This window comes from Callospermophilus lateralis, chromosome 8 (assembly GCF_048772815.1).
Source record: "Callospermophilus lateralis isolate mCalLat2 chromosome 8, mCalLat2.hap1, whole genome shotgun sequence".
Classification (NCBI taxonomy): domain Eukaryota; kingdom Metazoa; phylum Chordata; class Mammalia; order Rodentia; family Sciuridae; genus Callospermophilus; species Callospermophilus lateralis.
In genome coordinates this window covers 55,766,570-55,910,748 of record NC_135312.1, presented here as the reverse complement: position 1 = coordinate 55,910,748, position 144,179 = coordinate 55,766,570, and the positions used below count along the sequence as shown (strand labels likewise).

At 36.9% G+C, this 144,179-nt stretch overlaps 3 protein-coding genes across 4 annotated transcripts; 1 reads left to right on the top strand and 2 right to left on the bottom strand.

The window, feature by feature from the left end:
* Positions 1 to 23,962: 23,962 nt before the first annotated feature.
* Positions 23,963 to 65,401, top strand: Rassf6 (Ras association domain family member 6). Of its 2 annotated transcripts, XM_076864764.2 has the most exons (11): positions 23,963 to 24,262; positions 32,666 to 32,763; positions 47,722 to 47,800; positions 50,583 to 50,725; positions 56,091 to 56,188; positions 58,505 to 58,689; positions 60,634 to 60,735; positions 61,056 to 61,107; positions 61,946 to 62,064; positions 62,172 to 62,269; positions 62,370 to 65,401. In XM_076864764.2, the coding sequence occupies exons 2-11, from the start codon at positions 32,699 to 32,701 to the stop codon at positions 62,443 to 62,445; spliced, it is 1,017 nt and encodes a 338-aa protein (XP_076720879.2). In that variant the 5' UTR covers positions 23,963 to 24,262; positions 32,666 to 32,698; the 3' UTR covers positions 62,446 to 65,401. The 2 variants fall into 2 exon arrangements, with proteins under 2 accessions (XP_076720879.2, XP_076720881.2); XM_076864766.2 differs by lacking the exons at positions 23,963 to 24,262; positions 32,666 to 32,763 and adding an exon at positions 24,406 to 24,441.
* Positions 65,402 to 68,913: 3,512 nt separating this feature from the next.
* LOC143405677 (alpha-fetoprotein-like) lies at positions 68,914 to 109,789 on the bottom strand. The gene is made up of 14 exons (XM_076864037.2): positions 109,705 to 109,789; positions 108,263 to 108,314; positions 107,982 to 108,123; positions 106,092 to 106,303; positions 103,497 to 103,629; positions 100,459 to 100,556; positions 99,362 to 99,491; positions 94,131 to 94,345; positions 92,579 to 92,711; positions 90,411 to 90,508; positions 87,489 to 87,627; positions 85,696 to 85,922; positions 76,050 to 76,182; positions 68,914 to 68,958 (listed from the first exon to the last, which is right to left on the bottom strand). Exons 1-14 carry the CDS (start codon positions 109,787 to 109,789, stop codon positions 68,914 to 68,916), a joined length of 1,842 nt encoding a protein of 613 aa, XP_076720152.2.
* Positions 109,790 to 120,762: 10,973 nt separating this feature from the next.
* Positions 120,763 to 142,236, bottom strand: LOC143405676 (afamin-like). Its single transcript, XM_076864036.2, has 14 exons — positions 142,149 to 142,236; positions 140,063 to 140,111; positions 139,639 to 139,771; positions 138,723 to 138,934; positions 137,584 to 137,716; positions 136,899 to 136,996; positions 136,296 to 136,425; positions 130,325 to 130,539; positions 127,227 to 127,359; positions 124,857 to 124,954; positions 123,806 to 123,938; positions 122,750 to 122,970; positions 121,851 to 121,983; positions 120,763 to 120,783 (listed from the first exon to the last, which is right to left on the bottom strand). Exons 1-14 carry the CDS (start codon positions 142,234 to 142,236, stop codon positions 120,763 to 120,765), a joined length of 1,797 nt encoding a protein of 598 aa, XP_076720151.2.
* Between the last annotated feature and the right edge of the window lie 1,943 nt (positions 142,237 to 144,179).

The following is a 144,179-nucleotide window of genomic DNA, read 5'->3' as shown; positions in this document are numbered from 1 at the left end:
TAAATATGTAAATAGTCTTTAAAAAGAGAAAATTTGGCTGGTGCACACCTGTAATCCCAGCAGCTCAGGAGGCTGAGGCAGAAGGATTGTAAATTTAAAGCCCACCTCAGCAATTTATGTGAGGCCCTAAGTAACTCAGTGAGAAATTGTCAGGGACCAAGGCACACACCTGTAATCCCAGCAGATCAGGAGGCTGAGGCAGGAGGATGGCAAGTTCAAAGCCAGCAATTTAGCGAGGCACTTAGCAACTCAAGTGAGACCCTGTCTCTAAACAAAATATAAAAAAGGGCTGGGGATGTGGCACCCCTAGGTTCAATCGGAAGAAGAAGGAGAAGGAGAAGGAGAAGGAGGAGGAGGAGGAGGAGGAGGAGGAGGAGGAGGAGGAGGAGAAGGAGAAGGAGAAGGAGAAGAAGACAAGCACGTGTAGCATGTGGATAGCCAGACATGTTATAAAACAGTCCTGTCCCTCAGAAAGTGCATAAGTCTCCATCTTGCTTAAAGCGACTGCATAATCCATAATCCATAATCTAGCCTTTGCCCACCATGGACAAGTGAAATATCAAAACCAATCAAGAGGAGCTTATCAACTTCTCCTTACATGCCTTTAAAAGGAGGAGTACTGTAAGCCTTAAAGGTCACTCTTGCCCCTCTCAGTTCTGAATCTTTCTCTCACTTTCCTTTTTTTAATAAAATTCCTGCTCCCTTGCTTACCTCAGTGGCTTTTGCAATTTTCATTCTCCACTTCATGGAACACAAACCCTATCTCGACTCCTGCTGGTGGTAACATTACTGTCAAATTATTTATAGTAATGAAAATTTAATATCATTCTAATCAAACAATAGCAGAAACATTAAATAAATTTCCATCTATTTTTCCTAGGTTGTCTATCAAGTTATAATTCAAATGACCATTACTGGAGCTGCAGTGGCGTTGGAGTTGGTCCTGCTTTGAGTCAAAGGGCTCTTTACACCTTCACTTTTGTCGGTGAGTGGTTGTGGACAGGTCCTAGAAGGTCATGACCTTGGCTTAGGGGATTCGGCAATTCAGTCAGTAGTGAACTCTGCCATTCTGGAAGCTGAAGGCCATCTGCTGGCAGTACTGCAATGACTGGGGCAGTGCAGGAGAATCTGGGTGGCTCAGCTCCAGGCGTGGCAATCCACCCACAGCACTGCTGGGTCCACTGCATATACGTACAGGGAGTGGCTCTTCCAGGGTTCAAGAAGTCTGTCTTCCTGGGGGAAATTTAGGATCCTGAGAAAATTAAGTGGGAAGAAATATAGTCCCCACCATTGCAACTGGTCTTGGAATTGCAGTTGTCTCTCTCCTTCATTATCCATTGTAGGTTTCTCTTCTCTTCACCTGGCATTTCTGCTTCTCTTAGAGACTATGCTGATAGCATGAGCCAGAAACGGATCCTTGAAAAACTGAAAGCCCCGATCCACATGCCCTTCTCAATCCAGGATGAATGCACCTGTCTATTCATCCACAAAATTGGGCAAGAGAGTAGCAAGAGGCATTGAAGTAGATCATATGAGTTGGAATCCAACTTCAGGAGATGAGGAAAGTGACCCATGACCATGAGATCCACTGGTTGAATCAAAGACATAATCACCCAGAAATCATAGCCTGATAGAGCATCAGGCGGACCGGCTGAAGGTATAGGTGACACCTTACTACAAGAATAGAGAGTCATTGCCCAGGACACAAACACCTGTAGCACAGGCCTTAAGGTGACACAATGTCCTTAACTAGATGACTAAGTAAGTTCAATAGACCAGGAGTGAAAGCAGTTCCAATGACACAGTTAGAGAACCTGTGCTTTCCTGCCAGGCAACTTTGGATTCTTCGAGGTTAGATATTTGTTCCCTAACAAAAAGAATACTACCACCAGGGGCAAACCAGAAGACCCATCAACTTATAAAATGTAGCATCTGAGAGTACTTTAGCCTCTTTCTGACAGGGGCTCAGCAGGCCAGAATAGTTGTCAGCATGGTGGTGAGGAGACTCTGATCCTCAGGGGAAGGGAGGAGGAGGTAGGGCTATTGACAAACAATGGGGGTGACCGAAAGGAATATGGTGGCACTGCTATGTCAAAATCCTACATCTTCATAGGGTTTATCTCCTAACCTTTGATTTGTCTTACTGAGGCCTCCAAAATTCCTAGCCAGTTCTCACTCATCTGATTCAATTAGAGTGACGTCAGTAAGACAGTGGATCAGTGTGATCTGGGGGCTCGTCTACACAGTCCAGATCAGTACAAGCCATACTGCAACAGAAAGTGGGGCAGCCTTAGGGAAAATCTGCGAATTCATAGGTTGTCCAATCTATGTGAATGAGAATAAAAAAGAACACACTCATCCAACAATCAGTGGCTTCACACAATGTACATGAAGCCAGGCTCATCTGCGGTACCTGGCACAGTGACTGCAATGGGCTGGGAGAGGAGGAATTCCTTGGTTGAGTTTGTGGAGACAACTATCCATCAGTGTCACCTGCTTTCTTCAGGAGCCATGCTGTTAAACAAAATATGACAGGGTCTTGCACCTGTATGTTTTTTAGACTTTTAAAAGTGGAACTAATTTTTTCATCCCTCCTTCTAGGATTTTGTACTGGTTTTTATATATTGTTTCTGCCAAGGGTAGGTGGGCTGGAGGAAGAGTTTTAGAATTTTATTTTACCTTCCCCACCGGGATAACTTACTGTAGGTACCAATGACATTTGAGTCAGCTATCAAGTGTACATAACCCGATTATATATTTAGAGACTAAGGAATGACAGTTGAGTTGATTCATGGGCTCTTGTATTGACAATAGTTTCTGGTCTGAAACTGGGAAAAAAGTCAAAATTTGATTGATACAACTTAGCCTCCTTATTATCCAGCCTAGGTTTCTTCTGATGGCACAAGCCTAGTCTTGCTGGTGGCCCAGCTTTGCCCCAGAACATTTTATGTTCTATTAATCATCATCACAATTCCCTGTGGTCAGGATATTCAGCTGCTTCTCTGCTCATTAAATTAGTCACGTCCACTGATTCCAGATGGCTAAGTGAAGCCAGATGACCTCATGCATCAGCCCCACATAGCAGGCGAGAAACACCACCAATCTCATTTATGCTGATGACAGTCTCACCCCCACAATCCTGCTGGCCTTGGAATGCCTTCCTGAGAAACATAATCATCTAGTGTGGCGTTCAGTCTTACACTGTATCCACTCCAGCAAGCCACTCTCCTGGATGCTTTTTTAAAGATCGGTTTTGTTGGAATTTAATGTATAGTACAGTTTGGCAATTTGACCACTGTTTACAGTTGTATAACCGCTACAGATTCAGAACCTCTCATTCCCCTGTGTCCCTATCAGCCAATCCCCCAACCACTCCATCTCTGACAACCATTTTTCTGCTTTCTATTACTACAGTTTTACTTTCCTAGAATTTCTTATAGTTATACAATATATTGTCCTCTGTGTCAGGCTTCTTTCGCTCAATAGTAGTTTAGTTTGATTCATGCTGTCATGAGAATCAGAAGCCAACTTTCATATTGCTGAGAAGAGTTCCACTGCATGGATATGCCACAATTCATTTATTTATTCAGTACTTTTTGTACATTTAAACAGTTTCCATTTGAGGGATGTGAGCAAGGAAAACTTCTACGAGCATTTTCATCTAAGTGTTTGAGTAAATATGTTTTCATTTCTGTTTTTACAAGAAGAAAAGTCGGCAAAATGGAATCTGAAATCCTCATTGTTCAAAGCCACTTGGGCCCTTAAGACAGGGGTTCTACTGTTTCTGAGCCAAGAAGGCTACGGGTAGAAGGACCCGATGTGCTGGCCTGTTCAGGGTAGTCCCTCTTTATACCTTGTTCTGGCACAATTGTTGATAGCATCCCCCTTCACTCCCACAGGATCTCTCTTTGCATGATGAACCATGTTCTCCCTGGCTCTTGGTGTCTTTGCCAAGCCTGGATGCTCCCCTGCCTGCAACCTCTAGTGATCACACCTCCAGGGAGCTGCCACAGGATAAGGCACAGCTACTGCCAGGATCCACTGACACCTGTCCCCATTCACTCTCTGGGGCAGTGTCTTCTCTCTTCTCACATGTCCCCACAGCTCTGCTCTCTTTTCTCCCTAAGTCTTTTCAATCTCTTAGATTTTAAGAAAGCAAAAACCTGAATGAATACGCCATGAATACGCCTTCTAGTAACTTCTGGGTTCTACCTATCCCCAGACAAAAAGGCACAAGAACCAGAATTCTAAGAAGGAAAAAAATATATATACAAGTAAATATAAATAAGTATCTCAATAAAATATCCTTCCAGGTTTGTATCCTAGAGTCTATTGTTAATGACTGGCTCAGAATAGATCATCAACGAACCCTGCAAGAAGAGAGAAAAGAGGATGCCAGGAGGGCGCTCACATTAGGAAAGAGGAATAATGAATCATCTCATGAGTTCCACAGACAAAGCCACAATGAAACAGCTTTCTCCAAAATTGTATACTTCTTCCTCCCCACTTTTTCTGCTTAAAGTGTTCAAACCATGCCTGCCACCTACCTGCATTGTGACTTTTGGAACTTGTATTGAATGTTACTAATCCTGAGTATCCTAAATTGTGATAATTATACCTATATCTTTGATTGACTAGGATTAAATTAAAACAATGAAACTAAGTCTTTGATATAATGCCCAACACCGAGAAAGTGCTTATCATCCTCAGCAAGTGTGTGAAGGAGGAAAAAGGGGCCTATTATACAGAAAACAATGGCTTACTATGTGTACACATATGTTTGCTTATATGAAATTTGAGCTTGAAGCATAATCATGTTCCATAAATATGATTGAATGAATTATAATTACACATGTACATTTTTCCAAAGAAGGAATTTTAATCATTAGCATTCTCCTTGCTATCTCTGAACAGCATAAGAGCAGCTGCTCCCAACCACAGAGGGGAAATTATTTTATATTTGAGGGTATGGAGTTTTCTATTTATATTATAATCTATTGCATATTCTGGTTTTCTCTTTATTTTATTTCAATCTTTCAAATGGTTTCTAACACTTCAGTATTTGCCACCCCAGGCTCCTATCTGAGGCTGATAAAGTCAAGCTGACCACTATCTGTATTGGTTACAAATAAAAGAATATGGTGATGCTGGGTGTGGCGAGTGCCTGTAATCCCAGCGGCTCCGGAGGTTGAGGAAGGAGGATCCTGAGTTCAAAGCTAGTCTCAGCAAAAGCGAGAAGCTAAGCAACTCAGTGAGACCCTGTCTCTAAGTAAAATACTAAATAGGACTGGGGATGTGGCTCCATGGTCCAGTGCCCCGAGTTCAACTCTGATACCCGCCCCCCACCAATAAAAAGAAAAAGAAATATGGAGAAACAATATGGTAAAAACAATCAGTAGTATAGATAATACACTTAGTTGCTTTATCATTAGTACAATTGGAAGCAATTCTCTTAATCCAGGAGCTCAATTTATTAAGTGGCAGCCAGCTGGACCTCAGCTCCATTCCCTTCTAACAGGCTGTTGACAGTTCTCTTGGTAGGAGAGTGCAGCTGTCTGTAGCCATCAAAAAAGGATTTCAGTTTCTGCCAGTAGAGGGTGCTACAGTCCAACACTTGAGCTGATACTAACAAAAGAGGCAGTGAGATTGTAGCAATGCATTGCATCATTTTTTGCTGCATTGTATTGTGATGTATTAAACTGTGTTACATTAATTTGTGTCATTGATATGGATTAATGTGGTATTTAATTGGATTTTCTCAGAGAAAGTGCTTTTATTTACTATTATATTTTTAAATTAATGCCAATAATCATTTCCTTAATAGTGGCTAAAACTGAACCACAGCAAAGCCTAATTCACCTCAAGAATTCATCAGACTTATTTTCAGACAGAGCAAGTTTAGTTGAAAGAGCACAATGATTCGGTGTATCTTGCCTCTTCAAAGCCTAGAATATTGCTTGTACACAGTGTTCACTCAAGAACATATTTGAAAGAATTAGACATTATTCTATTTCATGTATACTATCATCTGAATGAATAAAGCAAATTACATAATCAAATATTTCTTCAAGTGGGTCCTCTGTTTGCCATAGTTAAATTATCTGTGTGTTTATTTAAAATGCTGTCTCTTAAAGTACCCTAGACCTAATAATCCAGGTCCCTAGTAAGGTAATGGTGGAGGCAATGGAGAATCTGCATTTTTAGTAAGTACCTGAATGTGTACATTCAGGTCACAGGACCACTGGCTTAACCCATTCTCCACCTCATTTCTTCATTTGAGGAATTACTGAATTAGCTCAATCAACTCTTTGGTACAGTGGCATCATCACCACTTATAGGGGATAGAAAATGTCTGTCCTCCTCATAGCAGAAGAAAAGCTCAGCTGGAATGAGTGAGACTCGTACTTTCTCACATTCATCACTGTCTAGAACTTTCATGCTCAGCCACCAGCAGCAGCCCTGGATGTAAAGGTTAGAGGACTGGGCACTGGGTCCAGCTGTGAGGCTGGAGGAGAGATTTTTACCGAGGTAGAAAAGACAGAAGCAGCAAACAGCACTCTGTACCCTATCTCAAAGTCTGGTCTTGGAATCAGCAGCATCAGCACCACCTGGGAACCTGTTAGAAATGCAAGTTTTCAGGTTTTAATGTGAATATACTTAATGAAAACCCTGTGCATGGGACCCAGTTTTCTGTTTTTAGCAAGTCCTTGGATGACACTGAATGAAGATGCTGGAGTTTGAGAACCAGTACCCTGTTCTGTGTGCAGCCCTCCAAGACCAGCTGAATCTCGAGAAATTGGCGTCCTGGTTCTTGATTTATGTAAGACTTGTGGGCTTCTGGATATTTAGTCACCATATAGTTAAGCTTCTTTCCTGAATTGACCAGGATCTTTAGCAAGAAGCTCTTCTTGAAAAGTCTCAGAAACTATTAACTGATAAAAATACATTAGTCACAAATGCTTATTTGCCTTGAAATACCACATTTCTTTGAAGCAAAAAAGATACTATTATCATTTTTGTTATAGCTTCCATGCAACTCAACAAGGTGGAAAGGATTCAGTTCTGTTAAGATTTGGAAAATATAGTCCTTTTAGAATTCTCTATCAGAACGTATTGTTTGTTAGGTTCAAAGTTACTCCCTAAATATGATACTATCCTAAAATGGTTCATATGCATGAATAGAAACCTTTAAGAAGGGCTTTACTGTATGTCTAGTAAACTACAAAATAAATCAATCATCAGCAAAAACACTTCCTTCTTTAACAAACATCCAATAACTTGAGAACAAATTAAAATAAAATTTATTATCATATCTTTCACCCAGTAGTATATTCCAAAACAAATATAATTGTGGCATTTATTCATTCAATCAATCCACAATTATTTGTGAGTGTTTACTGTACTCCAGACACAATGGTAACCACTAAGATTGCAGCAGTGAACAAGAAAAAAATCCCTGTGTTCGTGAAGTTTATATTCTATTGAAAGGAGCTAGACAATCTACAAATAGAAAAATTAAAGAGCTATGATTGCTATAGAGAAAATACATCAGGGAAACATTGTAGGCAGTGTGGGGCTGGGGCTACAACTTTAAGCAGCATGGTCAGGGAAAGTCTCTCTGAAGATGACAATTCAGCAGGAATTGGAGATAAACCATGTGTATGTCTCATCTGGAGGAAATGTGTGTAAGGCAGATGGAACAGCACTGTAAGCTCCCAAGGAAGGGCAAGAGGCCAATGTGGCTAGAACCAACTGAGCAATAGGGAAAGTTCTAGAAAACAGGCTCAGCTATTCAGTGAGGACCCAGTTAGAGCCTTGGCCATTGTCAGGACCTTGACTTCCACTGTGAGTGAAATGGGGAGCCATTTGAGCTTTTAAAAACAGTGTGACTGAAATGATGAAACTTTTATCTCAAAATGACTACTTTGGCTACAGTGCTGAGAATAGACTGTGGAAGTGGAACAGAATAGAAGGGGTAGACCCATTATTAAACTTTTCAAAATCCAAGGACAAGACAATATTGCCTCAACTAGAAGCCTTCATATATTAATTATAGAAAAATTCCCGGTCTGATAATGCCCACGTTCCTACCCTACCTGACTCTGGTCTTGATGCTTCTTGGTTTCTTCAAACTGCACTTTAGTATGCCTTGTGAATTTTTCTGGATAGCTGCGTGATGTACTGCCTAAACTGAGCTTCACTTAATAGGCCTTCAGCTATTCAGTGTGAAGTGTAGGGAGGGAAGAGTCTTCCCCAGGAAGGACTGAGGCCGCACACAGGAGCAAGACATGTGGGCCTTTGCAGTTTGACTGAGGAGAAGAGGATTCCTCTTCTCATGGATGTGTGTGACCCTTTAGCCCCTCCAGGGTTGACAGTTTGGGAGGCCTCAGGATAAAGCACCCCAGGTTCAGGCCTGGACATCAGTCACCCTCTCCCCAAAGAACCCAGCAGCAGTGGAAGTGGTGAATATGAGGGTTGGGGAAAATATAGAAGGACTGGGTTAAGATTCCTCTCAAAATCTAGAAGACCTACAAAGGGATTTTGCATGGGGGATGAGCTCTGTTCTTACATAGTTAGGAACAAATGCCAAGGAATTGTGGAGGTCACCATTAAACCCAGGTACAGCCACGTTTTACTCACGTGCAAGTGTCCGCACCTCCTTTTACAGTAGTCTCTGGGTTAAGACAAATGGTTAGACCTAATAAAGTTAAGAACATGGCAACTTTCAGAGGTGGTAAAAAGGCTGGGTTGAAGTTTTCAGTGTGAAAAGCCATGAATAGGTCTGAAGTAAGAACAGGTAGAAAGGAGAGATGTATATCCTGAAACTGCAGGTTCAACAGTGCAGATCACAGGTTCCAACAGCTTCAGGTTCTCCAAATTTATAAAAGAATGGCAAAGAACCAAGACCCTCACTGGGAGAGATCAACAGGAAGCAAGAACCTTTCTGGCTACAAGATGGCAATGGAAATGTGACCCTTACAGCTTCAGGTTCCAGAAACTTCTACCAGTAGGAACCTGCAATTCAAAAGCTGATAACTGCTAACATGGAATTTGGAGGAGAGGTGCTGATGTGTCAGTTAATTCCTTCTTGTTCACCCAAAGGCAGAATTACTCAGAAACCTGAAGCCTGGAAACAAATCTTGAGTACGTGCCTACCTCAGCCTTCTGTAATAAGTGGTCTCAGGACCTGAATCTGGACACACAAATCTAAACTTCCCAGCACAATGAATATACTTGTTTCCCAACTCCTATTCCTGCTATCTTCCTTCCCTTCTCCTCAGGCCTTAATTCTTCTATGGTGAATACTAGGGCCTTGGGGCTGCTGGTAAGGTGGTTGTGGATTGAGATTCATATATGAAATTAGACAGGAGAAGAGCTGCCCCCCGTGTAATCCTCCCCCATTCTTTCTCCCTCATGTGCTGTTATGAAACAACACTGGTCCTAGAAGGATGCTGTAAAAATTAAAACACTGTTCTTCCCTTTGCCCTTAATAAATATAGTATTTGGAAACTTATTAGATTCAAAGTCTTTTTAATTGCACGCCACATCCTGACATCAAGATCATAAATTCATTTCTATGTGTGCACATGGGTGTGCATGTGTATATGTTGGAAGGAAGGCAGGGCAAAATTGGCAACCACCCCAGGCATTATAATGGCAGCTAACACACATGCTAGCTTTATGATAGAGTCAAGGCTTCACAAACCATGTATACTAAGCTTAACCATTTAATCCTCATAATTAGATGAAGAGTGGATAATATTTTCATCATTATTCTTGTTTCCCAAATTGGAAAGCTAAGACACAAGTATATCAGGAGAGGATATGGGATTTTTATCAAGGTTGTGAGTACTACAATCCCTGGGCTGCAGGGTCCTGCTCCCTAGAGTCCTTTTAAAGGGCCCCAGACAGGTGAGACCACCTGATCCTGAAATTCAATTCTACTAATACTTTTAGAAAATAATTTTTTTTACAGAAGCTTCTTTGTTCAGAGTTTTGCTTGTAGGAACACGTTAGGAAGTTGGACCTTATGCCTGCAAGATAGAAAATGACAGACTAGGGGAATGGAATGTCACATTTCAAAACATCTGGGGAATATAAACTTAGAATATTGAGTTTCTTCAACTTCTTCCTTCCTTCTTTTCAACTACAACTTTTTTTTTTTTTAATGTCATGCTTCTACATAATCCAAGACCAAAAGAAAGCAATCCCTCCCTTGCCACTAAACCATAGATTTGCTTGGCACTGCAGGGACGAAGATCCATTTGTCTGCGGGTGGTCAGTCTTGAAGGGCCAATGCACTTAAAACACTGAAGAGAGGGTCAATCTGACATTATGAAGTTCCAGGAAGTATCTTTACATCTGCAGTAATTAAATAATGACAATTGGAGTCACCATTTAATGAGTAGTCACTATTGGTTGGACAGTGTCATGTGTTCTCACTGATCCATAAAATGACCCTGTGGAGTGTTATCCCCAATCCACACCCCAGGAAATAGAGGCGTCTGCATTCTCCCCCTGCTGCCTTCATTCTAGCTATACTTGCTTTATCCGAGTCTTTTCATTTTCTCTGGTCTTTCCTGCCACAGGTCTTTGTACATGCTGTTTTTTCTGACTATAATGCTCCCTGCATACACACACGCACTCCTAATTTACAGAACTGATGTAAATGTGTAATTATACATTCGCCAGTGTCATTTGAAAAGGATTATTGATTCCTCAGTTGATACTCTGAGGTCCATAGAGTATCTTGCTGACTATCATATTGTTAGAAATTAGTGCAATACCATAGACATGGCTTGGACTCAATAATACAGATTGTGTTAGTTAAGTTACCCAAACTGGCAAAACCGCAGTTCACACTCAGTTCAGTCTAGGCCCAAAGACTAATCTCTTAATATTGTGTCATGTTGCGTCCAACATACCCACATGAGTTTAGGAAAAGAAATCAATTTTAAATTAAAAACCTATAAAGCAATGCCAAGAAGATGGAGCCTGGCACTTGACAACCCCAACATGATTGCAAAGCACAGGGCTTGGGGTGAATGATATTGCAAGATCTTTGAACTTTTGAACTTGTGGAGATGTTCTGTCTCAGTCTCTGTCATAACTCTCTCTATCTAGAAATCTGTGGTGTTGGCTTCGCCCCATTCTTCCTATTCTCCCCTCACATACACATTTAATTTCAGTTGCCCTCAGTCCATCTTTATCAGTCCCACAGGTAGAGATAATAGAACTAGATCAGATTACAATGGTATGTAAGTCAGAATGAAAGAACAAAACTTCAAACCAACCTTTCTTCTAAAATAGTTTTCATCTTTCCACAGTCTACGTTTTTCTCCTTTAGCTCCATCCCTCAGTTACAACTTTTCCATTCAGTCCTGGAAGCACATATTTCTTGCTTTCAAGATCTTTATCCTCTGCTTCTCACACTTCAGTAAAGAGCAGTCACAGTGGCCATTCATTGTATACCTGTATATGCCAGGCATGTAGTGTGTGTGTGTTTCACTCACATCTCCTGTGTAATACTATCAAACTGTCATTTTACAGATGAGGAAACTAGGGCTTCAAACAGTTAAGTAACCAAGGTAGCAAATCCAGTAAGAGTAGGACCTGAATTTAAATCACATCACATCTCCTGTCTCTAGTGTTCTTTCTGCCACACTACAAACTAGCTAGAACATTTAGACTTAGCTTTTAAAAGTTCAAAATGAGTAATTTAAATGAGTAGGAAATTCAATTAAAAAGTAAGAAAACTAATTATATCTAATGGAAGGGACTATTGACTCATATGAATACAAGAAGGACTATGTCAAGCTACATACCTATTTCTTCATTGTTTCTCTCAATCAAACTTTCTCCCCTCTTTGTATTCCTCCTCCCACTTATTCCTGCATAAAGAAAGTTAATAGTATTTCACTAAATAATTACCTGGAAGTAATATAAGAAACTGATTTTATATTATCCCTTAAAAGAAAGGTTTTTTAAAAAACATTATTGAATGCCTACGTTGTGCCAAGTAATTTTCAAATGCTAACTCACAACAAAGCATAAATTATTATTTGCATTTTGAAGGTAATGATTATTCCCAATATTTTTCTTTTCTTTTTTTTTTTTTTTTTTTTGGTACCAGGAATTAAACACAGAGGTGCTTACCCACTGTACCACATTCCCAGCCCTCTTTATTTTTATTTTTTTATTTTGAGATAGGGTCTTGCTAAATTATTTAGGCCCTCACTAGTTTGCTGAGACTGCCTTTGAACTTGCAATCCTCCTGCCTCAGCCTCCCAAGTTGCTGATTACATGCATGAGTTACTCCCAATTCTTATCCTTTAAGTCCTACCCATCTCTTTGTTCCCAGCCAGCAAATTCTCAATTGTTTCAGTTTATAGACTTATACTCTTCAAAACTGTTGAGGAACCCAAATAATTTTTTGTTTTGTGTATTATATTTATCAATACTTACCATGTTAGAGATTAAAACTGAGAATAGTTTTTAATATTTACACTTTAGTTTTTTAAAATAAATTCATTGCATAACAATTTTATAACATTTTAAGAAAAAACTGTATTTTCATGACAGGTATTGAAAAGAGCCCTTTTTATAGTTTACAATCTCTTTAATATCTAGCATATCTAGTTTAATAAAAACCATCTGAATTTTTATGCATCTTTATTTAACCATGTGTAATATTGAAAAAAATTATCATATGCATAGATAGTTGAAAGAGGAATATTTTAATAACATTTTCTTTTTTACAAACTTTAGATAATTGTGGATATTCTTCTTTGATCTTATACCAAAACTCAATAAGTGGTAGTTTCTTAAAGCCTAGTTGCAATGCAGAATCTGAAAACAATATCAATGAACTCTTTACTTATCCAAGGATCCTCTTATGGAAATATAAAGAGAAGTCACGGATTGGAAAATTTGTAAATCATATTTGGTAAAAGGTTTATATCTAGGATCTATAGAGTTCTTAAATTTCAATAATATGAAAACAAACAGCACAATTTTTAAATTGTGTAAACTACTTCAATAGATACATCACAAAATAAGATATGTGATGTCAAAAAATTACATAAAACATACACAACATAATTAGTCATTAGAATAATGAAAATTAAAGCCAAAATGAGATACCACTACATACTAAATGGAATTAACAAAATTAAAAAGGCTACTCATACCAAAGTGTACAATAATTAGGATTCTCATATACTGCTGGACAAAGTCGCATTCTTGGTACAGTGAGCAGTGTGTCAATTTCATAATCATATACTGCTGGACAAATGGAGGAGGTCAGGATTACAAAAGGAAGTGAGAATACTTCTAGGAGTAATAGACATGTTCATTACCTTGATTGTGATATTGATTTCAGGATTGTGATATGTGTGGGTGTATATATACACACACACACACACACAAAAGCAAATTGTATGCTTTACATATGTGCAGTTTATTGTATGTAAACTAAACCTAATAAACTTAGTACAAAATAAAAAATCTAATTGTTCAAGGAGAAGATTAAATAAAAATACTCAGCATATTTCTCTTCCTAGTTCTTCATTCCATATTGACAAGCAATATAAGTTTATCCATACAATCTGGCTATGAAATTCTTTCCATTTTTACTATCAATGCCTGCAGCTAGACATAAGGGAGATTACAAGAGAATACATAGAAAAACGTTGAGGTGACAGAAATGATCTTTATCTTGATTACAGTGGTTATAGTGTATATATTCATCAAAAGTCAAAACTGCACACTTAAAATGAGTGCGTGTGTGTGTGTGTGTGTGTGTGTGTGAGAGAGAGAGAGAGAGAGAGAGAGAGAGAGAGAGCATCAACTCAATAAAGTCTATATAATATGTGGGAGCTGTTATTATTTCAATCTCTTACAATTAGGGCAAGAATGAAGGAATGAATACAGAACACCATATGCAGTCTGCATTAATGAGACTGTTGTTTGTTTAACATTCACATATCCATGACTTCCTAGGGAAAATTCTAACTTCATGTCTTTCTATCCAGAAGTCAGACCAAGTATTCCAGTTTTTTAATTGGAAATATACTCACTATAACAATTCATCCCTAAAGAAATGTTCAGGTTACTGCTTGACTTTCAATGTCATTCAACTGATGATATTCAGGTATATGTGCATTGACCTTAATTGCTTATAAGCCATTGGCATTGGAATTAAAAGTTTTATATAATATGGTATTATTATTATCTATTTGTTTAATTCTTTTCCCAAACTTTAAGAGATATCTTCTATGGTACTAAGGTGTATGTGTCTCTGTGTGTGCATGTGAGGGTATGTGTGTGTCGAAGGAGAAGGAATGGAGGAACAGAATCAAATACAAATCAAAATGGGCAAGAGCAAGATGGCTGACCAGAAGTCTCTTGTGTTTGTCCCTCTCACAAAGACAGCCAAAGAAACAAATCACAATCCTCACCACTGAAGTCTCCTGCTGTCCTCATAGGACCTAACCCCAGCAGAGGAAGCTGCCTGATATCCACACAGCTGTTCCCATACAGAAGGAGCCAAGGCTGTATCCCTACCCCCACAGCCCACTCTGCAATTGCACTGCACCATCCTGGAACCAGAACACTGCTAGAATGTGTCCTCTGGGGAGGAGTCACTATTGCACTCATCCATGCCTGAGGCTTTGCCCTACCTTGTGGCCTAACATTCATCCATAAGCCAAGCTGCTGCCACACTCTGTCCCTTCAGGCAAGCTTCTGTGCCCTACTCCTGTCAGTCACTGTGTACTGGCCTGCACCTTTGAACCTGAATCGGTGCTCTACCTCCCAGGACAATGGTCCCTTGACCACCCAAAGCTAACACTGGAGTTAAAACAGTGCCCTGCTGCATAGGTCATCAACACCTTGACTGAACCAATAGCCAAATTCCCAGGGCTGAGCCAATGTTGCACCCCTCACATCAAGGAAACAGCATTGGCTGAACTTGGACCCCCTGCCCTCTAGGCCAAACCACTGTAGCACCCAGCTTTCCTGGAATTGTACTAACCCTACCACCACCCCAAATCTGAATTGCTGAGGCACCCTGCCTCCTGGAGAGTGGAGACGCTATTGCATTGCTTATTTCCCTCCAGGGCTCAAATCACAGCTGTGTTCCAGCACTCTGAGATCCTTGCAATCACTGTACCTGAGCCTGAAAAACTAATGTGTCCTAGTGTCCCAGGGTCCAGAGTCACCACTACATCACTTCATCCCCTGAAAACTAAATTGCTATTGTGCCCCAGACACTATGGTTCTTGAATTGCAATCATGCCCTGCTCCCAGAGCCCAAAGGTCCACAGAACTCCTTCTTCCCCAGAGCTAGACCTGTGCCACACCATGCCTCCCAGGATCAGGCTCCTAACTACAACCCAGCCTCTTAGGCCCAAGTGGTCAGATGGAGTGTGCCTCAGAATTACAGACCCCAGCTTTGTGGACAATCTGCCCCTACCCATTCCTTGGAAAATAAGCATTCACCTTGAGTCCCAGCCATCATCATAGTTGCATGAGACCCTGAGCTCAGGACCCCAGCTCCATAGGCACTCTGAGCATTTGTGCACTGGACTCCAGCACCATTGTTGCTGCTCAGGAGCCAAGTCAGACCTGACACCAAGAAGGATCACCTCAACTAAGACTCCCCATTGTTGGGAAGATGCAAACAGGAAGACCCCACAAGCTCTTTCCATTGAAGGCTCTAATAGCAAATGTTGCTGCCACCACTGTCATAAACTCCTGGAGCCAGCTGACATTTATCACAGCTGAAGAAGCTATACAGAGGCCCCACCATAGCATTCACTTACAACCAGAGCCCTAAGATCTTACCCTCTGATATCCTGGGACTGATCTGTGGATGAAAGTCTCTCCCTGTGAAAGCCACTCTATAAACCTTGGAAGAAATTACTGTTTCCCAGATGTGCAAATGTCAACACAGAAACAAAAGAAATCTGAAAAAAAATTTTTTAAATGAAAACATGACATCACCAAACGAACACAGTAATTCTCAAGTAATAGTCAAGAAATGAATATTTATGAACAGCTTAAAAGAAACTCAAAAATAATGATCTTAAGGAAACCCTGACATACAAGAGATAGACAATTCAATAAAATCAAGAAAACAATTTATGATCCAAATAAGAAACTCAACAAAATACTGGATATAAAAAAAGAAATAGAAATATTGGAGCTGAGGAAATCAATGAGTGAAAGTTAAAAAGATATACACAATTGAGAGCTTCAATAACAGACTAGATCAAACAAAAGAAAGAATCTTTGGACTTGAAAACAGATCTTTATGAAATATTTCAGAAGTAAAAAAGAAAAAAAGACTAAAAAAGACTGGAAGAAAAGTTTATGGATTTCTTACTAAGATACATTAATATTAAAACACCAAAAAAACAAAGAGAAGTTTTAAAGAAGAAACCAAAAAGAAAGAAAGAAAATCATGTGAAAATGTGATGCTTTTTTCACTTGAGATAAGCATCAGTGGATTTTTCTGAAGAACCTTCCAGAACAGGAGAAAATGGGATGATGTATGTAAAGTGCTAAAAGGAAAAAATAAAGCAATAAACTAACAGCCAAGAATACTTTACTCGGCATAGCTGGTCTTCAGAAATAAAGAAGAAATAGTGTTTCTAAGACAAACGAAAGCTGAGAGGATTCATCACCACCAGATTTACCTGGCAAGAAATGCTTAGGGGAGCTCTTCAACTGGAAAACAAGAATGCTGATTGTAATCATAAAAAACATATGAAAGTACAAATCTCAAATGTAGAGAGGTAAAATGTCAAATTCAGAATACTCCATTACTATACTGGTGCTATATAAATCTCTCTTATTTTTATTTTGTATAAGCACATCTCAATTATACAGAATAATAGGTTTCACTGTGGCCTACTTGCACATAGAAAAAACACAATTTGATCAATTTTACTTCCCAATACTCCAATATCTTCCCCTTTTTCTTCTTCCCAGCCCCCTTCCTCTTCCTTCATGGACATGAAGTTCCTTTACTTCCTCTCTTGCCTCAATATGTGGAGGGAACATGCAATACTTTTCTGAGTTTAATTTATCTCATTCAAAATAATGGTCTCCTGTTCTATCCACTTTCCTGCAAATGATATGATTTAATTCTTCTTTATGGCTGAATAATACTTGATTGTGTGTACATATATAATAGGCATATGTGCCATATTTCCTAGATCCATTCATCTGTTGATGGGCATCTAGGCTGATACCATATCTTGGCAACTGTGACTATTGCTGCAATAGTCATGGGTATGCAGCTATCTCTTCTACATGTTGACTTCATTTTCTTAGGGTATATACCCAGGAGTAGAACTGCATCATATGGTAGTTGGTTTTGTTTGTTTGGGTACCAGGGATTAAACCCAGGGGCACTTAACCACTGAGCCACATGCCTAGCCCTTTGTATTTTTTTATTTTGAGACAGGGTCTTGATAAGTTGCTTAGGGCCTCACTAAGTTGCTGAGACTGAGTTTGAACCTATGATCCTCCTGCTTCACCTTCTGAAATTGCTGGGATTACAGGTGTGAGCCACCATATACCTGGCATGGACTCTTAATACCACACACACACACACACACACACACACACACACAAAGAAAAAAAACCCTCAAAATGCATAAAATTCCTAAGTGTAGGGCCTGACCATAAAACTCCTAGAAATCAACAGGCAAAGCTCCTTGACATTGGCCTTGGCAATGATATATATGATGTGTGTGCATATATATACATATATGCACACACACACACCAAGAGCCTATGCTACAAAAGCAAAAATAAACAAATGAAACTACATCAACCTTGAAAGCTTATGCCCAGCAAAGGAAACAATCAACAAAATTACAAAGCAATCTATGGACTGGACCTGATGGCTCACACCTCTAATTTCAGAGACTCAGGAGGCTGAGAAAAGAGGATCATAAGTTCAAGGCCAGCAATTTAGCAAGGCCCTAAGCAATTTAGTGAGACCAGAGATGTGGATCAGGTTAAGTGCCCCTGGGTTCAATCTCTGATACAAAAAAAAAAAAAAAAGAAGTAATATATAGACTGAGGAGAAGTATTATTTCTAAACCACATATCTGATAAGATGTTAATATCCAAAATTTATAAATAGCTATTACCTATTACAACTCAATAGTATAGAAACAAATAGATCAATTTAAAAATGGACAAAGAACATAAATAGACATTTCTTAAAAGATGACATAAACATGACCAAGAGGTATGTCAGAAAATGCTTAGCATCACTAATCATCAGGAAAATGTGAATTAAAATCATCATGAGGTATCATCTCACACCTGCTAGCATAGCTATTAACAAAAAGACAAGGGATAATAAATGTTGGCAAGAATAAAGCAAAGGAAGCACTCCGATGTTGTTGGTTAGACTGTAGATTGGTCACAGTAATTATGGAAGACATCACAGAGGTTCCTGAAGAAATTAAAAATAGTACTGCCATTATGACCTAGCAATCCTTCTTCTCAGTATAAAACTAAATGAGATGAAATCACTACCTTGTCAATATATCTATATTTCCATGTTAATTAAGGCATTATTCACAATATCCAAGATGTTGTAACATCTAAATGTCCATAGGATGAATGGATAAAGGAAATGACACAACAGAATATTATTCAGTCTTGAAAAAAATGGCACAAAATGGATGGACCTGGAGGACATTTTTATAAGTGAAATAAATCAGATACAGAAAGCAAAACCTTGTGTGATGTCACTCACATGTGGAATCAAAGAAAAAGCAACCAGGTGAGGTGGTGCATGCCTGTAATCCCAGCAGTTTGTGAGGCTGAGGCAGGAAGATTGCAGGCTTGAAGTCAGCCTTATCAACTTAGTGAGGCTCTAAGCAACCCAGTGAGATCCTGTCTAAATAAAATATAAAAGGGGGTGGGGATATGGCTTAGTGGTTAAGCTCCCTTGGGTTCAATCCTTGGTACCAAAAAAAAAAAAAAAAAAAGAAAAAAGAAAAAAGAAAGAAAAGAAAAAGGAAAATGCAAAGGAGACCAAAATGCAGAGAGAGAGGGGGGAAAAAACAGCATTTACTAAGAGGGAAAGAGATTAAGAGATGATGTAGGCTAAGCTACCCAGATACAGATAATGAACAAGACTCACTATCTAATGTACAATGTGAGGATGACAGTTAATAAGCTTATTTATTATATTTAGAGTTTTTGTTAAATAAGTTCTTTAGTGGCTCTTGCCACACACACAAAAAGTGACTGAGATGATGATATGTTCATTTACTTCACTATATGACCATTTTACTATCTATATGTATTCTATAATATCATGTTGTAAGAGTCAAATATACACAGTTTATTTTTAAAAATAAATCAATGATTCAATAGAAAATTAATAAAATGAAAATTGCTAAATGCTATATTTAGAAAAAGAGGAATCCCATTTTACTGGACTTCTTTACGTTTGTACACATGGTTAACTTTAAAAGGCAGTCACTTTGCCGGTGGGAGAAAGATTACTGCTCATCTCATCTATATGAAAATGATTCTCTATGGTTAAAAAGAGTACTTTTGGTTAAAAAGCAAACAAACAATTTCTCCTTCTATCTCTCCGAGCACAATTGGGCCCCATGCTTCTTGCTGTCACTGAATTTTGAATGTGTGCATGCTTTTAAATCTCTTCTCTTCTCTGATAGAGAAGACTGACGAGTTTGTCTTGTGAGCTCCTCGAGGGTTGAGATTTCATCTTGGTTTGTATACCATCTTTGCCTCTGCCTGGCACAGAATAATTTTTCAATGAATGACTAATCTGTACTTTTATCCCCTGATCATTACGTTATTGAGAACTAGCCTATGCTAAAAATAAGAAACTGTTTGTTACAAGAGAAATAAAAATGCTTTCAAAATGGGAGTTATTTTTTATCACTTCTCAATTAATACAATTATTTTTCCTTGTTCAAGCTATAAAAACAGATGTGTGGCATTTATCTTCATCAGACAAATAATGGCCTCACTTAGAAGCCACTGTTCAGTTCTATAATATAACTACAAAAGGATGAAGCTTTTAAGAAATCCATCAACTATCAAAAAGTTTTAAATAACCTGTACATAAATAATTGCATTGCATTAACGGAGTTGTGGGAAAATTTTTAAAGAAAATTTCTCCTTCTTTATTTTATCAACAAAGACATTTCTTTTAAAAAATCAAACTCTACATTTTTTTTTTTCATAGGAAAAACAAATGTTCCTTAATGGAAACAAGAAGTGATGTTTATTTTCCAAGTTCTGCAAAAATGCTGGGATTTTTTCCCCAAGAGAATTAATCTGTTGTAGTTGTTATAATTTACTAAAAAATTTTATGGCAAAAATTCCCAATTATAAAATATATTTACTTTAAGCTTTATATATTGGAAAAATAAAGCACTATGTTGTCTCGTGATAAAAAAAAAAAAAAAAGGGCTTCCTCATGTAGATAATTTCCAGTTAGGTTTTTATGGAAGTTTCCTCATTGTCCAGAGCAATTCTGCTTCCTTTTACACTTCTCTTGATATCTAGGCTTTTATTACAGACTCAGCTTTGAAATGAAATATAAGGTCACAAATTACACGGACACAAGTGCCTATTGCAATTTGACCATATGTTGCTAAAACAGGTAATTGCTCGTTTTCCATTTATTTCTTTCAAGATATAATTATCTACAAATATTTTTCAGGAGTGATTTAGTGGTTTGTGGAAATGACCCAACCTGATGATAACTCAAATCTCTTTCTTTTCTGATCCATTTGTATGTGTGGTATGGAGACATTAGATCCAAACATTTCTCTTACTTTCCAAGTAGTAATATATTGGTGTGAATGTATGTTTCTGTGAACATGAATATATGCGTATGTGAAAAACACACCAGATGTATCAGCTAGTTTGTACTGAATAACACCACCCCAAAACTTACTTAGTAGCATAAAATAACAACCACTAATGTGGTTCAAGTTTCTGTTGGGTTGGTGATATGAAATTAAGCTGAGCTGGGCAGTTTTTCTGCTGTTCTTAGCTGGATTCATTTATGAATCTTTAATCAGCTGTCAGTTAGCTTAAGGGCTCTACTTTTAGGCTATTAGTTGGAGTAATGGGGCACCTGGGTCAAGAGTCTTTATCATTCCATAGATTAGCCTAGGTTCATATGGTGTTTGGAAACTTTAAGAGCAACAAAAGAAAAAGTCCAATGCATAAATGGTTTTAAAGTCTTTGCTTTGTACTGGCCCATTGGACAAAGTGAGTCACAAGGGCACGCCTAGAATCAATGTAAGAAAGTCCTTCAAGGGAAACAGACATGAACAAATGAGAGTGGTAAATCCAACACTCATTTCAGTACCCTAAAAGAAGATTACAACCAAGAAAAATCTTTACTTTAGAAGCCTTTCTCTCCTGAACCTGAAGGTATCAGTTGCTAATATAGATTAGACAACTGACCTAGGAAAATCTGCCAGTGACAATGTTTTATAGCAAATCACTAAATGTAAGCATAAATACTATTAGTATTCTATAGTGAATAAATACTTGTGGTGACATAAGACAAGATTAATCCAGAACATTTTAGGGAAAAAATGATCAGATTAATCTGCCAGATGTTAAATTATAAAGCTGTTAATATGAAATTGATGACAATGTAGATATGTAGGTCAGTTGGATACAAGTACTAGAAACATGTTAAAAATATATGCCTTTATTATTTGATTGAAATGTCATTTTAAAATAAGGAAAAAGTATAATCTATATTTATTGACACAACACATATTTGTTAAGTCATCATTATTTATTTATGAGCCAGTGCAGTGTTCCCTGGGCCTCTGACAGGGGGCTAGAATAGTTCTAGACACTGGGATAAAGCAGTGAACCTAGAGGTCAAAGTCCTTAATCTCTTAGAACTCAGAGGATCACAAATTCAAAGCCAGCCTCAGCAAAAATGAGGTGCTAAGCAACTCAGTGAGACCCTGTTTCTAAATAAAAATACAAAAAAATAGGGCTGAGATGTGGCTCAGTGGTCGAGTGCCCCTGAGTTCAATCCCCAGTACCCCCTACTAACCCCCCCCCAAAAAAAAACCCAAAACCACAATTAAGACTAAGGTAAACAACATGGGAAATAAAGTCATAGCAAATACAAGGAAGAGTTGATATATCTAACATATAAACACATGTTATAAATCAATATGAAAAAGGTGAGCAAAGAATACAATAAATAAAAAAGCAAAAATGCAAGGTGTATCTAAATAAAGAGTTCAACCTTACAGCTAATCAATAAGTTACGTATTAAAATATAATACAGATTTTTAACCTTTCAAATCAGTAACTGTTTAAAAAAAGTATTACAATTCATGTTAGTTGCCTTAGGAGTATAAAATTGACAAGGTTTTTTGAGGAGAGAAAATTTTTTAAAATGTACATTCTCTTTCATCTGGCAAGTTTTAAAATACATGTAAAAGTCATGAAATCATGGTTGTATGTAGTTATATATAAACATTTGCTGGAATGTTGTTTAGCAGTACAACTTTTTCACAAAAAGGAACTGATGAAATAGTGGTATAAGCATATGGTGTAATACAGTGCAGCTAGTTAAAATCATATTGCAGGAAAAAAACTGACTTGACATATGGCAAATTTCTCAGAATATCTTTTATGAGATAAAAGTAGGTTATAAAACAATGAACTGAATGTAGCAGTATTTTGGTAAGTATCCACAGAGGAAATATGTCAAAATAAGGACATTCACCAAATTGCTTATATTACTTATATTTAAGAGGGAAACTGTAGGTGTTTTTTTTTTTTTTTTTACATTTCTGTTTTACAAATTTTCTACATTGCACGTGTGTCACTATATATTCTTCATATTCCAAAATTTTAAAAAATGGCCTATTTACTATAGCATTCAAAAACAAGACGAGTCACTGAGCCTCTAACTAAAGGAAAGCAGTTGGCAGACAATAATCAAAATAAAACCTTCAAAGATGCTTGTACATAAAAAGCAAAAAAACAACGTCCCAGTTGCTGAGAATAAACAAATGATCCCCTCTAAGTATAGACAATACTGACAGAGCATGCATTTGAACATGCATTCCGGAACCTGGGAGCTGTAAACACTGCAGGTCCTGTTAGTCATCATCCAAAGGTCAGTCTATACCACCAACCACACACCAGGGAACGTGGGGCCAATGTGACGATCAAACTAATACAAGTTATAGCTGGTCACACCTGTCCTTATGTAAGATTGCAAAAGCTTTCATGATGATCCAGTAAACCTATTTGCCCAAAGAATGATAAATCTCACAGTTCCTGGTCTTTGCACACCGCTGGCTAAACAGGTAACTATCCGACCCTTTGAACATATCCGCTTAGTTGTTATTATTTATCTCCTCAGTTGTACTTTATTAAAATCTTTTCAAACTTTGATGTCGTCCAGATTCTTTTGTGGCGATATTTAATATATGGATGAGTGCACAACATACCCAAGACCTACTAAATCAGAGACTCAGGGGTGGAAGACCTGCAGGTATGTGGGTTGGGAAAGCTGCAGAGGTGTGGCAAGCTGCTTGTGGGTGCAAAGGTGCTGGTTGAGAAACTGGGTGGCAAAAGACCAAGAGGAAAAAAGAAAAAAAAAAAAAAAAAAAGAATTTCAAATTCAAAGAGAAAAAATTAAAAGGAAAGATGTGAATAATGGTGTTCAGTCCTGGTCAGCGTCATTTCTCACAAGCCATTCAACTAGAGTCCAGCTGGACTATAGAATGGAGATTAAAATCCGTCCAGCTCCGCGGTTCAAGCGTCACCCAGAAGGTCAGCTCACTTAAGAAGTGTGTCAGGGAGCCAAGGAGTGTACCTATCAGCTGTTTCTAAGAAAGTAAACACTCCCAACATGCACCGAGGCGCTGGGAGTGGCTCAGGTTTCTCACACTTGCCTGCAGTGATAGAAAAGAGCAATAATTAATAGCTTCTCGTGGTTGCTAATTGCGTGGGGGCCACTGCAAGCGCGGAGCCCCGAGCCATGCTCAGGGAGCACGCGCGACGCCCACGCTGGTCTCAGACCTCCCCTGCAGGTGAGTGACTGGAGGAGCCCCAGGAAGACAGGCAGAGACAGGAGAGCACTGTCTCCCGCAGCCAGCCTCCGACCCAGTCCAGGAACAAACTCTCCCGTGCAAGTTCAGCCCAAGGACTGCGGTGAAAAGGCTCCTCCCGCTCACAGTGTGAACAACAGGTGAAAATGGGGGTCGGGCAAAGAACCCCTCTAGTCCACTTTCTGGGGTGAGGTTGAGGGCAAATTATTAGAAAGCGGAATCCCATTGGCAGCAAAGGTGAATGGGTGCATCGGAGCAGCCTGAACCCGGACATGACTTTTCCTTTTGATTTTTCTCAGAATACCCTTTCCTGACCAAGGTAAGCTTGTGGGAGGGTGGGGAAGTAGAGAGAGTGGGGAGAAGGGCTTGGAGAAAACCTTGCCATTTCCTCCTCCCTTCCTGGAGGGAGTAGTTCTATAAACCCTTTACCTGGAGCATACCCTTGCAAAGACACTAGGCTCCTGGAGGGCATCCCGCTTTCTCTGAGGACTTTAAGAACATGTGTTGAATCATAAGATTCAAAGGATCTTTTTAAATTGAGGATGCAGTTGAACTTTTGTTTCCACAAAGCAACAGAGAAATAACCCCCAAATAATTGAAAAGGATTTGGGATATAATTTAATACCTCACCAAACAATGAAAGAATGATTGTAATTAAATACAGGTCCATGAGTTAGGAATACAAATTCTGAAGTAGGTGCCCCTTACTAGTTTGCCCCTTTGCAAGTTACTTAAGCTGTCTAAGCCACCAAAATCTGTCCTTATAAAACAATCATAATAGGATCTTCCACATAGGGCTTTGGTGGGAATTAAACACTTAGCAGGTGTTCCAGAAATGGCACCTTCTAATAGAATTAAGAAATAAGGTGGTGGGGGGGTATTGGAAGTAAGAAGGATGGTAGAATGAATCAGACATTATTACCCTGTGTACATATATAAATATACAACTGGTAGGATTCTACATCATGCATAACCAGAAGAATATGAAATTATATTCTATTATATATGATGCATCAAAGTGCATTCTACTGTCATGTATAACTAATTAAAATGAATAAAAAATAAATTTAAAAAATAGCTCAGCCAAAAAGGCACATCAGGGAAGGTGAGCTGAGCTGAGCTGGCAGACCAGTCAGTGTGGTGACACTGGAACTGAACTGGTTTCCAGACAGTGGGTCCAAGACACTGAGCAGGTGGCAAATGGGCAAGTATCATCTCTGAGTAGAAATGAAATTACCAACTTTCTTGCCACTTTTCAAAAAAAATTAGACTATGTAGAGGCAAATTTAAGCTTACCTGCCACTCACTTTGATCTTAGAAAATTCATATTTATGTAAATCTATTATTTTAAAATAGAAAACAAGCTTTTATAGCGAATAGTTACTATCTCATGTTGTGAAGCCCATGGCATTTCAAGTTTCACAAGATAGTCTGTGTTTGAATAACATTGATCAAAATAGACAATATGGTTCAAGTCCTAATATTATAGCACAGATTGATTTTTTTTTGCATTGAAATGATATAGACTTTCATATGTTTAAACTTGAAATAAGGGTACTTGTGTTTTGTCAGTCCTTACCTCTTAAGCTTAAATTACACAGAAGTGGCTTTATTTGATGAAGTTTTAGTTAAAGGGAAATTTTGTGGATGATGTTGTTAGTTTTATTAGTATTTATAACTTTGAGGGGGACAAATTTAGTAGCTATGACTAGTAGTCTCCATTGATGTCATTTTATCTTTTTATTTTATTAACATAAAATATTTAAGTGGTTTGCAGTTGATCCTAACTTAGTACCATCATTGTTTAAATGGATTCTTTTTTTCAAATTGTAGAGTTGAGGTATTCCAATGTACTTATAATTAGGTATTGACTGAAGAATTCTAGGTAGAATTCTAAAGCCAAACCACATGAACTTTATTATGTTATTATCCTCCAGGCTTAACTAGTAGTTATTGCAGTTTATCTAAACACTTATAAAATAATCAAATCAGCGTAGAATGAATTAGAATACGAATATTTATTAAATACTTTTCAAAGAGAAAATATGCTTTTATGCTGAATTTATTGTTAAATTCCTTAAATTATTTGATTATAAATAATTATATATGTGTGTATATAGAAAGAGTTTTTCTACTGTTTCTAATGTATATAGCACTCTATGGTAAACCATTATTTATTTATTTATTTATTTTTGGTACTGAAGATTGAAGTCAGAGGCACATTAACACTGAGCTATATCTCCTGTCCTTTTTATTTATTTTTTTTTTTACACAGAGTCTCACTAAGTTGTTGAGAGTCTCACTAAGTTGCTCGCCTTGAACTTGCAATCCTTTGCTTCAGCCTCCTGAGTCTCTGGGATTCAGTGTGCACCACCACACCTGGCACTATTAAATATTTTGATCAATCCAAGAGAGAGGGAAAGAGCTCAACATAGTGTAACATACATGTAATGTCTTAAGGGCTAGGGTTGTAGCTCAGTGGTAAAGAGCTTGCCTAACATGTGTGAGACACTGGGTTCAATTCTCAGCACTACATTTAAATAAATAAATAAAATAAAGGTACAACAACCAACTAACTAACTATATATATAATAAAGGTCCATAAACAACCATATATATATATATATATATATATATATATATATATACACACACACACACACACACACACACACATACATATATATAACTATAATTTAAAATGTTATACCTTATGTACATTTTAATTTCTGAAATAAGAAGCATCCTATTCTTTTAATTGAAATAGAAACCTAATGCTAACAGTCCATTTACTTTGTACAGATTTGCTGATTACAATGTAAATAGGGAATTCAGGGTTGCTAGAGACACATGGACTTTCTGTAAGTTTGGATTTAAAAAAATTTTTTTTCAAATACAGGCAAATTGAAAACACAGCCTCTGAGAAAGAGCTTCTCAATATTCTCTTTGCTCTGAAGTTTAGAGTTAAAAAACTAACTATTCTGTTGCAAAAATTTATCTCAATATTTCAAAACTATCACTGATTGTGATCTCTTCACTTTCATAATACAGTCTTAAGTATCAAACCAACTGGTATCACTGCTTTCAGTCCCTGAACATGGAGCTGTCTCCTCTTTATGCAAGAGGATGTAATCTTAGTAGTTTAAATGGTTGTAGGAAAATTTCTGCATCATCACCCAGAGTCTAGTAAGTGGAGCTCAAAAAGCAAGAGTGCTGATTCTTTCATAGCCAATACTGAACAAGAAAAATGAATCAGGATCTTTGTGAAATCAACTTTTAAAATTTCTTCTTGAAAACTCAGATGAAGCAGAGGATCCTTGAGTTCCATCACAGCCACAATTTCAGAAGATACCCTTGGCAAGTGGAGTGGTGGCAAGTTCCTAAGTGGCTTCATGCTAGTTCACTTCATCCTCCACTCCTGCTTTCCTCACCTCCCTGAGGACACTGCGGGCAGAATAAAGTGCACTACATAACACCATGTAAATATGCAGTGGAATATTAGTGCTTTGACACTTCGAATGAGATTCCACTTGAACTGACAGCCGTGGCATGGTCACCTAGAAATCTGGTTGCTTGACCCATATACTGTTTAATCCTGTCTTCAATTTAAGAATTGAAATCAATTTTTATTTTTATCTCAAGTCAATTTCTAACTGCAAACAATATCACTTAATAAAGTGATAGTTTTTATATTTCTCCCCCCAACCTTTACCATCTCTGCAAATGAGGCACATTCTTCAGGGGGAAAATATGGAGCCAAATGTTTTCTAGAAACCATACTTCTTTGAACTCTTTTCCTTTCTTTTCAAACTGGATAATGGATGGAATTATAGGAAGCTGATAGCTTTGTCTCATTTCCCCTGAGTGATGTATCTGTGCATGGCTCTGTTCTTCCCTACTCCCAGGTTCCAGATCATAGCCTTAAGAAAACAGTTTTATTTTAGGGCTGAAAACATCCTTGTAACTTTCCATTGCCTCTTCAGGATGGAACATTTTTTTTAAACTCCATGTTTACAACCATTGATATAATCTTAACTCCTAATTAAAATATACACTTGCTATTGCAATGGGATACTTTTTGGTATTTTGTCTTTTTAGTTACTTTTATTGGGGGCATATATGTGATATAATATATGTTCCTTGTATAGAATTTGGAAAGTACATATGAATTCGAAATGAAAATAAACTTTCATATCTTTATAACTCTTAATATCATTGTTAATATTTAAATGTTTCCCTGAATATTGAATGTATTCAATACTGTATAAATGTTTTATATATATATCTGTGTATATTCACTCACTCTTGAAGAAACATGAATAATAATGATCCTTTCTTAAAGGATCTAGTCAACAAATTAAGTAAAATAATACATGGTTAGAGGAAGAAAGCAATAGCAATTAGAAAACTGCAGCTAGTTTGCTGTGGAAGTTCAAATGCAAGAGAAATTAGCAACTGTTTTGTTTTGGGGACTGGGGAGGTTGTTTTTGGTTTTCTTTTCACTTGGTTGGTTTGTTTTATTTTGTGATTCTTTGTAAAATCCTGACCACTATGACACTTCACATATTCAAGTGATCTGAGGAACAAGAGACTGTCGATACAGATACAGACACAGGCTTCACTTCCTGTGTCTGGTAGCAGGTACAGAGAAGGAACTCAAGAAATATTTGTTGAATATACAAACAAGCATATCAAATTTTCCACTTTTAAATAAGTAACCATTTAGTTAACCCATGGTTGGGCACAGGAAAGTATTTTAAGTGACTGGCCCATTTGTGTTCGCTGGGGCCTGAGCTTTCCTCCCCCATCCTCTGGCTGCATTCTGGTCACAAGAGAACTGAATCCAGGTAAGCCCACATCTAGGCAGGAGTGCAGAGCAGGGCAAGGTGAGCAGCAAATACTACATTTAAATTTTTTCTGTAGGTCTCAGCATTGCCCCTTGCTGAGGGCTGTCTGTTGTGGGCTTCTGTTTCTACAGATCCCATCTGCCTGCTCAGAACAATAGCACCTCCCTGGGCCTCTCCCATTCACGCTCAGCTTAGACCTGCCTGGTTCTTCCAGTGCTGTTTATTTCTCCAGGACTTAATTCCTGGCATGTCAAACTCCCTGTCTCTTGAGTCTATGTGGACAAAATGGAAAAGCAAATGAACAAACTTATTAATTAATAATCTTATTTTATATATAATCTAAGACAATAAATTCTGGCCCCAGGGCCTGATAGTAACTATATGATTCACCCTCCAAGCAAACCACATAGAAATTATTTTCCTCTTCAAGTCAAAGAACTGAACATCCAAAGACAGACTTCAAAACTTGTAGACCTCCAACTTTTCCTTTCTTCATAAGTCATTTTTGTCTTTGCTATTCATGACCTCTCTGTTATCTTTCTCTTAAGACTTTAAGAAAGCTAAATTAGACTCTAAGACTACTAAGTCTTCACAATTTGGATTTCATTAGGGACTCTACCAGGTTTCAATTTTTTGTGAATTTTCTGGAATGGGGAAATACAGAGGGAAAACTATTTGAATTCATAGATCTATGCTTCACTTTAGCAATTAATAATATCAATGATACTTTTACCAAATCACTTTCTTGCCTTTTAGGTATTTGAATTGTTTGAATATTTTAAGCCAATTTTTAAATCAGACATGATAAATATTATTTCCTATCCAATTGTCATATGCTATCTATGAAAAAAATTATGTTGTTTTCCTTTTCTATTAAATTCCATTTAACTGTCTTCCTTCCTAAGGTCAGAGAATAATGTAAAGACCTTTGAAATTTTTTTGTCAAGGCTTCTGTAATTTTTCTGAAGCTGACCATGATTTACTTTAGCATAGATCACAAGTCTGACAATATAATTACATAGCAACTGTTTGCTCTCTTTAATGATTCTTTGGTTTTTATGAATACAAGGAGAGGGAACTGATTGGGAAATTACTATAATGATTCTTTAGTCCATGGCTGCCAATCTTCACTTTGTGATAATAAGAAACTTCCATTGATGGTTCTTCAACTCAAAATATCCCCAGTGTTTGGTGAGAGCTTGCTCTCTGGTTCTGGAGTAGTTTCTTCTAACCATGTCCTCACATGGTGGAAGGGCAAGGCAGCTTCCCAAGTTCTCTTTTATAAAAAGGACACTAATCCTACTCATCATGGCTTGGTCCTCATGACCTAGTCACCTCCTAAATTTTCTACCTCTCAATGCTATTGTATGAGGGATAAGATCTCAACATATGACTTTTGGGAGACACAGACATTGAAACCATGACACAGAGCAGTCAGTTAGGAGGAGGCTGGTCCAGTAATCCAGGAGAAAGAGGATGGTGGCTTGGCTTAAAGCTTTTGAATTCAGGTTATATATTGAAAGTATAATTAATAGGACTTACATTTAGGTTAGATTCTTCTTATGGCAAAGGAAGGGGAAAAATATCAAGACTGAATCTTAGTTTTGGTACCCAATTGGGTAGATGAAAAGAATTGTGGAGGAGGGAATTCTGGAGTATGGGAGAAAGCTAGTGGTTCTGTTTCAGCCATGCTGCTCTTGAGATGCCCATTAGACATCTAAATAGAGATTAAGTGGAGGTAAGTGAGTCTGGAACTCAGCAAAGAGGTGGCGCTGCAGATGGATTAGCTTCCCTGGAAGAAAGTATAGAAGAGAGGACAGAATGTATCTGAAACCAGGCAGCATGTAGCAACTGTATAGAGAAGTGAGCAGAGGAGTCTAACATGTTGAGCCCTGTGAGAAACCAGAAAATAGAGCAGCAGGGTCATTATTGCCACTTTGTCTCAAAAACCTCTAGAGGAAAGTGTTTTAAAAGGAGAGAAAAAATCAATCTCATCAAGTGCTTTGGTGAGTCAAAGAAAATGAACAATTTGGCAAAGCCTAGGCCATTGAAATGTGGGAGGAGAAATGCAGGGAAGATAAAGGAATAGATGGTAAATAACCTAGATTGAGGAGGGAAAAGGTAGTGTTTGGGATTTGGGATCATTACTGGGGGGATCTAGCTATGGGGCATCTATAACCCTTTTTGTGGGTTATTATAATGACAAATTCTAGGAACAAGGTTAGAGCAAGGACTGCATAACCAGACATCCCAGACCAAATCCTGTAAAGGAATGAGATTTGTTGGGCTCATGGACTCTGCTGTCCCAGGGCAGTCTAACCTACCCTTATGGCTTCCAAACTGCAGAGTTGCTTTGGCTAAACTTGTGACCAAGTCCTTAGTGAGACAGACCCCTGCCAGTGATGTGCTGCCAAAGAGGATGACATTCCCAAACAGGGGAGCACCACTCTTTGAGCAACAGGACAGCAATAAAGAATGAAATTAGGCACAAATCAGTAATGATGGTAATGGAAAGCTGAAAGTAGAATCATAGCGGTGCAGATAAAAAGGCTCTGGGGAGACTTACAGAGGTTCCACCTGAGTGAGGACCCAAAGGAAGCAGAGGCTGGGTTTTCAGGGATTAGGACCTTCCAGTGCAAGAGGAATCCATGAGAGGAGACTCAGTGGTGTGAAATCTCATTTGAATATAAGGCCTGGCATTGAAAGATGCTTCAATTTTGAGTTCAGAAAGGAGGGTTTGGGTAGAATAACAGAAAGTTCAAATGTCAGATTGAATGAATTAGGCTGAATTTACTAAGAATGAGATGCCAGGGAGGATTGGGCCCAAAAAAGGTGATATGAAGAGCAGAATGGTAAAAGCATAAAAGGGAACTCCAGTCAAGCATTCAGCTCAGAGGCCTGGGGAGAGGAACAAAATGCTATAAGGAAAAAGAGACCTCAGGGGTTGTATGAGAATAGCAGAATTGCTGCTCTTTTCTCTTCCTTCCTGGTATCCACTCATCTTACCCAACCAAAATAACCTGATTTGAAAGTAAAAGAAGGATAATCTATACACGCACCTTCTTTTTCTGGACTTTCCTTTCCATCCCACCTTTTTATTCTAGCTATGTTTCCTATGATTCTGTAAGCTTGGAGCAAGGATAATTCAAAGTTAAATTTCTGCAAAAACTAGAACTAGAAAATATTTTGCTTAAAATTTCTGACCACACCCTAATGCCATTCACATGAACTCATAAAGAAGGAGATTATTTACATCTGACCACGGTTTCCAGAGCCTGAAGGAGACATAAGGATATTATATCATCCTTCATCAACCCTTCGAGTCAGAACTTGATTTTAGTTGCCTGGAAACTTGAAATTGTGTTGGGCTGACTAGGGCAGGGTCCAGCTAGTTTGGGCTAAGTTGCTGTAATTGAAGGAAAAATGCTCCTAGAGATTCATACACAAGAGGACTCTTTCGAAAAATACATCAAAAACCAAATTGCCCAATCCTTCCCTTCCTTGAGCAACTGCATCTGTAGTTTTTCAATTTACACAACACGTTTTTCTCCTTTTTGCTCATGCATGAAATATCACTTGAAAGCTCCCCTAAATAGTCTTATAAGCTAGAGACACAATCAAACATTCAATTTAAGTAAGAAACTAATTTATGAATGCATCACAAGAACAAATCATTAACGTTATTCTTATGGTTAGGGTATCCTCATACCATCTCAAAAGGGGGTGAAGATGACTATGATGGCCCACCAGTACCCTTCCTGGATCTTCATCAATGAGAGGACGTTCATAACCAGGTAACTGTATACCTATATTATATGTCATCCTGCTCACCAGTTACCTACTCAGTGAATGGGGTTAACATTTTTTGTTATCATGAAGACTACAAGGGGAGACGGTTTGGAATAGAAGTAATATGGAATATACCATTCAGAGTTGTATAAGCTTGATAAATGATTAACAAGATCAACAGTTAGAATCATCACTTGAGATTCTGGATAAGAAGTTGAAAAAGTATATTCCTAAGACCACTAAACCATAATCTCTTGTGGAACAATCACTCATAGTTCATTAATGGTGGTTTGGGTTCCATAAAAGTTACATTTCTGCTTTAATAGTTGCAGTGATCTTGAGAGCAAGGATTAAGTGAAGGCTCCAAGGCTCCTCATAAAAGATACATCCAAAGAATTGGCTCTGTGGCCAATAACATTGTGTTCTCTCCTGACCTCTCCCTTCCTTACTCCTCAGGACACACTTCTTTTTTCCTGGTTCCCACTGGTGTGCTGGTTATTAAATATATAGATGACATGCACAACTGTTTTCTTATGCATGGTTATAGCATCTAATGTTGCTTTGGAAATAATAGAGTAAGGGTTTCAAAACTTTAAGAGCAAAGATGAGAACTAAACCTGGCCAAGCACAGGTAAAGACTTAGAAAAGAAAAAACAGTCAAAAAAAGAAAAAGAAAAGAAATAAAGAAACAACCATGACTAAGTCAAACAAGGGGTAGGAAAGGAAATAAGGCCAGTGGAACAGGGAAGTGGGTGCTACTGATGCAGGATTGGGTGCTAGGAAAGCAGAGGGAACGAGGAACTAATATGGTCAAAGATTTAAAGAGCTAGAGGACAAGGGTGAAATATGAGGGTAGGAAGAAGACACAAAGTGAAAGAGAGTATCCCTTTATTCATTCTTCAAATACTTACCGACTGCTCACTGCGGAGAGATACTTTTCTGAATCTGAACATTCAGCAATGAACCCAACAAAACCCTACTTTTAGGGGTTACATCCTGTACCCAGGAACAAGGGAATATAGTCCATATGAAGGATAAATGCTGAAAAGTGTGAGAAATAAAAATGAAATAGTAAAGGGAGTAAAGAATATTGGATGTAGCCCGTGGGAAGGGCTCTGTGCTCAGGCCTGAGAGAGGAGAGAGCATAGGAACAAAAACTGCAGGTATGTGGCTGGAAGAAGTCCAGGCAAAGGGGACAGCAAGTCCATAGCCCAGAGGCAGGTGCATATCAGTGAGTGCTGAGGAAGCCAGTACAGGGAAATTGAAAGAGAAAGACCTTAGGGGAAAGTGAAGTCAGAGACAAAATGGGGCTAGAATGTTGGAGTTTCATAGGCTACTATTATGAGCCTTGACCTTTCTTACAAAATAAGATGAGAAGCTGAGGAAGAATATGAACACATGAGTGACAATACCAGTGTGGCCACTGTGTTAGGAACACACTGGAGAGGGAGCAAGAGTGGAAGCAGAGAATTACCATGGAGCTGATAGTCCAGGGTAGAGATGATGGTAGCTTGGACCAAGATGGCAGCAGTGGAAGTTGAAAAATTATATATATGGTCAGATTTTAGTCTGCCCTTAATAACTATGAGTTCCACATCTGGGAATTCTACCAACCTCAACTTAGAAATATTAGGAAAAAAAATGTATCTGTATTGATGATGTGCAGAGATTTTTCTTGTCATTATTTCCTAAGTAATATACCAACTATTTATATAGCACATTTATACTGTATTGAGTATTCCAAATAATTTAGAGATGACCTCAAGTCTACAGAGGTTGGTGGAGGTGATATGCAAATTCTACATCAGTTTATGTCAGAGTCTTGGGCATCTGAATATTTTGTTATCTGCTGGGGGTCCTAGAACCAATGCCCTGATCAGACAGAGGGACAGACAATATTTTAAAGGAAGGGACAATAGGATTTCCTGAAAGACTAGATGTGAGATATGAGGGAAAAAGAATAGTCAAGTATGATTGTAATGATTTTGGTCTAAACGAATGGGGTAACACTTTCTGGTATTATGAAGACACAAGAAAGAGCAATTCTGGGGTAAAAGACCAAGAATTCCTGGACATGCTACATTTGAGATTGAATACAATCACCAAGAGGATGAGTGTAAATATGAAGATTCAAGGACTAATGTTAGAAAAAGCTGAAATGAAATTGGAAAAGAAAAAACAGAAGGCAAGGCAGAAGAGCCTCCGGTGAAAAGTGGACAGAATGAATGTGGAGACTGGACAGAGAGGAAAAGCAAGTGTAGAGGGTAAAATAGAGAGAGAAGACACCACTTTGAGTCATCAAGGAAACCAAAGTATTGATGGAGATTCGCAAAAAGGGAAGTTTGAGGAGATGGGCAGTTGAAAGGCAGAAGGCCAGTGAAGGTCACAGTCACATAAAACAGAAGGAGGGGGACAGAAAGGTGCTGGAAAAGACTGAGAGATAGTCCCCTTCCCTCATTGCCTCCTCCCAAAGAGAATTACAGAAGGAAGAGAAGTGCCTCTAAAGATACCGTCTGCACCTGTGTTCCTTTTGCCTACAGGTTTTCTGTGCAATTAAAACAAATTTACTCCACTGACGGAGAGGGAAGTTTGGAGAAGAGACAGTATGTAGCCTTAGAGGCAAATGAACACCCTGTGTAGTTATTTTCCCGTTACGCAGCTCTGCTTGACTCAATTCAGCTCACAAAAGTATGATTCCCACCCTGTCCTGCCAGGACACTGCTACACCAAGGCCGCCCCTCTTGGTCTGAAGTTACCATCCTTTTCCCTTAGTCTACTTCAGCTGTGATATAGTAGCTCTCTAACTTCTATTCCCAAGGAAGCAAAGGCTTCTCTCAGTTCCATAGACCTTTCCTTATTCAGATTGGAACCTACTCTAAACTGACACCAGGCAGCCCCAATAGCAGTCCTGTTCTCCGGCTGCACTCATTGGCATTTCCATGAGCAAAGACCTCTCTTCCCTGGCAAAATTCCAAAGCAAATGTGGCAGAGAAGCCTCTATACCTTTCCTGACTCTTGTCTGCACCTGGGGGTCCTGATTCTCTTAATCCAGGCCATTTTTATGTGTATGTTTATCTTTATTCTCTAGATTCCTGGAGTTCCTTCATCTTCAGCTTTTCTAGAACAACTTCATCTTTCTCCTGTATTGAGCTACTGTTTCTATTCTCAATGGATTTATATAAAAATTCATTTGTAGCCATGACCAGCCAATGGTAACTTGTCATCCCAGAACACCACATTTCCTTCTTTTGTTTACCTGTGTAATATAGTGTGAACTTATCTCTTGCTTCCACTGGAGTAGACACATATCCATATATTGGTACTCACCATGTCATATGCAAACCATAACATCTTTCTTACAAATTAGCCTTAAAACCTATATAAAAGTCTAATTTTTAATCTCTAGAAACAATTTTATAAGTATTTTCTGGTAATTAGCAATATAAGAGAAAGAAGACTAACACATTTTGAGAACCTATGTGCATCCCCATTTTATTCTTGCAGTGGAAATTATTTGGAGGATATTTCCAAAGAACAATCTGAGATCAGTGACCTTTATTTAGTGTCATATTCTGAATTGGCATAACGAAGGACTTGTAGTTTGTCTTCTGTAATCCAGAGCCTCTTTCAGGCTCTCAGATCCATGTGTTAATTAGAGCTCCAAATGTGAAGTAAAAATATCGTAGCACAATTCCCCAAACACCAGACTTGAGGACAGTGTTTCTGCAGTGTGGTCCATGGTACCACTTCCACATCAGATGCTTGCTAATGATACAGATCCTGGGCTCCATTCCCAAATCAATCAGGTGATGCTGATACATTCTGAAATCTGAGAACTTCTCAGAGGAAAAAAGGATTAAAGTTCTCAGAACTTCTGACCTCTTGACATCAACAACATTCCTGGAACCAGAAGAAATCTCTGCAAAACTTTAACCAGAAATTATAACAACGCCACTGGCCAATTCTCATACCCAAACTACCACAAATCTTGCAAACATTACCCCGCTCCAACACACACACACACTCATTTACTTTTAAGTAGTTTTGCAACTCTCTATGTGTTCTGTTTTGTAGTAAACAAGGTAGAAATGATCAGTCTATTAAGGTATTTTCATTTTTCTGCACAAAAATACATGAAAACAACAGAAATTAATAATATAATAAAATCTATGTATTGAAAATTTCTTTCAGCAAGTTTCATGAGCATTATATATGATCATTAAGTTAAGAGGTCCTGATATTAATGGCATTGTAGGCAGCATAATATTTGTGTCTTACTCCTGGATGAGCATTTTCTGAGGGTAGAAAGTTCCTGGCTGAAGGGTGTTGGCATTGGTTAGCTTCATGCTTAAGTGACAACGATTCCATTTGCTGTTTCATTACCTGGAGTCATCACTGCTCTGCTGCTTCAAATGGCAAATACTCTAACCTAAAAAAAAAAAAAAAAAAAAAAAAAAAAAAAAAAAAAATTGGTTCTGTGTATCTGCTTTCATAGCATTTAATTTCAGGTAGTAGGCTGAAATCAGGGCACAGGTGCATAAATGCTAGCTCTGTGTTTAAAAAACAAACACAAACACAAAACAAAACAAAACCCAGAAGTTCCAATCCAGTTTCAAATGCACAGATCTGATTTCACTCTCAGAACTTGACTTTTTCTGCTGCTTAGGAACATGATATAAACCCTTGGAGGTTTGACTCTTCTGTCAGCAGCTTGAAAGTCACACATGCATTCCTGTCTTTAGTGAATACATTTAATTAGCATGATGTAATAAATTTTAGCAGAAAGTGCTTTATTCCAAACAGTTTATTTTTCCAAGCACGTTGGCCAGAACTCTTTGCTGAAACAAAAGAACCAGCCACCTGCACCTCAAAGTACAAATTAAACACAAAGAGCCAGTGTTCAGGAGGCCACCTCCTACCTTGCCCTTAGAGGCAGAGGGCAGCATTTGGCAGGTTCCATCTCCAGGGTCTTCTCCTGATCAAAAGAATAAAAGCAAACTGTGCAGGAGTCAGTGTCAGCCAGTTCTGAAGGCAGGGTTATGAAGAGGGCATCACTGTCCTGCAAAACCTTGGATCTCTGTCTTTAACAAAGCTAGTGGAGACCTCTCTGACATACTTTTATAAGGAGTCAAGATTCAAAATAAGCCAGAAACAAAGGGTCTGAAACATGTGCTTGGAACTGTTTCCTTTTAAATTTAGTTCTTTTTTCTACATGAGAAACTGTTTTTTTTTTTTAAATTTATATTACTCATATCTGGTTATCCAGTGAAAATAAATTATAAAAAGCTGGCTAGCACATGTTACTATGTCATAGAAGGTCAATAACATCACTCACAGATATGTGGGAAAAGGATAGTATTAAGCTTTCTTTATGTCCAATATTTTCCAATAAACATATTGTCAATAATCATTAAGGATAGCAATATGACAAAAACCTATTGTATAATCTATTATTCCCAGTAAAATTTACCTACTACACATTGCCTATGTTATCACTTCAGTCAATGGAAAAACAATAGCTCTTTGCAAGATAGATGAAATGTTTCCATAGAAAGTCTGATGAAGTCAAAATTCAAAGACTTCAGAGTATATTACATGTATGGAATTCACCTGAATTTCTGGATGTGTCTCTACACTGATTAAATATTTTTGACCCTATTAGTAGGTCAGGATTCGTTTTTCTATATTTTATTCCCTAATCAAATGATTTTTGAGAGCATATCATAAGCCAGAAACTGGATTAGTATTCAGTTTTGAGAAAAACAGACAAGGAGCCAACTCTTACTGTGTTTACAGTCTGAAGTTGCAGATTTCAATTTTGAGCTTCTAGCAGAATCACCTAGAGGACTTGTTAAAATAAGGAGTGCTGGGCCCCATCCCCAGAGTGTCTAAGCCACTTGGTCTGGCATTGGTGAGTATTTGCAGGTCTAAGCAGGGGCTGTGGTCTGGGGATAACACTTTAAGAACTGCAGGTTTGAAGGCCCAAGACAAACTGAGATACATATTCTGGAGGACCCCACCTAAACACAGGGATCTAGGATAGTTTCTCCCTAGAAATTTTGTTTCTACTGAGATCTGAATAGGGAGGGAGCTAACAAGGTTCAGGGGAGCTGGTGGGAGTGTATTCCTGACATGGGGAAGTCTCCCTCTATTCCTTATGGTCATAGACCACAGAGTATCAATGAGTGAAATGTGCCCAGGCTGGCCATGGTGCAGGACACAAGGGAATGTCTCTTAAAAGATGGCTAAATAGGAAGGCAGAAGAGGGACCCCTCAGGGCTTTATATGCTGTGATAGAATTTAGGGGGTTTGTCCCAAGAGCAGCAGAAAGACTTATGTTTAAGGATGCTAAGCAAAGCAGATGGTGTGATTAGACGTGTTCTGTATTCTCTAGATATAACGTAGGCAATAGATGGAGGACACAGAATAGAAACAATGGGTTGATTAATATATTTTTTGTCAGAAATAGGAAGAATCAGGGGCCAGAGTCATGGACAGCAAAGGCAAGAGCCAGTGGGTGGAAGAGGCCATGTGACAGGAAAGCTCCTGTCTCCGGCTCATGCTCACACTGATGACTCTGAGAATCACTGGCCACTCTTGTGTTAAGTAACAGTCCCAGAGGTCCATGAGGCTGGAAGGCATATCAGTAGAATAAGTGAAAGACTTCATTAAACAAAAGAGGCAGATCGTTTCCCCTCCCAAGGGAACAAGGGGCATCAGACTGTGAAGCCAGACAGCCATCTTCCACCTGCACAATAGCCCTAGCTCTCCATATGCAAAGGGTGTTGTCTTACAGCATGCTTGCCTCTGCTTCAGCAATAACTAGCTCGGTGTGGGGCATTTCTGTTTACTTTTCAATTGGCTTTAAAAAAAAAAAAAATCTAAAAGGCTCACATTGGAAAAACTTGAAATATAAGAGTAAACCATGGAGGAAAGAGAAGCAAGATCTAAGTACCAGTTAGGTACCAGTCTACTTGCTCCGTTCTCCCACTTCTATCCTCTACACAGCCAGTCCAATCAACTCCACTTCCAAAATTCAACTACCTTTCACCATCCAGTCTAAGTTTCCATTATCTCTACCATTCCCTACCCCTGCAGACCATTCTCCCCCATAGGTCAGAACATCTCTCTGGGATGTAAATCACACCTACCTTCTTAAACTTCAGAGGTTTTCTGCTGCACTTGGAGTAAGATGCAAACTCCTTGTGTAGGCTCTAAGGCCTAGAGGGCCTTTATAACCTCATCTGAACCACTTTTTACTTCTTTCTTTCCTTTAAACATGCCAAGCTTAGTCCTGCATATAAGACACGACAGTTCCATCACTGCCTGCCTGGAAACTCTCTCTCTGACTCTTTGTGGCTGGCTCCTTTCCATTATTGACATTCCAGTTTAATATTTCAGACTTCCTCTAAAATGTCACCTTCCTTAGTGCTATATCACATAAGCCTGTTTTATTATTCTCATCAAATTTATTCCTCTATAAAATTGTTTATTTGTTCTTTTGTTTTCTTTTCTCATCCTCTTTTAGAAAGTGAATCTTACCACTGCAGGAGCCTAGGTTTTTTTGTTGTTTTTTTTTTTTTTTTTTTAACATTACTGATCCCTAGCATCTGTTTTATTGTCTGTTATATAGTAATTCCTTAGTAAAATTCAGTTGAATATAAGTATGGAAATGACTAGCCTCAAAAAACTAAGCATTGGTATGACTTCACATGTGTCACCCTGAATGAAATACTGTTTCAACATAAAGGGGCAGGTGATTACCTACCTAGTGCTGCTATTCTAATGTAAGAACAAGTTTCTACATTGATTACTAGTGTTCATTTTAGTTCTATTTAGAATGACCACATATCTAAAACTGCAGTCTGTCAGTAGAAAACTTCCTGTCCTTAAAATATATATATACATATATATATATATATATATATATATCACCTAGTTTCTCAGTGACCTGAGATGGAAAAGAGTGGAATACAAAGTGTGGCTCCTGAACTAGTAGCACCAGAACCCGGCAGACCTGTTAGAGATGCATGTTGTCAGTACCTACCTCAGACCTACTGAAACCAAGGATGCAGCTCAGCAGTCTGAGTTTCAATAGTCCTTTGAGTGACTCTGATGCTAGTTCAAGTTTGAGAACCACATATCTAACTTGAGTAGATGTACACCTGGAATTCATGTTGTCTATACATTCAGGGGCACATCATGCTCCTGTAGTTTTCAAATAGGACTTTCTTACCCACTGAATGTTTCTCAATCAGTTCCCTCCCAAACAATCACCTACAACAAGAAACAAATTTGCATTTATCCAAAGTTCAAGTTTCTACTTTGGATTACTATCAAAATATAAAAATTGGTACTGATTCGTGAATGCATCAGGGCCATGAATCAGAGCCTGCTTCTGCCTTTCTGGGGCCAGGAGAGAAGAGAATAGGGCAGAGCCTTTCCTCACCCTCTTTCCTGTCCACTAGCTTCATAAGCTGCTCTGAGGACAATGATGTCAGCTGCTTATGGCAAAGAAAAATGAGGTCTGATGTGGCAGCAGCTCATTGCATGTGCCAATTGGAACAACAGGTTGTGCATTTAAATTTTTTTTTCCTTTAAACTTTAGGAGCCAAATATTAAGGGAAAGGGAAGAGATAAGTACATCCTCTCATTTAAGGTTGAAAAGCATGTTAGGTACTAAAATTTCAAATTTTGATATTTACCCTTATGAAAGGGTCCTCTGAAAAATGACCAGATATCAGATCTGGAGTTCATTTCTGCTTTCTTCAGAAGCACTAGCATTAAAGAAGAAAGTCATGCTATCTTTGTCTCTTCATTTTTACTCCCCTGTCCATGCCTTACTAACAACTAGTGACACTGTTTCAATTTGCTATAACTCCTGTCCAAGTAGAAGTTTACATAAAAAACATTTTGGGTATTTGTTTGTCTGCTCACTAGAGGCTAGGGCAGATCACTTCAAGTTTCTTTTAATACTGGGGCCTTCTTCCTTAATCTTTAATCCTTTTGCTCTTTCTGAGTCCTAGGAGTTGAGTACCTGAGTGAAGACGAGACTTCTGTCCATCAGTTGGCCCAAATGCCATTTCTACAGGGGCAATCTTGAAAAAATGAATGTCCTAGAAAATACAAAAGTTTTAAAATGACCCTAAGCAGCCAGAGAGTGTTTATGTGTTGGGAATGAGACAAGTATGGTTTAATTACCTTGTTGATTAGATCACAAATAGACTGCAGGAAATCCCCAGGTTCTTTTTCTTAACAATCATCAGCACTGAAGGAGTTAAGGTCTAAGGCTAGAAATGCGTAGAACGTAGAACGGCAGAGTAAACAAATCGAAGGTTCTGCCATCCCAACCACCATCATAATTAATGATACTCCAGCAGAGTTGCTAGGAAACTTCCTTTTCAAAGAGGCAGCCCCTTTGACACAGATGCCCCTCTCCTGGGTTTTGAAGTCAGGAAAGTTAAACAAAATGTGAAGCTCCCTGATAATTTAGGATTTGCATTTTTACTTTGGTCAAGATAGCCCTCCTCACCCCAGCTTCTCAGCTTTCAGCCTTTGGAATCCAATCCCTTCATTTGCAATGGAAATGTGAATAACCCACTTGGCTGGCTAAGGAAGGTCTCTGCCCAGATGGAAAACATTCTTCCTGATCAGTGGAGCCTGGATGAAGCCAAGGGCAAGAAGATCCGTGCCACAGCTGCTTATAGAAGAGGGGCTGCCAAAGTTTGCAATTTCATTTCCAAGATTTGAGTGGACAGTAATGAAGGATAAAGAGGGAATTCTGCCTCTGCTTGCAGACATCTGTAATGTGGAATGAGGGTTTGTCTTGACAAATGGCTTAATGACAAGGCTTTATTTATTCTTTTCTGTTGTCCTGATTCCACCTTAAAAGCATTTAAAAAGGCAAAAGTTTGTACTGGTTTTTTTGGTTGTTAAATTATGAAAAAATAAAAAGAAAGTGTGACATACTTACTACATAGTTTGGAAAGTATACAGAATTACAACACACAAAAATCACAAATTTAATCCCAGCAAATACTCACCTTGTTAACTTTACTTGTATAGTTAGTTCATAGTTATTTATAAAAACAGAAAATTTTAAACTCACCTTTAACATGAGTAGCTAACATGAACTTGTTGAATCATCTCATTGCTAAAAATTTAACATCATGAACAAAATCCAAGGCTGGGGGTAGAAAAACTAAATGTGCAAAAGAATAAGTAAATGTTTTATTTTGCCTTAGTTTTTTTTTTTTTTTGTTGTTGTTGTTGTTGTTGTTGTTGACACTACTCTAGGAGAAAGTTTTGGGTTTCTGCTCTAAACATGGCAACACACACAGCAGAATGCTGTTCCTAATGCTGCTGTCACTATGTAGCTCGTCTTGAACCATGAACATTTTTCAGCAAGTCTCCAAGAAGCAGAAGTAGCAAACTCAGGAAGGTCAGCCAAGTGTAGCAAAAGGCGAAATATGCCTTTGGTGGCCCTGGGTAGTCATATTTCTCCTGAAGTTTATTTACATCATTTAGCAGCCTTTGAAATTTGTGTTGGGTTATCTACCACATGTGATATTTGTGTTTTGCCCATAGTAGGTCTAAATTTTTAAGAAGCAAGAGTGGAACAGTGGTTTTTAATTTCAAGGGAAGAAATAGAATTGCCATTTAATTATGTTGCTAATCATTATAAAAACAAGAAGAAAAACTCTTACTACAACTGATATTTGACATAGATGTGAGGCATGATTCAATTCCATTTATCATCATGTCCCATGCTCAGGTTTTTTACAGGTTTATATAATCAAATAAAAATTGTTTCTTCTAGACAGCTAAAGAGCCTGAATGAGATTGGAGAACTCATTTCTCATTGAATGTATTATTCATGGCAAACATCAGAATGTGGTGGTTCCCATCTGTTGAGCAGCTGCATTTCAAGCCACAGTACAAAGTACACCTGAGCATTTTATGGTTTGTTCTGGGTCCACTATTACTCATTAAAACCAAACAGGAGCTTAAAAGAACAGAGGCTCTGGGATTTCCTCCATCCCTCCCTACACCTGCCACCCAGTGGCAAGTCTCTCCTAGAATAGCTCTCTGGAAGAGGCTCTGATGATGAATTCTGAGCATCCATCAGAATCCTCTCCTGTACAGCCAGTGTCAGAGTGCCAGCTTCTATCCTAAGAGAAGCTTATGAGTCTGTGCATTATTTAGAAATTCAGTATATATGGAAGTTTGGCATTCCTCAGGTAAAAACACCATGTCCATGATAGAGTGGGTGATGATTTTTTAAAAATCCTTAAATGTTGTGATAGGATATTTTGTGTTTCAGAGAAAAGGGATCTTTTCTTAGGAAATCAGTTTTTTTATGTGTCACGTGTAAAGTATGTTTGAACCTCATGTGCATTTCCTCATGTCTAATTCTATAACTTCTAGAAATCTCAAGTTTATAAACTGAGAATACCAGAAACCATTTTGACCCTTTGTTAGAGCAACTGAGCAGCCTGTACTAAGCAGCTGGTCTATGCTGGGTGGGGAACTTTTTAGGGGTTGAGGGAGAAAGATGCACAGATTTTTTTTCTTTTATGGGAGGGGGTCCATTTAAGTGGCTCTGAAATTTCTGCTGAAATTAATACTGACATACCCTACTAGCATATATTAAATCAGTGTCCCCTTTTTATGACAAGAAACTACCTTGATAATATTTTAAATCTCCTAATTATAAATTCTTATGCTATACTTACTTTAGGTTTCTTCCAGACTTTAGGTCCTTCCATATATGTGGGACATCCCATCGTCTTTCCATGGAACATCAGCCTTACTCCTACACCTCTGTCCAAATGTTGAAATATTCTCACTCACTCTACTGCCACCATCTTGTTTTATGTTGAAATCCAGCTTCCACACACTACCAAGTGGGTTTACCATCATCCTATTTTTATATTGCCTAAAATCTTCCCTAGCTGCCCATGTCCTATAGAATGAAGTTTAAGTTTCTCAAGATGCTTCTTGGTGCTCATTGCTCACTATTCCCCACTTCACATGTCATACTCTTAGATTCTCAACTCTCTGAGCTTTCTTCACAAACTATAGAAATAATGATATGTTGTGCATGTTGTTTCCCTTGCCTAATGAGCTCTTGACACTCTTCTTGTTATCATCCATCAAGGTTCACAGTAGGTAGTATCAGCTCTTACCCTCTTTCTACATATGAATGAGGCTCCTCAACTGTGCTTTTACAGTGACCCCATGTGAATGAATGACCATTTGTGTGGGCCTTCTGTTATCAGGCATAATTAAAATTAGTCAGCAGACACAGGTGATCAATTTGACAGTAACTCTTCAGCTCCTCATACCTCCAGTTGCCAGCAAGTCAATTTAGAATGTTATGGGCACATTTGATTCCCAGTGTTATATTCGACCTGCTGTTCCATCAGGTATATAAAACAATCATCTTCAAGTCTGTCTGATAACACACATACAATTACAAGACATTTTTGGAATATTTCTACCATTGCTATTGATGTTTACAAGACTTCTGAATTTTCTAACCCCTCACTCTATCTTACACCATTAATGTACCTAATTTTATTTTAATACTTGAGTTTACTGAACTCTAATCATCTCTTATACTCCAAAATCTTTCCAAGTGCTATTTATACTCAATAAAAAAAGATCCTACTTGTGGTAGGAAAATATGGAAGACTTCTGTGGTGTCCAGTTACCATGTGTTATACAGTGGAACATCCATTGGCAGGCTTTTCCTGCAATGGGCAAGATTATAAATATTTTAGGTTTTGTGGACCACACAGTGGTTATCATAACCACTCAACTCTGCAATTATAGCAGGAAAGCAGCCATATAGACAATAAGCAAACAAATTAGTGTGGCTAGCCTTCCAATAAAACTTTATTTACAAAACCAGGCAGCCCAACACCACAGTTTGCTAACTCCCTGGGTCATTTGGAGACTCATTTCAGTGGAAAACTTTTAGTCAGATTCTGTTTAGGAACAGAAACATTTTCCAACTATACAAAGTCCTGGGGAAAATGCTTTGAAGGAGACTTGTGCTATACCATGTTATGAAATTTTTTCAGAAGCCGAAGCTGAGGGAATAAGATTATGTAAAAGTTCATTTGCTTTCATAACAACCCTCACAGCTCAGCATATCAGGATTACATCCCAAGTGAAACTGAAGTTTCTGTGTGATGCTCTAGCACTAAATAATGAGAGCCATAAAAGTGCTCAGAGGCTCTTTAGAAGTAGTGCATTTTTTTTAGCAAATATCCCACAGTAATGACCCTGAGGGAAGAAAAATCAGTGCACCCAGTGATATTTAGAATAGAAATATTCATTAACATTAAAAATTTAGAGTAACCCTGTTGGGAAATGAAACAGCAGCATGGAGGACTTCTGGAGAATCTTTTCATGTGGTAATTGTATGGAGGGTATCGATCCTTGGAAATGTGCACACTGAAAATTCCAAGCAGGAAAAATCCAGTACAGAATGTATGCTCATATGATTTCTAACATGAAAAATCAATGTATATGAATTTTGTCTTTTAATATTCAGTTACTATTGATTGCATAAGAGCACACTATGATCAAGCTTCTGTTCAAAGCATGGAGAACATAGCAGTGAACAAAAGAGACCAAACTGCTTGCCCTCATGGAGCCAATGGGCTTAGGAGAAGGAGACACATATTTGGGGATCAAAGGGATTTTTGACAGTTGAAGTACTTGGAATTTTAATGTCATGCAATTTTTGCCTATAAAAGATGCTTCTTTGTCACTGTCTTTTAGGAAGAGAATTTGTTGATAATTTTATTTAATCAGAATTTGTTGAATTCCTACTATGTGCCAAGTGAAAAAAATAAAGCAGACAAACCCTCTACCCTCACAGAGCTATGCTCTAGTGGAGAAGGCAGAGCATAAGATAACTAAGTAAAATTTATAGAAGGTTAGATGATGACTCAGGGCAGAGGCAAAGGAGGTAAAGGAGGCAAACAGGATCTGAAATGATGGGAAAAGGCAAACTTTTCAGATTCGGTAGTCAAGAAAGACTCTTGAAAAGGATACTTTTGATTAAATAGTTAACTAATGAATGAGTGATGTGATAGTGGGGAAGGGCATCATTCTGCGCAAAGGGATCTGCAAGTTCAAAACCTGAGATGGGAGTGTGCCTCAAGAACATCCAGGGGGCCTAAAACTGCATATAGTAAGTGAAGGAAAGAGCAGTAGGAAGTGAGAGGGAAGAGGTAACAGAGAGCAGATCCCATCCAGCCTTTTAATTCAATTTAAGTATGTTAGATTTTATTATGAGTAATGGGAAGCCACTGGAAAATTGTGAGCAAAGGAGAAAGATGGTCAAGTTTGCATTAAAATAATTTAAGCTGTTGAGAATACAAAATAGATAGCCTTAGGAACCCATTGCACTAACCCAGAGAGAGACAATAAACATTTAAAATGTGAGGACACAGAAGGACACAGGAGGATAGGAGTGTGGCTGGAACCTGCCACAGCCCACTTGACACTAAGGGTAAGACAACTCAGCAGCAGTGATAAATCCTTAACCCTTTCTGTAGCACCAGTGGGAAGGACAATGTGTTAGGAATATAGGTGCTAAGTTTAGCTTCGTTAAATGTCCCAAACAAAACAAAAATGTGAAACCAAATTTGTTTCATGGGCACCTCCTTCTACAGCATGCTCTCCTTACCTCACCTGCCTCAGTCATTTCCCTTGTCTGGTTTTATTTATGCATTAGCATCTTTAATGTCTGCTGATGTTCTAACAGTGCTTTGATTTTCCAAGACTTACATTAAGTTAAAGTGACAGAAAAATGAAAGATTCCATTGAACCATTTTTTTTCTAGAAACCTAGAGATAATAAATACTATTATTGCCTTTTTGCTGTTACAAAGCCTAACACCAATAGCAACAGAATGTAATATTTATTTATTTTTATTTTTTTAGGGAACAGCTTCATTCTTTATTGAAGAACTATAACATTTTTTATGGGAACCAGGAAAATTTGCATATTTTATATGGACAGGTAAGTCCATCAAAGAAATGCATCCCAGTTTGATTAACAGAAAGAAAAATACTCTGTAAATGTTCAGAGGAGTAAGGATGGGTTAGAGTCTATAACCAAGCAGCACAAGTGGTCTGGGAGAAACAAGTGAATCTTTGACCTGATTTTAATTTCTATTTTTAGACTATATCACATTATACCAGGCCTGGACATGTGTGATTTTCCAAACATTTTGGGAATAGGAAAGCATTTAAAAGTAATTTTTTTCTTATATATTTATTTTGGTTCTGGGTATTGAACCAAGGGACTTTCTACTACTGAGCTACATATGTCTCAATCCCATTTATTTATTTGTTCTTTTCCTTTTTTTTTTTTTTTTTTTTTGTGGTGCTGATGATTGAACTCAGGGCCTCATGCATATGAGTTAAGCACCTACCAACTTAGCTATATCCCCAGCCCTACCCCTTTGTATTTTGAGGCAGGGTATTACTAAGTAGCTGAGGCTGGCCTTGAACTTGTGATCCTCCTGCTTCTGCCTCCTGAGTTGCTGGGGTCATAAATGTGCACTGTCATACCCGGCTAAAAATAATTCTAATGATATATTTTCTTTATGTTTAAAAACTGGAGTGTGAATATGTTTTGAGCAGCAATTTCATTAGAAATTTATCATAATACTTTCTTACAAATGTACCAGGATATATATAAAAGGATGTTTGTTGTGACATCATTTTTAATGGAGAAAATTTGAAGATATCTGAAGCCTACCACTGAGGAGTATTCAAATAAATCACTTATAACCTCAAACTTGATTTGGTTGTTCAAATGGATAGTTAGATTCTGATCAATATACACCATATCATAACAACAAATTTAAAAATTTTGAACAGTATGGAAAAGTCATGAAACTAGAATGCATTTTTAGGGGTGCAACTGGCATGCTACTATACAAAGTAATCGTAAGTTTTCTTTTTTTAAATCTTTTTTTAAAATCTGAATGCTTTAGTCTCCTTAGCTGTCTGCACTCAGTCTCATATTCTAATTTGACTCTCTTCACTTCTTTACAGTTCTGGCTTCAGGGAACATTAGAATATTCTACTCCTGATTTAAACCTCCAGATTTGAGGGTGCAGCAGGGAATTTCAACCACTATGATGTGACTTAAATTTATAAGTTGTAAAGAAGGAAATTTAAAACAACACTTGTTTTAGTCAACTTTTTCATTACTGTGATTAAGGACCCAATAATACAATTGTAGAGGAGAAAAGGTTTATTTGAGGGCTCATGGTTTTAGAGGTCTTAGTCCATAAAAGGCTGGCTCCATTCATTCGGGCTCAAGGTAAGGCAGGACATCATGGCAGAAAAGTGTGGCAGAGGGAAGCAGCTCACATGGTGATCAGGAAGCAGAGAGAGAGAGACTCTACTCACCAGATACAAAATATATGCCCCAAAGCCACGCCCCCAGTGTCTCAACTTCTCCAACCATACCTACCAACCTTCAGTTACCACTCAGTTAATCCCTACCAGGGGATTAAATCACTGATTCAGTTAAGGTTCTCACAACCCAATCATCTCTTCTCTGAACCTTCTTGCATTCTCTTACACACGAGCTTTTGGGGGATACCACATCTAAACTATAACAACACTCTAGCTTTTACTACTGAACTTAAATGATTTAGTACAATTAGATATTTCAATTACCTTCCCCAAATTAATACCATCCTAAAAACATAACTAAACTCTTTATAAAGAAACATACCTAATTTTAAGTCATTTCAGCCTTATCAGCCAATGAAATAATAAGCAGTACTATTTATTGAGTAGCTACCAAATGCCTGGCCCTGTGAAATAGGGATTATTATAATGTCCATTTTTCAGAAGAGGAAACCCAGGCTTAACGGTGGTCAGCAACTTGTCCAAGGCCACACAGCTAGGAAATAGTAGAGCCAGGATCTGATTCCAGAGTCTGGAGTTGATATTGTGCTCTCAGATAAGAACTGAGTCATTTATATTTGACTAACTATTGACTTTTATAATAACAGTAGTTAATGGATGTTATAATATTTATCAGATGATCAGTATATCACTTTTCTTAGCTTTCATATTTCCCAAAGTGTTTATAACAATAATACATTAATAACAGAAAAGATATTCACATATGAAGGAGAAAAAATAGACTAGAAAGTAAGTTTTATGGGAATATTCTTTGTTCTTAATATATGCTAATTTGTTTGCATGATGTTTTCTTCTTTTGTTGTACTATTTCTAATTCAAAATGAATTTTCAAATTATATTTATTTCTTTACAAACATTTCTATGTTCTGTATCTTATGGTGTATTTCACAAGTATTATTTCACATGTTCTGCATCATTTTGTGAGTTAAATTCAGTCTCATTTAGAAATGAATAAACAGTTGCTGAGTCCCTCAATGACTTTATTCTAGGTTCTAGTTCAATACAGTTTTTAAAAGGCTTCAATTTTAAACAGTATTAGAGCATTAGAATTCCACTTAATTGAAGAAGTATAGAGTTCAGAAAGCATTCTCACGTGTTCTACCCTCTGGTGGACATGCTGTTAGCATTATAACTTGCTCACTTTGCTGGGTATAGCTGTTTTCAAAAATTGAAAAAATGTGTCAAAGATAGAATTATTTTGCAGATAAACTGAGAAGTCTAATAATTCCTTTGAGGATTTTTTTAACCTCTTAACATTTCTTATGAACTTAATTTCTATAACTTTGGTGAAAACATTTACCTTCTATAAGTAATACAGAAATAACTATAGAGACTATTGATTTCTTTCTTAGACGGAAGATGGGAAACTAATTGTTGAAGGAATGCTGGACATTTTCTGGGGAGTGAAACGACCTATACAGTTGAAAATACAAGATGACAAGCCAATCTCTTCTTTCACTATGTCAAAGTCACCAGATGTCTTTTCTAACAAAGGGTGAGCAATCTTTCATGCTTTTAATTCCTTAGATGATCTTCATAACAATTTTATTGCATGTGCTTTTACACAGCCTCATACAATACCCCAGTAACTCATGAATAAAGTGTTCAGGGCTCTTTGGAATTTGGGAATTTGTACAAGATTTCCCAATGACTATGCGACAAAACCAGACTTTATTTTACTTCCATGGATTCCAGACTTTTTCTCCCACCTGGAAGACCACAGGCTTCATTGCAAGAGACAAAGAAGAAAGGCAGAATCCAGTTATTCATGGCCTGGTCTCTAAAAAAAGGGGGAAGAGGCATAAAATTTAAATATATCCTCTCCTTGGAACAAGTCTTTTCTTGCTTTCCAGAAGGATGACTTAATTATGCTCCACCTAATTGTCCTGATCCTGCTTAACAGAGCACAACAAAGTGCATTTGAAGTTAAATAAGTACACAAAACACAGTTCTCTGTATGGATTTATGTAACTGTACCTTGAATATCAAAGTTGGGCTGATTTTTTTTATTACCCCTTACAAATTTTAGGAAATTTTATAAATATTCCCAGCAAGAATCAAACTTACAAAAGTTCCTTTCTTTTCTTCTTTTCCTTCCTTCCTTCCTTCCTTCCTTCCTTCCTTCCTTCCTTCCTTCCTTCCTTCCTTCCCTTCTCTCCTTTTGATCCTTAGCCTCATCGCCCTTTTGCATATGCCATGAGATCCTAAGCCATTTCTTCTCATCTTTCATCCTCCCATCCACTAATGGATGAGTTGGAGTTCTATCAGAGGAGAGGGTATAGAAAGAGCTGCCAAGACAATTTGCCCCAACTGATCTTTGGCCACAACTAAGGAAAACCAGGTATTATCTTGAAGGGAGTATGCTTTTCCTTTGGAGAAAATATTTAAGCCTCACCATGATTTTTACCTTTTCTCAAATATGATGCTCCAGCAATGCTGAATGTTTTGTAATTCCCTAAACATATTCTGAAGTTCCTTCCTTGCCTAACTTACTCTGCCTGGAAGTCTACCTGCTTCTCAACACCCATTTGCCTGACTTTCTTCTATCTAATCCTTTAATTCTCAGGTCAGGTCAAAAAAGCCTTCTTGATCTTTCAGTCTATGCTCAGTATAGCTGGCCACTTCTCTATATCACCTCTAGAGCATGCATTCCATAGTATTTGTACACACCTATATCCCTCTCTGCAGTGTGAGCTGCTAAATGGTACCCAACTGACCTGGAATCATCTTTGTGTTCCAGTCCCCCAGTGAGGTACTCAGAAACTGATTAAATTACTTCTTCTTTAAGTGACAGCACTGTCTCTCTGTCTGCCACTTCTTACTAGTCTTCCATTTAAGCTAAGGACTGTGGGTGGGCATAGGGTCTACTACTTATGAAAAAGCAAAAGACAAGCCACAGTCAGGCAGCCTCACGAAGCCCTACATTCATCTCCTTCAGGTACTAGATGACTGATAGTGTAACAGAGACCCTTTGAAATTAAATGTTTCAAATCACTTTTTGCTCCTGAACTTCTTCATGCTAAGAATGGAAACTGAGAAGGTACCCCTGGCCCTGGCAGGCACCAAAGAAACTGAAACTGTGACATATTTCTGACTAGCACAGCCTAGATAGATCTATATATGTACATTTCCTGAGTTTTGTTTCTAAAATCGTAACTACTTCTGTAGGACTGATGCAGCAATAAACTAGCTGCTTCTCTCCATATTTGGTCAAACTGGGTCTCATTCATTTTTACTTTTTTTTTTTATCGTTTGATTATTTTTTATGCAGGCAGGGGACCAAATCCAGCCAGCTGGGATCCAGGCAGGTTCCCTGGCTTGGCTGTTGTTAACAATAGTACTGATGATTTAAATGTCTAGGAGCATCAAATTACTCAACTTTATAAGATACAAATTCACAAAATTAGCCATTGCATTTCATATTATCTAAAAACTCATGGCAAATTTCTCTGAGCAGCTAGCTCCTTTTGATGCATTTTCATTTTTTGACTCATGAAAACTTAATAAGTGTGGTGCATTAAATTAAAGGAAGACATCAAGGAGATGGAAGGAAAGTACTTGCAATATCACAGTAAACCAACATTATTTTGAGTGGCTATCCCAAGATATTTTTTAATTTCTGAAATTCAAAATACTTGTTCCTAATACTCCTAAATTTTTGGATAACTTTCAAGAGCCCAGGTAGGCAAGGTACTATTAATGTTACTCTATATACTGAGGCAATGATACCCTTATGCTGTACCTTCTATGGAACCTATTTGAATTTTTCATTGTTTACCAGAACATTGATCTCCTATTGTTTAAAGGTGAGAAGGAATTACTTAGAAAACTACATCAGACTGTCTTTACCATAGTAATAGGACTTACTAGAATATCTGAAGTATGCTTTTGCAGAATATCAGATATTTCTGGTGGACAAGAACTAGCAGGAAACAGTGGTGTTCCTTCCGCGAACACTTAGATTCGCACACACATAAGAGCAAAATTAGATTTGGTTGTGATAAGTCAAGAATACTTGGTGAAAATTAGCTGAACATTCACACTGGAAGACAAAGCATAACTTGGAATGGCTTTTCAGTGGTCTCTGGTTCTCTCATGGGGTGCATAGCCAAACTTAGGTATCATTCTTTGTTTTAATCCAATCTTAAATGTCCTAATTCTGGTTACCACTCTGGTTGACTCATTTAAATTTTAAGCCTCTATTTGATTGTGTAAAGAAATTGACTAGCCCCTCACCCAAGGTTTTTCCAAAGGGCCTTTTTCCATTCAGGGCACCTGCAGGCAGAACTTAACACCTCTGCTCTTGCAAGAACGTGGACTTGGTATCTCCAGTGGGTGAACAAGCAGGAAAGGTCATGGCTGTTGTGTATCCAGCTGCAGGAAGGGCTGCAATTGTGTGTCTTTCAGTTCACTGTTTGAGAGAATCATCAGTCCTGTCATGCTAGTTTGTTTTAATTACGTTAAAAATGAGTCACACTGAGGAAGTAACAGTTACATAGGAATTGTAGCAACAAAAAATAAATTTGTTTGAGTTCTGACCACTTGTGATCCATTATAGACATGAATCTATGAGCAGCACTTTGATCTCTCATATCTGGGCCAAGTGTTCTCTTTGAAAATTTTCCATTCAAAAAGTAAAAATAAAAAAGAAGAAGAGGAAAAGAAAAGGAAAGGAAAGAACAGCTTCATTGAGGTTATTTTTGATTGCACTATTTTTCATTGCTATTTTTAATATTTTTTTCAAAATCAGTATTGTCATGTTTTGAACAAGTCATGGCAGAATGAGGTAAAGAATAGAAACAGGACAGGTGCATATTTGAATAGCACCAGTACTGTTTTTATTTTTATTTTTTTTTTTATCATATGGTTAGGGAAGTGCTTCTATTTGTCTATCAAATTTCTACTTCCATTTTATTTTGCAACTCATTAGGAAACCTCCTTAGAGTTTAAATTTGCAAATGGTACACATCCTGAAGTTTGGTTAGAGCAATTCAAACAGTCCTGTGTTTGGGCAAGTTAAACTATTTGATATTAAACTTCCAACCAGTTCTCTCTTGAAAACACTGGGTAACTGCCCTCAAGCTTAGTCATGTGTACAGTTGTACAGAATGGCACTCAAATTACACAATACACAGCTTAAAAGTCTTTTTTTTTTCAGATGTAGATGGTAAGGGGTAAAATAAACCAAACACTAAATATACTGAGCCATGTTTGAACTCCTGTGTCTGTGTGGCACCTTTAAACTGAAGAAGAGGACAGCTGACAAGTTTTCCAGAGTCACCAACAATTTGTATTGCTCATCACTGGTTTGGCATCCTGGGAATTCTTACATCCCCCATATGAAATACCATCAGGTTGCTTGCCCATTTAGTTTCTGCTTTTCCGTGGAATTCCATCTTTTCTACTGATTACCCTCTTTCTCTGATAACTAAACCTGCCCTTTTTTGATTATTAATCTGCTGTAGATTAGATTGGAAGTGGATAATTTTTATATAATGTGAGAATAATTAGATTCCACATTAGGACCTGAGTAGTTCTCCTTTGAGTTAAGTTATTACATGTAGTATTTGGCCTTTATATCATTTATTTTAACCAACTAACTATATTCTGGACAAGAGATCTTGCTGGAAAATTCATTAACAAATATATCAGGATTGTGTTATCTATTTCTTATGCCTATTGTGAGATGAATTGATAAAATAGCTGGAAAAGAGTTCTGAATAATTCAGAAGTCAAGGAAAAACAAGAATGATTTTTTTTTCACATTCTCTACCATTAGTATTAATAGGTTTCCCTCCACATACTCTATCAATGACATTTTGGTAGTGTTAATGTCACGTACTCCCTAGGGTGAATATATTTTTGTTCATAATACACAGATATTATGGAAGATGTCCTTATTGGGACTAAGACTGTTTCCATAAATAACAGTGTTCATTTCCCCAAGAGATTCAGGAATATGTGGATCTCAGTTGTGCTTAACCCATGGAAATGGATTCAGATGATAGTGATGAAGATGAAGACAATTCTGATAAGTTTTAGATATATACTAAGTATGTATCATACTCACATTAAGTATTATTCAGGACACCATTTCAAGAACTTTATATGAATTAATTCATTTAATCAGTACAGGCACCCCATCCTATCTCATACCATCACCTTCTCCATTTTACAGATAACACTAAGGCCAAGAAATGATAAGTAACTTGTTTAAGATCAGATAAATAAAATAAGTGTTAGCCTGCTGCAAAAATAAGCAGGTTTCATTTACTCAGGGCACCAGAATACATAGAAAATTTCTATATTCCAAAATAAAGCATAATTTTCTACAGAAAGAGGTTCTCATACATTTTCCTCCTTTGTGTTTTTCATGTGGTCAGAGTACTATATCTTATTATTAGGCACTATATCTTATTATTTTAGAGTTACTTTACATAATAATCATTTTAATACAATGGGTATACTCAATACATATTGGTGGAATGTACACCTTTGTATCTAAATCCCCTAAGAATATAGTGAGGTATGCTTGTAAAAATGAATCATATTGGTTTTGGTCAATTACATTTGCATATATGCTTCATAGATTCTATATAACCTTGTGTTTCAGTGTATAACTGAATTATTACATTAAAGATATCAAGATGTGGCTCCAAAAAAAGTTCAGGAAGTATTTAAAACACATACCACTTTGATATGAATATAATGTTAATAGCATCAAAAATTTTTATAATTTTGAATAATATATCTGCCTACAAAAGCCTACAAGTATTATATTAATATTATAAATCTGAAAAGGATCTTGGGTTTCAATATAAATGAAATTGATGACATTTACAAGATTTATTACTTTTTAGGAGAATGACACGCTGGGGGGAATTTGATGATCTTTATCATATCAGTGAATTGGAAAGGACCCAGATTCCATTGTCTGAAGCAAGCAATTCCCAGGAAGGTCAGTATCAAAACTTGTTAATGGGGAGACTTTATTTTTAATCAGTGTAAAACCTGACTCCTAAATGTTTTTTTCTAAAGATCACTACTCAGTAAACTCTTGCCATACACACACATGCGTGCGCGCGCGCGTGCGCGCACACACACACACACACATATATGAAATAATATGAATTATAAGAAATATATACAAATAAGTATTTCTTTAAAATATCCTAGAAGCATAGTAATTTAAGTTTCTACAATATGATGTTCAAGAACCTTATTTTGCTATATAAAAATATGTTGACCTTTTAAAAAATTACATCAAGTCCCTTATGAATTCAACACCAGCTGCATGCCCCTTGATCAGCCTGAACCTAGGCTGGAAATATCAAATCCTTAGCTTTATTAGATTACCTAGAGCTAATGGTTTGAACAAAGTTTGTATTGTTAAGTGTTCACTATTTTCCCTGAAGATGAGAGCCATTTATTATTCTCATTAGCTTCATATTAGACCAAGTCCCTCAGAGCTAATATCACATTGTTTTTAGATGTTGAACATTTTAGTTAATAGATATTTAAGTAGTATTACTGCTTACAAAGAGGCAAATTATGCTATAATCACTTTTATATTTGGTAGTTATTTTAATTTTTAAAAGATAAATCTACTTAAATATCAAATGGTCTTCTATCAGACTTGAGGATCCAATGGAAAATGCCAATTCCTATGACATGTGATGTTAGTAATTGCAATAATAATGATGATTATGTGACAGTGGTAGTAATAATAATGATTATTATAGTTGTAATTTAGTGAGACTCTGCTAAGTGTCAGGCATGATATTTTATATTTTACATGGATGGTTTTTATGTACTTCTCATATATAGAGATCCAAAAAGGATTTGATAACTGAAGCTGGGGACCAGGGCAGCAGGGTTCACACACCTAAATTGGGGATTTGATATTTCCAGCCAAGGTTCAGGCTGATCAAGGGGCATGCAGCTGGTGTTGAATTCATAAGCTTACCAACAACTTCCAGTGTTTGTTTTTTAGTTTTGTTTTTAAACACTTCTTAATTCTGTTTCCTCCACTCTGTCCATAAGTTCTCAGATACTGTAACAAAATGTGATATTTTTTCCAAGTTTCCCTTATCTTTGTCTTATAGGACCTTATTATCTATAGGCCCATCCAATTATCTCTTTGAAAATCATCATTAAATCCAAAGGAATCTTAATATCCGGCACCAAAGCTACCACAAAAATCTATTTGTATTTATGCACTAGTTCCAGAGCAAGATTAAATAACTCATACCTATTTGATGGTACTCTAGTCACAATAGAAAATTATTTAAGATTCCAAAGTAAAATAGAACACAGATGGTACATGATGGCCCAGTTCTTACAGAAGAACCAATTAAGAAAATTGGAAAAAGTACTGAAAGCAGTTTTGAATCTTCTGCATCTTTAGACTAGGAATACATTGCTGCTCAGTCCAATTTCATTTAACGGTTACAGCACACCCAATAGTAACTAGGTCAGTCTGAAGCTTTACTATAATTTTATATTCTAAAATCTGGTATATGAATTGGAATGACAGAATAACCAAATTTTGACTAGAGTGTGGGTCATTGTTGAATTCACATGGCCCAATGACAAGAAACAATAGGATAGTGGTCAATTAAGGGGAAAAGCCAAATCGTATTCCTAGAATGTCTAGAAAGATTTTATGAATTATCTGATATGTTACTAGAAGACATCTGTCCAAAGCATAATGGTACTTTTGCTTTTATAAAAGATAGGAACAAAATCTTTCAAGATTCCTACATACGTTAAAAATGGCTTCTCAAGCATCTATAGAATTTTTAGGGCCAATGTCCATCTTTTCAGGAGTAAATGTAAAACCTAGATCCAGACTTGACTCCATAACTTGAAGGTGCTGTGTTCACAGAAAAGTCACTTCAACTCATCGAGCTTTATCTTACCAATATGAGATCAGATTAGTAGAATATTAAGTTTCTTCCATCTCTAATATTCTGAAATTCTATAAAATTTACTATTCACACTAAATTAACATTGAAAGAATGCTCCACCCCCAAACATGTGATTGTTGTGATCATTTCATATGAAACACAATTCACTGAGAGAATTTGCTATTTGATCAATCCCCAACAATATTTAGAAAGTAAATATGTAGACAAGTAGTGGATTGTGATGCTTTTAAACATCTAGGAAATAGCAATATTCTCAAAATTAAAGAAAACATATCCCAATCTACCTAGGATACAAGGAGATGGGCAGCTAAATGATATGGGCTTATGATCTTTATTCTTCCCAGACTATTTATCTTATCACAGCAGTACTCTGAAGCCATATGCATATGAAGAACCAGAGTCCCCATTGCTCTATAGAACCATGAGTGAAGCAGCCCTGGTAAGAAAAAGAATGAAGCCTCCAATGATGGACCGAAAAGACAGACAGAGCCATAGGGCCTCTATTAATGGACACTTCTATAACCATGAAGTGAGTGAGTCACAGTTCCATTAATGTGATTTAAAACAATGTTGTCTATTGCTCTAACAACAGTTGAATGCCACTCAATTCAACTTAAAATTTAGTGTACTAATAATAACAATGGCAGTAGTATATCTAACTTTCACTGGGCACTCCCTATGTGCTAGCTCTAAACTAAGTATTTCAAATAGATTTTTGATGAATTATCTCATTAACCTCTAGAGCTATCCTATGAAGTAGGTACAACTATTTTCTCTTCTTTACGTATGAGTTAATTGAGGTTCACAGAGGTTAAGTCATTTGTCTTAGATCACACAGCTTTTAAGTATTAGCTCTAAATTTGAATCCAGATTTGTCTGATTCCAGAACCCAAGTTATTAATCAGTGTGGTAGTTGAACTCCACCTAAGTATCAGGAATTGAGCCTGGTATTGAAAATATACCAATGGGTCAATGGATGCCTCTGCCAGCATGAAGCACAGAGCTTGCACAGGGAAATAAAAATACCAAGAGATAATGTCAGAATAATGCAAAGAATACAATGGAAGTTGGTTCAAAGGACACTTGATTGAATATTAACATTTAAATAAAAGGGAAAAGTCAGCCACAAACCTATTTATTCTAATAAATCAAACTTCTTATTTTACTTATTCTCCTTTTTAATTAATTAATCAATTTTACAGTAGAATGAATTTTGACATATAGTACACAAATGGAGTACAACTTCTTCTCTTTCTCTTTCAAGTTTGTACCTGCAACACATATTCTTGTAATGAAACGGTAGTTATGGTTTAGATAAAATTTGTCTTCTTACCTGCCACTAATGTATGCTATATTTATGTATGTCTTTCCATTAGTACTTATAAGACATTTCATTTTGCTAAAAGTAGAAAATATATTCTTCCTTCCTGATACTCAGATATTTTCATGTCATATACTTTAGTAATCATTTGTGCATTTTTAAACACATACTTTAAAAGCACTTAACTATATCAAGCACCTTCTGGACCTTCAATCAGAAATATCAACTGCTTTCTTTTTAGGTTTTTACTATAGGATTTTCTACATTATTGTTTATTTTCTGCAGCTGGGAGGCTATAAGTACTGTGTTTGGAATCCAGTGGGGGGAACCTCCCTTCTCAATCCTTTGTTCAAATTAAACTTTTTTTTTTTCTGGTTTCAATAACTATCCTCCTACCAATAAAGTAGCGTTAAGTGTTCTCCACAGCTATTTACCTACCAATTGTCCTGGTTTCTTTCTCTCCTCAGGAATTATGCTATATATCATCATCTTGTGGGCTGATCTGTGTTGAAGAAATGTTGCTACAAATGAGTGGCTTCCAAATAGATCACCTGGGCTGGGAATGAAAATAGCACTAAACTGTCATCTTAACATAGTGGTTAAGTGCTTGAGCTCTGGAGCTTGATAAAATGATTTCAAGTTTTTGTAAAGCAAAGTTAATAGGTTGCCCAATCTCTTGGTCTTAGTTTCTTCCATAATTTCCTGATTTACAAGGTTGTTGGTGGGATTAAATAAAATGAAGCAAACTAAGCATTTCCCCATTTATTGCTCTGGCACACAGAGTTATATTTCCTCCAAGATGAGTGTAATAAAGTGTGCACACACCATTAGTTACCTACTTCTGAGTCTCCACTTATGTATTACTTTTTCTCCTTAATTTAAGCGTATATCACTTGTATCATAAAATTTAAAATTAGTTTTATTTTATTATTGTGTTAAAAATTAATTTAGTAAGTATTTATAAAGAGTCTAGAAGAGTTTGATACATTGTCAAGACTGTGATAAATAATTAGTTATTTGAGAATTCTAGAATATCCTGTGAAATAATGTCATCACTTTCAGGAATTATATATTCTGCCCACTTCAGATTCAGAGTATGATTTTTGTTAGCTTTATATAATTTAAAGGACTTATATGACATGTTTTTCCTAGACATCAATTTTCACCCCGGCCTTTGGATCAGAAACTAAGGTCAGAGTAAACAGTACCATGACAACTGAAGAAGTAATAAAGCAACTTCTCCAAAAATTTAAGGTACTCTTTATACTAAGCAGAGCTATACATATCTTGAATATAATTTAACTGTGGACAAATAAATGCACTCTTCTGAAAAGACCCGTGAACATGTAAATCTAAATTGAATGTCCAGTTCTGAAGGAGTCTTTCCTTTGTATAACACCATTTAGTAATGATGCCCTGAGAAATCACATTATTTCCAAGAGGGCAGAGGTTTTATGTTTGAGAGTAAAAAAGGGAAGTGAGGATATAAATGCATAATTTGGAGTTGGTTGGCTTAGAAAATATCATGAAAACAAAGAATCATGTCTGTTCTTTTTTTTTTTTTCCATTGACAGATTGAGAATAGTCCTCAGGATTTTGCTCTTTATATTATTTTTTCAACAGGAGGTAAGATAGCTTGATAATTCTTTGTATCTGACTCCAGTGTATTATAATAACTTCATTCTGTGGGGGAAAAAAGAGAGGAAAGGTAGGAGAAGGAGAAGAGGGTTTTAGAACATTACTTATGTCCTCCAATTTCAGAGAAAGGCAATCTAAATTTGAAGTATCCTCAAAGAATTTATAATGCTTAAGAAATTTCTTAGTGGCCATTCGATTATCTGAATGGGGATCAGAACCCCTGGGGATCCACTGAGCGTTCTCCAGGAAGTGTTAGTCAATTCTATCTCTGTCCACCTCTGCACACCTATCTTTTTCATTTTCCCTTCTTGCTGTGTCTATTAGGGTAGTCATCACTGCCTCCCGTTTCTCCCCGACCTGATTGTCTCTTTCTTACTCATCAACTGCTGAGGTACCTCAGGTACCACAGGGCTTGTGTTCAAATAACCCTTATTTTACTTAATAATTGCCTCAAAGTAGTGATGCAGACGATATTATTAGAATATATTTATTACAATTTTTAGACTTTATTATTAGTGTCAATCTCTTATTGTGCCTAATTTATAAATTAAACTTTATCATAGGTATGTGTGTATAAGAAAAAGACATGCCCTGTGTAAGATTTGGTACTGTCTGCAGTTTCACCCACTGGAGTCTTGGAACAGCTGCCCCAAACCAGGGGAGGGGGGGGGATACTGTACCATTTCAAGTGACAGCTTCCTGTTGTATGTTCTCTTTAGGTCTATTTCTTCCGAAATGAGACAAAGAAAGTGAATGGGAAAATCATCTTTCTTCTTTTTCTCTAGGATGATCCCTGAATGTGGTTGATTCTTGTTTTCATTTGCAGAGCAGAGACGGCTAAAAAAGACAGATATCCCACTACTGCAAAGGCTTCTACAAGGACCTTCCAAAAACAACGCTCGAATTTTTCTCATGGATAAAGATGCAGAAGAAATTAGCAGTGATGTATGGATATGACCACCCTGAATTTGCCTCTGCATCTTCCCTCCTGACTCAGCACCTCTCACATAAATGTTCTGCTTTCTTTTTTGTGTGTGTTTTTTCTTTCTCAGGTGGCGCAATACATTAACTTTCATTTTTCCCTCTTGGAGTCCATTCTTCAAAGATTAAATGAAGAAGAGAAAAGAGAGATTCAAAAAACAATAGCAAAGTAAGTCAAGTGTGTGCACCTGGGCACTTGGTCCTTTTAAAAGACTGAATGCACAGTATGCGTCCAGTTTTTAATACTCTCTCCTACTTCTCATTTCCAGATTCCACACAGAAAAGACCATTATACTGAAATGTCTTCAAAGTAAACGGAAAGTAAAAACAGAGACGACAGTTTAGTAATACAGGCCTCTATTACTAAAACATGTCAACAAAATTACAGAGAGATTGCTATTTGACAAATGTGTAAAGTCTGCACTAGCATTCAAACCATTACCTGTGACTTTGAACTGGTAGAAAACCAAATGTTGAAGCAGCTTGTTTTTTCTTTGAAGTGATGAGGTTAACCAGGGTTCATGTTTAGACTAAAATGAGTTCAAATCTAGTTTCAGTAACTGAAATAAGTTTGGATACTGTGTATTCCAAAAATATCTATTATCGTAAAATGTGTAATGAACATAAGTTTTAGTGGCATTTTTAAATATTATGCAGGTCAAACTTCTTTTAGCTTAAATTCTCAAGAGAACTGAAATATCAGCAACTGACAGAAATGACTGGAAGTAAAAACTGCCAGTTCTTGAAATGAACAAGAATCACATTCTTACACCATCAAGGATCGGACAGTCACGGTGTTTCACATCTCCTGAACAAGCTGACATTTTCATTAAAGCCAGGACTGTCTCTCTTTGAGTTGATGACTGTAATATTACAGCTATCTATCTTTTGGGAAGGAAAAGATTATGGAGTCTGTTAAGAAATCCAAATTATCATTTTCTCAGCCTTGGCTCTTTTTTCTTTCTCTGCTCTACTAAGCACTTTCAAAACTAATCTTAAAGTTGAACTCCCTTTCTTTATTTTTCCAAGCAAATATACCACAAAGACTTAATATATTGCATTAGATAAAACCAGACTTAGCCACAAATATCTATTTTTGGCTGAATGAGTACAGTGGATAAAGCACAGCTCTGGTGGCTATGCCAGGCAGAGGTCTGGAGCTGTGCTGTCGAAGCACCCTGTTCTACAAGACACACTGGAGGTACTTACAGTCTGCTAAGCTCATCTTGAAAAAACCCACTCAGAAGGAAGAAATACTGCAAGTTCCAGCTATGATTTTATTTATGAATCTGTATTAAAATGAAGAATGGTGCAACATTCTTCCACTCCCCAAACTACTTCCACTTGCATTTTTCATAAGCATTGTGTTATTTTGTTGGTCATTGTTGGTCATTGCATATTCTAAGGAATAAGGTTGTATGTAATAAACCCAGGTGAAAGATTAATTATTAACATTAAAATGTGAAACATTTTTAAGACAGAGGTATCACAAAAATCTGAACTGGTTGAAAGTGAAAGTGTACTATGACTTTTTCTGTTACTCTTTTACTGAGTAAAAAAGAGGCTTCTACTTTTATCATCAATGAGTTAACAGGAAAATAGTTTTGTCTCACTAAAATAAGATAAATGTGATAGTTAAAATTCAGTATACTTTAAAAAATTAAGGCAGTATCAAGTGCCTTCTATAAATGATAAAAAATTAACATATTGAAAGTCTACAAAATGCATAAGTACCAAGCCTTGCATTGAAAATAAAAAGATATATGTTATGAAATGATATGAAAAGAAAAATCCCAGATAAGGAAATGCAAATGGCAACTAAGTATATGAAAAAAGTTGTATCTTAACAGCGATCACCTCTTTGTGTATCAATGAGTAGACAGAAACATGCAGTAACTTAAACAGGAGTTTTCGTATAAAGAATTACGAAGTCATGTTAGGAGAGTATATGTAAAGATGGTAAGAGAACGTGAAAGGGTACCTAAGGCTGAGGGAGACAACCCTAAAAAGGAAGAAATTGGTATGGGGATTTCAGAATTCACTGGGAAAGGTATGGTTGCAGCCCCCTGGATAGTAGAAGTTAGGGAGGATGCCCAGGCCAGAGCAGCAGCACACTTGCATGGCAAGCAGGAACTAACCTTTGGAGTGTGACTAGATGAGGGAGATACACAGAGGGACTAGGAGCTTTTGTTAAAGGTGGACACGAAGACTGGGAGCTGTTTTGCAGGAATCTAGAATAATACTGTATAATATTTAGGCTGGGGCATCTTTGAGGCTGCATGGAACAAATGCCAGGAAAGAAGCACACTAGATCGCTGACCCCTCGAGTCTGGGAGCAGACACTGTGGCCCAGATGTGACAGCAGCAATTTGAGCCAAGGAAGAGGCCTGTACCTGGGCACCAGGGTAGACCACATTGGCCAAATCAAAAACTGGAGAAGCAGATGAAGAAACAAATGCTGAAGAAAGCTGCACCCTACAGGCAACTTGGGCTGGAGAAACTACTCTGAGCTGAGATGTGGAGAAACAAAGTCCTATATCCGGGAATCTGGCCTGCCACCTCCTAGGAATTAAGAAAGCCTCCTTTCACCTGCATCGCCCTCTGCTGGCAAAGCATGACATCATGTAAACTGCAAAGGAAACATTTAAAGGGCTGATGCTCATTTTCATAACAAGAGGCAATGAACTGAATTTGGAGTTGAAAAACAATAACATAGTAACTAGCATGTCAACAGAATACAAATTCTATTAGCAAAGATAAAGAAATGTTAACTTCTCAATAAATCACAATGATATGGGCACTCAGACAAATGATAGAAATACAAATAGGTGTGATTTTTTTTTTTTGAAAACAAGTTAGCAGTAAGCTTATTCTATAATTCTACATGAAAGATCTTATATAGAAATAGAGATGCAAAGACATTCTTCAAATATAATATTGTCATTTATTGTGACAAAAGGAAGTGAAAAACATAAATGTCCAAAAAATAGGAAAAAAATTTAAGAAGAAAAAACACATTTACTCAGAAAATGTTATGTGGTCATTAATTTTTTTTCAAATTGGATTATAGAGCTAAATTTTCTTTATATAGCTAAGTAAGAATATATACATATTGCAAAATATTTATTGTCAACAAGATACATATGTGTTTATATGTGTACATGCACACACTAATATTTGTATGTACACACACAAAAAGAATCTAAATGTAATTTTGTCTGTACTATAAAATTATGAGTGATTATGTATTTCTAGTTTTGCTATACTTATTAAGCGTTCTATAATAAATGTGTTAAATTTTTTTTTCTTTGTATGTGTTGTGTGTTTATGGTACAAAGGATTGAACCCATGGGCACTCTACCACTGAGATACACTCCTAGCCCTTTCTGATTTTTTAAATAATCAGTTTGTTTCATTTTTATTTGGGGTTAGGGTCTCACTTAGTTGCCCAGACTGGTCTTGAACTTGTGATATATCCATAGAATCTTTGGTACTTTTCCTCTCAAAAGATGCAGCCTAATCCTCCTCACCTGTGAATGAGTTGGACTTACTGATTTCTTTTTACTTTTAATTGAAAAATAGCTATTCTATATTTATAGGGTTCAATGTGATGTCATATGTATACATTGTGGGATGATTAAATCAAGTTAATTAATATATCCAACACTTCACATACTTATCATTTCTTTATGATTAGTATATTTAAAATCTACTCTTTTAAAATAATTAGTGACTGGCTTCTAATAAGGGAAAGCAAAAGGAAGCATGTGTGACTTTGAAGATTAGATCATAAAAAGTCACTGTGTCTTCTTCGTTGGGCTCTCTCGCACATGCGCTCGCTCTCTCTCTCTCTTGCTCTAGGGGAACAACTCTCATGGCCTAAGTAGTCTTAGGAAAAGGCTTACCTGATGAGGCATTACACGAGGCCTTTCACCTCTGTCAAAAGCTAGCCAGAAATCCAGGCCTCCCATCAATAGCTACATAAATGGACCAGCTTGAAAGGGATCTTCCACCCTCTGTCAAGTCTTGAGATAACTTTACCCCATCTAATAGTTTGACTGCAACTCATGCAAGACCCAGAGCCAGAAAACTCAGTGCAATCACTGCTGGATTTCTGATCCTTGTAAACAGAGAATAAAGGCTTCCTGTGATATGCTGCTAAATTTTAGGATAGCTCATTATATGGAAGTAAACAACTAACACAATTTCTGAGGCAAAAATCTGTCTATTTAAGAGTTATTTTGCATAATTCTATAAAGTTTTGTCACAAACACATTTTTTCTTGTTTTATGTAGTTCAAATACTTCACCATTTATATATTGATCAAATTAAACTCTAGATAATTTATTATTCTTACTAACAGTAGAGAACCTGTCACATTCATCTTTATATACTTTGTTGTACTTCATATGGTGCCTTGTATATAGGATGTGATCGATAAAAATAAGTTGAATAAAGTAATTAGTGAATGAATAAGTGAATAAATTATTAAATATTTATTATTAAATACTTTTATAAAATGTCCTTTATAAGTATGCTTCTTTTTTTCACAGTCTGATCCAGTAGCTAAAGAAATATAGAAACTCTGGTAAGTGATTTTCCCTAAAATGGGAGTATATTTTATTATCTCATGGCTCTGTGAAAGACAGTGAAGCAGTGTTCTTATGGATTTTGGGGCTATTCAGATTGCTTTCAGGAACTGAAGTAGAAAGAACTCCATTTGCAAGGCAATTGATGAAGAGAAAAAGCTAGCAGTTGTAACTATTAGGCTGAGGTAAGTACATAGGAAAGGAAAGGAGAATAAGATGCAACCAGGGAGGGCAAAACCCTTCAATGGCATCCATTTGCCTTCTTAATAATATGTTAACACTTATTGGATTGAGCCACCTAAAATTATCAATATTTGACTTAGAAAAAAGCAATTTCATATAGTTCTACCTAATACATTTACCACTCACTAGGCACTATTTTAAGTGCTTTACATATATTGACTCATTTAATGCAAATGAAGACATTTAATCCCAATGAAGACATTATTCTTTCAAGTCCATGTTATAGATGAGAAAAGTAATCCATGAAGAGGTAAGAAGATTGCTAAGATCTTTAGTAGGAGAAAAAGGTAGGATTTGTACCTCTGACTCTAGAATCCACACTCTTAGCACCCATAATCTAGGTCTTCACTTTCAACTAGGCTCTTTCAGTCTGGAATTCTTTTATGTGTCCTCACTTCTATAATGGGAATCATAGTACAGTCATCCCTCAGTATCTGTGGAGGATTGGTGTCAAGACTTTCCTCAGATTCCAAAATCTGAGGATGCTCAAGTGTCTTATATAAAATGACATAGTGTTTGCACATAACCTACCCACATCCTCCCACATCCTGTCAATTATCTATTGACTACTTATGCTACGTAAGAGAATGTAAATATTATGTAAATAGTAGTTATATTGTTTAGGGAATAATGACAAGGAAAAAAGTCTGTGCGTGTCCAGTACAGACACCATTGTTTTTCAAATATTTTCCATCTGCAGTTCATTGAACCCATGGGTGAGGAACCCAGAAATAACGAGAGCCTACTGTACCTACTCTACTGGACGCTTGTGGGAGTCATGTGAATAATACACAGAAAAGCTGGCACTTTGCACTTGAGACGTGTGTGGTAAATAGTACAGTTAAACTAGCAGAAATCCTCACCCACCCTTGCAGCTTTCTATTCCACTAAGCCTTACTGTCCACCATTACTTCATTCCTGTCTTAAAAACAGCCAGATGAATCACTCACCTTCCCTGAAGACCTTCCTCAGTTGAAACTAACTGTTCCCATTTCTAGAGCTGGGCTAGGGTCACTTCTTTCAATGACAATATATGATCTCAAATTCCTGTATACCACAATGAGAGTTCACTGCTCTTGAAAAAACAGAAATGTGAGATTTGCTTTTTATTATAATTCCTTATGTGCTTCTATCTTATATTAATTCATTAGAAATTTGTTCTTACTATATTCATATTTACATTATTCCCTACAGTGTCTAGCACAGTGCACTGAACACATTATAAAGCCCACAACTGTTTATTGGATTAATTTGCTAATATGTACTACCATATTGAAGTCACAGTGGTGAAGAAAAACAATATTTAAAATCAAATAAAGAGCACTGTAATGACAATGAATTTTTTCTTCTGTATTTCTCCAATCAAAAGTAGGTATCTATCAGGAAAGTAAATATTACTGATTATTTCATTATAAAAAAGAATCTGGCAAAAGTAAAAATCAGTTCAAATTATAAGTTCTTTAGGTTATTTATAGCAAGATTTTCAGGGTAAAGACTAATCATCACCTAAAGATCAAATTAATATCAATATATTAGAAGCCCATGGTACCAATATCAGTGACATATGTGGGGAATGGTAATTTTATGATAAAACATACTTAATTAAGTTTGCTGACTTTCAATAGTGATATAGACAGAACTCCAAATCACCCTTGGAGTCTTTTTCATGGTGACAGACCAGCAGCCAATTCTCAGCTAGATATGGCAGCTTTTACCTCTACCTGCTGCTCTCCAGAGGCAAAAACTTACAAGGAGAAGGGAAAGGAGAGTGGATCGTCTGAGGGTTTTGATAAGTAGCTTTCTGCTCAGTAGAAAGAACATATTTAGTATACATTGGGCCAGTGTTCTTGGATAACATTGTGAGGCACTAAAGGTTTATTTGTTAATTGTTATTTTCAATAATCAACATGAGTTTCATTATTCGTGCAAAACAAAACAGTCTTCTTAGCCAAGATCCTACGTTGACAATTTCTGGCATTATTTAGCCTTCCAGGAAAGACTGGCACTTTTCAATCAATTTTGACCCCTAGAGAAAAAAGCAAATAAGCACAAATGTGAAGGGGTGGATGGGAAAGAAAAAATGAGAAATCTAAACAACTATGGTCCCCAAGTAGAAAAACCTTCAGGAATTACTATGCCCAAGATAGGCTCTACTATAGCCTTTCTTCAAGGTACTTTTCCACAGACTTAGTCCCTTAGCATAAAGATTCAATTCATTTCAAGCTCTGTTCTACTTTGGGGACAAATATATATATATAAATTTTTTTTCTCCTCACAAAAATGCTGTACTCTTTGCTGCAGGATATAAACAGATCATTAGCATCAACCTCTTACTGAATTGTAAAACTAGTCTAGTCTGCCCCCTTCACCACTCAGTGAGGTACAGAGACACCAGCACCAGATTTGAACCACCCCTGCATGTGGACATGAATAGACTTCTATATTCAATCCAGCAGTTCTCCTCAGTTTTTACCTGTACAGTTTTTATTCAAATAAAAATCATTTGTAGCAGCCTAGACAGATGAAGTGAGATCTTTAGCTAATGTGAAAATGGAGCTTCAGAACCCCACTGTTAAGGTACACACACACACACACACACACACACACACACACACACACACACCTGACTAGCAATCCTATGAGCCCCAGGGACTCTGTGGAAAATCTTTAGAAGACTGTTCATTTAGTCCTTCCTCCTACTCTCTTTAAAATGTACCACACTAAATCATTCGGACACTTTAGAATCTATTTAGAATTGTTTTTATAAATGTTTCTGGAGTTCAAGATGCTTATTTGGTAATCCATGACTTTTTAAATCAATTTTCATGGGAAAGTTCTTTATAAGTGTAACCCAAGACCTTCGATATTTAATCTTGTCCATTTTCTCAGAACAATCTTTTCCCACATCATTCCTTCCTGACCACACTTATTCCATGGTTCCCTGGTAAATTTCTGTTATGATAAAAAATTCTGTAAAAAGAAAAGTTTCTGACTAAGATGAGGTAAAAGAAAGTCCTCTAAGAAAAATATTTTAATAATGAGAATGGCCTGGAATGAAATAAAACCAGTGTTGATAACGCCACAGCTAGAGACGAGGCCCATCCAAGACTTGGTTACGGATTATATAAAACATGGACTCATGTGAGGGAATGTGGAGGATAGAAAAGAAAAATCTTCTTTACACTGAGTTCAAATTTCCCACTGTTTGATTTCCTATGATGCTGGGCCTGTTGGGGGACTGCTATCATGTCACCCACCCTCAGATTTAGGATAAGTATTACCAGTCTATTCCTCCATATCCCCATGACATGGTTTTTAATCCCTTTTCTACTCTGTATACTCTGGACTTAACAATTTCCCATATCCTTTTAAAATATGTTACTCATCTTTTCTGCAATCACAATGCAGTAACAGTAAAAATATACAAAAAGAGAAGAAACCCCTGTCAATGTTTTAAAAACTATAAAAAAGCACTATCAGTTTAAGAGATGTTGATGAATTTCTAGTGAGAAAAAAGAAAGCAATTGGGAATAATATTGACCAATATATCAAAGTGGATAAATAGGATCTCAGAATAGAAACCATAAAATGATGTATCAGCAGCAAAAGACCAGAGAGTCATTGATTTCTGCACTGTTTTTGTTCCTTTCTAGTGCCAAGTCCATTTTTTCAAACTTCCCACAGATTCTTAAAGCCACCATTGTGCTTTAAATAAATTCATTTTTTACCTAGGTTAGATTAACCAGAATTTAATTTAATTAACAATTAAAGAATTCCCTCTGGCACACCAGCAAAAGTTCTATGCAAATATGTGGACAAAATAATCTTTAAAAATGCAAAGAACCAAAAAGTTTTTCTCCAAGGTATTCATTCTGGAAAAAAAAAATAACAAAAGACAGACATAACTTGAAAATGCAGCCCAACAAAACTTAAAAGAATTCAAGAAAGAACACAACATGGGATAATAGAAATAGTCCAATTTACCCAGGATTGCAATAAAAAGAAAACTCATGTGGATAGATACTACTTGGATCTAAAAGTAACTCAATTCAAACTGAAACATTAACCCAGAGGAGTTTTCAAAATACAGCTCTAAGTTGATAGAATATTCTGTCATAGAAACTATGTAAGAACCTGAAATATTTTAGTGGTGTGATGAAGGTAGGGGCTTTGTTGTTTTGTCAACATAGAAAAAGAAAGTCAAATAAAGTTCTCAAAAAAGGAAGAATATACTAGGAAATATTTAGTTTGCATATTTGGAAAACTAAATAGATGCAGGCTGATTATGCAAAACTAAGTAGATGTGGCATGATTTTCTGCAATTGAGAATATATTAGAAAAAGAGAAAAGATGGCACTTAATCTTGACATCTGTAAGATCATCTCTTTTGAGAGATAAGAGGGTAAGTTACTGACCTATGTGTCAACCTGTACATGGTTCTGTTATAAATAATATTTCAAGTAAACATGCCATTGAATAGACTGTTTAATAGCTCCCAGTTTATAGCAGCAACCTATTAACAAAAGACATAAATGTTACAGAAGCAAAGCAGGATGTATAAATCTAGACAAAGCAGAAGTAATAGAATAGCTTTTTTAAAAGATAGGAAAGGTGGGCTGAGGTTGTGGCTCAGTGGTAGAGGGCTCGCTTAGCACACATGAGGCACTAGGTTCAAACCACAGCACCACATAAAAATGAAATAAAGATATTGTGTCCACCTACAACTAAAAAATAAATATTTAAAATATAAAAATAAAAGATAGGAAAGGTTGTATAGAAATTAAAGGAAATTTAGACATGTCAATCAAGTTCTCAGAGGATTATTAGACACTGAGTAAAGTTGAAGGATCAAGAAATAGAATATAACCAATTAAAACTAACAATAAACACACACACACACACATATACACACACATACACATACACACAGAGTCTTTGGATACAGATAGGATGATTGAAGTGAATGTAAGTGCACTGTATTTTTAAGTGATGGTAACATTTTAAAAAACTATTAAAAGGATGATAAAAATCACAGGTTACTAGTAGTGAAAGTTTAAGATTGGTTGCCTCTTGGAAGTGAGGAAGCTACTCTGCTCCTCTACTTGAACTTTTGCTAAATTTATGTATTACTTCTATCATTTTCAAGATGATGTAGAATATCAAGAGACAATGAATTATAGCAACCCCAAGTGATAAGATCAATATAAATTGAGGTTATCAATTTGTGTAATCCAATCATAGTTTTCCTTCAGGAATGCATGCCAATATTGCAGTACCTTTGACAGTAGAGCAATCAAACTGTGAGTCTCATGGTTACATATAGACTATTAAAGCCAACAGGTCTCTTCACATGAACTTCTGCTAAGTAAGCCTCATTCAACAGCAAAACTTTACCTTTTCTTCTTTGTTAAATTTCATATGTTATTTTCAAACCATCATTTCAACCTGTCCAAACTTCTGCTAATTCATATTAACTTGGTTATTTTCATAGCAGAATTCTCATAACAGAATATGGGATCATGATAGAATATCCTCATAGTCTATTGTTTTGTAGATTAATGTCTCAGGCTTTAATTATCATTCCTCACAGGGAGGATTTTCTGTGAGTAGCCTAAAGAATTTCTGTAAATACAATTTTCTCTTTGAGCCTGCGAATGACTACAATTCACATTACTTCACGAAATGTATAATGCCTCTTCTCTGGACAGCCCAAATTCACACTGGTAAGTTGGTGAGTGGGTTGAACAGGTTATATCTGCCCTAAACTATTTCACTCACTCTGTGTAGATAAAATAATCCGAATCTCCTGATTTTTACCCTCTTTTATGTTTCCTTCTTACTTTTGCCAACAATGTAATATTGACTTTGTCTCTCCTTTTTCTCCTTAGAAGTATCCTTTATTGTGGGCTTTCTTCTTAAAATATGGCTTCCATCTTATCTATAAATTGCTTTCCCTCCCAACAGATATAGCTGGACAGGCAGGTTTTAAGCTTGCCCACTTTTCTTTCAACAGGCAGAACAGGCTCACATAATTGACTGCTATTATCTCAGAAAAGAAAACAAAGTATATGCCTTGTAGGTCCTTGGAGCAGTTAGTCTTTTACAGTCCTAGGAGCACTTATGCCTCCTCACTCCTGGAATTGGGTTTCGTGGAGACTCCTGGGAAGTTCCTGGGTATTATTCCTTTGCACTACAGTCAATCCCAGACTCCTTCCACAAATGAAGAAGCCAGAGGCAAAACATTTAATGATAAGATTCCAAAATATTTTCATATTCTCTTCCTACCTTGTATACTAGGCATTTTGTATTCAGTTATTTTGAATATATTGTCTTCTTATCCTCATATTTTATGTCCCCCAATTCTTTCACAATTATGTTATTTTTTGAACTGTTTATTTCTGTTACCGTCCTTGGTTCCAACTTCTCACCAAGAGTTAGTCATAAGGAAATACTGAAGAGGAGGAGGAACAGGTTATGATTATTTAGGAGCACCTTAGAAAAATGCTTGCTAAAATGTGCTGCCCAAATCAGCAGCAGCAGCAGCACCAGGAGCTTGTCAGAAATGCAAATGTCAGTCCCCACCCAAGACCTACTGAATCAGAAACTCCAAGTGCAACACATTTATTTCATTTTAACAAGCTTTCACAGGTGATTCTGTTATACACTAAAATTTGAGAATGTTGCCTTTGAACAATTGCACAAAGGTAAACCTGACTAAACTTCAGAGATTGGCATAATTATGTAAAATAAGCATTTTTGTCTGGATTTTTAATTTTAATTAGCATGACATACTCTTCCTATAACTTCTGTTTTTCCCCTGAATTTTGGGAGAGATCCTAAAGTAATGACGGAAGGGAAAGAAAATGAACAATATTTGTCCTTTTTAATCATTCAATTGAAATTTTCTTTTATGAAAACAATTTTAAGTAAAAGGAAACAGGAATCTTCCTGTAACACTATTGATGAAATAATGTGAACAAGAAGAATTCAACCTCAAAAGCAAGATCACTTCAAAACACTCCCTTGGGAATCTATAGACACAGCCCCTTCAGTGGAAGTATTTTTATGAGTGGGATATGAGGTTGTTACTCAGGTGAGGACATGTTTTCTGAATGCTTTATGAAAGTTAAAATGGATTTAAAAATAAACATTTTGTACTATTCCAGAGGTCACAAACATTTTCTGTGCAGAGCTAGATAGTAAATATTTTGGGTTTTGTAGTTCCTATATTCTCTATCCTAACTATTCTGCCACTATAACAAGAAAGTAGCTATAGACACGCAATGAATTAATAGGTGGATCTGTCCTTCGTCTGCATTCTCTTGCTATAACAAAACCATTGAGGATGGGTAATGTAGAAAGAGAAGAAGTTTATTTGGCTCACAGTTTTGAAGGCTGAAGGATTAAGATCATATAGCACTATCTGGCCTCTGGTGGGAGCATCCTGACAGATAACATAATGGTGGGAGTATACATGGAGAGACCACGTGGAAAGACTGGAAGCCAGAGAGATTCAAGGGCCAGGCTTATTCTTCTATGACTACCTGCTTTTGTGGGAAATTACCCAGTCCCATGAGAACTACATTAATTCCTTCTGAGGACAGTACCCTCAGTGACCAAGCCCTGACTGTAGATCTACTACTTCAACATGACCACACTAGGGACTAAGCTTCCAGCACATGAACCTTTTATCCAAACCACAGCAGTCTATCTGCCAATAAACTCTTAGTGATACATAAACAGGAAGTAGGAGTGATTTATCCTGAGCACTGTCATTTGCCTGCCCTTGACTAGTCTGTATACGTGGTCCCTTACTTATGATGGTTTAGGATATTTTGACTTTATGATGGTATGAAAGCCCTACAGTTTCAGTAGAAAGCACTTTGAACTTTAATTCTGATCTTTGCCCAGGCTAGTGACATACTATACTATATATAGACATGCTGGGCAGCGTCAGTCAGTCCCACAATCACAAGGGTAAACAACTGCACTCTACAGTGTACTGGGTTGCTGCAATATGATGTTTGAAGATGAGTGTATTAAACACATTTTCAACCTGTGAAATTTTCAACTTAGGGTCTGTCAAGACGTAGCCCCATCATAAGTTGAAGAGCATCTGTAGCTACGTGAATATCAATATAAACACATGCAAAGTTTAGCTGAATAGTAGAAAGAAGCCACTGCAGGTAATTAAGGCAGTAGTGAAAATTATTACCTTTGAAAGTGTTATCTAGGGCCATTGCTGAACTTACCCTTACTCCTAATCAACCCCAGCCTGTTTTGCCAAAGCATCAAGATACTTTCTCTCTTTTTGTTAACCACATACTCACCTTTCTGTACTCAGATTCTATCACCTGCTGTACTCTTAATTTCTGCTCCTGAGTTCATGTCTCTGCTGGTCCAACCCAGGTACTCCTGCAGTAATTCCCCTTTGGTGAGTTTACATGAATTTGCTGTGGCACATCCTACCAAGATTTTCTTTGCAATGTAAGTTGCATAATTCACCAACTTGTGAAAAATAATTTACTTGTTAATTACATGCGATTAGATTAATTACAGAAAATATTGTCCTGGTAGTTAGCTTGGGGTGTGTGTATACACAGGTCTCTTGATCCTCTCAGTGCTCTGTCCTGTTTGTTCTTTAACTCCTGTTCTCATGAACTTCTGACCACTGAGAAAATAAAATCTGTTTACCTGGTTCCCTAGTTTCTCTCCCAAACATAGTTAGTGACCTGATTGTGCCCCTACGTTTCTAAAACAAAACTCCAGACTTCCTAGACAGGTTTTTAAACTGTTAATTTTGTGGAAAAAAAAATTTTAAATTCTTCTATATTTTTCAAGGACATAATTTCTCTATAGTTACACCAATTCCTTCTTCTTGTTATACCCACAGCCAAACATTCCCAGTCTATCTGGTGTCATGACTGCTGTATGCATCTGTATTTGTGCCAAATTTCTTCAAATACACATAAATATTCAACTATTCCAAGATGAAATATAGTTAATTACTCAAATCCACCTGGCCTGATGTTCTAACCTTTTCATGATTGCAGTGGGGAAAGGTTTTTTCCTCGAAGTAACATTCCTGTTTAAGAATAAACAAGGAAACACAGTTACCTCTTTCTGAAAACACATGTCACTTTCCTCTGCGTGGCAGCACATCTCCACCAGGTGCATGAAGTTCACAAGTACCGACTGGAACTGCGCCTCTGTTGCAGATGGTTTCTGTCTCACGAGGCTGCTGAGGAGCCTAATCAGAAAGGAGGTGCAAAAATTCAAGCACTCCCTGAGGTCCACAGTCCAGATCACAACCTACTTAAACTCAGAGCTATACACCACCCAGGCCTTATCCTTGCTCCCACTCTCCAGGCTGAAGACCCCCCAAATGGCCCTGCCAGCCTCACTGCCTTCACAGTGGCCATTGCTATCTTTATGTTTACGGAGCAAACTTTCTACAAGCATGCCTCCTCAGTACAACCACGATGTTAAATTTAATTCTTTATTGTAATTATTATTAGGTAAACATCTTTGTTTTCTGCTGTTTGCATACGGATAGTATATAGTGAATTAAAGTTTTTCCTATACTTTTTGTGCATTCCAAACAATTAAATTCCAAGAGCTGGGGATGCAACTCAGTAGTAGGACATTTGTCTAGCACATGTGAGGCCCTGGACTCAATCTCCAGTACCGAAAAAATAAATAAACAAATAAACCAATAAATTTCCAAGCAAATTACAAGTACAATACACATAGAAATTGAGGATGCCTTATATGTTATTAATGGTAAGACCAACAAGTTAATTTGAAACTTCAATGATTCATCATCTCAGATTTTCCCCACAGAATTTTCCCCCACAACTATAAACAACAGTGTTTTAATATCTTGAACACTCAACATGGTAATCCGGTTTCTGTCTCCCTATTTAATAGGCATTCAAATCTTCTGATACTAGTGTTGCTTATGCTTAGAGAAAATATCTTTCCCTCCCTCCCACCTTTCTCCCCCTTCCCCTACCCCTTCTTTCACTATTTCAGAGCAAGAAAACATTTAAAAAAAGGAAAATGAGGCACAAACAATAGGAAGAACATACATTGATCGATATTATGCCGCTTACTCAACACTTTTACTTAAGTCTTCATTTTCAAATTCACATTGACAATACTAAGTGGCTTTATCTGTGCTATAAATGAAAGAAAAATATCTCAAAGTTCTCAGTAGCTATTTCTTTTTTTTTTTAATTGGTTGCTCAAAACATTACAATGATCTTGACATATCATACATCATACATTTGATTCAAATAGGGTATGAATTTTCTATTTCAGTCTAAATCTGAGATCACCAAACTCTTTCATGTAGTAAATATTTTAGGCTTTAGGATATTACATGGGTACTTCTATGACAAGGCAGAAGACTTTGGTTTGCCTGGGATGGCAGATACAGGTGACAAATACAGCTGTCATTGACTGGAGATGATGGGGAAGAGGGACTAGCAGCAGGGGAAGGGATGGTCAGTTTCACTCCACCCCAGTGACAAGGGTCCCAGCACACCCTTTTCTTCTCTCAGCTGTCTCCCCTGAGGCAGCAAGGCCAGTCACTGAGGCACTTACTCCAGGAGTGAGGCACCACCCACCCTTGGCTGACCCCGGAGCCACCTACAACAAAGTATATGTGGTACCAGAGCAGGCCCTGGGCAGCAGAAAGCAGGGTCACCACAGGACGAACAGGCACTGGAAGCAAAGTGGAAACAGATGAAGCCAACCAGCCACTTCAGTTCAGGATTTAGTCTACAGAAGCAGTGCCCACAGCTCCCACAAACACAGCTCGCAGACCGTGGAAACAATAAAAGCAGACTTCCAGCTTAATGTGGCAGCCCAGGGACAGGTCACTTTGATATTCTTATTGCAGCGTCACCCCCTCCCATTCCCACCACCCCCACACCCTCCCCACACCTGAGTATAAACAGAACTTAACAGCAGCACAATAGGAAGCACAGCCCCTGCTTCTTCCAGAAGTTACCCCAAGGTGAGGCCGGTCTGAGAAGCACATAAGTGGTGCACTCAGCAAGACAGTACAAAAAGAAGTGAGGCCATTTAACTAAGTCCAGGTTTGCCTCTAATTCCGAGTCCTAGAAATCTAGAGAAATCAGATATGGGAACAGATTTATGCTCAAGTTTTTCTTTATAACAATTCAATATAGAAGGTGAAGACAATCTTCATATTCAACAATAGGAAATGGTTAAATTCATACTGTGGAATATTATAGATTTACTAAAAAGCTATTTTAAAGAATAGTGACAAAATGCATACATGATAACATTTTGACAAGCTATATTTAAAATAGTGGCCATAGCCAACATCTTTTGGTATATTAGTATGTACTACATTTACTGTGCTTCAGGCAATGTGCTAATCACTTTATATATGTTAGTTTATGTTGCATTTTCAGTTGTCTCCTAAAAAAAAAAAAAAAAAAAAAAAAAAAAAAAGGTCCTATGTCATCTCCACTTTGCTTTTGTAGCAGTGGTTTCAGACTCCATAACAGACTGGTGGGGTGAGCCTCACCCAGAAGCCACCAGCATGGGGGAACGACCAATGCTCCTTGGAGAACTCTTCCTGAGATAAGAAGCCAGGCTCAGACTTCCACCCAGTAAGACAGCCTTGGTGAGTGAAGTCTGTAAAGTTGTGGTTCCTCAGCCAGGTCTGCAGACACTCATTTCTGAGTCAGACTTCAAAAAAATACCAAGAAAGCACTTTCATTCAAGTCCTGCAAACCATTAACACAGAGCAGCACTGGCAAGCTTCCTCTGAAAGGGAAAGCGGGCAGGGAGAGGTCGACTCTTCCCCTTACAACAAAATACATGCCTCTTTGCTAGTCCAGGGATCCAGCCTGCAGCTGAGCAGGAGTCAGCAGTACTGGAGGGGATGTCTTTCCCCATGGCATCACGGCAGACAGCATGCCTGGAGAATTCCTCCTCCCGGAAGATTCTGGGGATAATTTCTGTGACTGAAATTCAGCATAAACAGATAGTAGCAGGAGCCTACAAACCTGCATTATTCATCATCTAGAATGAAAGATGGATAGAAAACAACTTTGGGAGTATGTGTTTGCACATATGACATCGTATGTTCCTATGCTATACATATATTTATAATATGTATCTGCTATATTGGAATTAAATTATTATTATTTTCTTCTCTCTACTTTTTCTGAGTTTTCTAAGTGATTGTATATTACTTTAATGATAAAAGAAATCAAAAGTTTTTAAAGAACTAGGAGAATATTTTTCTATCCAACTGTTCTATACATAGTCAATTTTTGTTCTAAAGCAGAACTAAATTTGACCCCCTTCCCTTGGAAAAAACCACATCGCTTGTTTGGGTCTCTATAAAATTCAAGTCTGCATAATTAGGATATATAGTCAAGTAAGTTATTCTATCCCTGAATGACAATTACCAGTGTTTAGTTGATTATTTAACATGACAATACAAACTACTTCCCACTGGAATTTGGTGGATTTTTTTTGTGTAATATGTTTTCTTACAGAAACAGTAATGCTTGAGGTATTATAGTGCACTGTCCAACCCATTAAAAAAAAAATAGTGTAGCTTAAGTCCCAGATTACAGAAACCAGGGATCCTGGGTACCTAAAATAAAATTGTAGACCTTGCTGGCTTACACAGTGGGATGATCGTATTTCTAAACACCTGATTTAGATTTCTGTGGTCTGGTAAAGGGGATTGAGTACTGTAAGGACCCAAAGTTGATATAAGATGGGGACAGAATTTTCTGCTCGTTCCTGTAAAACCTGGATTTCTGTTTCCTTCTAAGATCATGAACGGTCACAAATTCTGGTTTGGTCTTCCACTCATCATTTGGTGAGATGGTGGATAAGACACTTAACCTTTCTGACCCTATTCTATAAAAAGAAAATCTGAGCATGGATACTGCAAGGGTTTTGTGAGAACCAAAAATAATATATTAAAGGTTTGAGCATGGTACCTGGCACACTGAATGTATTCAATAAATAGTGCAAAGAAAATAATAGCAATGAATAAAAAGAACAATAATAACATAACACAACTTGCGTTCATGTTAAATTATCACTTGTTCCAACCATGGTCTCCTTCCTCCCTTACCCTCACAGTAAGTTGGTACATTGTCACAGCTTCTCTCCTATGTATTCATTTATTTTTTCAGCAAGTTCCAGGTGAGTTTCTTTACAGTGCCCTCAGGACTTGAGTTGTTGATTCAAGGAGAACAGGGAACCCTAACAGGAAAGGTAGCAAGTAGCTGTGTCATACAGTCGCCTTCTCTTTTCTCTCAAGCTGAAGGATCCCAAATGCCCTCGTGATTTGCCCCCCACCCTGGACCCCTTCAGTCTTGTCTCTCAGCCTGCCCCTGAGTCACACCTAGCTAGCTGCTCTGCTTGCTTTCCCTGTGGGTCAGCTAGTTTCTGGATGCACTTCCACAAAGCGGCCAGCAGAGGGAAGACGAGCACAACGGCTGAGTTCCTCCTAGGCCCGCCACCGCTTGAGAGGCAAGAAAAATGTGGTCCAGGCAGTGTGTCTGGGAATGGGATTCAGGACCCGGCAACTCTGTGCTTCTCAGGAGCTGGACCCTCACCCCAACAACTGTGTTGCGCACGATGTGACTCACGTGCAGTTGTTTTACCTCTCCTATGCCCTCCCCGCTCTGTCTCTTTACATACCGCCTGAGTGCCTTTATGTAAAATTATTTCCCCTAATCTTTCCAACACTTTAGCTCTTTATTATTTACTTTTTAAAATCTTGACATATATTCTTGACCCATAATATTAGCAACTTGTTTTCAGCATTTTTATGGTATTTAATTTTCATTAAACTATCCATCACTTCATTTAAACCTTATTCTACTTTTAGTTACCATCTACACTCAAATTTCAGCTCAATATTTTTTCTTAATTGCACTTGAAATTATTTTACTTTGAATTCATACTTCCTTTTTGTTTTCTCTATCATTCTCTTCAAACTTTTCCATGATCTCAACTTCTGCTTTCTCTTTACCATCTTGCTGAATTTTTTCTTTCTGCTCTAGGAGTCCCTTCACTTGTTTTTAGTATTTTGTAGATCTGTGCTGTGATGGTAAGCCAGAGTTATACAGTCTGAGAGCAGTGAGAAAGACCTTGCCACTATCAGGGAAACTTAGAGAATTTTTTTTCAGCCTGACATTTGACTCCCAGGATGAATCCTCCCAGAAAATTCCATAAACCCCTTCATTAACTGTCTCTATGCTCCTGTTTTCTCCATAAAGAGAACTCAGTGCATTTACTGGAACAAAAATGCTTCCTAGTATTTTGCACTATTGTCTAGCCTTTATGTGAATAACTTCAGGTTTTAAAAATTCTAGTGCTCGGTATTATAAGCCCTGGATTTGGGGCACACTAACAGCCTGATGCTGGGAGTTAGGCCTAAATGTTTTGAGCCAGATAGCTTGAGTTCCCATCCCAGCTCAACTACCTTTGGACCTCCTGCATAATGTCATAGCAGGAATTTTTGCTTCTCAGTCCCAGTTTCTTTATAATTAAAACAAATAATAATATTATCTATGTCATAAATTTATGGTAAGGATTTAATGAGATGACATCATGACATGTGCCTATTTGTGTTCAAGGAACAGTCACAAGAGGAAGCAAACAAAACCTGCTCTCTGGAAATGAAATGGACTCTCACCTCAATCCTGGGATAAAGAATGATGAACTACATTTTACAAAGGTCTTTGGGTACTTGGTGAAAAGCTCTAAGATTTATTTTGTGACCAGTTCACCTTGGGAAATGAAAGGACTTCAGGGTCAGCTGGTCTATGAATAGCAAGTACTGCAAAAAGACAGAAAAAGTAACAACCTTGTACTTGCTGACCAGGAGAATGTGTTCACTCCCAAGGTAATGAACACCTGTCTCACTCAGCAAGGTGATATTTTTGGACTAATAATATTTAGACTGCTTTGACAGAATGAGTCTTAAAGTAAATAAATCAGAAATAAGCTGCTACTTCTGATGATCTTGGGAGAAAAAGAGCAATGAGGACCAGAGCCTGCTTTCTCCTGAAGGAGGGCAGAAAGGGTGGGTGGCACTGTAACAGAACTGCCCCACATTGGAGGGGGGCGTGCTTTGGGTGCATCCTACTGGTTCAGGGAAATGGGAACCTTTGGTGTTTCCTCTAACAGTCACTTCTGGTAGATCCCAACAGGGGCCTCTAACCTGGGCTCCATCACCTATAGAGACACTCCAAGGAGAATATATGGCCCATGGAAATTTCTTGACTCTGGGCTCAGAATGAGGTGGGGTTAGAGACATGCATAACTAAGAAAGATGCGTCTATGTCAGCAGCAGCAAAATAAATAAATAGATAGATAGATAGATAGATAAATAAATAAATAAATGTCTCTAGGAACCGATAGTCAGTGTTCCATTCTATCTATCTATGTGAGATGGAAACAGGGGAAGTGCCTGCAGGCTGCCTGTGAGATCTTAATCATCTCTACTCTCAATAGCAAGAGTAACATGCACCCCCTGAGGTTGTATGAATTGCAGGGATGATTGGCAAGGCTATACCCATCATGGCATGCCCTGGTAATGCTCAGAAATCTCATGTTCCAGATGTTCCACTTTCAAACTCATGCTTTCCACATCCCTAATCTGACCCATCTCCTGCCTCCATGCTCTCCCTAAGTCTTTCTCTGTCTTCTTAGGACTTGGGCTTTCTCTTAGAAAACTCCCCCATATCCACCTTTTCTCTGAACTTCTCTTACTCCCTCTATACAAGACATTGGCTCCCTGATGGTAGAGCTTACTCCAAATTTTATTAAAAGGAGGATATTTTTCAGGGTGGAGCTTTCCAGACTCTTCAATCATGGACACAACTTATTCTTTCTCTCCTTGTAGTGACTTTGTCCCGTGGTTATGTAAGCACTTCTAGACGGAGAAAAGTGGCTACAGTCAAACCTGCTCTGATTCCCTCACTTGGTGATTAATCTGCGTAAACTCCTTGTATTCTAAACCTCATGAATCTCTCCCAGATGTCATAAGGTTTCTCTCATGGTTGCCACTGGACGTCAGGCAGATGGTGGGCTCATATCTTAGAGTTTTGTGCAATCATTATCGTACTATAGTTCCAAGACTCATTATGATGTATTTTTGATATTTTTGAAATGTGTTAATTCTTTAAATTCAAGAAAATGAGCCAGAGCATGTTGCAGCAAATCTATTGTTTATAAAAATAACAATAGCAATAATAAGTAAAATAAAATGGGAAAAAAAGAGGAGGCTATTTTTCCATGAATACTACTGACTTTAGCACTTGGATCCCTTTTACTGCTTCCAACAGATCTCTCCTTTATCCTCTTTGGAAAGCCACAGCTTCTAGGAAGTATATGTCATTGAATTTTTTGTTCACCCCCTATCCCTATTTCTTTCACATAGAGAAAGCCTGGTCATGCCCCCTCATTTTCTATGACTTCAGACCCAGTTAATTGTCATGTTTTTTACTATTATCTTACCATTTATTATTTTTTTGTAATTTTAGCAACTACATCAATGATGCCCATGTGACAGGTTGATTGCAAAACGGTACCCAATTGTCTAGCTTTGCCTGTGTCCATATCCTTTACAATGTGACTTTTTAATTCTACTTATCAAGAAATAAAATCTATTTCCACACTCCCTTATCTGAGCTGGCCTTGTGACCTACCTCCCAGCAGAACTGACATTGCTCAATTCCAAATCTGGGCCTCATGGGGTCTCCATACTTGCCATTTCTCCCACCTGCCTTATAAAGAAGCTGCATTGGCTTGTCAGATGGCAGGGGACCCCATGCAGCAGAGACAACCATCTTAGCTGAGGCCATACAGAGCCAGCCAGCCCCTGGCTAACTGCGAACACAGGAGCAAGCCTTGATGAAAATGGCCCAGGCTAGTCCAGGTCAGCAGACTTGTCCAATCAACCTATAGATTTGTGAGCATTTTTAAGTCATTACATTTTCATATGATTTGTTATGCTGCAAAACTAAATGGTCCATCTGTGAGTAGAGGATGGGGGGCAAACTTGATAATGGAGTGTAGTAGTGGAGGGGAAATAAGAACAGCCCAGTGAAATAACTATTTTAATAGATGCTATAAAAGTGGGAGTAAGTAAGAGTTTGGGATTCAGTACTTTTGCTGACTTAATCCAGAAGCCTTCTTAAATATAGAGCACCCACTGGGGAATCCTGCTCAAATGTAGAGAGAGTGCATTCTGTCAGCAGCATTTCCAATCAGTAGGCTTTTTAATATTGGTAACAGCAATAGCACTTTGCAAAATCACTTATTCGTAAACTTTTCTAATGTGTAAATGTTTTCACATGATACTTACACCTACACATGCATATGTATTCCCCGTAGTATATCATTCCTCTCAGATTTCCCTTAGAAATCCACCTGAGTATAAATCCTGCCTCATCCCTAGTTGATTGTCAAACAATAAAGATCTGTCCTTACAATACTGCATGGGGGTATAGTGTCCTTACACTGGCTACATGTAGTGTAGCTTCAAAGGCACACATTTTGTAGGAAGTGACAAGGAAACATTTCTATTTAACAACAGCAACAAAAAAAGATGAAGTTTCCAATAACTTAACATATCTAAAGATGAAATAGGCTGCTTTCCCATCACTGGGTATATTTATAGGTGAACTAAACAATGTTTTAGAAGGATTTTCTAAACTTGGGGTTGGGAAACTAATACCTAAAATTCCTCCCATTTTCATAATAATTTAACTGACTTTATATCTTTATAGAAAAGATTTTGGCATTTAAATGTTTATTTCCTGTACTGAGAATGCCTAGTGATACTTTATATTCTTATAATAAGTCACTACAGAGCATTATCTGATACAAGGCACTCCATTAAACAAGGAAAAAGAGGGAAATCAAGGATTCAGGGAGTTGTATTCATAGGCGTTACATTGTCTCCCAGCTGGCAACTTCAACAAATTGCCCCAAAACTGTTCTTCAAAACAGATTCAGGCAATACTAATAATAGCATTGAAAGTGGTAGTAAATAAAGACATACTATTGAGGTAATATCCATCATTCCAATGGAACAGTTCAAGTACTTTCCCATAATATAGGTCCTCAAAATTGAAGGTCCTGTGGCCCAAATGATTCTTTTTCTTTTCTTTTCTTTCTTCTTTTTTCTTTTTTCTTTTTGGCAGGAGGCAGTGCAAGGAATTGAACCCAGGGTCTCACATGTGCTAGGCAAGTGCTCTACCACTGAGTCACATCCCCAACCCAAAAGATTTTTCATAAGAACAAGCCAAGCAGTTTACTTTATTACAGGACTTCTCTGGCTTCCATTTTTGATAGAGAATATTACTTTCTAAAAGGAGAAAGGAAATAAATTATTTCCAAACTTACCTGAACCTGACAACAGAAACCTCTTTGCATGAAACATCTTATAAGACGAATGTTCCAAAGTTCACATTTTAGGAAAAACACATTAATGTACGTCTCTGTTGATATTTCTGATCAGTTTGCTTCTATCTCATTAACTAATCAAATAAGGGTAACAGGCAATGGTAGGCATAATTGTTAAATTGCTGAATATTCTTAATTTCACTTGACTTCTAATACAACATTTTGCTGCTCTGTTCATTATGCAATAGTTAGATCTGTACTCAGTTTAAATTTCTTTGTATCAGATCTCTTGTTGCTATCAAAAAAGAAAAAAAAAGTAAGCAAGCATCCTTACTTTTGCTTTTCAATTTGGAGTTCCTTCTCCTGAGCTTTGCACAAGCCCTCTTTAAGGATGATGACTTGGTCACAAGGTAAAGATGGAGAAACATAAGTTCCGTCTACTGGCAGATCATCAAAACATGGCTTTCTGAAGGCATAGGAGTTGTCACAGCAGTGACCCACACCAGCATTGATAGGCTCAACCTCATGTCTTCTGCACAGAGCTCCAAGAATTAGCTTTGCCTTTCCCGAAGGAGAATTAAAATAAGAGTGATAAAGTTTATGGTTATTGCTTTTTTTTTTGCCCACAGAACATAAGATTATATTTAAGTATTTTCAAATTCCAGTTTCTGCTAGTTCCACCTGGATTTCACTGTGTGGGAAAACAGAAGAGTGCCAGGTGCAGCCTTATTCCTAGCCTTATTCTTCCTTCTCCTGTCATCTTCAAATTGAGTTCAGCTGGACCCCATTTTCAGTTTCCTTCCTAGTGGAGTGGACAGACCAGTGTTAATTAGAGCAGGAATTTCTTATGCTCCACCAAATTAGAATCAAGCCTCAAGTCAACACTATTGCTAAACTGACTCAGATGTAAGATTGGTAACTGCAGTTCTTAAGTAGCTCAAATCCAATTTCTTCCTATTTTTTAATAACTGGACATATGTAACCAACCACAGAACTTGGCACACAGTCGATGCTCTATGAATATTTGCTGACTGAATAATGAAAGAACTCCTGGAATCCTATGTTGGTTGTCGCCATTTTCTTGACAGTTTTAGACCTGTCACCTTGCCTTACTCCCAACGTGGTTCTCAGACACCCATACTTATCCAGATGCCTGTAGGCCCCACAGAGTATGCTGACTACCCAAATTCTCTGTCCTGTACATATATGAGGATGAAATAATTAAAAATCAATAAATTTAATGTATGAGTTTACCCATCTTAGAAGTAAACAAAGGTATTGCCCCCAAACTAGATTTTAGGAATAAACAAGTCTAATCAGAAGAGTTCCCCAAAGTAGGCATGACTCAATTAAAAAAAAAAGTTTTTTATAAAGGAAGACAGGGCTAAGTAATAATTTTTCAATCTACAATTGTGGCAAATATACTTCATCAAAATAAAGACCACTTGTAGAGAATGGGATCCACCATGGACACAGAGCAGAGAAAGTTATTACCAAACAAAAATTCAGGAGTGTTAAGAAAATACTGCTAGAGACCCAGATGCTAAATCTCAGAGACTTGCGTATCTGGTCCCTGGAGGAATTTTATCCATTGTGAGGAAGAAATAATTTGTCGTGATTCCTACAGCCTGAAGGAAATATCTCTCAAGACCATCTGTTTTCCCTCTGATTCTAGAATATGATTACTCATATCATAATTCAGCCTTTTCATACAGGAAAAAGGGTAGCCTAGTTATACCAATTATTTCTACTCTTAAAAAGACACTGTTCTTTATAATTGAATACATATGGATTCCCATAAACTTAATACTTGTATGATTAGAATAAGTTAGTCTAAGAAACTATTTTTGAAATTTCTGACAAAATCACTTTAGTGCTTAAATATCCAAGCAATAGACCTTGAGATATGATCCAGGGAAAATCTTTGTGAATCTAACATGCCTGAAGTAAGGGAGGTTACCCTGTTGATAGCTGAAGACAATTAGCATTAGCTTACCTTCAAGAATGTCCCCTGAGAACTAAATTATGAGGCTCCATTGACAGTTTGTGGACGTGCACAAAAGTGAGATGGACTGGTGGGGATTACAAATTAGAACTCTCAAGAACAGGCAGACATAATGTACTTACCGAGTCCTCAATACAGACAAACTGTTGCTCATCACTTTGTAGGCAGCATCTGGAGGCTGCAGCTGTCATCTTCTTTGTGAACATAACCAATTCTTGCGCAGATAGTTGTGGAGCTTTCTTGGTGTAAAGGACCATGAGCCTAAAAAATAAATTTGCTCTTACCAGCAATGATTACACACCCAAACATCAATTCTACAGAGTTTTCCCCAATAGCTGACATGATCTCTGATTGAGAAGGAACAAGATATTAAATTGAGTTTAATTATATCCCTTTTATCCTTGCATTGGACCAGCACCATATTGAATATACCTGGAGGTCTGTTCCTGCCTCATGCACTGCTCCACTCAAAAACCACCTTTTTTTTCTCCTTATCAGGGACACTGTGACAGCTAACTTAGATGGCTGTGAAATCAGACCTAGAGTAAACAGCTTCTGAAACAAATACACGCAGAAACTATAAAGCCTTTAGTGATCCTCTGCCATGTGTAGGAATAGAGGGTACAGTAACCATAGGAAGCAGCCCCTGTGCTCCAGGGACTTACATCCTAGTGAGGGAGATGGACACGTATATTCAATCTGTGGAAAGTACATAGTACTGTAGGTTCTGTCAAGATGAGCAAGAAATTAAAAATAAGAGGATCAAATCCTATTGAAAACAAAGGAAGAATTATCCTCCTTCCTTTTTCTTAGAACACTTTATTTTGTATTTTCACCTCTCTTTGAAACTCATGCAATTTTTTTTTTCAAACTAGAAACAGCTTTTTCCAGCTTTATGACCCAGAAACTTCTTTCTCAAGGACCCAGGAACCATCCTTTTGAAATGCAAACATGAGAGATAGCACCCCTATCTCCCAGTTTTTGTGAGAAGGTAGGAGATTTGCTCCAAGTTGCAAAAGTACTCCCTCTTTTAAAGGTATAAGAAGTTAAAAAGTTTATTTTTGTTGCTGTTGTTTTGTTGTCATTTTTGGTTTTGTTTTATCTCTAGATGAAGTCACATAGTTAAAACAAATGGTCATCCCAATTAACAGATAAAGTTAGGATGAACCATGTGTGACAAATGGTACTGTCAAGTCCTCTCACTTGAAGACTAGTTATTGTTTTTATGAAAACATGTATGCAATGGGTTGAGTCTGCCTGGCTGTATTCGTGAAGTGAGATTTCATTCTGTCTTTGCAATCTCTCCATGGATGGCCTGTGATGCACATCACATTTTGATTTTATATTTATTCAATTTTAAAAACCCACTAGTTCATTTTTCCACTACCATTGAAGAGAGGTTTACTGGGTTGGGAGATTTTGTTTTTAATTATATTTCTCAACAGTGCACAAAAGATGGCATATAATCCCATCTCAGGGAATTTAGGCAGGTGGCCCTAAGGAAATGACTTCTGAGCTGACATCTGACAAGGACTCTGAGGGAGTCGGGTAAAGAAGAATGGAAGGCATGAAGTCACTGACTATGGTTTGGTTTGGTTTTATTTGATTGGGGGTTTGGGGACAAAGTGCACGACAGAGAGATGTGGGAGAGAAAAAAAACTTGGTTATAAAATCAGATTTATATTGTTTTTAAGACATAAAGAATGGATTGGGGATGGGCAAGAGGTAAAGTGAGGGAGTAAAGAATTCCAAATTCTGACATTCCAGTTGAAAGAAAACCAGGGCCTGAATTAAGAGAGTGTTGGATGGAATCAAAAGAGATGGAGAGAGATTTTAAAGAGACTCTAAAGAACTAGGTGCTGAAGACAACAAAGAATTAGCATCAGTTACTGCATTTGTAATGAATGGAGTTGGAGAAGAGTGTGGTTTATATAACATCCAATGAAACCAACAATCTAATCATGTGGTGATCAGAGGGGAGCCCTAGACCACCAGTATCAGCATCCCTAGGCATCTGATAGCAATGCAAATACTCAGGTCCACTCCAGACTCACAGAATCAGAAACTCTGGATGCAGGGGTCTATATTTTAACACATCTCTCTGCATTTTGATTTATTCCAAAACTTGAGAATCACAATCTAATCCTTCATTAGCAACTGAACACAACGTAAAAAGAAAAGTAATAAGCCAAGAAATTCTTTCTAGATGATTCAGAAAACTATTTTTTTGTGATCCATTATTCTGGACATTTAATTTAAGCTCAGTATTATGAGACACTATATCAAACTGAAGTTTTCTTCAATACTCTACTTCTTAATAGACTATTACAGTAAGGTCTCAAAGATTCCTAAAAATTGGCTTTTGTTTTGTGACAACTTAATCTGTGAAATACAGTGGGATTTCCCAGGCTTTCTGTACACATATTCTCTTTGACAAATAACTGATAATGTTTATCTCTTGGTAGTGATGAAAATACTAAATTTGCTTGATGAGCCTGACTTAAAACTGACAAAGGGACCCTGGATTAGATTTCTGTTGCAGCCTTGACTCAAAAATCACTTGACTCAAACTAAACATTCAAATGTAAGGAAGAGACCTCTGTGAGATTTCAAGGGGACGGTAGGGCCTCCTTTGTTCTCTAACCTCTGGGCATTGACTGGCATCTGAGGAGTTGGCCTGGAAAGCCAATGTGGAAATATCCAAAGTTCCATAGACATCTATCTTAACAAAGCAATGGGCAAGTTAATTCTGAAGTTTTTTTTTCCTATGTAATTTTTATTCATGCAAATTAATCTTATATAATTGTGAGTTTCATTGTGGGACATTTAAACATGCATATAACATACTTTGATCAATTTCACTCTTCAGTACATGCCCTTGCCCTCCCCTTCTTCCTCCCCATAACCCGCTTCTTCTCTCCTAATGCATTTCCTTCTATTTTTCTTCAACCTGGGAGATTGGAGCAATTCTCAGTGTCAAGAATGAACAGAGGAGAGCCCTAGACCACCAGTCACTACAAACACAAATCTGAATAGAGGCATACCTGTCATGGAAGTTACTATCTCCCATTTTTTCATGTAAATCACAGTAATTTTTCACATGATCACGGCTTTCTCGTACCACTCTTTGGAACAGCACTTCCTGAAAAATAGAGATAATTAGTGTTTATATATGGTTGCAAACATTTATCTGCAGCTGAGATTGCAAACACATTTCTAATAGTATAATATAAATGTTTCCCTAAACCCAGAGCTTCATTAGTGAGTTCACAGCCTGAACATGACTTTTTTATTAAACCATGACTTCTTAACACATATGTGTATATGGTGATTTTTCTTTCAGTAAAATGTGAGCTTTATATTTTGTGGCAAAAAAGTGGGACAGCAAGATTGATATCTGGATTCCCATGATATAAACTCATTTGTGGGCTTAACTGCTGTGTTCTACAAACACAAGGCAAATCATTCATCAAGCCAAAGAGAGGAATGCAGAGAAGTTGATAGATTTATGTTTGGTCTGTGAATGTGTGTCTGTTGGTTATTTTAATAATATAGCCTTTTTATATAAGCAGCACAGATATAGATATATACGTACAGAAACATACATATGTGTTAGGAAGTCATGGTTTAATAAAAAAGTCATGTTCAGGCTATGAACATTACATATATACACATCAAAGTGAACTAGATGTAATTTTCAGAGATAATGGCAAATTCAAAGAATTCTTGAACCATGAAAATAATATTCTAATGAGAAGATACTAATGATCCTGCAGGTTGAACTCTTTGTCAGAAAAAATGATCACCTTTACTAGTCAGATCGAATCCACCTTATCCAAAAAAGCAGTTCTTGTTCAGTAAAATTTCCACCCAATTGTGCAAGGAGTTGACCTAGATTTTTTTCTTAGCACTGTCTCTACTACCTGTGTGATACCAAGCAAATTACTTGAATCTTCTGAAATCAGTATTCTTGTTATGGTTTAGGTATTAGTTGTCCCCCCAAAGCTCATGTGTGAGACAATGCAAGAAAGTTTAGAGGTGAAACAATCGGATTTTGAGAGCTTTAACCTAATCAATACATTAATCCCCTAATAGATATTAACTGAGGGGTAATTGTAGGCAGGTAGGGAGTGGTTAGAGGAGGTGGTTCACTGGGGGTTGTGCCCTTGAAGTTTACATTTTGTCCATGGTGAGGGAAGCTCTCTTTCTATGCTTTCTTGTGGAACCATGTCCTGAACAGTTTTATTCCACCACATCCTTCTGACATGATGTTCTGCCTCACCTTGGGTCCAGAGCAACTATGTCAACCATCTATGGGTTTAGATCTTTGAAGCCATGGACCCCCCAATAAACTTTTCCTCTTCTAATTGTTTTTGTCAGGTCTTTTAGTCACACACACACACAAAAGACTAAAACAGCTCTTCTACTCTTCTCTATAAAGTGTGCTTGGTAATTCAGGCATTACTTATCATGCCAGGATATAGTGAAGATCAAATAGGACACTCGTTGTAAAGCTGTTTGTAAATTCTAAACATCCATGCTCCTTCAAGTTGCTATAGTCATAGTAATTATTGTGAAAAACTAACAGTGATGCAATGAGATGGGTGTTTCCATACAGGAGACTAAATCATCTCCCTATCCTTCTGAGAACAGTGAAGTCTCAGATGTGATTGCTTGAGGCCAGGCAGGACAAGACGGACCTTTGTACACACAACTCTAGACCTCTATTAATATGTAAGGCATTGGCAGAATAAAAAAAAAAGCCAGAACTACCCTATCTTAACTCAAAGATAACTGATAGGCTGATGAGAAGATTTTTAGGCCGCCAGCTTTTCCATATTAAATGCACAAGAGCTTCTACCTGTGAACAGTAAGGTTTCTGGCTTGGAAAGGGAATATCTTCTAGGGCTCCGTAAGAGGGAAACTACCCATACTCAAATGGGATGCACTCTCAAGCTACCTGCTACTGTGCTGAGCATACATCTATAGACACTTAAGATTGCTGAGGTTTCTGGAAACACAGTCTGTAAGGCAGTGACTCACCCAGAGTCACTAAGGTAAGATGTTAGTGCTTGCAATTAGCTAGAACATTTATAATCATCTTACAAAAATATGGCACTACTAACAGCACTGGAATTTTTCCTGTTTGTAATCACTGATGAGAAACACATTAAAAAAAAAAAAGAAAAGAAAAGATAAAGAAGAAATTTACCGCATGACTATAGCATTCCAAAGGTTTTTCTAATTTACAACAGTTTTCCAGTAAATTTTTATATTTTGCTTCTACTCTTAAAATCACTGGAACTGCCAACTCTGGATGTCTTCTTGAATATTCATAGAGAAACCTGTAGTGTGTAAAATATATTGAAAGATAAACAATAAAATTCAGAGGCCATGAATTTACTTAAAACAAACAATAATTACAGTCATGAAGTCTAACTAACTCTAAGGCATGTAGAAACCTTGGGAAAGTGGCAGAGAAGTTTTATTTTGAAATCAGAAAACCAAATCAATAAATAATATGACTTTTTCAAAGTCACACAGTAATGAATGGCAGATTCAGAACTTGAACCTAAAACATACTTGTTCACTGGTAGTTTCTGGTTCTGAGTCTCTACTTACTTTCACTGGAAATTAATTTCAAGTGTTTGGGTAGAATAACAATCATTTTTCCCTGTAATCTTTGAGGCTTTTTTGGGGGTGGGGTGGGAATAGAGCACTCTCTAGGTGTTGAATCACTGTGTTCACTTATTTTCCAAAGAAGCCTTTAAGTGTGAACAGTTTATTCATAATCTACACATTCATCTCATTCACAAAAACAAAATTGGATTCTAGAATATTTTTTAAGGAATTACAAAATTATGAAGGGGCCTTTGAAGTTATCTTGTCTAACCACCTCAAACCCTGGGGAAATCCAGTGATTTTTACCTACCATCCACAGCGTATGCATGTCAAAGCTGGGATTAGAACTCAAGTCTCTTAACTCATAAACCTTGTTCTTTTTTACACTAGGACCTATGCATGTTGACTTTGTAATTTTTTAATGGGTACGTTCAGATAGTGGCATCTAATTTTTTTAGCCAGTACAAAATACGATTTTGGACATACAGTTAAGGTCATTTTACAATGGACTTTGAGGAAAACTCCAATTCTCCATTGCTTCCCAAGGTGACTTTGAAAATATTTCAACTATATAGCAATATTTCAACTATATAGCAATACCAACTTGATACTATGTATTGAAATCAGTTTGCCTTTTGCACAAATTAGCATGTACTTCTGAATGGACACCGAAAATGTTAATACCCTTATTCTCTAATCTTTAAAAACTACACCATGGATTTGATAGTGGATATTAACTAGAAGAGTTGGCCATGTACCTAAAATAATCTGAAGCTTTTGCTCATCTCTAGTCCCTAAGAGTAAAGTTTGCAAACACTTGGGTGTTTTGTTTTTGAAATTCCTATATTAGTAGTCAACCTTCAAAAAATCAAGAGATTTTTAGCTTCTTTCAGTGCAGTAGACTCAACATCCCAAACCCACATTCCCACATAACTGTCTGACTGGACCTGAATAGCCGCTGCCAACTTTGGAATCCCCGAAGCATTTCCTTTTTGCCCAAAGCTCCTACTAGGCTACTCAGTTCCATCACCGACTGGGCCCCATCGCCGACTGGGCCCCACCATGATTCAAATTTGCAACCTCATCTACAGAATCCATATATACATATTCCATCCTTTAGATTTTACAAAAAGCTATATTACTCTTGTAGAAAGTCGTCTTGGTTGTCAGTGAATCGTTCGCATACAAATCGGTCTTCTGTAAACCTGCTGAGTGGCAGGGATGAAAGGTCAGGTTTGTCCCCATTTCCTGTGTTGATAATGCATTCCCCTCGGAATGGCGCTGGAAGTTCACAGCACTGAGTGATCTTGCTGGATAGGGCAGCCTGTGTAGAGCAGGTGTAGCTCATAAGCTGGCTCTATAAAACAGACAGGAGGGGGACTTTTTTGATGGCTTCACTCCGAACTTATTTTTTATTGTTATTAGTAGAAAAACAGGGGAAAAATTGGTACCTTAGAGGGCTTTATCTGTAAGCCAAAAAGGTCATTTACAGTTACTCATTTTAGAAAGACATACTCACCTACTTGAACTTACTCAATTGTCATAGCTCTTTTTAACATCCAGCAAAGAACATATGAGACAGACTTTATTATTGTTTCTATGTTTAGCACCCCAAAAAAATACAAATGAAAAATTTGACTGTCTTTCTATTGTGATTCTTTTTGAGGGATTCCAATTTAGGAAGCATTTTGTCCCTGAGTCACATCACAATTTTTCCTTTATTGTATACATTCTATATTACTATCACACTGACATGTTTACTTATATATGCATGCAAATAATTGGGTGTGTATATAAATAAACTAGTCTCTACATTTACGGAATTTGCAATCTGGCTGGAGAGTCAAATAATTAAATAACAATCCCAATACATTATAATTTTAGATGTTGTAACAGAAGTACACACATGCTTCTTTGGAAGCAAAAAAGAGAGATTGGCAGTTCAGACTGGAAGGATGTCACAATGAAGATCTTGAATTGTCTGAGACCAGCTCCAACAGGGGGTCTCAGGAGACTAACGATGGTGAGGAGTCGGCGAAAGAGGGGTGGAGAAACAACACAGACACCAAAGTGCAGGTGTTGATCCCAATCTTTACTTGTGAAGTTGATCATATATACTTTTCATTTTGGCAGGCTCACAGTACTTTGTGGTTACAAAACAGGAATCATTATTCAAAGAAACAAAATATTACTTAGCTACAATTAGAGTAGAAGAATGTATCTTGGCTTATGCATAAGCAAGCATTTGTACTTTCAGTTCGCGTTTTGCTTTGAGCTGTTTCTGCTTAGTTAACTTTTAATAATAGTTACAAATGTCCCAAACTATTGGCCTATACCTTGACTATTCTTTCTTGACTTACTGACTGGAACCGGTGCCATGGTTATGGCAAGTGGTTGACTTGTTATTAATTTTAATCAAACATAGTAAGAGCACAAACCATTGTGCACAGGAACAAGAACAAGTTGCCCAGTACTAAGCACTAATCTGTCTTCTTAACATTAATTTTTCTTCTCTAGATTTTAATTTAATTTCTCAAAAACTTCCTTGACAGGAATTCAGGGAGTTTTTCATTAGACATTAACAATTTACTCTCCACAGCTGAATCATTGCATTTAGAGCAAACAGATCTATTCTTTAGAAGTAGTTGCATTAATTGGGAAAGTCATGTTTTTTCCTTTATACTTAATGGTCATATGAGAAATCACAACTATACTTATTAAAGGAATACAAAAACAAATCAGCCCATTCCCAGAAACATACTGCGCTCCTCCAGAGGATGGACGCCTTGCGCCATCTACCTCAGTAGGGCCTTGCCATTGCCTGAGTCAGGGGAGGGGCGCAGCATTGAATGATTTGAGTCTTGAAAGACAAATAGAAATTAATTTGAAGCAAGTGAAGAGAAAGAAATTTCTGGAATTATTTATCTTTATATATAAAGAATCTTAAAAGTATAAAAGCATGACATATTTGGGAAATGGTATACATGGAGAGTGCTTGGAAGTTATTGAGAAAATTCTGTCAAGGAATGATGATGGGTGAATCAAATCAGTGACCAGACAGATGGAAGATCTACTGAAAGGTAGATCAACAATAAATAAGAATCAAAGGGGAGTGAGGAAAAATAATCTAGGATATGGTAGGGGATAAGGTTGATGATAGTATAATTTACTGAAACTGATATTCAGGAGAACTATCAGGTTTGCAGAGTGTGGTTACGAAAGGGAAGCCAAGGGCTGAGTGAGGAGAGCATCTGTTCAGGGAGCCCGAGCTGCCTATTAAGCTTGATCAAGATGATAACCCCCCAAAAGCATGGACTCCTCATGGCAGAGCCTAAGGGGTAAAGCCAGTGGGGAGCCTGGCTGGGACTGGTGAAGGCCTGGGCAAGAAGCTGGAAGAATATGTCATCCTTGGTCAGTTTCTGGTGATAAAGAAAGATGAAGATCTCTTCCAGGAATGACTGAAGGACACATGGAGCGCCAATGCCAAGCAGTCCCAGGACTGCTTTGGGTGCCTTCTTGTGCTGTTCTTTGCGGGGCCCTCCATCCCCAGCCCCATTATCAAGTCTCCAGAGATTGCAGCTAAGTGGGGGCTCCTTGTCCTCCACAAAGAAAAAGATTGCTGTTGTTTTTGGGAGTTCTCTCCCCTCACCATTTCAATCTTTTTGGAATCTTTGCTCTGGCATGCAACTCCCTTTCTTTCCCTGCCAGTTCCATGGAAACCATGAACCAGCCTTTCTGATTGGATTCCTGGCCCCTTCCCTCATCCCCACTTTCACTTCTGGGTGGTGTGATGCCCTTTGTCACCTTTTTGGCATAGCAGTCACTGTCCTTGTAAAGGTTTTTAGATCAATAAAGTCAATGGACTTCAAAAAAAAAAAAAAAAAAAGGGAAGCCAAAGAGGGCCCAGGTTGCATATGAGGCACTGGGTTTGATCCTCAGCACCATACTAAATAAATAAATAAATAAATAAATAAATAAATGTTAAAAAGGTAGTATATCTATCTACAACTAAAAAAATGTTTTAAAAAAGGAAGCCAAAGAATTTGCTATGGATATATAGTGTTTAAGATGATGTAAGGCATCTATGAGGCATCTCCAAGGAGATTTCCTCTAACAAGTTGGGGGTATAAACTAATGACTCAGGAAAGAAGAATAGAATGAAGGTACAAATCTGAGAGTAGCAACTTTAGTTGAAACTAAATTACGAGTCAAGTGTGCCTCAATTAAGCAAGCACCATGCTCTCAGTGGCTCAACAAACACAAGGTCATCTCTCTCCAAAAGTCTCAGCAGGGAGGAAAGGTATATGTCCGCTAGGCAGTAGTTCTGGGAAGTTGGCTGACAGAGGCTTTGCCATATCCAACCTGTGCCTTCCAATGTAGCCTTCAGCATTAAAGTCTACCAGGTATTGGGGGGTATTGTAGAATATAGTCAGGAGGTTTCTATGGGTCAGACCTAGAAAAGGAATAGACCACCTCTGAACAAAACTAGTTTTGAGACAGGCAGGAAATACAGTTCATGGCCCAGCAACCACCCTAGACTATGGAAAAGGAGCCTGAATCCTTTGCTGGATAACAACATCTGGAGCAGAACATATAGGGTAAGAAAAAGAAAGGTCAGCTGATACTGTGGAGCTTGCCTGTGATCCAGGAGGGTGAGACAGAAGTATCACAAGGTCAAGTCTAGTCTCAGCAACTTTGCAAGACCCTGTCACAAAATAAAAAATAAAAGGGCTACAGATGTGGCTCAGTGGTTAAGCACCCTGTGGGTTCAATCCCCAGTACACAAAAAATTAAATAAAATAAAGCCACTAACACATCTGTCTAGAATATCAATTTTTAAAGGGTAGTAAAAAAGGAGAAAAAAAATTGATAAATGAAACTGCAAGAATATAGACATTCCAAGATGAAAAACTTTTCCCACCATCTATTGTGGAAGAATAAATTGTTGCATTGATTGACAGATAAAATCATAAAGACAGAGCTATCTTGACTTTGCTACTTCCTGGCTCTGCAACTTTATCAAGTTGCTTCATCTCTTTGTATCTCAATTTTCTAAACTATAAAATGGGTATAAAAATAATACTTGATATGGCTATGGGAATTAAATGAATTGATATTTCTTAAGATCAAAGAACAGAGCCTAAAACAAACTAAAAGCTATAAAATGGTTTATCAAATAAAAAAAGTTATTACTATACAATCTTAGTAAGTTGTTCCTATAGTGCTATGAAATCAGGGAAAGAGAGAGAGAACCTAATTGAATTGTGTTTACTGGCTGACATAAAGAATGTTAAACTACATTAATTTATGTCACTTAATATTTAATATTAATGTTCATTATAGACATACTGCTTTGTGACATAATGCTGTAAAATAACATGGTAGGATGCAATGAACTCTACAAAAAATAGTGAAAACCTTCTTGTACAATGTTTATAGTAGCACAATTTTCAATAGCCAAGCTACAGAACCAATCCAGGAGCCCTTCAATAAGTAAATGAATAAAGCAAATGGAGTATTACACAATGGAATATTAATCAGCCATAAGAAGACATGACTTTATGACATTTGCCAGTAAATGGATGGATCTGGAGACTATCGTGCCAAGTGAAATAAGTCAATCCCAAAAGACCAAAGATCAAATGTTTTCACTGATATGTGGAAGCTAACCCACACTAGGTGGAGGGGGTGTTGGAGAATCGAAGTTCAGTATGTAGACAAAGGGGATTGAAGAGAAGGGAGGGAGGATGGGAATAGGAAAGACAGTGGAATGAATCCGACATGACTTTCCTATGTACATACATGAATACACCACAGTGAATCTCACCATCAAGTGCATCCACAAGAAATTAATTAAAAAAAAAAACTGTAGGCAAATGGCATAAAGATCAATATAGAGAAGGGAAGAGAGTGTAGGGAAAGGAATGGGAAGGAGAGGTACTGGGGTTTGAACTAGAACATGATAAATTCCATGCTTTTATTATTAAAATGGATTCTATTATCATGTATAACTAAAAAGAACCTAATAATAATAATAATAATAATAATAATAATGAAATAGGGGCTCAGGGTGTATTTCAGTGGTAGAGACCTTGACTAGCATGTGTGAGGGGCCCTGGATTTCAACCCCAGCAGCAGCACAGAAATAAACAAACAAACAAGCACATAAGTAAATTAAAATAAAAGAAGTAAGAAAGTAAAGAAAGGAGAGAGGAAAAATTACTACATGACCAGAGAGGAGGGAGAAGGCATTCTACTGATGATATTGAGAAATCATCCTTATTTTTCTAGATCAACTATTTATACTGTACCATTATTTAAGAATTGAAAGCTGTTTAAAGAATAAAGTGAGTTTTAGGAAGAAGGTTCTTACCCTACCAAGAGCACATGCAACTGTGTTTCCTTCACAGCAGGTCTCATGCAGATTTTTAACATCAGTGGTCAGTTTGGCAATTTCAGAAAAATTAGATTTAGGTTGTTTTTTAGTGAGCAGAACCAATTCCCTGAAAAGAAAAATAACACATTTTAAACAGTATTTTGAACTTTATCATTTCTAAAATCAGTTCTAGTTCATCAAGTAACCAAAAGAAGAGAAACATATTTGCAAATGTGAAGAGAGAACATTACAAATGCATTCTACTCCTTCAGTGATAGCAGGCAGAGATCAAGTCACAGAAACAAACAATTAAACATCATGTAAAATATGGCAATTTTCATCATTTCAGTGATCTCTTAAAGAACTTGGGTTGCTTAGCGAGGCAATGAAATGCAAGGCTAGCTAGGCTTGGAAATGTCTTGGAAATGTCTGACTTCCCACTTAAACCTTGTCAACATCAAAGCAGAGATTATGAGGCTGGGGCCCTTGTTTCAGTGGACAATGGAATAACTTTCCTGAAATCTCTCTGGGCTTTCTGTGAAAGGATAACTGAGCTCCCAGGAAGTTCACTGTTGTCCTAAATTAGGGAAGAAGGCAATGTAAGGAAGATGCCTGTTTTCATGGGTTAACTTGGACAGAAATGCCATCTGGACCAGAAAGGAGGCAGCTGAGCAGCATCAAATTCTCTGTCTCCACCCTCAAAAGCACTCCTCACTTTTTCTATTTTACATGATGTTGGAGCCAAAATCTTTCCTATCTTCCAAAAGAAAAGAATACCTTTTGTCCTCTAACCTTTAGCAGGCCGAAATTTTTAGTAAATGCCTGTGTCTGAATGTCCAAAATCTTTGGTTCACTGAAGAAGAAATGAAGTGATTGAAGCAAATGGGAAAACTTGAAGCAGGAGATGATGGGGGCAGTTGGGTATTATGCAATTTCATCCAAAGCCTTGTGTGCTCTATTTGAACAGGCAAGTAACATGTTTAGAGAAAAATGCCAGGTTTCTATTGACAGACACTGCTAAGTGAGAGGGTAAATGATTTTTCAAGTTTAGTCAAAAGAGCAACAAAGTCCACAAATCCACACAGATAACTTACACAGCTTTTGCTACTTTGTGGTTGAATTTAACCCCAATTTCACATAAATGATGATGTCTCAAAGATATTTCTCTAATGTATTTTCTGATGGGTTCTAGCTGTAAATAGAGAAACAGTATATCAAAGAAATATGATAGTAACAGAAAACATTAATCTCAGAATTAGTAAAAACCAAGGAAAGAAAAATAAATATTATATATCTTTTTGAAATTAGAAAGTCTTCCACTGAATACTTAAAAGAGGCAAAACGTAAAAGCATTAATATGGTTTTTCTTGTGAAATAGAATCTTGCTTCCCTAGAGATCACTTGTCCCAGAACCTCAAACATTTGGAATATAAATGAGAACAAGAAAGTGAACAAATAAAAACTTGGAGAGTCACCAGAATAAATTTCAATAATGTCTTACAGTTGTACTTTGCTTTTATCAAAGTTATTACCCTTGCCATCTTGGACAAGTCTCATGCTGCTTAACTAAAATGTGCCCAGTTTGCAATATCTATTAATTAACTTCTCCTCCATATGTTCTTCTTTTGTTTTTACTTGTTTTTACAGTACTGGATTGAACGAAGAGGCTTTTATCCCTACTCAGCTACATCTCTGCCCCTTTTTAAAATTTTGAGCCAGGTTTTGTTAAGTTGCTCAGACTGGCCTTGAACTTGCAATCCTCTTGCCTGAACCTCCCCAGAAACTTGGATTATAGCCGTGGTCACAATGCCCAGCCAAATGTTTATATTCTTTACCCAGATTTCTACTTTTGAAGCTATCACAAATTTCCATAAATAAATAAAAACATAATTATGCAAAAATAAATGCATACATGTTTTGTTATGATAGCAAAATTTTGAGAAAATAAAATAACACAACTTCAGAGTGACAGTTAAATAAGGCACATTACTTTTGAGAAATTTATATTTCTAATAAAAACAGGAATGTTTAAGCTCTGATAAAAATTGTATGTTCAGTGTGATCACAACCATGTTTAAAATAAAATCTGTGAGGAAATTGGTGAACAGAAGACATTATTATTATTAAAAGAAAATATACCCCAATTGGCATCTCTATGTGGTAGAAATAGAATATTTAAAATTTTCCAAAAAGTTCTATATTTTCATTTAAAACATTACATTGACCATATATTATTTTTTTCCTATGAGTAACTGTGCCTTATAGTGATATTTTCAAAATCAAGACAGATAATGTATATAAAGGTAATATTCAAACCACAAAACTATCATGATGATAATAGCTTGACTTGAATATTATCAAATACAACTTAATTTTATTTTATAACCAATTATGGATTGTTATTATTTTGTTGTATCACACTCATTCAAAATCAAATGTAAGTGAGATTGTCCACTTTTACATAACAGAGTTTTAACTCATAGATCCCATTCTCTGATCATAGAGTCACTAGAAATAGAAATCCTAGCAGTTGCCACACTATAAATATCACCAAGTGAGGAAGAGGGGGAAAGGTTTCTTAGCTAACTTACAGTATCTGCTTGTGTTTAACAACATGGGGGAATTTAGGACAAATCTCCCCTGGAAAAAATCTAATTATAAAAAACTTAATAATTAAAACATAAATACATGCAAGTTATTTACAAAATTCACCTCCATGGGGAGGGGGGAAACATCCTTCATAAATGCTGGGTATTGAGATATGTCTCTGCATGATAACTGGCTTTTGGTTTTTAATTAATATGAAACCAAAAGAAGTAAAAATGGCTATCTTGCTTAGGAATTTGGAATAGACTTCTGACGAAACTGGAGTTTACCAAGAGAGGAATGAAGAGGGAAATAGGAAATATATATATAAATAGATTTAAGGAAAACAGCTACAATCATTGAGTACTTAGCCTATGCAAGAAACATCATTTAATTTAATTTCTGATAGACAAGGAAAAGCTGATTAAGACAAATAAAATTGTCCTATTCTAAAATATGAGGTTTAGAGGAAATGAGATAATTTCTCAATGAGAAGTTCAAAGAAGACAGCAAGGAAAAGGTGGCACTGCATTTAGTCTTGAGGAATTCATCAAAATAATTGCTAAACTAATATTCATTTTTAGCATGACTTTTGGAAAATTGACCTAGTATCCCTCCAGTAAAATAAAGATGATCACTTTATGTTAATATTTAGATTTAGTGAAAATGCAAAAAAAATAACTTTACAATGGAACTACTTACTGATTCACATCTATACAATGAAGGAGGAAAGGCCACATAACAAAATTGCTTGTCAGATGTATTTTCCAAAGGTGGCTAAAACAACATCTCATACCCCATGTTCTTACAAAGAGACCTCAACAATCCTCCCATCAAGAGGTAAGGTAGGTGTATGGTCCCCTCCAAATGAGTGAGGTTTCATAGTGTTTCAACCAGTAGAGCATGGCAAAAATGACTTCTGACACTAGATACAAAGGACCAAGCAACTTGGTCTTTATCCATTAGACAATGCCTTGAAGCTTTAAGCTACAAGTCAGCATCCAACTGCCCTCAGGCTGTTATGCTATGAGGAAGCCCAAACTTACCCAGGGCAGAGATACTGCATGGAGATACATTTGATATTTTATAAGGAAAAAAAAAAGATGGCAAACCATTGCCCAGTGCTTCAGCTTGCAGAATCCCAGATGTCATGTAAATGAAGCCATATGAATTATCATGAGCCAAAAACCTCCAGATGAGCTATTTCCTGAATTCCTTATCCCCCGAAATTATAAGAGATAGTTAACTGATAGTTATTGAGTTATTAAGTTTGGAGGTGTTTTATTATGCAGGAATAGTGGCTGGAATATTAAATATTTATTATTTATTAGGAAGTAATATCTGTGTTATAGTATGCTTCTCAAATCTTAATGATTAGATGAATTACCTGCATATCTTGTTAAAATGAAATCTGTTTAGTAGGTCTAGAGAACAGCTTCCAATTTTGCATTTCTAACAAGCTGCCAGGGGATGAGTATACTGCTCATCCAGAGTCATACTTGCCATAGCAAGGCCCTAAACAGCCTTTGGCCTGTGTCTATTATACCTTTATCTTCAGGCATTCGGTCTTATTTTCCTCTTGACAACATGACTGAATAGCTGTTTTGTAGCAAGCAGACATGGTCAGGATAGTGGGTCCATATAAGTATGGATGCCTTCTAGAAATTTCATAACTGTACCTGTAATTTGACAAACACAAAATTGTATAATTTGGAATTAAAGAATTAATGGTGACACTATTTCTTAAAAACAGAATTCATTTCGTTTTATTGACCTGAAACTTCTAGAAATGCATAGTGATTCAGATGAAATAGCACACTTTGCTTAAATGCTTCACATCTTCACTATGGACAGATCACTGTGAGGTTGGTCAGACATTCCTTGAATGCCCATGAAGTGACCAAGGCCTGTGGGAAAAGAAAACTCAGTAATATAACCTCCCACTTTTTAATAGAGTGAAATGTAGAAAGTTCAAGAGTCTAAACTGAATTGTAAACAGTGCTGCATAAGAATTAAATTTAGAAGAATTGACAGGTACACAGAAGTCTCTTATGATCTTTCAGAAGTCCTTTTTAGACTATGAGAGTTAACACCATTGACCTTCAAGGTGTGTCATTCAATGCATTCATTTGTTTCTAAATTCCCAATAATCATTTCCTCTTACTAGTCTTCAAGGCTTATTCAAGATCTATCTGCACACACATGCAAATATACTCAACAAAAGGCAAATTACAGATAGAAAGTGGTTTGATGCTCACACAAATATATTTTCTCTTCCTGTGTGCACAGGAAGACTACCTTTCCAGTCTCTCTTCCACTTAAATTGAGAACATGAAACTGAGTTCTGGCTGATAAAATATGAATAGGTATTCTATAAAATATGAATAGATATTCTATCTACCCCTTCTCAGCTTGACCATTCATTTCTTTGTGAAATTCCTAACTATCTTTCTGTTGGAAAGATAGTTATCGTGGAGGAGAATGGTCAGGATTTGAGGTGAGCTGGAATGAGCTGAGCTATCAGGTGTCAAAGTAGCCAAGTATGACTAGAAGCCAAAAATTGAAGTAACAGTTACACCTTTAATCATTTACCAGCATCATAAAAAACAAGGGCTAAATTGAAGAAAGTGCCAATTTCCCTCTGTCCCATTTTTTCCCATGTGCCAGGGAAAAGGATCCCGTGGATCAGCATAGATGTGGGGTCTGCTCATCCCTCAGGGAGTCCCCCAAAAAGGCATCCTGGAGCAAGAGAAAGAGGAAGAGGGAAAAGGCTAGAATGGAAAAGTCAGAGTAGAGAAATGTCTTCAATTTTCTCCTTTCATTCCCTAGTAACAAGATTTTAGCAGAGGTACATTGGGAATGCCTCTGCAGAAGGTCCCCTAGAAGGTCCCCTAGAAAGAGGCCTCCAAACAGGCAGCTGAACTAGGGATACAGCTGTGGGTAGGAGCATAGCAGCCACATGGCAGTCAAGGCCTGTGTCCTTGACTGCAACACCCTTAAGGCTCCGCAGTGCACTGGCTATGTACCTAGTCCAGTGCCAGGAGGTATGCTTTGAGATGGCCAGTTGTTGAGCATGAAACTGTGGTCAATGATAGCCTATGTAACACTTTGAATGAGTAGTTAAGCTCATATTTGGATTCCCAGCTGGTCTCCCCTAACATGAGGCATGCTGGAACTTGCCTGACTCCTTTATCCCCGAGTCCTTCCTCCCTAATGGCTGATACAATTTAATTCCTTCTTGAAGTTTCAGAAAGATCCAGAAGCATTTCTACCTCATATGGGTGAAGTAAAGGAGTTTAAGCCATTCATCATCTAGTTTCCCTGTCTCCTATTCATGCCTGGTCTGGATTGCATGTCTGCATGTCTAAAACCTAAAATCAAATCACTGCTTTGTTTCTACAGTCTATCATCTGCCTTATTCTTCATGTCTGAGCCTGACTTGACTAATATAGCCAGAACTGCATTCTTTGAGAGTCAAAGTCTCATATTCCCCAGTCCTTTTCTGACTGTAAACCCCAATTGCTTGCTAGTACCCTCTTCAGACTCATCATATGAATGCTGTGCCAAGTAGGATTCCAAATTATGAGCTCAGCAACACATTTGCTGGAGTGCTATCCACTCCACATGGAAATTACAGAGCCAGGATTTTTAAGTTGAAAACTCATTTCTATCTAACTTACAACTGCTGCTTATTTCTAGGCTCTCAATGACAGACTTTTTCTTCATGCTTGTCAGATAACCTTTCTGCTCCTTATCATTGACTCTCCCTAATGCTGGTCCCTATTACCTGGTCTCTGTCTCTACCTGTTTATTATGTTTTGCCTACTTGGCTGCCTATTTGACTGTACCTTCCAATATCAGTTGCTGTTGATTTGCCTAATCTAGCTCTCAAGAAGATGAGTCTTATAGGTCCTATTCATTTTTCGTTTATTTCACACAGAGAGATTTTTTTTTGGTCCTGTTGTCTCAATAGAATAGTAATTGTAATTATGAGGGAGAAATATATATATCTCAAATTTTTAATTTAATTCCATGTAATAAAACATTGTATCCTCAGAGGAACTTAAATTTAAAAAATAATCTGTCTTCAATGTTGGAAAATACTCTCCTTCAAAGACAATGTCAAATAAAGATGGCTTACCTCTCCTTCATGGTCACTTGATTTTCTTTGTCCATTTTACAGATCATCTCAGGCTTTAGACTTTGGAATCCATCCTTGTGATCTCCATAATATTTTTTATAGAATAAGAAGCACTTGAGCCTTGCTGTGCTATTTGTATTACAACAGTTAGTAAACAGGTGTTTGGCAAGCATTCCTTGGTTATCACAAATATGCTCTAGGAAGCTGGTCATCTATAGGAAGAATGATCACTTATAGGGGAGAGTCTATGTAATTGACACTCCTAACTGCAGGAAAGTTAAGAAATTATTATAAAGAAGAAGAAACTAAGTACATAACATTAAAATAGTCCCTAGGTACAGCTCTTCTGAGCAGAAGCCTTTTAGGGTAGAGGACTTTAACCTAAATTTAAGTCTAAATTCCCAAATTTGGACTTTAACCAAGTAGAATTTTTCATTCTCCCTTTTCCAAAGCAATTGTTTCATTTTCAAACAGTTGAGTTACTAAAATAAATAAACGTAAGCCAGAATGTTTAGGCAAGTCATATTTATTTTTTAAAACTCATCTATATTTATCATCCTTTAAAGTAGAATGTGACTTTGGTACTACATTTCCATTCATAAGCCTTACTCTTGAGTTTTTCAAATGGCTTTATAACAGCCTTAGGAAGGTTTATAGTTTTGTTTCTCTGAGTACTTTGGAAGACAAACCCTGTGGAGAGTTCCTCCCATCCAGTTACTTCAGTTTCACATACGTCTAAGGCACTGGTACATGCAGAATTTGTAACTCTAGGGGAAGGGAAGTTTAAAAAGTGGATCCTAACAAAATGAAATTCAAAGGGCAAGGTATACGTAAAGAGAAGGATTTGCCAAGAAATAGCTTTCATTACTTCCAAATAGCTTTCATTACTTCTTTAGTTTTGTTTCCATGAGAACTTATTTTGGGAAATGAACTTTGAAGCAATGTGTATTTGTTTTCAAATATCCACATGGAAATACAATAATTTTGGTTAGCTTTCAAATACTTTTAAGTGGCAATAAATGTGTGGGATTCAGTAAACCTTAAGTGACATTTGTTTTTAGATGTGAGGGATAAGAGCAGAAACATGTCATCTTTTGAAATGGAAATAAGTAGGAATCACAATAAAACAGTGACACTATAAAATGAGACATTGATAAAAGAACTTAATTTCAAATGTGTTTCGAATAAGACTGATGACTTTTCTGTCTATTCAGAATCCAGTAAAAAGATATAGGTAGGTTTTAGCCTTAAGAAGATGAAGTTTAAAAAAAATGTAGATAAAGAAGAAAAATGGTTTACATTTTAAATTATTTATCATGAGAATAATGGATCAAAATGTGTGTTGTAAAAAGAAAAAAAATGTGTATTGTAAGACCATGTTGGTGTTTATCAAGAATCTCTTGAGCGAATCCTGATTTTGAGGGAATTTGTTATCACAAGAGAGACATAGTTTATAAAGAAACAATAATAATTCCCACAATTATTTACTAACTGGGAAAGCAGTCTGTAATATTATTCACTTCTTTCTTCTTTTTTATGTTCTCTCAGAGACTTTTTATAATTAACACTCCAATTTCCCAGAATTCTTTAAATGAGGATGTCAGATAATAGTGCTTAGAGACTCAGTCAGAGCAACCAACCAGTTAGCACATTGTGCTCAAGGTATAAATCCTTCTCTTGGGGGTTTGGTTCTCAGAATCTGATGTCCCAGGATGAACTGATAAAATGTAGGTTTATAAACCTACAGAGATTATGTCTGAGCTGTGACTCTACATATTCTTGCTTTACAATCCCCTACCTAATTATAGCAGCCTCTCTTCATAGCAACACCTCTTGTTTACAATATAGTTTTAAAAAGAGAAAAAAAGAAGCAGTCTGTGATTCACCTACCAACTGATGAGCACATTCTGTGGCTGACACATGTGATTTAAAATTCTTGCACTTTTCCACAAGATCTAGTAACTGTTGAGCCACCGTTTGTATTTCTTCATAAGTTGCTTTCTGAAGAAACTGAGCAATCATAATGCTGGTACTGAAACATATTGGTGATTGTTAAAGATAGAATCAAACCCTTTTTCTCTATTGTTTTTATTATATCATTGTTGCTTCACCCCAACCCCAAAACTGTATTTTTAAATTTCAAACAAAAGAATATTAATGATAAAACTCACAGGTCTTTTAAATTCTCTTCCACATAATTTTGGGTACTAAGATGCTGCATGGCTGAAAAATAAAATTTTACTTTTATTTGTTTATGAGCTGGGTGCTTGCAACTCCCACATTCATTTATTGAAGTCCTAACCCTCAGAGAGATGGTATAAAAGGTGGGGACTTCTAATAGGTCATGAATGGGAATGTCTTTTAAGTAAGGCCCAAAGGAGCTCATTCTTTCTTCCTACCATGCGAGAACATAGCAAGAAGGCATTGTTTATGAATCATACAGTGAATTTACACAAGATACAAATATAAGAATACTTACCAGATCCAGAATCTGCCAACATCTTGATATTGAACTTCCCAGACTCCAGTACTGTAAAAAATAAATTTCTGATGTTTACAATCTTCTCAATTCATGATATTTTATTATAGCATCCCAGATGGACTAAGACATTTAGAAAAGAGGAAAATTTACAGATTTAAATCTCCCTTTAAATTCTTCAATCTGTATTTACATAATAATAAATTTTTGGATCTATTCTTAATTGCCATAATGAATAAGATGAATGACCAGAATATGTTTTCACTTGACTTTTAAACTGTTTTCTATGAATGATTTATTTATATTCAAACATATTGTGTAGCTGAACTCTATCATTTGTCTACAAATAAGCTGCATATGGTTGTGTTGACACTTCTGAGTTAATTAAATTTGATGATTTGGTTATTAAACTCTTTAATTAGATGTTATTAACACACCCACAGTTAAATATTAGCATGGGAAACAAAATTGTAAACATTAACACCTTGCCAGGCTTAATTTGATAGAGAAGATGTCTTACACATCGGATTTGCCCACCACCCTACCGTAAACAGTGTCTTCCTTCTTATACTAAGAGCTTCTAAAGGACTTGGCAGCTATTTACTAAATAAACATACCATTATTAGTTGCTATATGAATATGAGAAAGGCTTAGGAGAGAGCTGTCCTGAGTTCAACTTCTATTTGTAGAAAATATCTTAAGCTCTGTGAGTTTATTTCTCCAGCTGTAAATGTACATATCATATCAGGTGGTCAAGATTAAATAAAAGTGTGAAGTACCAAACATTGGGTTGGCACATAACAGATACTGAATAATGAAGCTTATAATGTTATTGCTGTTACCATTCATATTATTTCTCTGCCTAAACTCCTTTATCCAATTTCCAATATTGGTTTGCTTCTCTGACCTAAAGTGAAAGTAAGGCTAACGTGAGATGTTCCTGTATGTTTTGCCTTGGTGCATTTCCTTTTTCTGACTTCATCCCACACGCTAATGTTCAGCAATTTTCAGTGATTGTGCTGACAGCGTGACTGCTGAGACAGTAAGTCTTTCCATATGTATTTTCACAGTCCTTATGCCTACTTGCCTTAGCCTTACACATGTGATGTGTAGGTTATCTGTAGGATTTCCTACCTGCATGTAGTAAACTTGTCTGAAGAATTTGACATTTAATGTAGCTGAAGAAAACAAGAAAATATATGGGTTTAAGAGTCTTCATTATTTCAGATGAATCTTTATGGAAGATGTTCTGTCATTTGAAAGAAATGAAGAATTTATTTATATTCTTTTTGAGGATTGACTGTTAACAATTAACTTTTCTGGCTAATATTTTTTTTCTAAGTCCACTTTGACCCTAAAGAGAATTGAGGAAATCCATGACAATGAAGAAATATTATTGATGGATTGCATTCTTTAGTGCTACTGGATATTAAAACAAGTCATGTCAATCTTGTTTGTCCCAAGATTACAAAATTCAGGCCTTGTAATAAAATAATAAACACCTTTGGTAAATACTAGTCTGCAATATCTTATTTCCTAGAAATTCTTATTGACACGTACAAAGTTCTGAAGTGTCAAGGCAGACAGTAAACATGTGCTACCCTAGCTTAAGTAAATGGTCAGGGCCCAGGTGTCAATGCTGGGCATATTTACAAGACCCTGGAAAAAGAGGAGTTTCAAGTCCCACCTGCATTGGGAGCAAATCCAAAGAATTGAGACCTAATTTATTAAATGCTTACTATGGATGAGAGAGATATATTTTCCTGAAAACAACCCCCAAATCTGTTATTTAGATTTGGAACATAATAGCTTTTGGTTGAGGATACAGGTGGCCCTATGTGGTAGAAAGCCAAGGTTGGCAAGGAAAGAACTATGTTTGACCAGTTTCCACCATCCTTTCTGGGATCTTCTAAATAGTCCTAATGCTCAGTGTCTCTTCTGTCAGTTGTCCTTAGAGCTGTTCCCTTGACTTCTTACTATAAGCCTCCAGGAACTATCAGATGGAACTTTTAAACTAAGTTCTATCCTTTGGGTGAATACTGTTAGACTGTTACCTACCGAGGTCGTGACTAACTGACCAGTAAACTCTTCCCCTCCGAGCCAAGCTCAGCCTTAGAATTATAAGAGCACAGTGCTATGGGCAGCCACTATTGATGGACTGGAGTTGACACTGAAGGGACAGAAAGCATCATAGATTAATTTTTCCTTGAAAAAATAAAGACTGGCCCAAATTCTCCATGGTGATCCTCATTTCAGAAACATTTGCAATCACTAGAATGAGATTTTTGATTCAAATTTTTTGTGTTAAGCCCTGATGATAATGATTTATCCTGGAATTTCAGACCTTAGGAAAGTGAATTCATGAAGATTATTTAAGTGCATAAGCTGACTTGTCATAACTCAACAGATTCCACAGAATTTTCTCTTTAACAAAGGAAGCTCTCCAGGCTGGGCTTTAAGATAAAAAATGGAAGGGAGAAGGTAGGCAGACCTGCGACCGACTGGGAGAACAGGCCCAGCAGCCCGCCAGCGTGGTAGACAGATCACCCTAATTGGAGGAAGGGCCCAGCTGCCGCCCGCAAGGTAGGCAGACCGCGCATCCCAGAGAAGGGGCCCAGGGGCCAGCTGGCCTAGTTGAAAGATCACCCCAATTGGAGGAGGGGCACAGCCGCTGCCTGCGCCTGCAAGGTAGGCAGAACTGCGACCTGGAGAACAGGCCCAGCGGCCTGCCAGCATGGTAGACAGATCACCCCTATTGGAGGAGGGGCCCAGCGGCCACCTGCAAGGTAGGCAGTCTGCGTGTCCCAGAGAAGGGGCCCAGTGGCCAGCCGGTGTGGTAGACAGAGCACCCCAATTGGAGGAGGGGCCCAGCTGCTGCCTGCGCCTGCACGGTAGGCAGAACTGCGACCTGGAGAACAGGCCCAGCGACTCTCCTGCGCGGTAGACAGACCTCCCCAGTTGGAGGAGCCCAGCCTCCCTCCGGTGAGGTAGACAAACCACTCCAACTGGAGGAGGGGCCCTGCCACCCGCCTGTGCGGTCACCTGACCCAGCTCTTGACAAACATAAGGTTTCCCCAACACCCCCCACATCATCAAACACCTTATGAGAAAAACTGATGGAACTCATCTTGGAAAATCCCACCAACCCTTAAAACCCACCAACCGGTTGGCTGGCGAGGCTACCAGTGCGGTTCTGCAGCAGATCAGGCACCTGGTTTACATCTCAGAGAATAAGAGTAGAGAGGCCACAGGTGGAAGCTCAAGTCCTCTCACACTGACTACCACCACCATCCTGAACCCAGAGACTCAAGCTAGGAATAGACAACGCCACCAACTGGAAGAAATGAAAACAGACTTCTGAGAGACATTTTTTTTCTTTTTTTCTTTCTTTTTCTCTCTTCTCTCTCTCTTTTCAGCTATTCACCCATTCTCCTCTACCCTTCCCCCTCGGGTCTTTGCAACCTCAACATGTGTGAAACCAAAAATTGTACACAAAAAAGGTCTCTAACAACTGAATCACCAGAATAATATACTATAGAGGAATTGCATATGCCCCACCTCCCTTCCCCTTTTTATTCCTTTTCTTTTTTCTCATATTTTCTTTTTCCCGATCTCATTTTTCTCTCCCTTTCCTTGTTATCTGTTTTCCTCCCTCTTACTCTCTCTATCCCACTTGCAACCTCCTAAATTTTACTATTCATAAGTAGGGTAATCTTATAAATACAGATAGGAATTTGAATCTATACATTCTTCCATAAAATATCCATCTATTGGTAAGAGGTCACCAAAGTTACTAAGTTAGATTAACCCCATACCCTCACTCCTTTCCCCATAAACATAACATCCTACACCTGAAATTCAGTTTTCTTCAAGCTACCAGAAATGGTATGCCTTTCATGAAACTAATGACTGTATTTGTAAACAATAATCGAAACCAACATTTGTAGACATAGAGTCTAGCTATAAATGTAGTAATAAGGAAAACGTGTGCTTAGATGATGTACTATTGATATTGAGAACTGTTAACATTGTCTTTCTCCACAAAAGGGAGACTTTGCAACTATACAAGAGCAATATAAATATATAGGGGGAAAATTCAATAACACAACAGTTTCACCAAGCAGAAAGAAATGCAAGCAGTATGAAAAGACAAGGAAAGAAAGGACCACAAGCAATGCAGTTCAACTCAACTTTAGAAGAGGTAATATCTGCAGCAGATGGAATGTCAGATAAAGAATTCAGGATATACATGCTTCAGATGATCTGGAGTCTCAAGGAAGACATTAGACAGCAAAATCAGACAATGAAAGATCACTTCGACAATTAATTACATAAATAAATCCAAGAAGCAAAAGATCAACTATACAGGGAGATAGAGGTTATAAAAAACAAACAAACAGAAATCCTAGAAATGCAGGAAGCAATAAACCAACTTAAAAACTCAATTGAGAATACTACCAGCAGAGAAGATAGAACATCAGACAATGAAGACAAAGTATTTCAACTTGAAAAGAACATAGACAACTCAGCGAGACTGTTAAGAAACCATGAGCAGAACATCCAAGAAATATAGGATAACATAAAGAGACCAAACTTAAGAGTCATTGGGATACAGGAAGGTATAGAGGTCCAAACCAAAGGAATAAGCAATCTGTTCAATGAAATAATACGAGAAAACTTCTCAGACTTGAAGAATGAGACAGAATCCCAAATCCTAGAAGCCTACAGAACGCCGAATGTGCAAAATCATAAGAGATCCACACCTAGACACATTATAATGAAAATGCCCAACATACAGAATAAGGAGAGAATTTTAAAAGCTACAAGAGAAAGGAAGCAGATTACATTTAGGGGTAAACCAATCAGGATAACAGCTGATCTTTCAACACAGACTCTGAAAGCTAGAAGACCCTGGAACAACATATTTCAAACGCTGAAAGAAAATGGGTTCCAACCAAGAATTGTGTATCCAGTGAAATTAAGATTCAGGATGGAAGATGAAATTGAAACCTTCCACGATAAACAAAAGTTAAAAGAATTTTCAGCAAGAAAACCATCTCTTCAAAACATCCTCGGCAAAACATTACAGGAAGAGGAAATGGAAAATAACAATGAAAACCAACAGTGGGAGGTAGTACAGTAAAGGGAAAAAATAATCAAAGAGGAAAAACAAACCATGTTAAGTAACATAAATAAACAAATATGGCTGGAAGAACAATCCATATCTCAATAATAACCCTAAATGTTAATGGCTTAAACTCACCATTAAGAGACACAGGCTAGTAGAATGGATAAAAAAAAAAAAAGATCCAACAATATGCTGCCTACAGGAGACGCATTTGATAGGAAAAGACATACATAGACTGAAGGTGAAAGGTTGGGAAAAATCATATCACTCATATGGACTTCGGAAACAAGCAGGAGTGTCCATACTCATATCAAATAAAATAGATTTCAAGCCAAAGTTAATCAAAAGGGATAAAGAGGGACACTACATACTGTTCAAGGGAACCATACACCAACAAGACATAACAATCATAAATATATATGCCCCAAACAAACTCTTCTCAAGTTCAAGAGTCTAATAGACCATCATACAATAATTATGGGAGACTTCAACACTCCTCTCTCACCACTGGACAGATCTTCCAAACAAAAGTTGAATAAAGAAACTATAGAACTCAATAATACAATTAATAATCTAGACTTAATTGACATATATAGAATATACCACCCAACATCAAGCAGTTACACTTTTTTCTCAGCAACACATGGATCCTTCTCAAAAATAGATCATATATTATGTCACAGGGCAACTCTTAGACATTATAAAGGAGTAGAGATAATATCATGCATCTTATCTGATCATAATGGAATGAAACTGGAAAACAAGGATAAAAGAAGGAAGGAAAAATCATGCATCACTTGGAGAATGAACAATAGGTTTCTGAATGATCAATGGGTTATAGAAGACATCAAGGAGGAAATTTAAAAATTCTTAAAGATAAATGAAAACACAGACACAACATATCGAAATCTATGGGACACAATGAAAGCAGTTCTAAGAGGAAAATTCATTGCTTGGAGTTCATTCCTTAAAAAAAGAAAAAAACAACAAATAAATGATCTCACACTTCATCCCAAAATCCTAGAAAAAGAAGAGCAAAACAACAGCAAAAGAAGTAGAAGGCAAGAAATAATTAAAATCAGAGCTGAAATCAATGAAATCGATATAAAAGAAACAATTGAAAAAAATTGACAAAACTAAAAGTTGGTTCTTTGAAAAAATAAATAAGATCAACAGACCCTTAGCCATGCTAACGAAGAGAAGAAGAGAGAGAACTCAAATTACTAGCATACGGGATGAAAAAGATAATATCACAACAGAGACTTCAGAAATACAGAAAATAATTAGAAATTATTTTGAATTCTTATACTCCAATAAAATAGAAGATAGTGAAGGCATCGATAAATTTCTTAAGTCATATGATCTGCCCAGATTGAGTCAGTAGGATATAGACAACCTAAACAGACCAATATCAATTGAGGAAATAGAAGAAGTCATCAAAAGACTACCAACTAAGAAAAGCCCAGGACCGGATGGGTATACAGCAGAGTTTCACAAAACCTTTAAAGAAGAACTAATACCAATACTTTTCAAGCTATTTCAGGAAATAGAAAAAGAGGGAGAACTTCCAAATTCATTCTACGAGGCCAACATCACCCTGATTCCTAAACCAGACAAAGACACTTCAAAGAAAGAAAACTACAGACCAATATCTCTAATGAACCTAGATGCAAAAATCCTCAATAAAATTCTGGCGAATCGGATACAAAAACATATCAAAAAAATTGTGCACCATGATCAAGTAGGTTTCATCCCTGGGATGCAAGGCTGGTTCAATATACGGAAATCAATAAATATTATTCACCACATCAATAGACTTAAAGATAAGAACCATATAATCATCTTGATAGATGCAGAAAAAGCATTCGACAAAGTACAGCATCCCTTTATGTTCAAAACTCTAGAAAAACTAGGGATAACAGGAACATATCTCAATATTGTAAAAGCTATCTACACTAAGCCTCAGGCTAGCATCATTCTGAACAGAGACAAATTGAAGGCATTCCCTCTAAAATCTGGAACAAGACAGGGATGCCCTCTCTCACCACTTCCGTTCAACATAGTTCTCGAAACACTGGCCAGAGCAATTAGACAGATGAAAGAAATTAAAGGCATAAAAATAGGAAAAGAAGAACTTAAATTATCACTATTTGCAGATGACATGATTCTATACCTAGCAGACCCAAAAGGGTCTACAAAGAAACTGTTAGAGCTAATAAATGAATTCAGCAAAGTGGCAGGATATAAAATCAACACGCATAAATCAAAGGCATTCCTGTATATCAGTGACAAACCTTCTGAAATGGAAATGAGGACAATCACTCCATTCACAATATCCTCAAAAAAATAAAATAAAATACTTGGGAATCAACCAAACAAAAGAGGTGAAAGACTTATACAATGAAAACTACAGAACCCTAAAGAGAGAAATAGAAGAAGATCTTAGAAGATGGAAAAATATACCTTGTTCATGAATAGGCAGAACTAACATCATCAAAATGGCGATATTACCAAAAGTTCTCTATAGGTTTAATGCAATGCCAATCAAAATCCCAACAGCATTTCTTGTAGAAATAGATAAAGCAATCATGAAATTCATATGGAAAAATAAAAGACCCAGAATAGCAAAAACAACTCTAAGCAGGAAGTGTGAATCAGGCGGTATAGCGATACCAGACTTCAAACTATATATACTACAGAGCAATGGTAACAAAAACAGCATGGTACTGGTACCAAAACAGGCGGGTGGACCAATGGTAGAGAATAGAGGACACAGAGACCAATCCACAAAATTACAACTATCTTATATTTGATAAAGGGGCTAAAAGCATGAAATGGAGGAAGGATAGCATCTTCAACAAATGGTGCTTAGAAAACTGGAAATCCATATGCAACAAAATGAAACTGAATCCCTTTCTCTCGCCATGTACAAAAATTAACTCAAAATGGATCAAGGAACTTGATATCAAATCAGAGATACTGTGTCTGATAGAAGAAAAAGTTGGCTCCGATCTACGTTCTGTGGGGTCGGGCTCCAAATTCCTCAATAGGACACCCATAGCACAAGAGTTAATAACTAGAATCAACAAATGGGACTTACTCAAACTAAAAAGTTTTTTCTCAGCAAGAGGAACAATAAGAGAGGTAAATAGGGAGCCTACATCCTGGGAACAAATCTTTACTCCTCACACTTCAGATAGAGCCCTAATATCCAGAGTATACAAAGAACTCGAAAAATTAAACAATAAGAAAACAAATAACCCAATCAACAAATGGGCCAAGGACCTGAACAGACTCTTCTCAGAGGAGGACATACAATCAATTTACAAGTACATGAAAAAATGCTCACCATCTCTAGTAGTCAGAGAAATGCAAATCAAAACCACCCTAAGATATCATCTCACTCCAGTAAGATTGGCAGCCATTATGAAGTCAAACAACAACAAGTGCTGGCGAGGATGTGGGGAAAAGGGTACTCTTGTACATTGCTGGTGGGACTGCAAATTGGTGCGGCCAATTTGGAAAGCAGTATGGAGATTTCTTGGAAAGCTTGGAATGGAACCACCATTTGACCCAGCTATTCCCCTTCTCAGTCTATTCCCTAAAGACCTAAAAAGAGCATACTACAGGGACACTGCTACATCGATGTTCATACCAGCACAATTCACAATAGCTAGACTGTGGCACCAATCTAGATGCCCTTCAATAGATGAATGGATAAAAAAAAAATGTGGCATTTATACACAATGGAGTATTACTCTACATTAAAAAATGACAAAATCATGGAATTTGCAGGGAAATGGATGGCATTAGAGCAGATTATGCTAAGTGAAGCTAGCCAATCCCTAAAAAACAAATGTCTTCTTTGATATAAGGAGAGCAACTAAGAACAGAGTAGGGAGGAAGAGCATGAGAAGAAGATTAACATTAAACAGGGATGAGAGGTGGGAGGGAAAGGGAGAGAGAAGGGAAATTGCATGGAAATGGAAGGAGACCCTTGTGGTTATACAAAATTACATACAAGAGGAAGTGAGGGAAAAGGGAAAAATAAACAAGGGGGTGAAATGAATTACAGTAGATGGGGTAGAGAGAGAAGATGGGAGGGGAGGGGAAAGAAGGGGGGATAGTAGAGGATAGGAAAGGCAGCAGAATACAACAGACACTAGTATGGCAATATGTAAAACAATGGATGTGTAACCGATGTGATTCTGCAGTCTGTATATGGGGTAAAAATAGGAGTTTTTTAACCCACTTGAATCAAAGTGTGAAATATGATATGTCAAGAACAATGTAATGTTTTGAACAACCAACAATAAAAATTTTAAAAAATGGAAGGTATACAAATACAAGACTTTGTGATGATTTGTAACAAATACTATTTGCAAATCAAATATAATTCTTGCTCAAGTCATAGAAGCAGATTCAACAGGATCTTAGAAGGTCTAGGACAGGATCCCTGCATCTCACCAGAACCTTAAGGGGTAACAGCTCAGGTGAAGGTAGTTTTGACATTCACTATTGTGTTTTTCTATTGAACTCTTCCTGTGTCCAGGTATGTTCTAGTCATTAATATGGATTCTGGGCAAGCAATGCAGAACGAGTTTGACTTGCCTTCACTCCAAATCTGCTCTTCTCCAGGCAAAATGTGTCTTTTGAATAAGCTGTTTCTTTCCCTCCTTTCCTCATATCACACTGGTTACCTGAATTTATTAGTGAGTTCCTTGATGTGGACGTAGAGATAGAAGTGTATGGCAGGTTCTTCTATGATATAATACAGTTAGGTGGCAGAAGTTTCTTGGATCTAAGATTTTATATCTGCTTCTCTTAGTAGAATCCAATAAAGCAGAATCCAACATTAAGTATTAAATTGAATCAGCTAACTGTACTCTTCTGTTTCATTTCTGTTTATTAAACCTATTATCTATTGTTTCTACTTTCTTCCTTATTCTCCCCAGTTAATGAGTGTTTAGAGAAAAGATCAAAGGACAAAATAGCTTCTTGAGTTTTTCACCAATCACCCGCTGACCAATGTAATAAGTTAAATAGGATTTTAATTACTTTATCCAAAGCCTTTGTGATGTGGTGGTTATTATCCCACTCTGCACAAGGAAATGGAAGTCATAGAGTTTAAGGAACTTCTCTGGGCCCTGCAACAAATCTGCAGCACTAGGAACTTGAAGGTTCCATCCTGCATCCTCATCTCAATTCCCATGCAGTGTATCCCACAGCAGAAGTCCTTTCTCATTTCTCTGACATCATAGGTGACCACCTTCTCCTCCACTCAGCAAAACAAAGGGACTGTTTCCATCTGATTCATGTTTGCATACACAGTGTCTGCCATACAATGAGCTTCCAATAAATATTAGTTGAAATGGATAAGCATATACTATACCAAAAAAAATTTGTGAATGTCCTCATGTGATCTATTAGATGGTCATGTTCTCTAATTTTAGACACTGAACCACTAAAAACCTTAAGTTTGAGAACAGTCAGGAAAACAGGCCATGAAATCCTAATCATCCTTCATTTCTTGAGTTCCCCTCTCTACTGACAGTACTGTCAAGCACTTATAGCTCCAACCCATAATGATTTCAATGTTGAATAGATGAGCAAAGCATTACAATTGCTGGTGATTTGAATGCCCCTGCCCCTCTCTAAATAACACATTTTTAAGCCATGCCACAAGGCCATACTGAGGAGGTGTGGACAGCAGTTACCAATATTACCTCTAATCTAACAGACCCAAATCTTGGTTCTGCCAATTACTAGTCATATCACATTGAGCAGATTATTTTATCTCCCCAAATCTCAAGTTTCCTGTGTGTAAAATGAAACCTACTAATACAGTGGTTGTGACCAATGACATCATCATGTGAAGTACCTGTAACAATGTTTGATAATTGAAAAGACTGAATAAATGCTGGCTGTGAGTAGAAGCAGCAGCTGCAGCAGTAAAGGTGCAAGCCCTCGAGGGCCATTTCCTTCTAGCCCTGGCAAGGAAGAAGCCAAGCCGTGAGCACTCTGCCCACCCAGAGCCTCTACAGAGTTCTGACTTCCAGGGAATAAGGCAGGTGAGGCCAGTGTGCAAACAGTGTTGATAGAATAAATGAATCATGATTGCTTGATTTGAGTCACATTGATAGATGACATCAGTCTGAGAAACAACTTCACAATTTTGTTTTATTGCTTGCCACAATAACATGATTTCAAGTAAAGGTTACAGAAGAATCCTTTTACTTCATTCTTCTCAGAAAAGGGAATTTACCACAGGACAGATAGGAAGCCCATAAGTTGATCTTTGCTGAAAAGAAAACACAGTGTTTTAAACATCAAAAGAATACAAAATGTTATAAACTTGGGTGATAAAAAGTTATGTATTCAATAAAACAGTTAGTGGTAGTCATGTGTTGCTTCTAGTGGTTGCAAACCCATTTTCATTGGGATCCAGGTCTCTTTTTCTTGAGATTTTTATAGTATTGCTGTATCTATGCAACATTTTGTTCCAAAAGTTTGTTTTATGAGTCTTACATAAACTGCATAAGAAAAGCATCATTTATATATATTCTAGAAATCACAAATATATTTCTTTTTGTTCATGTAAATGCTACAAGATTCTTGGTTTGCATGTCACTTATATCTCAGTTCAACATATCATATTGAGACTCTCAAAAAGGATTCTTGGAAGAGGGTTTACCAAGGCTTGTATGTCCAGGCCAACACTCAAGGATTTGTCTCCCCCCTTATATCAACATTCAAAGATTCAATCATCCAGACAACTGAATACATTAGCAGAGGAGTGGTTGCTGTTCAGCTATTTTGAAAAGTGCTGGCACAGATGTAGTGTTACAACCCTCAAAAGAGTGAGTGACACCGGAGAAATATTGCAAGATCCATCTTGGGATTATGAGCTCCAGGCCATGTAGAATGGACCCCAAGTAGACATTGAAGCATGAGGGGGTAAAGCCAGGAAGAATGAATCAGCTACAAGTACCTCTGACCTTTGATTGAGACAGAAGGGATTACCTCTGGTGCTTTTAACTTCATATTTCTCAGGCAGCCTGACTTCAGTTGCCAATTTTGAGACCCTGCAATGGAAAACAGAAATAAAAACATATAGGAAGAAAAGGTTAAGATACTAACATCTAAATTTAGAAAAGCATGTTATTTTAAAGTTTAAAATAGAAATTTAAATCACTTCTACATTATATAAGATGATGGAGGACAACTTGAGAACAGACACTCAAGGTCTTCCATGAACTGCTAATACATTCATTATTTTCTTTACTTGGACCTAATAAATGCTAGATACCAATCAATATCCTCTTAGTTAAATTAAGCATATATTTTTTAAATATGATAATTTATACCAAAAATGTACTCAGTAGATGGATCTCAACCAGAATGAAAGATGTATGTGGTGTGTTTCTGTATATGAACCGTGACTTTTGAAGTGGAATGGGTGTTATGGGGGCAGAGATAAGAAGAAAGGAGATTTTGAGCACAATGAACAGGCCCTTCCAGGGTGCCATCCCCTACAGCTCACATTCATGGGTAACCAAGATTCATACCACAGTAGCTGCTGAGACACCATAGTCACTAAAGTGAGAGGAAGCAGGGGACACTCCCACCCACACTTGCTCCGCTTCCACTCCCTTATGTGCTCTAAACTGAGGGATGTCGGAAGACCCAGGCAGGTGAGCCAGTCACCTCTGCAAGGCTTTGCTTTCTCATACCCTTCCTGCTCTCCTCCCTTTGAAGTGGATAATGATTTCCTTTGTAGGTCACCTTGACTCTGTTTTATTAAGATGGTGAGTGATTTCAAACAGTAGGGTAAGGACCAATGGTATAACTCAAGGACAGTTATCACCCATCCATTTACATATGGTGACCTGAAATTCAGTTTGAATGATATGACCAAAGCTGCAGGGATTAGAACCCTGGTTTTCCTGACAGCTATTCTTCCACCATGTGCTCATGGAGGAGACAGTACCCAACACCTGAATCAGAGAGGTATCTGCAGGTGAGCTAGACAGTACCTGTGCTGTCAAACACAGAACTCAGAGACATTGCATAGTGGACACAGAGTCCCATTTTTAAATTTTATTTGAACAGAGATACCAGTTGCATCTCAGTGAGAAAGAAATATAACTACCTCTTCAAGAAAACAGGCTTCTGGCTCCTGCATTTTGCAGCATTTCTCTGCCATATTAGTGAAACTCGTAAACAAAGACTGCAGCTCCTCATAGGTGAGTCCAGGCTTGAGCTTCACCAAATTGACAAGAAATCTATGGCCCAAAGAAATCAAACAGAATTAATTTGCAATTTTTTCTTGACACTCTTCCAAAATGCTTGTTAGAGAATTGCAGACCTTGGGCATCTCAACTTGAATAAATATAAAGAGCTAAAATATTCCATTTTTGAAAAGGGCTTTTAAACTTTCCCATTAAAAGTACAGTATGGATTCTTTGGAGGGTTATGGAGCTACAAGCAAAATAGTATAAAATATGAACAGAACTACAAAATAAATTACTATACTTGATTTTTCTAGAAAATCTATCTCCAAAATAACTCAAATCTCCCTTCCTCAGCAGCAAAGTCATTTCCACTATGTTTGATACAGATATTGTGTAAATAAATTTAAAAACGGGTCTTATTTCTTGGCATTTAAAGTGTCACTTGAAGAATGAAAATAAAATTACTTTAGGGCTCCTCCTTTTTTCAATCATTAAGTAAAATACTCAAGACAAATATTCATGCCATTCTCTTAAGAAAACACAATTCATTGTGAACCTGTCCATGGGCGTTTTGCTAATTGCCCCAGCTCACATTGCCAAACAGTCTGCTAAGCACTCCAAGTGTCTAGCAGAGGAAAGACAAAATGGGATTATAAACAATGGCAGTAAATACGCACTGATGTTTTTCTGAATAGTAGAAAGGAGACGGTTTAGTGAAAGGACACCAAAAGCACATAACCCATTACAATAAACCTTCTCCAAGATGCATGGTATATCCCCAGGCTGAAAAAAGATGCATAGAAGAGCATGTTCATACCTGTCTTTCTTTCTTTGAAGCTCCTCATTCTGAGCCTGACACCAGTCCACACAAGAGGTAAAGAAACCTTGAGAGCTGGGTGGCTCATACATTTCATCACCTTTCAATTCTTTGAAGCAGAGCCTTCTGAAGGCAAAGTTTGCTTTACAACAGTGGTCCACAGCAGGGTTGATGGTTCGATTTTTATTTATTCCACATAATTCTCCAAGAACTAAATCTGCCTGCACCGATGAGAATTGGAACTCAAATATGACTTCAAATACTGATGGACTTTTGAAAAATATGATTAGATGAATAGTTATAAGCTCCATGATCACTGTGAACTTCACTCAGAAGACACAGGATCTCAAAACACTATCTTATATCCAAACAAAAGTGAAGCCTGGGGTCCTAAGTGACATTATGACAAAAATTCAAAGGACATCAGCTAGGATGCATACAGATTAATTTCTTGGTAACAAACTTTTAATTGTAAGCTGAGAACTTCAGTCAGCCAGCAGAAAGTGGTTAACAAACATTGTGTTCCTTGTTTATGTTCCCTTGCTGGGTACATTCCTTCCCAGGCCAAAAAAGGTTGGGCTGGAAGTAGCAGATCTCTTTCAGAACTCTTCCTCTTAGAGCAAAAGGGAGAATTTATATCAGTACTTAAAATTATAATGTTTCCTGCATCATTTTGAAATAATACTGTGATTCCTAGATCATTTACTATAACAAATCACTTCTCAGATAAATAAGAAATAGCAAAATAATTTAGAGAATCTTTGAAAAATATTTAAGACATTCTCTTTTGCTTCTTAGGGTCTTCACATGGTAAGCCAAAAGGAGGACTTGACATTACTTGCTCAACAATGTTGAAAACAAGGAAGAGAAGAAAGTAGATAAACCACTACCAATTGGTAAGTAGGAATATTTTTTCTTACTTTTTTTTTTAAAAAAAAATTTGTTTTATTTATTTATTTTTTATTGGAGCTTTATGATTGTACTCCGTAGTTGGGTTCATCCCAATAAACTCATACATGCACGAGAATCAATTTCAGATGTATGGGCCATGCTCACCAAATTATCAACACAGGCAAACTCCTCGCTTAGTGTACAGCAGGTAGTCAAAGCTGTCACCATTTCCTTGCCAAGAGAGATCAGTTCTTCAGTGGAGAGCTGGGGGGCTATCTTTGTGAGCTCGATAAGGGAGCTGAAAAAACATTCATTGAACAAAAACAAGTTCCCATTGTCCCTGGAAGAGCCATTGAGACCCAGACCCTTCAAGGTAAGTCGAAATTAAGTACAATGTGCTCCCTGCTCTCAGAAAATGGTAGAGAAATGTCTCCTCACTCTCCATCTTTCTCAACCTTGCCTCCTGTATCTCTGCACTTTTGCTCCCTTTCTCATTTCATGGTTATCTCAGAAGCTCTTAGATCTGCCTGTCTTGTATCCACTGTGGAGCTCCATGGCAGCAAATACCTTGGCTTATAAGTGAGAATCCTGCTTGAAATCCTTTGTGTAGTCAGTAAGTATTAACGGGAGAAACTGATAGACATGTGTTGGCACTGAGATGAAGGAAAATAAGATCTTTAATCCACTGGGTTTCAATTCTCAGCTAACTGCAAGATGGCAGAAATAGGGAAGTCATATTTTTTAAACATGTTTTGTTTTGAAGATGTTCACTATCAACAAAAACTGCACTCCATGATAACTAAGAAAATCAGAATTAACTGCATATTACTCATGAATGCACTGAAAGAATAAATATTACAGTGTTAAACAAATCCAGAGTTATTTCTATAAGCTCAGTTAAGATAAGCTTAAATCCCAGGCAAAGCATCTCTTTTTCAGGACATGGTAATGACCTTTAGTGTGCTCCATCCTACTCCCAAACAAGGCAAAATCCAGAGACCTGTTTGGGGAGTGGGAAAGCCAACTTCAAACATAAAATAAAATATCAGAGAATCAATTGTCCAGAATCTTGTGTCTTTTTCCATTTCTAACCTCATTTCTGATAGAGGCTTTAATGTGACAATTGACTTTTGTGTTTTTATTCTTTCCCAGAGTTTGTGAATTGCCATAACTAAGACTGACTTTTATTTTTTAACTCTGAGTATAAGCAACCTACTGGTATTTCAAACCATCCTTCCCCAAATTCTGCAACTGTTCACATTCTTGTTGGACCATCCTGAGGCTTCTCTCAGTTGTCTCATTGAATTTGTCTTCCTGGAAATTAAGAACAGTCACAGTTATAAACATTTTATCTAAGATTCAAACATAAGCCCTATGTCAACTTGTCCAATAGCTTTCCTATTTACAGAACATTTTTGAGATTCTCCTTATTATATATTACTCACTAAATTGAGAGCACTTTTTACACGTGTGTGTAAGAATTTGAATTTTTCAATTATAGATTTATTTTTTGCTGAATTTTGAAAGTCCAAAATTTTCATCATGTTGTACACTTTTTGGATCTTCAAGAGTTTCAAAGTACAATTCAGATTTTATGTTAACAATGACTATATTCCTTTATCAATTCAAATGGCCAGAGTAATTGTTATCTGCATTTTTAAGTAAATGAAACTGTTCTTGTAAAATTAATTTGACTTACTTGGAATTAACCAACAAGTAAGTATTACTGCAGAACATTTTAAATGGTGTTTATCTTTATCTTTTTTTCATTATTTGGATTTGGAGCCTAGGGGCCTCCAACAGTCATCTTCAAATATTTTATGGACTCTCTTGCATGGCATAAAATTGGACATCTTCCAAGTGACTACCAGAAAGAACTACATATCTGCATATGAATGTCATGGGACAAATATTTTTCTCTTTAAAAAGAAACTTTTCTAGCATCATGATTGGTTAAGAATCAGGAGCAGACTACCTTGTTAGGGAAAGTGACAGGGCAGAAATTAAAAAACTCAGTCTTCTTACTTCATTGTCAAATTTGAACCAGTAAACTAACATTTATTGCATGTAAAAGAAAAAAGTTTTAAAAAACAAAAGTAGCACATATCAAAGGAATGAGAAATTTTAGAAAGTGAGATACTTACATTTCTATAATATATAAGGATTCCATTAGAGTTAATATGAAAAACAATCTAATTTCAGTAGGGGTAACAAACATGAACAAATTATTCACAGGAAATTTATAAATGTAGTAGCTAAAATCATATGGGAAAAGTCTAATGAAATTTTAAAAATCAAGTAAATGTTTGCTTAAAATACAACCATTATTTTTTACATATAAATATCTCTCAATTTTTTTATTTTTTGATGGGGATCAAACTTACAACCTAGCACATTTTAGGCAGGCGCTCTACCACTGAGCTACATACCCAGCCCTATTTTTTATGCATAAAACTAAGAAGCTAATTTCCATGTGCAATGTTGGTAAATATGAAGTTGAAATGAGCATACTCAAGCATTGCTTTGGGACTATAAGCTGGCAAAGCATTTCTAGACAGTAACTTGGCATTTTGTATTCAATTTTTTTGATAGTCCATATATTTAGACCCAATATTTTCCCCTCTGACAATGTATCCTAACTAAACTCATAAAAATTAATAAAAATTAATAAAATGAGATACTTATGTCACTTATAAAATTAAAAAAAAAACACCTAACATCTACAATGCCTACAACAAATAGGAAAGCAGTTAAATTAGTTAAATCACTATGATATGAAACCATTATTTAAAGTGATATATATTTTGAAGTTTGTTTAATGACCCATAAGGTTGAAATTGGGACAGTCAAGGATCAGATTCTCTGTAGAGCCTCAGAGGGAACATGGTCTTTTCAACTGCTTTATTTTAGCCCTGTAAGATTCATTTCAGACTCCTGGTCTCCTGAAACAGAGATTTCTGTCATTTTAAGTCACTGACTTTGTCACCTAATAGGAAAATAATATAGCACCATCTATAGCAAACATTTCTATGACGCCAAATAAATTGCATGTTCAAATGTTTCCTATAAAGGAATTATTCCAATCTTGTTTTTATACAGGCACATACACGCACGCGCGCACACACACACACACACACACACACACACCTATATGTACAGAAAAGATGAAAGTAAATGTTAATTATAGCTATTTCTTGGTGAAAGAATCAGAAAGTCTCTTATTTTAACTTTTTCTTTGTAATCTTTACTACTTTTCTAGTCATCTATAACAATCTATCATTTTTAAAATCATACCAAAATCCAAAAGGAATCCATAAAATAGAGCACAGAAATAAAAGTGGAAATAGAAAATGATGAAATGGAGTTTTTTGGATTACGACTGAACTAGTACTCCAAAACATATTAACCAAATTGATGATGTAGTTTTTGCCAAGGATTATCCACATTGAATCTAAAATAGATTCAGGTCAGTCAATCACATTTTACAGTTCTAAACTGAAGTAAAACTTCAATGTGGATTTTTAGGCATTTTATTTATTTATTTATTTATTTTAGATTTTTCTGAACCTGTGACAATGGAACCTACCGCCTGACGGTAACAGTCTGGAGGGTTTTCTTTGTTGCAACAATCTGCCAGGAGATCCTCATATACTCTTGCAATTCTTAGAAGCTCTGGTGTAGACAGCTCTGGGTGTCTCCTTGAGTATTCATAAAGAAATCTGAGATATGTAAAATATTTTATATATTAGAACTTAGAGAAAAACATCCAGCCCCACTTTCTTTTAGGCTACTCACTTCTAATACTGAATCTGCTTTCAAATGCTAAGCTCCTCCTCTGGTTTGGTTAATTCTCTTCCATGTTATGTTTTAGAATTTTTTTTTAACTTGAGTGGATAGAATTTTTAGTTTCTTAGAGTTAATTAGTATTACATAATGCAGCTCATAAAGTATCAGAAATTTACATGGTGCAACCAGTACGTTAGCAAATACACACTAAGAGGAATTCTGTCGGAAAATACATTCAGCCTTCCAAATTTGGGATGGAGGCAGTGTGGCTTTCTTTTCAGAAAGGGCAGCCTTCGTGAGACATGAAGAGCAGCTTCTCCTGTTACTTCCACCTGTTATTTGACAAATTATAGGATAAATCACCCGTTTGGCTCTAAATCACTGGCAGTGGTTTCCATGGCCTCTGAGGAGGCTCCCAGAATACAAGTGGGTGTGACCTGGGGAGAAGGTGGGAAGGGAGAGGAATGAGGCTAACACTCACTGAGTCTTGGTAGGTACTATGCCCTGGATCAAGTTTTGGACATAGGAGATAAAGATACACTTTGGGGACTTTGTATTCTTACTTTATTTCACTTAGTTCTCAAGGCAGATACTATTTTATAGCTGAAGAACTAAGTCCCAGACTGGTTTGCTACAGGTTGAGCATCCTTAATCTGAAAATCTGAAATCCAAAGTGCTCCAAAACTTTTTGAGCTCCAACATGAAGCCACCAGTGGAAAATTCCACGCCTGACCTATCTGATAGGTCGCAGTCAAAATGCATCTGCACCAAAAACCTTGTATAAAATTTCTTCAGGTTATATGTATAAGATGTATATGAAACATAAAACTTAATGTTTATCCTTGGGTCTCACCCCAAGATACCTCAATAAGTATATAAAGTATTCCAAAATTAAAAAAAAGAAAGAAATCATAATTTAAAACACCTCTGGTCCCAAGCATTTCACTTAAGGGATTCTTAACCTGTATTAATGGAAGCTTCAAAATTTGACCCACAGATCCCATGAGATGCCTACTCCATTTTTTTTTTATAAAAAGTCAACTCTTCCTCAAGAGAGCTATCTTCTCAGCTATGCTATTTACAATATTCTTCTCAAAAGAATCTCACCTCTTCATGCAAAATAAGCTTGAAATCTTCCATGCTTTGTGAGAACAATATCTCAAAAAAGTTTTTCATGACCAAGTGATTCTTTCCAGATTCCCATCTGCCCTCTTGGTCCCATGTGAGGAATACATTCCCAACCCTACTGGATTGGTGCTTAACCTTCAGAGAATTGGGCCCTTAAGACCTGATGTAAGCCATGAACTAAGTGTGATGAGAATTCCAACAATGATGCCAATGATGAGGATAATTGTTCCCATTTATTGAGCACCCATCAGGTATAACTTATCGCTCTGTTCTGTTTATTTTGATTAACTTCCCATAAGTCATGACAAGCAAAACAACACCATGATAATAAGAGCAAGAGTTTGTAGCCAAACTCTTTGCATTGAAATTCTGGCTCTGTCACATATAAGCTGTATGACAAGTTATCTAACCTGTCTGTGCCTGTTTCATCACTTGTAAAATGATGGTAACAAAAGAGCACTAAACTCAGAGAGTTGTTTGGAAAATCTACTTGGTAAATAGATGATTAGCCCTTAAAATTTAGTAAGCATTCAATGAACATTAGCCATTATTACATTCTATAACTTCAATTGGAGACTTCATTCCAGAGCTCCAGGTTCACAGGTAAAGTCATCTCTGGACAGTCTCAATTACTCCACAGACACCTCCAGTCAATCTACTCAGATCTCAAGTGTGTTTTCTTTCCAACAAAACCTATTTCTTCACTCATACCTCCCATCCCATTGAATGGGGAAATCACCTATCCCAGTCATGTTAACCTCAAACTGGGATATAATCCAGGTACAGTTTCTAAAAAATAAAAATGATTTTTGCCTTTTCTGATTCTTCATTAAAAGCCCTCCAGGGCTTCCTATTACTTAGAATGCCTGCATGATCTGACCCGTCTTACACTACCTGATTTCTCACTGCAGATTCCCTACAGAGTCATGTATACACCAAGCAGGTTTTATTTCATTCCATGCTCTACCCTCTCTGTCTAGATTGCCAAAATTTCTTCAAGCACCACTTCCCTACTGAGCCTTTCCAGAGTCCCTAGATACAATTGGTACTTCTTCCTCTAACCCCACATTACCTAGCACATAGTGCTATCAGAACGAAAAGGACATTTTTCACACTTATTCAGTTATACAATTGCCTCTTCCCATTTCACACTTCCTGGGATGAAGCCATCCTAAAGGCAGAAACCCAGTAAAATCTTTGGGTGATATTTCATTACCAATGGCTTTAAATGAATATTCTTTCATGAACTTTCTATATGATGAAAATTAAAGTACGACATTTAACCTGTCCTAGTGACTCAACCAGAACTCAGATTTAGTCCATGCTAACCTTCCCCTTAACAGCTGTCGGGGAGCAGGGCATGGCAGTTAACTTCTTAGGCCAGACTTCTTGGGGTCAAATCCTCACTCTGCCATTTATGGCTGTGAATCTTAAGTCCCTTAACTTCTTTCTTAAGCTCATCTGAAAAATTGGGAGAAACTACTTATTTTATGTCATTGTGGTGAGAATTAAAAAGGAAACTCTGTATAAAATATTTAGTGTATTGCCTGGCACACATCAAGTACTCCATATATGTTAGCCACCGTTCCAATAATACAGCTAACTATATGAAAACGCTATAGTTATAGCTGTGACTTTTTAAAAAAAATTGCATGATATCCAGTGAATTATAAATTTTCTTGTCCTTTCACACAGATTAGCCTACATAGAACAAATCTTAAAGGGTTTCCTTCTGTTTGCCTTATGAATTTTAGTAGATAGTTATATTACTCAGCAAAAAAGTTGCCTGGGTCAGTGTCTCTTTCTTGACACACATTTTCATTGTCAGTAAATTTTGCTTCTCTTAGAGATAAATCCTGTGGTCTACCATCTTTACTTGAGTTAATTATGCATGCTTCACGCTCTGGCATTTTCTCTTCACAGCACTCTTTGATTTTGCTGGAGATGGATTCTTGTTTTGAACAAATATGGCTCATAACCTGGCTCTGTAACAAATAAGAATGAGAAATTACTTTATTTTCAAAGCTTCTTCAGGGCTGGGTTTTGCTTCATAAAGGAATGGCTGCATAGAAAATCAATCATGAACATAATATCTAGTATTGCTTCATAAGCTAATTTTATAGCTGGAGTTCATTTAATTTTCTATTCACTTAATACATGGGAAGTTTCACATTAACACAAATTTTATTTTCCTCAGGATTTAAAGTAAGATAATTATGAAAAGTGCCTCTGTGTGTGTGTTAATATTTGTTGTTAAGTATTTACCTTTTAATACTTTACCCCTAGTCCTGTGATATGTTAGCATTTTATATTCTAAGTATTGACATTTTTCCATGAAAGTGTCATGTGCTTTTAATGGTGGCCATCAAAGACATGTCAATGTAATGACTATTGTCTTGGTCTTCTCTTGTGGCTTAAGACTCTTTGACAAAGCACATAATAAAATTCAATAAATATTTGATTAAATGGATGAAAGAATAGTAAGCAAATAAACAACTATAGCAATTATCAGAATTAAAACTTCTCAAATATGAAAAGCTATCCTACTCATAGTATCACTTTCTATGGATACTATAAATTTGAAATAATCAATCATTCAAATTATCAAATGATGTACAAAATAGTAAACCTTACTCTTGTCTTTTATCCATATTCTTCATCCCAATTCTGACCTCTACATAAAGTTTGGAAGTTAGGGAAAGGGTGAGGTTATTTTATTTGCACATTAGTTGGATAATCTCTGGTGAACTCAAATATAAAAATCCTCAATAAATATTTGCAGACTGAATTCAGAAACACATTAAAACATTGACACATGATTAGTTTGATGTCATTCCATGGATGCAATGATGATTTGACATATGCAAGTTAACAAATGTAATAAAACACATAAATAGAATGGAGGACAAAATTCAAATGATTCTCTCTGTAGATGCAGAAAAAATCTTCAATAAAATTCAACACACTTTCATAATAAAAGCCCTGAAGAAACTAGGGACAGGAGCATCTCACCTCAACATCATAAAAGCTATATATGACAAACCCAAAGCCAGCATCATACTGAATGAGGGAATACTGAAAGTGTTTCTTCTGCAATCACTTCCTACTCCTCACCAATACCAAACTTGAAATTTTAGCTGGAGAAATTAGGTAAGAGAAAGAAATTAAAGGGGTAGAAAAAAGGAAGAAGTAAAGTATCCCTATTTGCTGCTGACATGATCCTACACTTAGAAGATCCTAAAGACCCTACTAGAAGACTTTTAGATCTGATAAACAAATTCAGCAAAGTAGCAGGATACAAAATTATTGTACAAGTGAAAATATGTACAATATAATGCCTTTCTATATATCAGTAATGAATCTACTGAGAAAGAAATCAGGAAAACAATTCACAGTAACCAAAATACATGCATATATACATACATACCTAGGAATAAACCTAACCAAGGAAGTGAAAGACTGCTACAATAACAATTGCAGAACACCAGAAAAAAAATTAGAGACTAGAAAATGGAAAGACCTCCTATATTCATGGATACACAAAATTAACATTGTTAAAGTGGACTAAAGGCAATCTTAAGATTCAATGCAATCTGCCTCAAAATACAAATAACCTTCCACACAGAACTAAAGAAATAATCCTAAAATTCATATGAAAGAACAAAAGACCCGGAATATCCAAAGAACTCATGAACAAAAAGAGCAATACCCAAGGCATCACAATGCCCAATTTCAAAATATACTACAGAGCTATAGTGACAAAAGCATCATGATATTGCCATAAAAACAAACATCTAGAGCAATTGGGTAGAATAAATTTGCAATTAAACCCATTCAGCTATAGTCATTTGATTCTGGATAAAAATACCAAAACATAAAATTGGAGAAGCCCCTTTAACAAATGGTGGTGGGAAAACTGAATATCCATGTGTAGATCTCATCCTGTACAAATGTCTATTCAAAATGGATCTAAGATCTAAGTATAAGACCTGAAACTTTTGAAAACCACTAAAACAAAACACAGAAACACTTCAAGATATAAGAACAGGCAATAATTTCATAAACAGGGGACCTATAACTCAGGAAATAGCAACAAGAATTGATAAATGGGATGTCATCAAATTACAAACTTCTCCACCATGAAGGAAACAATTGACAGAGTGAAGAGAGAGCCTATAGAATGGGAAAAAACCTTTGCCTGCTACTGTTCTGACAGGATTCATATTCAGAATATATAAAGAAGTCCCAAACCCTTAACACTAAAAGCAAAATAAAACCCACTCAGTAAACGGACAAATGAACTGAACAAACTTCTCCAAAATGTATGAATGGCCAATAATTTTAAATGCAAATCACAGTTACACTGAGATTCCAAATTATCCCAATCAGACTGGCTATCATCAAGAGTATAAAAAGGAATAAATTCTGTCAATGATGTGTAGGAAACACTTACATACTAATGTAAATTAGGACAGCCACCATGAAAATCAGTACAAGGTTCCTCAAAAAACTAAAAATAGAATTATCATATGATGGAGCTTTCCCACTCCTGGGTATTCATCTGAAAGAATTAAAGTCAGCACGTTTTACAAATGCCTTCATACTCATGTTTACTGTGACACAGTTCACAATAGCCAATTTGTAGAATTAGCCCAGATACCCATCAACAGATGACTGGAATAAAAAAAAAAAAAAAAACATGGTATATATACACAACGAAGTATTATTCGGCCACAAAGAGGACACAAATAAATTTATGTCATTTGCAGGAAAACGAATGGAACTGATGATCATTATGTTAGGTGAAATAAATCGGATTTAGAAAGACAAGTAATAGATGTATTCTCTCATATGTGGAAGCTAAAGGAAGGAAAAAACCAAGAAAGTCATCATGAATGTAGAAAAGAGACTACTGGTGTAGAGGAAAGGGATAGGGGAGGCTAAGAGAAGGCAATGGGGAATGAAACTGATCAAATCAGACTCATGCTGGAATATACAACAATGAAACCCACTGTGCTATGTAGTTAATATGTACCACAAAAGAAAGAAAAAAAAAATCTAATCTGGCCCCCGATCCTCTCCAGATGCTCCAGAATAATGCTGTACATTCTTCTTACTCTGATCCAGGCTCACGGGCTGTTTCAGGTCTCCCTGCCTCTACTCAAATTATTCTCATTGCCTGGAATCTTTTGGTGAACATTGAGGGTAAGGAATGGATGAATTTGGGGGCTGAGGCAAAAAGTGGAAGGGGTCTGGCACCATATTCCTAATAAACCACACAGAACTAGGGCACCACTTCCCACATTCAGATCTCAAATGAGGCCATCAGTGTCCCAGGAACAGCATCATTATTCTCTGAGAATCTACTTCTATTTTCAATTAACAACAATTGAATTCCTTTTATTTCTCTATAAAGACATTAAAGAGAGGCTCATTTGAAATCCAATACAATATCTTAGTTTTAGTTCTAAGCTTCACAGAAATTTTTAATTATGTCCTAATTTAGTACTTGAGACTTAACATTATAAATCCCACATTTCCATAAGCAACAAAACACCACAAAAAATAAACACTAGTGAGGTTCCTTTAACTGCAATACTGTTGGGAATAAAACAATTCTTGGGAAAGTCTGCTCTCCATTGCTTAAAACAAAAGGGATATTTCTCAATATCCTGAAATTCATGTTATTTAATTAAAATACTATCTTCACTAGAGTCTAAAACAATTAAACTAAATTCACTATGACAAAGCCTAATTTCCCTGAAGCAGAAATCAGTATATTTTTCATGAAATTGTGTTACCTTTGATTTCATGGACAATTTAAACACGCCAAAAATATGTTTGCCAATACATTCTCTTATAAAACCACTTTAATGGTTACCAGATGGTGAGGGGCAGATATTGGAGAGATGTTGCTCAAAGGACACAAAATTTCAGTTCAACAGGAAGAGTAAGTTCAAGAGATCTATTATATATCATGGTAACTATTGTTATTAAAATACATTAAACATTTGAAATTTTCTAAGAAGTATATTTAAAGTGTTTTTACCTCAGAAAAGATAAGTGTATAAGAAGATGCATATACTAATAGCTTTATTTACATTAAACAATGTATACATATATCAAAATGTATCCTATACCATAAATGCACATATTTTTACTTGTCAATTACAAGGAAGGAAGAAGGAAAGAAAGAAGGAAGGAAGGCAGGTAGAGACAGACAGATATATAGAGTCATCACAATACCTAACTTCAAAATGTACTACAGAGCTATAGTAACCAAATCAGCATTGTACTGGTATAAAAACCCAGATACCAACCAATAGAATAGAATAGAAGAGAAGAGAAAGCCCAGAAATAAATTCACACATCTACAGCCAACTGAGTCTCTGCAAATATACCAGAAACATATTGAAAAAAGGGGGGCGGGCATCCTCTTCAATAAAAAAAAATTAAACTTGACTCCTATCTTTAACCATTTAAAAATCAACTCAAAAAAATGGATCAAAGACCTAAATCTAAGACCTGAAACTATGAAATTCCTGGGGGAAAACAATTCTAAAACATCTGTACAGACGGTGAGTTTTTTGATAAGGACCCCAAAACAAAATTAGAGAAATGGAATTTCATCAAATTAAGAAACTTCTGCATGGCAAAGGAGACAACGTGAGGATGTAAGAAGATATTTACAAACTTATTCATCTGAGAAAGGGTTGGCATTCTGAATATAGAATGAACTAAAAAAATTAAATAACAGGAAAAACAGATAACCCAGTTTAAAAATAGGCAGGTGATCTGAATAGACATGCCTCATCAGAAGAAATACAAATGACCAGAATATAAGAAAAAGGGATTAACATCACTGTCAGGGAAATTTAGATCAAAACCACAGTGAGATGTCACCTAGTGCAGTCAAAATGGATATGATCAAAAAAAGCCAAAAAATAACAAATGCTGGTGAGAATGTAGAGGAAAGGTAACTCAAACACTTCTGATGAAAACATAAATTAGTAGTTATTATAGAGAACACTTTGGCGATTCCTCAAAAACTACCAATAGATATATGATCCACCTATTGCCCTTTTGGGTCTGTATCCAAAAGAAATGAAATCGGCTTATCAAAGAGATACCTGCACGCCTGCATTTACTACAACACTTTTAACAAAAGCCAGGGTGTAGAACCAACCGAAGTATCCATTGACAATTGAATAGATTAAAAAAAAAAAAAAAAGTGGTCAGTATACCCAATCGCATATTATTTAGCCATAAAATATTGATGGCAAAATGGACTAAACGGGAGAATATTATGTTAACTGAAATAAATAATCCAGGTGCAAAAAAACAAATATCATGTGCTTTCTTTCAAGTGTGGTAGCTTAAAAATTTTATTTCAAAGTAGATGGGGATAGAATAGCAATTACTAGAGACTGGAGCAGCACAAGGAAGAGGAGGTTGGAGAACAGCTATCAAAATATAGTTAGGCAAGAAGAACAAGTTCTGGTGTTCTACAGTTCATTAGGGTAAGTATGGTTCATAATAATTTATATATGTTTTATGAAAATCTAGAAGAGCTTGAAGACATCTAAACATGAAGAAATGATAAGGAGATGAAAATGCTATTTGCAAATTTGATCAGTATGCATTTATATGTCTATTGAAATATCACACTCTATCTAAGAAATATGCACAATTTCATGAGTGTCACAAATCACATTTTTACTTACTTTTGGAGAATACTTACCTGGTAACGAATGCACTGCAAAACATCCCCTTCACAGCATCCATCATACATGGAAGAAACATCTTCTAGGAGGGAAGTAAGCTCCTTAAATTCAATCTTGGGGAATTTTTGACTGAATACAGCAATATTTCTGGAAAGAGAATTGATAAACCACTGAAATAATTTGAACAACCATAAAACAATAGTGAGTTCTTTGTTCATACAACATAAACAGCTCCAAAGCCACTGGTACCACTGTTTGCCCAGGCGTCCTTATCTAGCAGCTGATGGTATTTTGCAGGATTGGTAGGATCACTATAAAAAAATCCCAGGCTAAAGTTTTCTGCCCTGCACACTGCTTGATCCAAGCAAACAAAAGACCTGAGAGAGATATTTCCTTCCATAATCACAGTAGGACACACTGTGTAAGGGCACCTCTTTAGCATCTCCCTTCCTCCCAAGTTTTATCTCATCTTGTTTTAATGACCTGGTTCTAAGCCATCAATGCTCACCTACCTCTGTGGAACTAGGAGGAATACAAGTGAAAAGGATCAATTATTTAACCAAAATGGGATACAGGCAAGAAAATGCAAGTAAAGACAAGACAAGTGGTATGGAACTTACACAGAGTTTAAGACTTTGGGTCCAAATTTCAAAAAGGCCCCACAGACAGTTTTTTGATAGGAAGACATTGCTTTTAAATATTGTGTGATAGGTGCTGCCTGAAGGAAAAGAGGAAATTCTGTTGAAAACAAAATCAAAATATCCCTATTCTCTTATTTTTAAACTCCATCTCCATCATTAGAGAGTTTGTTCAGAGAAGAAAATCTATGGAATTTTTGTTTTGGCACATTTGCATATGGAAAGAAATATGCATTTGTGGTACACTCTGAAGGCTTGGCTGGTGTCTCTGATGGCTGAACTCACTGGGATGTGTGGTGCTCACCTGGTTGGGCAGTATGCTGTGAGCTTGGCCATCTTGACTGCGATGGCTCCAGTGCCAAAGAGAAAATGTCAAAGAGGGTTTGTCCAGGATAGAAGATAAACAGTTCCCTTCACTCTGATATTCACTCACTAGTGTTTTCCTTCAACTTGAAAAGAAAACAAAGCCAGGACACAGAACCTGGAAATTTGTGGCTGTCTGACAAGGGTCTTGGGTAAAGAGAATGGGTTTAAATCAGTGATACTATCTTGGTATATGGGAATATGGTAAATAACTCTTTTTCTGAAAAACAATTATAATTTTAAGTGTCCAGAGCCTTGGAGTGGGACTATTCCTTATCCTTTAACGAAAAAATGCAATACCCACCTTTGCTTGAAAGCAGTTGGCTTTCTGTTGTTCTTCACAGCATGTTTTTGCCACTTCCTCAAAGCGAGCAGCAACAGTTAAAAGTGTAGGGCCAAAGGCAAAGGGGTTCCTTCTGGCAACTTCATGTATGTAGCTATGAAAAAGTTCAAAATATTTCTTAGGGCAGAGAAGAAGGGGTGGGGGTATAGCTCAGTAGTGGAGCACTTGCTTCACATGGGCAAGGCCCTGAGTTGCATCCCCAGCACTAAGGAAGGAAAGGAGGGAGGGTGGAAGGAAGAAAAGAAGGAAGGAAGAAGTGAGTGGAAGAAAGAAAAGAGAGGCAAGGGGAAGGAGAGAAGGGGAGAAGGAAAGGAATGGTAGATCACAGAAGGGAAGGGAGAGAAGATGGAAGGGAAAGAAGAGGATGAGAGGACAAGAAAAGCAAGTTCTGAAAAATGAACTTAAAAGAAAGATTTCCATTATAGCAAAATTTTATCCCAGGCATCATTATCCAGTCCCCAGGGATAATGTCCAACATTATCCAGTCCTTATCCCGGACATCCCTAACACCAAATTAAGGTTGATAATTGCATTTCAAATCCTACACACTCATCTATGAATAATCCCTTTCCCTCCCCTTGATGCCTGGCAGGTATCAGATTTCCCTTACACATTCAAAGAACAGCTACATACACTCACCCCATCTGAGATTCAAGGATAATTTTTGCTTATATTCAAATAAACTTATGACAGGTTTCAAAGCACACTAGCTTTCCAGAAAAACCTGTGCCTCTGCAATTACTGAACTATTAAAACAGGTTTTAGCTAAACACCCAATAATTTAATGTCTTCCCAAGGTAAGAGCTGAAACTTCACCTTGGGGAAAATATTTCATTTCCTCACTGGTTTCCTAGCAGTTTGATAGCACATATTTCTGTTCCAGGGTTTTTCTTATCAGAAGATACACAGTACTAATGTAAAGGACTTAAAGGTGGGCCCACATTTTTATATTGATAGATAGAGAACCTGCCACACAATACACATTGGTAGAATCAATCAATCAATTAACAAACCCAGTCATGTTATTTTGAGTGAATATTGGGTATAGCCCAAGAATAATGCTTTGATTAAATCATTCATCTACCAAAAATCAAACTTACCGATTTAGAAAAGATTCTGTGTTATTTTTATAAGCCTGGCATTTCTCTTCAGGATCCAGAGTAGGAAAAGGAGGGAGAAATCCTACATCAGCTTTCTTGTTATACAAGAAACAGAGTCTTCTTTCAAAGCCCATTTTACTGCAGCAGTATGAAAAATTATACTTCTGAGGCAACCCCTCTATAGCACATATCCTTCCCTGTAACACATTAATCTGGACAACAGAGAACCAAAGGACAATTTTTAGTCATGGTAAAGCTGTTCTATCTTCTGAAAGAAATAATGGGCAGAACAAATGATCGGTGCTATCTTATGGGAAAAGGATTGCAATTTCCCCACTATTGCCAGCAGAGCATCTTCACCCACATCCTTGACAATCATCCTGTGAGTTGGGAAGCTGTCTTTATCTCACCACAAGCCCCCCTAAGCTGTTACTCTTTCTTTGCTATCTATGTTTCCCTTGCATCATGGCCTTTCTCCTAGTCTCCCAAGGTAACAAAGTCAGTGTATCAGCAAAGGATGGAAATGGTGTTCAGTAGTTTCTAGAGATGCAGATGGTAACTCTGGAGGAGGCCCCAAATGGGGGTGTGGCTGCAAGTTCATATTGAGAGAAGCAGCTAAGAAGAATACCTCTGCACTTCCACATGCATGTTCATGCTCCTCTGCTGCCTGTATATATGTGGCAGATGCACATATAAGACACATGCCTACATACTGCAAGTGCATAAGCAAGTTCTCCTTTATATAGCAAAACAAAGTGCATCTCACCTGATGAACATTACTTTTCCTAAATACTGAAACTAGGTGAAATAAAAATGATGCACACAAGGCATGTTTCTTCTCATATTTCAATCCAGATACTTTCTCAGTGTTGGCAAATAATCTTGTGTATATAAGAATTGCAAGGGATTGACTTACAGCTATTTCTGCACACTCTGGAAGTGTCTTGTGAGCCAAACATTTATCCCTGTATTCTATGATGTCTTTCACCAGAATTTCCATTTCATCAAAGGTTGCTTCTTGAACATACTGAGCGAAGGCAATGATGGTGCTGCAACAGTCCACATGGAGAATCAATGATCATCTGCAGAATTCCCACTAACAAAAACTCAGAGAAATGTTCACTTGTTCAATAGCTTCATGAGATTAAGAACATAGGCCATAAATTTTAATTTTCCTAATAATTTAATTGCCTGGCCTGAATTTTATAATTATTGTTGTATTTACATTTTTATATGGTTTCAACTTGAATATATTTTCTTTGAGAAGCATTAACTTTTCTGGAATGAATCAGATAAGATTATAAAACTATAATCATCAGGAAGAATCTAGCACAACTCACATAGATCCAGTGTTCTCTTCTATAAACTTCTGGGTAACACCAAAGCTGTCTGAAAAGTAAAGATATTTAGGTTATTAAATATTCTGGTATTTTAATGTTTTCCTAGTCAATACCTATTATATGACACTTCAGCATACAAAGTATAAAACATTATGATAGAAATTTCCTTGACATTTAAAGAAAAAGATAAGAGTCAAATGAGCCAAATAGGAGATCTTAATCCCAGCTGATTATGTGCTCAGGAAACATTTACTAAATTGAACTGATTGAATTAATCTCAAACTGATAGGAATTCAGATTTTCCATTGATGGCTCTCCCAAAACAAATGTTAAATACTAACACCCTATCCATGCCAAATGTCTGTCACTTATGACTAGAGAAGTGATGTGAAGATTAACTATTAAGTAATATAATTCCAGAAAAGGAGTTCATAGGAGAGGCCTCAGCATGTTGATGGTCAGCGTAGTTTATAGTACTAGTCAGACATAGATATTTAAGTGATCTCCAGACTCACCTAAAATCACAGATTCTCTCCCAACGGTAATACATGTACCAGAAGACGTTTATTTTTTACACATAGACTATGTTTATGGAGTCCTTATGTTTTATCAAGCTGGACACTATGAAGCCATCAACAATGACCAAGAAGGATAAGTCCCCTGGATGTGGGGTTCTTAAGCCCCCTCATAGTGGAATAAGCGTGTGCCTATGACCACTATCCCATTTACAATCTGGTTATATATTTCACAGGGATGCTTTGTGATCCCTGAGTGAGGAACCAGAAAAGGATTTATAGGAGTGGCATACGGGTTGAGTATGAAAAAATGCAAAAGAATCAACTAACATTAAAATAAGGAACCCTGTCTTTCAATATGGAGAAAGTGATGTGATTGAAACACAAAGATGATAAATCTTAAGATGTATTTGAGGAAAACCAAATCATTTTGATGAGAAGGTAGATCATAAAAAAAGGTAATAGGACCTCTATAAGATGGAAAGGGCCTGGATTCAGATTATGGGATTTTTGCATGTAAAATTGAGTAGTTGGGCCCTCAATTGGAAGCCATCAAATATGTTTACACAAGATAGTAATATGATCATTGGTATCCACTAAGAATACCAATCAGGTAATGATAAATCTTATGTACAGGGACTTCCACAGTACCTAGTAAACAGAAACTGATAAGAACTATTGGTCAAATGTATAGACAGAAGAAGAAGGCCATTAGGAGATTTTTGCAATTGTCCTAGTGAGAAATCAGCAGGACCTTTATTTGGGTAGGAGAAATGGAAATGGAATGGAAAACAAGAGACAGGAAAGATATTACACAAAAATCCACAGGATTTTGAAACAGGTTGTTACAAGGTGGAAGGAGAGAGAGAACTGAAAAATGATCATTTTCCTCAAGCCCTGTGACTAGCCTCACTAGCAGGCTCTTTAGAAGTTGTCAATTTGGATAAAACGTAATTCACAATTTGAAGACCACTGGGACACTTAGGGAATGTTAGGGCAAGTTACAAAAAGATGCAACCTCCAGGACAGATGGCTTACAAAACCCTCCTCAAATGAAGTTTTCCCTCTTTGGACATAAGAAATAGAAAAGTTGCCCTTTTCTCCAGGTTGCACTTCCTAGAGCAGTTTTGGGGGCAAAGGACAAAATGTAGAGTTGAAGAGGGAGCAAGGTCTTACATTCTCTAAAGTTGTTCACCGTCTCTTAGGAGATATGTTAGGTGACACAAAATTTTCCTCCAAAATCTTAACTCATATCTGTTCTTCTGATTTTACCATTAACTCTACACATTTGCAAGAAATATTAATATTTTGAAATTCAAATTGTATCTATAAGGAACACCATCAATTTTGCCATAGGTTGCCAGAGTGTGAAAACTATCTATGCCTACAGATGTGTCATATGATCAACAAAATACAAATTTTGAAGAAGGTAGCTTTGAGATAACTGATTAATAAATATAAACTAGGGAGAAGGAGGAAAAAAACAAGTAAAGAAAAAAATTTTAAAATGTTACAAAGGAGTAACTACCCTAATTTTGTCATTCCTTACTGATATTTAGTACATTTCTTACCTACATCCTGAGTCTCTGTAAGCAGGCTTAGGGATTCAGTCAAGAACAATAAGAAAAAAATAAAACCTGAAAATTTTAATTGCTTCATTTTTCTAAACAAATCACCTTCACAAAAGAAAGTCTTGTGGCTGAGAAAGCCATTTTATATTATTCTTTCACACAATTAGTTAAAAAGTAACCTATTTAATCTATTTATGAAATACTGCATATTTGATTTTTAGTCACACAGCAGAATTTCTTGCTAACTATTAACTAGGGGAAAATGCCTCTGTATTTTCCTGGAAAAATCCATCATGTTAGAAAAAGGGTCCACAAGCTAAGTATGCACATACTTAATCAATTAGACAACTAAAGGGAAAAAAACCTTGAAATACTGAAAATATTAAAGGAGAAAGAACTAGAATAGAAAATTCACCAAAATAAAAACAACTGTAACATTAAGTTCCACTGTTAATCAAAGAAAGTTAAACTTTAAAATATTAAATTTTGTATATCTCATAGAATTAGAACAAAGAAAGCTATGAAAATATCTAATTCTGGAAATATGTAGCAAAATAAGTGCTCATATATTCAAAGCTCTTGGAAAATAAGCTTATAATGAGACGTCATAGTCTTAAAAATACCCGTGTCATTTGTACCAATCACCCAGATTCCAGAAATCTATTCCAAAGACATGATTCTATATATGGAAATATTTTTTAATATGGGCTCTTAGCTCTGGCTTTTGATACATAGCCTTTATTATGTTGAGGGACATTCCTTTCTGTACCTAATTTACTGAAAGTTTTCATCATGAATGAAGGTTGAATTTTGCCAATTTTTTTTCATTGAGAGGACCATACAGGTTTTGTCCGTTATTCCATATGTGGTATATCATAGTTATTGATTTGCTTATGTTTGATCATTTTTTCACCCCAAGGATAAAACCTATTTGATTGTAGTGAATTATCCTATTAATGTGCTGTTCAATTGAATTTGCTGAGGATTTTTAAAAGAATTTCTTGCACTATTGGTCATCAGAAATATTGGACTACAATTTATTTTCTTGTAATGTCCTTGTCAGGCTTTGGTGTCAGGGTAATATGAGTTTCATAAAATAACTTCGGAAGTGTTTCCTCCTCTTTGAGTTTTTGTGAAGAGTTCGAGAATGATTGACATTAGTTTTTTAAATGTTTGGTAGATTTCAGCTATGAAGACTTTTGATAAAATTTGCATTATGTTGTTCTTGAATGGAATGTTGTGTATACGTCTATTAGGTATAGAGGTCTAAAGTGTAATTTTGCTGAACGTGGAAAATTGAAGTCCCTATTATTAAACATTGCAATTTATCTCTCACTTTATATCTATTAATGTTTTTTTTTATATCATTAGGTGTTACAATTGGGGATGCATATACATTTATAAATAGTATGTCTTCTTGATGAATCTCCCCATTATCATTAATAATTGCATTATTTGTTTACTTTTCAGGTTTTGACTTAAACTCTCATTTGCCTGATGTAAGTATAGCTACCTCTGCTATGTTTTGGTTTCCACTTGCATGGGATATCTATCTTTTTCATCGCTTCACTTTCAGACTGTGTCTATTCTTAGAAGTGAGGTGAATCTCATGTAGACAGGATAGAGTTGAGTCTTTTTAAAAACTCCATTGAGTCAGTCTATATTTTTAGATGGAAGAATTTAATCTACTTACATCCAAGGTAATTATTGAAAGACAAGGATTTACTATTACAATTTTGTTAGATTTTTTTCTAGTATTTTACACATACTTTGTTCCTTTCTCCCCCTCTTTCTATCTTCCTCTGTGGTTTGGTGATTTTCTGTAATAATGGGCTTTTAATTCTTTTTGTCTTTTGTGTACCTACCGAAAGTTTCTGCTTTGTGATTATCATGAGGATTACTTAAAATATGACTATGCATTCATTTTACCAGGAATGTGTGTATTTTTTGTGTGTTTTCTTGATACAAATTAGTATTTTTTTCTTTCAGCTTGAAGAATTTTAACATTTTCTGTAAGGCTAGTCTAATGCT

What these genes read in the sequence shown, in the direction of transcription:
- LOC143405676 (XM_076864036.2), bottom strand. Translation starts at nt 142,236, where the DNA reads ATGAAGCAATTAAAATTTTCAGGTTTTATTTTTTTCTTATTGTTCTTG. An exon ending in CAGACTGTTACCGTCAGGCG is followed by an intron (nt 124,955 to 127,226) that starts GTAGGTTCCATT and finishes CTTAATTTCCAG; the next exon opens with GAAGACAAATTCAATGAGAC. An exon ending in CTTCAAAGAAAGAAAGACAG is followed by an intron (nt 121,984 to 122,749) that starts GTATGAACATGC and finishes TTTGGGCCATAG; the next exon opens with ATTTCTTGTCAATTTGGTGA.
- Rassf6 (XM_076864764.2), top strand. Translation starts at nt 32,699, where the DNA reads ATGACTATGATGGCCCACCAGTACCCTTCCTGGATCTTCATCAATGAG. An exon ending in TGCATATTTTATATGGACAG is followed by an intron (nt 47,801 to 50,582) that starts GTAAGTCCATCA and finishes TTTCTTTCTTAG; the next exon opens with ACGGAAGATGGGAAACTAAT. An exon ending in ATTCAAAAAACAATAGCAAA is followed by an intron (nt 62,270 to 62,369) that starts GTAAGTCAAGTG and finishes TCTCATTTCCAG; the next exon opens with ATTCCACACAGAAAAGACCA.
- LOC143405677 (XM_076864037.2), bottom strand. Translation starts at nt 109,789, where the DNA reads ATGAAGACTCTTAAACCCATATATTTTCTTGTTTTCTTCAGCTACATT. An exon ending in CAAGTGACCATGAAGGAGAG is followed by an intron (nt 103,630 to 106,091) that starts GTAAGCCATCTT and finishes GTCAAATTACAG; the next exon opens with GTACAGTTATGAAATTTCTA. An exon ending in ACATGTGTTTTCAGAAAGAG is followed by an intron (nt 68,959 to 76,049) that starts GTAACTGTGTTT and finishes TTTTTTCTCTAG; the next exon opens with GGGTCAAAATTGATTGAAAA.